Source organism: Thamnophis elegans, chromosome 9 (assembly GCF_009769535.1).
Source record: "Thamnophis elegans isolate rThaEle1 chromosome 9, rThaEle1.pri, whole genome shotgun sequence".
Taxonomy (NCBI): Eukaryota; Metazoa; Chordata; class Lepidosauria; order Squamata; family Colubridae; genus Thamnophis; species Thamnophis elegans.
This window is the reverse complement of record NC_045549.1, coordinates 24,180,212-24,324,390: the sequence shown is the minus strand read 5'-3', so window position 1 is coordinate 24,324,390 and position 144,179 is coordinate 24,180,212. Positions and strand designations below refer to the sequence as shown.

The window sequence follows — 144,179 nt, the reverse complement described above, 5'->3', positions numbered from 1 at the left end:
AACAGAGGAAGAAATGCTTGGATTGTCTCTGCTGCATTTAATGTTGAATTCTGTGGCAGAGACAATCCAATCGTTTCTTCCTCTGTTCACAGCAGAGGCTTTATGGTTCCCCCCGCCCCCTCCCTCCCTGGGTCTACCTTAAAGGGACAGCCTGCAGCAGCTCTGCTGTGAATGGAGGAATAAACGTTGCGATTGGGTGGCGGGTCAAGCAACCGGAAGAGGTGACCAGGCCACCAGGTGGGTGTGGGTGGGGCCACCAGGGATTTTTACCACCAGTTTGGAGACCTGATGCCAATCGTCCCTGCCGGTTCAGCTGAACCGGGCCGAACCGGGCCGACTTCACTTCTGAGCCAGCCAGATACATTTCGATGGTTACAAACATCAAAACTAGTACAATTTGGATAGTTTTATGAACCCACCATAAAAGTATCCAATCTTCAGAATTGATCATTATTAGTACACAATGTATTTGGACACTGGTACACAATTCAATCAGTACTTGTGTTCAGCTGGAAAACTCACAGCGTCTAGTAATTTTTTTGCACAAAGTTTATCCGCTTTTTTCTATATAGACTCCAAAGGAGCATTGCTGGCAGATGAGAGAGAGAAAGAGAGAGGAGGAGAGAGAAGAGGAGAGAAAGAAGGAGAAAGAGGGAGGGAGAGAGAGAAGGAGAGAGACAAGGAGAGGGAGAAGGAGAATGAAAATAAGAAAGAGAGAAGGAGAAAGAGAGACAAAAAGAAACTAGAAAAAGAGAGGAGAGAGAGAAGGGGAGAGAGAATAATGGATGAGCATATATCAGCATTAAGTTTGGTTTAACATATTGCGCAAACACACTCTACTAGTGCTTTATAGGTGCTGCCTCTTTGTTAGTATAGTATCTGATTATTTAAACAGATTACGTAGTTAGTAAAATAGTTAATAAAACCGTCCAGTAGAAATCCTGTCATAGGAAATAGCCAAGATCCAAGGGTATGAATGTTGGTGTTGATCACTTATAAAATGGAATCCACAAATTGCTCGTCTTCTAGGATTTCTTTTTAAAATTGCCCATGGAGTATTCCATGTTTATCCTCCCAAGTCACTGAAGTTATACATCAAAGAGCATGTTTGCATTTCTGTAATAGATAACAGCACAGAGTCAGGCTCCAGGGTTTGTACAAACCATAAACTGAATTAACAATCACACATTAGTATACTATAAAGATTAAGCAGAGACAAAAAAAGAAAAAGAAACCCTTGTAGCAGGTGAATTAACAGTTTTAAAAAGCTTCCCAATGCCACTTTTTTTTTAACCATAATAGTCTAAATCCAAATGACAACATTTTGCTTTCATTCACCACAAATTCCCCTCAGTTTCAAGAGATTAACCATAGTCCTCATTCCAAGAGTTTTAGTGCCTGAAAGTCAGGTAACCTGGCCTCTTCTTTAGGCCAATGGATTCCTCTGTTGCCAATTTCATTGAAATGTTTGAGGGTTTAATACATGTTATCCTCAGTTTACGACCACAATTGAGCTCAAAATTTCTGTTGCTCAGTGAGACATTTGTTAAATGAGTTTTGCCTCATTTTGCCATCTTTCTTGGCACAATTGTCAAGTGAAACATTGCAGCTGTTAAGTTAGTAACACACTAAGTCAGTGTTTCTCAACCTTGGCAACTTGAAGATGTCCGGACTTCAACTCCCAGAATTCCCCAGCCAGCATTCGCATTCGCTGGCTGGGGAATTCTGGGAGTTGAAGTCCGGACATCTTCAAGTTGCCAAGGTTGAGAAACACTGCACTAAGTGAATCTGGCTTCTCCATTAACTTTGGTTGTCAGACAGTCACAAAAGTTTTTCACATGACTGTCATAAATATGAACCAGTTGCCAACATCCGAATTTTGATCAGGTGACCATGGAGATGCTGCAATGGTCAAAAGTAGGAAAAACAGTCATAAGTCATGAGTGATTTATGTCACTAAACAAACTATTGTAAGTTGAGAACTACCTGTATTGCATACCAGCAGCACAAAGTAGCTCTTATAATAGCCAGGCTCATTTACTATACTAAACTATGATGTAGAACAAGGACCAGGGGTGTCAAACTAAATTTCATTAAGGGCCGCATCAGGGTTGCGTTTGACCTTGAAGTGTGAGTGTGGCCAAGGTGGGCATGGCCAGCTTGACATCACTCATATTGGGGGCGCTTATAGGTACCTGAGTTGCTCTGCCAGCGAAAACAGGCTTCCAAACTCTGTTTTCGGCTGTGATGGCCTCCTGTAACCCTCTGCCTGTGAAAACAGAGCTCAGGGAGCTGTATTTTCAGACAGTGTTGAGGACTCGGAAAGTCCTCGACGTATGACCTGGCAGCTAGCAACAGGCCAGGAAACGCCCTGATTGGCTAGGGCTCAGCATCACCTGTTGCTAGCCGCTAGAGGCACCCTGATTGGCTAGGGCGCAGCATCATTCGTTGCTAGACGCTGGAAGCGCGCCCATTGGTTATCCCTGCTTGACAGCCCATTTAAATAGCTGTCAAGCAGGGATGGTGCTAAATCGCCTATAAATAGTTCTGTTGAAAATAAACCTCTTGTTTTGGCAGTCCTGGCTCTTGTCTCGTCTTTCTGTCGATCCTCAAAAGACAGAATAGCCTCCTGCAGTCCCCTGTCAGCAAAAATGGAGTGCATTGCATCCCATGAGCCATCGTGGCTGAAAATGGACCATGGGAGGGCCCCATGTGGCTCTCCCTAGCTCAGATTTCGCTGGCAGAGGCACCATGGGCTGTTTTCAGGGTGGCCCCGCAGACCACATCTACGGTAATCCTCCAGCAGGTCAGATTTGGCCCGCGGGTCTTGATTTTGACACCCCCTGATGTAGACACTTTCACATGTATTTGTGAACCAGATGGAAAACAGATCCAGGTTTTTGTGTTTCAGAAACCTCAACAGTGCGGGGAAGCAGAGCTAGTTTATTCCTGGCTCAGCTCTGCAGCAACTACAACTGTTGCAGTGCAGGTTGTTCATTTTCAGATGTTTTGCTTCATTTCCACACTAAATGAAACTTTTCTTTGATCTGCCGAGCTTCAGGTCTTGCAAGAGGAAGGCTAGCTGGAGGGCTTTGAGGTTCCCCTCTCAAACAGCAAGTGTGAAATTGACAAGAGTTTTTGTCAGTTTCCCTCTAGACCTACAAAATGCTAGGCCACGTTTTTGTTGTTTCAGTTTCTTTTCCCCCCCTTTTGCCTAGAGTGAAATGGGAGGATGTTTGTTGCTACAGACCTGCAGTAATGCAGAACAGAACAGTAATTTTTTATTATTGTTCTCGGCATTTCAAGTTGGAAGAAGTGAAAACAATTTCGGATTGCCTTTAAGCTGCTTCTGAGGTTAAAGGAAGTAAAAAAAAAACAAGTGATAGCGTAGAAATATCCTGTCATTTGTTTAGCAGTGGCTTAGTAACTTTTATGAACACGGCGCTATGTTTTGTAAATTGTGTGCTACAACTTAACATTCTACCGTTTCCCTGAATATAATAATATTCATTAATAAGCCCAATTGAACTTTTGAACCCATGCGCTAAAATAAGTCCTCCCCAAAAAATAAGCTCTCCCCAAAAATATTGCAACATAGCAACAGCCATGAGGTGACCACACTCGCCGCCTCCTGCACCTCAAAAATAATAAGACCTTCCTGAAAATAAGGCCAAGTGCTTATTTTGGGAGTCAAAAAAAAATACGACCCTTATTTTCAAGGAAACACTGCATACAAATTCAGCTTATTGTGGCATAGTTAACAAACACTCAATTAGTGTGAAGGGAATCAATGTCAGTACAAAAAATGAGTAGCATGGAATAGAATTTCATCGTGATCTTCATTTAGAGGCAAAAGAAGCAAAACATTATTCATTTGGTTGAATTTCAGCAGAAAAAAGCATAAAAAGAAAATGCTCAATTTTGCTTGATCTTGTTGTTTACAATTAGTGTTATTGTAACTAAGAAGCTGGATATGTTGAATAGGTAAACTTTATTCCAGAATTTCCAGGATGTAAGCAGCTAAGATCTCCTCACCCAAAGGAAGAAACTGAAAATATCAAATATTGAAAGAAAGCACATCAGAGAAAAAGGCTGTTTTTGAAAAAAAATGAGCACCATTGACAAAATACGTAATAAATGTTCATGGCAACTCCATTTTTCCTGAAAAATGAATAGAAAAAGGTTATTAAAATCTAGTTAAAACTGAATATTTAAAAATTGCTTTACCTAAGCAAAGGTAATCGTGCACCATTTATTCAGTATTTAGTTTGAAATAAGCTTTACTTATTCAACAAATGCACTTATTAACATTATTTAGATATAAAAGTTAATCAAATCTAAAATAACAAAAGTGCCTCTAAATGCAGAAGCTGGTGGAATTAAAAAACAAAAATTAACAGTGATCTTTTACTTTAGAGAAATTCACGGAAACAAGGAATACTCTAGGAAAATCCCAGTTGGAAAGTTGGAATTTGAGGGGACGGGAAAGTCATAATTAAAAGATCTTCTTATTCAGATATTCTTATTGCTAAAGAGGTTTTTATTCCATTTGAATTTTTGTAAAAAGAATTTGGATTGGCTGAAATTGTGAAATGACAATATGTTCAATTAAAAATATATCTTGAGTTCACAATATGGTCAAGATCAGTTGGCAACATCTAAAACTTCCAAATTAATACAAAATATGTTTGACATCCTCCTAATAATATTACAATACAATACCTCAAGTGTTTGCTAATGTGGATATTAGCTATTTGCAAAAATTCTGAAATAGAGTTGCAACATACTTTATTAACAAATCAGTGGCTTAGAGTCTTTTGGAAGTGTTGTGGCACTAATAAATTGAATAAATGAAATAAAGAAGAATAAGAGTCTTAAACATCTATGTGCAAAATTCATCAATCTGGGAATGGCTTAGCAATTCTGAGAGTAAACCAACTGAATCACAATTGGTGTGAGGGACCAGTGTGATGCTGGTGCCACAGTTAACCCAATTCCTCCAAAATATTATGTCCCAAACACTCACAATGCTTATGATTTGGATGATTTATATCTGGTAATCCCAATTCTGGAACATTTTGTTTTTGTTTGATGACTGTGTCAAACCTATCCCAGAGTAGGTTGCATTAGGGACAATTTGGGGATTGCCATGAACAATTCAGAGCATTAATTATGATTTAAACAATTTACTTCTCAGAATTACTAAGTCATTCCCAGATGGATTGATTGATACTTTTTCATATATGTTATATTTATGCTGATAAATAAATAAAGGGAAACTAGTATAGATCTATTTCAAGCTATTTAGCTCTCATCAGCTAGCCACACCCTTGTTGGGAATCGAACCTGTGCTCTGTTGCCTCTTAGGCAGATGTGTTAACCATTGAGCTACAGAGCTCGACTCCTTATCAGCCAGCCAGGGTGAGAGGTATATATTTAAAGTCACAACCCCTGGTATGCCCAAATATGGGAGGAAGGTCACACTTCCACTCTCTGTCTTCGGCTCGTCACAAGAGACCATCCAGACAGAAACCCAATATTTTTTACTGTTGCCTTTTTGTTACATTTGTTATATTTATTATATATATATATATTTCATATATATATATATATATATATATATATGTATATATGTATGTATGTATGTATGTATGTATGTATCAGGGGTGGGTTTCTCGCCCCGTTCCAACCGGATCGGTTGGAACGAGGCCGGCGGCGTCCTCACGTACGCACGCGGCGTCCTCGCGCACGCACGCGGCGCACGCATGCGTATTAGCATCTGCGCGATGCTCCAGCTGCTCCTGGAGGATCGCGCAGGTGTTCTGCGCATGCGTGGAAAGCGCGAAATTCAAAAAAACCGGGTAAGGAGCGGGCGCGGGTGTGCGGGCGCGCGCGGGCGCGGGGGGGGGCTTCGCCGTTCCCGGAAGTTACTTACTTCCGGGTTCGGCGACCAACCGGATCGCAGGGACCGGTGCGAACCGGTTGAAACCCAGCCCTGGTATGTATATATGTATATGTATATGTATATGATGTTTATGTTTATGTTTATGTTTATGTTTATGTTTATGTTTATGTTTATGTTTATGTTTATGTTTATGTTTATGTTTATGTTTATGTTTATGTTTATGTTTATGTTTATGTTTATGTTTATGTTTATGTTTATGTTTATGTTTATGTTTATGTTTATGTTTATGTTTATGTTTATGTTTATTTATATTTATATTTATATTTATATTTATATTTATATTTATATTATATTTATATTTATATTTATATTTATATTTATATTATATTATATTTATATTTATATTTATATTTATATTTATATTTATATTTATATTTATATTTATATTTATATTTATATTTAATTTATATTTATATTTAATTTATATTTATATTATTTATATTTATATTTATTTAGATATATATTATTGTAAAGCACACAGAATCTCATATGTGGGATGGGTGGCTATATAAATTGAATAAATAATATATGTAAATAAGTCTAAAGATAATAGGAATATAGGTTTCTGTTGCCAAAGCTGTCCACTCAAAGAAACCGAACAAACTCACAATTGTCACATCAGTTATTGCTGAGCAAAGATAGGAAACAGTTTCTACCTGTTGATCTTAACTATGATTGAATTAATCATAATTGCATGGTGAGTGTGTTATATCAAAATCTGTAGTCTACTAACCAGCATTGCTGTGTTCAACCAATACTTTAAACCAAGCCAAAACAGATTATGGTTTAATATGTATGAAGTCAATCTGTCTCTTTTCCTTCTCTTAAATATTATTATACAACAGCTGAAGAGTAGAGCAATGATACAATGTCTTTGTATTTGTATTGTGAAAACAATGCAATCCATATTATTGTGTTTTCTTCGGAGGATATCATTTTCTGTCTTAAATATTGGCTGCAATCCAATATATACACTCACCTTTAAATACTGTGTTTCCCTGAAAATAAGACAGGGTCTTATATTCTTTTGACCCCTGAAATAAGCGCTTAGCCTTATTTTTGGAGAGGTCTTATTATTTTTGAGATGCAGGAGGTCCCTTAACTTCGGCCCGCAGCCTGTGCATCAGCTGATCCAGAGAGGGCTGGAATTTCTGACTCTGTTTCTGGCACACTCTTGCCAGCCCTACCATCACTGGGCCTGCCATTCTTTTTGCGACCGCCACTAAGAGAAGGGGCATAGTAGCTAGGGTTTGTGGATTAGCCTCCGCAAGGCCATTCCACGTGGATGGCAGGTGCATGTGAGGAGCATGGGACATGTCCCGCCCTTCTCTCCCCCTGGAAATGGTGGGGACAAGCTGTGCATGAGTTTAAATATTTCAGGGAAGGGCTTATTTTCAGGAGAGGGCTTATTATCCAGGGAGGTCTTATTTTCGAGGAAACAGGGTCGGTCCAACTGATTCCAATAGAACAGATTATTTGTAGCTCAGGATGGAACTGGAGCCCTTGATGGTCTCTGAGCTTGGTTGTTTTCTTGCAGACATTTCATTACCCAACTAGGGAACATCATCATCAGTGATAAGGGTGTGGAGTTTGCTTGAGCAAGACAGAATCAATTCTGAGGAATCAGTCCCAAGGATATCCAAGGCAAACTTTTGTATCTTTGTCATGTATTCCCAGCACTAGGAGTTTTCTCAGAAACCTGCTAGAAGTCAGTTATGCATTGTTACTACATTTTCAATAACAAACCCGGAACCCTTCCTAGACCTGCTGAATCTTTTCAATATGTGGATTGAAAGCCAAACTCATCTAGTAAATCACACCAATTTTATAATCAGGGGCCTGCTCCAAGGGAAATAAAGCCAGTTTGGTCTAGTGAATGAATTACCAGGCTAAAAGTGGAAGACTGTGAGTTCAAGTCCTGCCTTAACCATAAAATAGCAATAGCAATAGCAATAGCACTTAGACTTATATACCGCTTCATAGGGCTTTCAGCCCTCTCTAAGCGGTTTACAGAGTCAGCATATCGCCCCCACAGTCTGGGTCCTCATTTTACCCACCTCGGAAGGATGGAAGGCTGAGTCAACCCTGAGCCGGTGAGATTTGAACAGCCGAACTGCAGATAACAGTCAGCTGAAGTGGCTGCAGTACAGCACTCTAACCACTGCGCCACCTCGGCTCTTCAAAAGCCAGCTTTGATAATAATTCTTTATTGTCAATGCACAGCATATGTACAATGAGATTGGTTGAGCTCCCTCAGTGCACACACACACCCCAGGGGTGAAATCCAGCAGATTCTGACAGGTTCTGGAGAACAGGTAGCGGAAATTTTGAGTAGTTTGGAGAACCAGCAAATGCCACCTCTGGCTGGCCCCCAAGTGGGGTGAGAATGGAGATTTTGCAGTATCCTTCCCTCACCACACCCATGCCATGCCCACAGAACCGGTAGTAAAAATATTTAAATTTCACCACTGCACCCCCCCCCAACACAATACAACTCACAGTGGAGAGAGGGGGGGAGGGAGGGAGGGAGGGAGGGAGGGAGGGAGAGAGAGAGAGAGAGAGAGAGAGAGAGAGAGAGAGAGAGAGAGAGAGAGAGAGAGAGAGAGATCCCTAACTCAATAAATCATGTTAACAAAGACCCATTACACCATGAGAACATGTTACACATTGCATGGTTCTGCAAGTCCATCATACTACTTAGTTATTTCCTGCAAGTCCATCATACTACTTAGTTATTTCCTGCAAGTCCATCATACTACTTAGTTATTTCCTGCAAGTCCATCATACTACTTAGTTATTTCGCATTCAGGAGTCTGACAGCTTTGGACCAGTCAATCTCTCTCTCTCAGTCCAACTCACAGGGTTGTTGTTGTGGGGAAAATAGGAGGAGGGAGGTATGTTGGATATGTTTTTCACCTTAAGTTATTTGTAAAATAATAAAGGTGGGATATAAATAAATAAAATTAAACATCTTTAGGCACTAACAAGCGATTCCATGGTACAGGGTTCATTTTTCCCACTCTCCTTCTGGGAACATTACTGATGAAATGTCTTAAGACATTCCCCACTTGAAACAAATTACCTCCACCAAAATACAGGTATTTCCAGATTAGGAATTGTCCAAAGGAAGCAGTACCTTTCCTTCAACTATCTGACCTTCTGATGATCCTGTGTGTAAAACCAGCTCCTCGTTATCTCAGTTCTGACCAGTTTCTGTGAAAATCAAAGTACTTCATGTTTGCCTGCTTCTTGTTTGAGATAGGGTCTGTCACCTCAAGGTCACAGGTTCAAATCTGGCCCACATCAGTGGTGACTTAAAGCGTTTACCATCTGCTGACAATTCAGTGGCCTGTGTGAAATGAAGTGAAGGAGTTATACTTTGTTCTTGGTGTGTGTGTGTGTATATGTATGTGTGTTAAAGGTGTTACAATCACACCCAGAAAGACCAATTGGTAATTTTCTGATAGTAGCTTCATCCAGAAAGGCCAAATTTAACAACTAACTTTCCTGAAGAGTATTTGAAGGGTGTGTGTTTGTCTGTCTTCTATTTACTAAGGGACTATTACTGTACCACCAATTCTATTCCAGAATTTCCATTTTTTTCCAGTTCTAGGGAAAGATTTTTATGTCCTTTGCCACTACCATAATCTCATGAATCCGTAGTCCTTGGCTATTTGTAATAGATCCACCTTATATGTGTTAATGTATTATTTCAGATGTTTAAACCCACAAAATCTGGTTTTGTTGGAGGGAATAATTTGGTTATGTACCCAAGTAGTCTACTATCCGTCCTAAATAATCACATATAGAAGATTTAGCAGCATTTCCAATAACCACAGCAGCTGAATCCAGTAAACAGTAACAGAGTTGGAAGGGACCTTGGAGGTCATCTAGTCCAAGCCCCTGCTCAGGCAGGAGATCTGTACTAGGGATTTGAACTGCCAACCTTTCTGATCGACAAGCTCAGTGTCTTAGCCATCTAAAAGCAGACATTCACAGACTTCTGAGTGGAGACTACAGCTAGTAGCATTTCCAATAACCACAGCAGCTGAATCCAGTAAACAGTAACAGAGTTGGAAGGGACCTTGGAGATCATCTAGTCCTGCTCAGGCAGGAGATCTGTACTTACAACTACATTTGAACCCAACATTTCTGTTTCTAAGTGGGACGTTTGTTAAGTGAAATTTGCCCCATTTTACAACATTTCTTGCCATAGTTGTTAAGTGAATCACTATAGTTGTTATATTAGTGATGGTTGTTAAGTGAAACTGGCATTTCCATGGACTTTGCTTATCCAAAGGTTGCAAAAGTTGATCACCTGACCCTGGGACACTGCAACCGGGATAAGTATGAGTCAGTTGCCAAGGGTCTGAATTCTGATCATGTGACTATGGAGATGGTGCAACAGTCATAGTTGTGAAAAACGGTCCTATGACACTTTTTTCAGTGCCGTTGTAACTTTGAATGGCCACTAAATGAACTGTTGTAAGTCGAGAACTATCTGTACTGAACATTCTGCTATCACCGTACTATCATGGTCTTCTGAAATAATTGAGGGAATTACCCAAGGTCAAACACAACCCTGATGTGGTCCTCAATGAAATTGAGTTTGACACCCCAGCCATGGGTGTTAAAATAGATTGTGTCATGTGATGTCACATGATGTATCACAAAAATTTTTGCCTTTGCGGAGCCGGGGTGAGTGTGGCCTGCACATGACGGATGTGTCCCACTGACTCAGTGGTGGGTTCCACATCCCGTTGCAAGCGGTACGGTGCAACAGAGCCCGGCGTCCACCACATGAACACACGCAGCAGCTGCCCGGCGGAGTGTCGCTCAGGCGCCATACGCTCCCTGCGCGTAAGTGCCGAAGAGCTCAAATACATGTAAGGAGGGCAGGCGGGAGGGTGGATCCTCCAGAGCACCATACCAGAAAGGTACCCAGTGCTCCCGGCAGGCACTGGTATGCTCATACCGAGGCATACCCCCTGAAACCCATCACTGCGCTGACTGCTAGTTTGACACCCTGCCCTAAGCCAGTACAGGAAGTCCTCAACTTAATACCAATTTTTTAGCGACAGTTCGAAGTGACAACACAGTATTGAAAAAATCAATTCCGGACCATATTCCACTCTTACGACAGTTGTAACACCTCCATGGTCACATAAACAAAATTCAGGTGCTTGGAAACTGGCATGCATTTATGAATGGTTGCAGTGTCCTGGGGTCATGCGATCCTCTTTTGTGATCATCTGACAAGCAAATCTGGGGAAGCCAGATTCACTTCACAGTCGTATTACTAACTTAACAACTGCAATGATTCACTTAACAACTGTGGCAGGATAGGTCATAAAATGGGACAAAACTCACTTAACTGTCTTGTTTAACTATAGAAATTTTGGGTTCAATTGTTGTAAGTCAAGGACTAACTACATGTGCCCCTTCACCAAAATTGTATATGGCCCTCATCCATATTTATTCTAAAATGCAATTTTTCACATGATACAGAGGGAAAACTACTACCATGTTTTTCGGAGTATAAGACGCTCCGGAGTATAAGACGCATCTAGCTTTGGGGGGGGGGAGGGGGAAACAAGGGGAAAATATCTGCCTCTGCCTCCCAGCAATTTGCCTCCTTGCAACAAAAAGCAAACAGTACAGACAATATATACTTTGTAATGTTACATTTCAGACTATACTTGTACAGATGCTGTTAAAATTGATGTGCTTTCTGGAAGTATAGTTATTCTCTGCCTTTTAAAAGAAGATACAATAGCAGTGGGCCTCTTCAGATCAAGCATTTATTTTAAAAAGCTTCTTCATTTTTTTAAGCAGTCTACAACAATAATAAAGCAGTCTTTAAAAAATAAGTCTAATAATTTGAACATTCTATATTTATTTATTTATTTATTTATTTATTTGTCTTGTATGCCGCCCACTCCCAAAGGACTCTGGGCGGCTCACAATAGACAAGGAAAAGGGGAATAAATAGACAAAGACAACACTTTTTTAAAAAACCGCAACATTCACAGTTTCCGTGGGGCTGGATGTTTCACAAGCCCTCCGGCCTGCTGGAGCAGCCAGGACTTGGTGGCTTTGCGGAAGGCCGGGAGGGTAGTAAGGGTCTGGATCTCCACGGGGAGGTCATTCCAGAGGGCTGGAGCTGCAACAGAGAAGGCTCTCCCCCGGGGAGTCGCCAGCCGACATTGGCTGGCGGATGGAATCTGGAGGAGACCTAACCTGTGAGATCTAATCGGTCTATGGGAGGTAATCGGCAGGAGGCGGTCTCTCAGGTACCCAGGTCCGATGCCATGTAGGGCTTTATAGGTTACGACCAGCACCTTGAAGCAGGTCCAGAGACTAATGGGTAGCCAGTGCAGCTCGCGCAGGATAGGTGTGACGTGGGTGTACCTGGGTGCACCCACAATCACTCGCGCGGCTGCATTCTGGACTAACTGAAGTCTTCGAACACTCTTCAAGGGCAGCCCCATGTAGAGCACGTTTGCGTTATATGCATTTATAGTTATTGACTTACCTCCTTGCAGCAAACAGCCTGATTAGCACAAGGGGGGGGGGAATCTGCCTCTGCCTCCCAGCAATTTGCCAGTGGAGCAAACAGCAAGTTTCACTTTCAATTTCTCCCAATCATCAGCTGCTTCAAGTTGTAGGGATTACTATAGCCTATTGCAGCCTCTGCAAGCCCCCCTTTGCTGCAAGGAGGTAAATTCCTGGGAAGCAGAGGCCAAAGGTTTGGAGCTGGTAAGTGGGTGGGTGGGGCTACATTCAGTGTATAAGACACACTCAAATTTTCACCCTCTTTTAGGGGGAAAAAGGTGCATCTTATATTCTGAAAAATACAGTAAATACTTGACAGAAAAGTGGTTGGTTTCTTAAACAAAAATTCATTAAATAACAAAGAAATGGTAATAGCAATAGTAATTTGTATAGTAGATTTACAAATGGCTGTTACGTATAAGATGGGTTGACAAAATCAGAAATGAGGAGGTAAGAAGCCACCTGGGAAAGCAAAGAGAAATCATCAAAACCATTGAAAAGCAAAAATTAGAATATTTTGGACATGTGATACCACATCTGGAAAAATACACCAATCCTCCAGGGAAAAATTGAAGGAAAACGAGATCCAGGCAGAAGAAGAACATCATGGATTCAAAATCTAAGGGATTAGTTTGAACAAAACTCAGCAGCACTTTTTCATGCAGCTGTTGATAAAAACAGGATTGCCAATATGATCGCCAATGTCCAATGACAGATATGACACAAGAAGAACAGCAATAGCACTTAGATTTATATATCTCTTCGCAGTGTTTTTCAGCCCTCTCTAAGCAGTTTACAGAGTCAGCATATTGCCTCCAACAATCTGGGTCCTTGTTTTACTGACCTTGGAAGAATGGAAGGCTGAGTCAACTTTGAGCTATTCAGGATCGAACTCCTGGAGCGAGCAGTGAGTTAGCCTGCAGTACTGCATTCTCACCACTGCCTCACCAGGGCTCCTAAGAAAGTAACATTTGTTGTTTTCACACCATCCATTACTTTTAGCAGAGTCATCCATCAACATACCACTCAAATCTCTCATGCACAAAAACTGTACTCCTTGAGAACAGAAAGAATGATCAAGAATTGAATTTATCCTGTTTGAAGAGTCATCACTGACATCATCCAGTATCCTAACCCCCATCCATGTTGGGGTTAAGAAAAATATCCAGTCCAAACCAGGGGGGAAATTGAGCAGGTTCTGACAGACAGAGAACTGGTAGCAGAAATTTTGAGTAGGCAGCAAATATCACCTCTGGCTGGCCCCAGAGTGGTGTGGGAATGGAGATTTTGCAATAGCCTCCCCCAGGAATGCAGAGGGAATGGAGATTTTGTGGTATCCTTTCCCTGCCACGCCCACCAAGCCATACCCACAGAACCGGTAGTAAAAAATTTCTAATTTCACCACTGGTCCGTATGTTGGATTCACTGTGATCCTCCAATAATAAAATTGCACCAAGCATACAGTACATATTGCAGAAAATTCAGGGATTTTGCAAATATGTTTCTTTCGGAGAAAATAATTAGATATTTAGCCCAGTCACACTATAACGAGCTTTCTCTTATTGCTGGTAGTCAAGTTCTCAGAACCAAAAAATATGATTGATTGAGATGCTTTATTTCATGAGCCTAATGACATCATTTGTTCCTAACTAGAGCAGTTGTATATCTCTTGGTCAAATGTTGCTGGCCAATGTTTCCAGGCTGGGCATTCTCTACGTGCAGCATCTAGCTGGAAGCTGAACAGACACTTTGTCTGGCTGCAACATCATCAACAGAATAAGCACAGCTGTTTGAGCTATGGGGTAAATGCTCATTTATTTTATCTAGCTTTTTTTTTAATGATTTCAACACTCTCCATGACATTACCATAAGTCTTCTCCTTTTTAAGATTTTGACTTGTCTGAAAAATGCATATGGAGAATATACAGTGTACTGTTTTTCCACCTATTTCCTGTAGAAATGAATTGTTAGAGTCACACCTTTCATCTATTTTTTTTCCAACTAAGTTCCTATTCAAGATTGCAGAAATATAGGAAGATTACATGCGCCTTATTTCCAAATGACAAACGATAGGATGAGTCATAATGTTACTGGATTTATGCTGGTCAATGACTAACAAACCATTCATTCTTACTGGGGGATATGTTCTAGAACATGATGTCAAACTCCCGGCCTGCGGGCCAGATACATCATACGCTGGCCACGGCCACACCCAGTTTAGCAAAGGGGGGAAAGTCCAGATTCATCACATGATGCTGCCGTGACGATGTGAGTTTGACACCCCTGCTCTAGAACGTGACTAGATGTTTTCAACAGACACATTTCTGAGGTAAATAAAATTACAGAAATGAAGTTCTACTGTCATAACATTTGCTGATACTCCAAGTTCAGCTATATATGATGTAATTTTGAATATAATGGCAATTACATTCAAATCTTTTTTTTTTAATTTTTAGAAAAATATCAATTTTTCATGAAGTTTTGTGGTTTCTAAAATTATAACAAGAATTCTAGGATACCAATCATGCAGAAAGAAATATAAAAGTTGAGGTTTAATAGTAAAACCTATTTTTATTCCTGTTAATTAACCCAATAGGTCAGAGATGTCAAACTTGCATCATCACTGTGGCATCATGTGACATATTGTGACTTTTTTCTCCTTCGCCAAATCATGTGGGTGTGGCTAGCGTGTGATGCATCTGGTCCGCGGCAATGAGTTTGACATCTCTGCATTAGGCAACCACAAATGGCAAAAGCTAAGGCATAATATTTTACAAGCCACTTTAATATAACACATTAAGCTATGGTTGAACAAACCACGTTTATGCTAGATTGTACAATATATTGGAAGACAATTTTGGAAAATTATTCATACAGGCATATGTTTTCTTTACTTACAAATCTTGTAAGCAGTTCTACAAGTTGTGGAGTTCTGGGGTAATACTAACTTGGCATTGTATGCTTAATAACCATAGAGAAATTAACAGTTATGATTAAGGAGCCTATGTTTATATTCACATTAGTTAGTCGAATTGCCACTCATTTAATATGTTAAATAAACATGCTCACTAATTAAGCTATAAAAATTCCCTTTGCAGCAATGGAAAGCTTTTTAAAAACCTACTTACTGGAGAATTCTTGGAATAATGCCCAGTTGAACTCAATGGGACACATTTATTAGCATGTGTGTGCCTCTGATTAAGCTGTCTGTCAGCAGATACGTTGTTCTGCTCAGGCTGCATTTCTTCATTTAACTGGTTTTCCATTTTAATTTTAATGAAAAGAAATTCTGTTTCCCTCCTTCAAACAAATTCTAGTATTCATTGCAACAAAATACACCTGTATTTGTACAAATATATCTCTCTGTGTATATATGTTTAAAGGAATTTTTCTCTTAAAATACATGTCTTATTTGGACAAAAACAGTCAATTAATGGGACAGTTGTGCCAAAATAAACAATTTCTGCAGAATATGGGAGATAGAGCCCAATCTATCTGGGAAACCCTGAGCTATGGAAAATCAGCGTCTAAACGTCCAATCTTGTCATTATCCCAGTTGCCATACAGCTGAACTGAATGGATTCTGGGGCCAAATCCTTCAGAAGAGATTGATTTATCCATTAAAACCTCTCAGTTCACTGAAAGGAAAATAGTGGGCTACCAAGCTGAAATTTAAAAGTAGTTTTAACAGATGTTTCGGAAACAGCACCATTCTACAAACGGTTCCCTTGGCTAATGTTTTGCCAGAACGATAGCTAAAGCTGAATCAAGAGGAAGCCGCTGTATTTGAAGAACCCGTTGTAACTGCACACATCTGGTTCTCAGTTTATCTTGGCCTGGCAGAAGATTCTTCCAGAAAGTTTGTTTCAATTATTGTTTTTCTGTGTCACACACATGAGATTTCTGGAAAACTACCAAGTTCAGTAAATCAGCAAGAAACCACTTCCCAATAATTAGGGATTAATTTAAAGGCAGATTTCCCACCATACCTCCTCTAACTTCGATGTAAGATCATTCAAGAGGTTTTGCTGTGTGTCACAGCAGAGAGGAATAAAAAGTAATACTAGCAGTAATCCTTCTCAACATCTTTGTTCTAATGGCTTCAAGCAGTGAAAAGACAGGAGGAATCTATAGCTTTGTAAAATAATAATAATAACAGCAACAATAATAATAATTGTGCATTTTTTACTTTCAAATAGAGATAGGTCGTCATTTGGAACACAACACACCAGATATCACGGTTGTCGAGGGTTGAAGCGTCGAGTTTATTGATATTGCTGTACCAGGAGGCGCCAAAGTTGAAGAAAAAGAATTGGGGGGAAAAATCATGAAATATCGCAACCTGGCCATTGAAACTACACGACTATGGATGAAACACGTAACAGTGATACCCATTGTCATGGGGCATTTGGTATCATGTCCAAGAATTTTACAAAACACATAAAGAAATTGCAGCTTCCTGCAAGAACACCAGTGGAACTGCAAAAAACTGCGCTACTCAGAACATCTTATATTTTAAGAAGATACTTGGTTGATAATTTAAGATGCTGGCAGCAACCCAAATCAACCATTAGCACCAGTCAATGGTATTGGTGGCATCTTTAAATGTTCAATTGACTGAGTTTCATGTTTAAATGAATAAAATAACAACAATAACAATAATCATCAGCAGCAGCAAACCGTATCAACCAGTAGCACCAGTCACTGGTATTTGTAATACTTTTTTGAATGTTCAGTTGGCTGAGTTTCATGTTTAATGAATAAAGTATATAATAACAACACTGCCAGTGGAAGAGGATGAGTTACAAAGGGGGCAAAGGGAGAGCAAGACTAACCCTCTCTCCTAATGTAATTGCCAACATGCCAAACGCACTTGGAAACGTGGGAGGAAGGAAAACTAACCCGCTTCCTCTGATTGCTTTGATTTGTTTTTTTTTAAAACTCAGGGTTTCTCCTGCTCCATCCACTCAGTTTGTCCGGAGGCTGAGATGCGTCAGGCTCGGTGGGGTGGGGTGGCCCCCCTCCTTCCTCCTCTTCTTCTTTTTTAACTGTTATTTCCAAGTCGCATTTCAGATTCAACTCCCCAAACTCTTTGATCTTTCCCTCGGTCTCCTTACCCGGAAGAGAACCTTTGCCTGCTCAGCTGGGCGCTCGGAGCACACGTGGAAAACCTGGCGCGGCTCCCCCGCTCTTGCCAAATTTAGTCACACAAAGAGGCCAGAAAGGGGAAGCGAGGGAGAGGATGAAAGAGACAGCCGGCGGGACTTCAAAGGGAGAGCCTGCCCCGCCCCTGCGCGCCCTCTAACCCCGCCTCCTGCCTATATAAGGAGAGGCTGCCGCGGTGGCCTTTCTCACGCAACGCTAGCTCGCCCCTCAGCCTGGCCCGTCCCGGGTTTCTTTGCGCTCAAGCTTCGCTGCGCCTCTCTTCCTCTTCCGTCCCCTCCCTCAAGTCAATAAACACATCATTTATGTATCTATGGGTGCGTTTTTAAGGTCTACACACGCGAGTAGAACGTGTTTTGTTTCAGAGATGACTCACCGAGTATGACACCACCCCCTCCCTCCCTTCTCCGCTGGCTTGTTCGCTTTCACCCCCCACCTTTTCGTCCCACCTCATTTGTTTTTCATTAAACTGACTACATTTCCGGATCTTTTTCCGGTCCACAGGCTTGGCTGGGTCGGCGGGCAAAGGTTATCCATTGTTAATTGGTGTGTGGTTTACTCCCAATCATTCAATGCGCAACCTTCGCACGACGCGCGGGACTCGAATAGGGCTGCCTAGGTTCAAAGAATTGGCTGCGTAAAACAGTTAACCCCAGATTTAACCGCACCCTGGTTTACAGAATTTGCCCACTTGCTTGGGGCCGTAGAGCAATCAGCGAGCTAAAGAGAATCGTCCAAACTGGGAGATCCCCACGACATATCAAGCCACGAAGAAGTCATCTGCATCCAAGTTAGCTCGCCCTGATCGGCCAGGCATCTTGTCCCGGGGTACTACACCACGTCAAACTAAAATGGGCACAAAATAGACCCATAGATTATAAATCCATAAAATAGACTATTCTGGCTTTGTGGTGGTTGAAGCCTTAGACCAGGGTGGGGAATTCTGGAAGTTGAAGTCCACAAGTCTTAAAGTTCCCAGGTTTGGACACCCCTGCCTTAACCGAAGCGCCTCGAGTTTTAAACTGCAAATACATTGTTGGCTTGTTTGTTGAGCTCGGTTCGCACACGGGGTCCAAGCCTGATGATTAACCCCGATGATGTACTTGCAATGTTCCTGGGACACTGAGGAGAGCGATCCCGACCACTGGTTCTTGTTTCTCTTTTTCTTGTGAATCCTGCACCTTATCCTTGGGGCTGGGGCTGGCGCTCACTTGGGAGTTAAGACTCAAGAAGAGGCACCCTGATTACTTCTGAGTGTGTCTTGGGCTGTGTTGCCGATCCTCAATTCCCTCGATCAAAAATGAGATGGCTGCCCAAAGGGCATTTAAAATTCACAGAACGGATTTGAATATTTCTCTTAAAGGCCTTATCAAGCCCCTTTCCAAGTTCTTACTCCCTGAGAGAATACAGATCCTTACTTTCCAACTGTACCTTAAGTCAGGGCTGTCCAAACTTGGAAACTTTAGGATTTGTGGACTTCAACTCCCAGAATTTAATTGACGGCAGGATCTCTTCTGGGGAATTCTGAGAGTTGAAGTCCACAAATCTTAAAGTTCCCAAGTTTGGACACCCCTGACTTAAGTTTAGCCTTTAACCTTCTCCAACCTAGAAAATCAATAATTACTGGGAGGGGAGGGAGCAGGATTATTTTCATCTACATCACCGGAAATACACGTTTCTTGGAGGAGTAAAGCTAATGGAATGACATCATGTGCCTTGTTGGCTTTTTTCCAACCTGGCGCCCTCTAGATGTGTACACCCTGTATTTCCATCACTCAGCCCTGGAGCACATCTAGGACGCCAGGTCGAGGAAGAATGCACGACTGAAGCTACTTGCACGACTGAAGCTACTTGCATCGAAGCTACGTGAATCATCCTTGATTGGGTATCCCAAGAAACCAAGATTTACATATCAAACTTAATACGAAGGCTGTTTAATTGACGGCAGGATCTCAACCAAGCCAAAACTGGCCATCCCATTTAGCCTCTCCGTCTGGGGACTCCCAGACAATGGGATTCACTTTCAAATAGGCAAGTCGTTAGTGGGATCCTAAAGATAGGAAGGAGCATAGGATTGTATTATAAACCAGGTTAGTCCGAACTTAGGTTTTTATCCAGATACAGTTCAGTTCAAGGAAGGCTTCGCCGAAGTAAATACAGCCCTTTAATGTTCAATTTGGAGGGTGGAGGGAATCCTATTGACTTCAAGAGGGTTTCCAATGAAGAAAAAGTGCTTTGGGAGATTCTGAGTAAATTCCACTGGATTAAACGGAATTTCCTCTTAGGTCAATAGACAAAGATACCTTATATGTAACACCTGTAAAGGTTTTATTGGAGTAGTTTCTATTTACATGAGAGCTGACAAAGATAATATTCCAAGCAAGAACGCCTTATTATCCTTAGTCTTTCCATTTCTAACTCGTATCTTTTAGCTTGATTCACACAATGCATCGCCAAACTCATAAGGTGACGGGATTGTTTTGGGGTTAGGCTCGTTTGTAAGCGATGGTTGATGGAGGGAAACCGAAGAATGGTTACCCAGCCAGTGAGCTTCAACGAAGCAAACCGTCGCTTAGTTTGATGCGCCAACCCGATAGCTGTTCGTGCTGAATCCCAAAACTAGCTAATCACATTTCTCTACGGTTAGTTTCGTGCTTAATGCGTCGGATGGACCCAGAACATTGCATTCGTTCTGCCACCCATGCTTCATTTAAGCATGATAACCATGGGAACCCAGCCAGTCACTATGCGGAATCGAGGCTTTGAAAGGACCTGCGGTGTTTGCAAAGCAGCCTGACTCGCGGCTCGCTTAACTCTCGTTCCCTGAATTATACCCCCAAAAGAGCCGAATTGACCCCCAACATTCTGAATCGCAGGCAGGTCAACCACATTTCAGCCTAACTTGTCGCCCGAACTCAGAGAATTCTTTGCATGTTGGGGTGTTTCTCTCTCTCTCTCTCTCTCTCTCTCTCTCGACTGCGCTCAGCAGCCTCGGGCTTCCTCCAGCCTGGCAGTGGAGAGTTTTCCTGACTTGATCCGCTTGTCCTGAAGCTCGACTTTTCGTCTTCTCGCTCCGCCCCCGCAACTCCTCTCTGTTTTTCCCTTTAGAGAAGATTCTCACCCACCCATCACAAAAAAAAAAGCCGGTCGGGAAAAACCTCCAGCCCACATCAAAGGGGAAAGAGGTCTTTCTTTCTTTCTTTCTTTCTTTCTTTCTTTCTTTCTTTCTTTCTTTCTTTCTTTCTTTCTTTCTTTCTTTCTTTTTCTTTCTTTCTTTCCCTTTCTTTCTTCCCCTTTCTTCTCTCTCTCTCTTTCCTTCTTTCTCTCTTTCCCTCTTTCTCTTTTTCTCCATTTCTCTCCTCTCTTTTCTTTCTTTCTCTCCTTCCTTTCATTCTTCCTTTCCTTCCTTTCTCTTTATTTTCTTTCTTTTTTCCTTTTCCTTTCTTTTCTTTCTTTTTTCCTTTTTCTTTCTTTCTCTTTCTTTCTTTTCTCTCTTTCCTTTTTTCTCTCTTTCATTCTTTCTCTCTTTCTTCCCCTTTCTCTCCTTTCTTTCCTTCTTTCCTTTCCTTCCTTTTTCTTTCTTTTCTTTCTTTCTTTTCTCTCTTTCCTTTTTTCTCTTTCCTTCTTTCCCCTTTATCTCCTTTTTTCTTTCCTTCTTCCCTTCCTTCCTTTCCTTCCTTTCTCTTTCTTTCCTTTCCTTTTCCTTTATTTCTTTCTTTCCCCATAAAACGAGGCGCAGCTTTACTCTCTTCAGTTGGACACTCTTCAGTTCTTTTGCTGGGGAGACCCAGTTGGGGGGGGGGGCTTGGCTCGTTATAAGGATCGTTGTAGTCTCTTATGGCGAAGGGGGCTCGAAGTGCACCTCTGCCCACCGCGGGAACCCGAGCACAGCTGTGCCTAAGGCTCTCTTTCCCACGTCGCGTCTTTTACTTCCTCTATTCGGGATTTTGCGAACAGTATGACCGGTGGAAGGAAAGCGTGGTTCTCTGCCGATGAGTATATATAAGCTTATAGACGTGGGGAGAGGAAAGGTTTAGAAACTGCATAAATCCTTTCCTAATTGTTTTATTAGAGGGATCAGATTAATACTAAACCTCCGTGCGGGAGAATCCTCCCCCGGAGAAAGCTTCCACTTTTCCCTCCCATCCGCCTCCTTCGGGATCCAGGAAGAGTAAACATCGCCCAAATCGACCCAAATCTGGTTGAAACTTGAAAGGATTTCGCTTCCAGGATTTCGCTTCCATTCCATTCCTCGATATATATATATATATTAAATGGCGATTCCAATCGATTAGACACGTGCTAATTGGAGACCGGGATGCTTAATCGCTACGACAGCCAATAAGAATTTCAACCCAAAAACGCTTGTCGTACCTAGGCTGTTGCCTTCGCTGCTAGTTAATAGAAAGTGACCCAACGTAGCCTTAAAACGCGTTATAGGGAAGGTGTTTTCCCAATGCACTTCCCCCCCCCCCATAAAACGCAAATCGCGCTGCGTCTCTTTCCAAGGCAGAGGCGAGCGTTTTAGCGACAAGACTTAAACAGCAAAATCCTCAGATCGCAGGCGACTGTCAAAGGAAACCGTGGCTTGTTTGGCTTCTCCAGAGGAAGATGGGTGGGTGGGTAGGTTGGTTTTTCCCGAAGAGGAAGATCTCTTTGCGCCAGCAACATCAAATGCAGCCCCCCTTTTTTACGCGCTAATTTTCTCCCTTTCCCTCCTCCCGCCTCTTAAGCGGTTCCCATTATGTAGTTTAAAGTACAATAATCTCGAGGGCAAAGGGAGGGATTCTGCAAATGAGAGCGGCAGCTCCAACAATTAACATGAAGGGGAAAATAGGATTCGAATTAGGTGGAACAAGATCAACATTTAGCAAAAAGCGCCCCTGAAAAGTTCCTCGGCTTCTAAGCAGCCGCCTAAAGCTAGAGAAGGGGACCTGGAGGCAGCTTTTCGCCAGCTGCGACCTGCTGAAATCAAACGCGAGTTTAGGGGGCGGGGGGGGGAGGACCAAGTTCCCGGCCCCATTCATTGCTGTGGAAGTTGCTTCCAAAGACCTTCTCTCCTTCATTGGCTTGAAGAGGATATATATCCCACGGAGATACCACCTAGGGCCAAGCTGGGCCTCTAGACAAAAATCCACTCGTGTTTTGCTGACCACAAACTTATATCGGAGTAATGCGTTGCCTTCTATGCAGCATCGTGGGGTTTCGTGTTCCTCCACTCTCTGGAGCCCTTTGTCGCTTTTCTCCTTATGGGGCTCAGTTTTTTTTTTATTATAATCCCCAGATGGAAGCAGCGCCTTGCAGCTATTTCGTATTTGCTTTTATTCATCGCAACTTTTTTTCTTCTTCTAAAAAAAGATCACTTCAAGAAACCATCCGTTCTTCTCTTTGGGTCCTACAAAAAAAAAAAAAAAAACACCAAAGGGTTCTGTATTATGGGATCAACTTGAATTTTGCCTGACATGTTTCCATTCCTCCGTTTTCCGGTTAGGGCATATTTATACATTTGATTCAAACAAGAACCAAGTAACAAATATGTGCACTCGAGAAAGCTGCAGCATCCCAAACAGTATTTATTCAGAAATCCCACCCAAGCCAAGTCGCATTTATTTCCGAGTAAACGTTTCTTAACTCGGCCGTCTATCTTCATTATTTCCTTTCCCTATACATGCAGGAAGGGGTTGCAGAGATGAATGTATAAATATAAGGCAATAAAAGGCTCGGATGTCCCAATGGGCGCATCAGGGACTAAATGTGAATATATGGAAGGAGAATATATGAAGATGCTATGTACACACACACACACACACACACACACACACGTGTGTGTATTCAGCACAATCCGTTCAGTTCAATGGGACTTCTTTTTCGACTCACTGGGCATAAGATTTCAGATTTAAATGTTCCATTTCAAATATGATTTCAATATTCGGGAATCGGAAGTCCGTATGAGTCTTGTCACGTGTTTTGCCTCTTGTCATTGTAAACATAGCATCCATATGAGAACCCCACTATCAGCCCCCAAGAATTGGGTATGGATACACAGCCTCCCCCCCCCCCCACACACACACCTCTCCAAAAAGAGGAAAGACTTGAGCAAACAAAACAAGAGATTTTTGTCTCAGATTTGTCTGAGGATATCCGGATCACTATTACTTATTATTCCCGGAGACTTCGATTTTGGGGGGCAGGGAGAGACGGTCCACCCTTCCCAATAGCAGCACCCAGCCCACCCTCGCCCCTTGTTTAGTGTTCACCCAGTCTCAGATCGTTGTTTAAAAAACAGCATCAACGACGCTGAAGAACGGGACGGGAACAACCGTTGCGGTGAAGGCAAAAACAAAGGCAAACGAGGGCTAAGAAACCGCAGCCAGTCCTACGTTCCGATTCCCCGGACTACTTTCTTGGTCCTCCCCTCCCTTCCCCTCCCCATCCAGCATCTTCGCTCTCCACCTTCTCCCAGGTGAAACTTTCCAGCGGACTAAGACGCCGGAGATGTTTTTGTGCTTTTGTTTTAACTTTGTCGGCCTGGCTTTCTGCATCTTCTTTGTGTGTATGTGTGTGTGTGTGTGTGTGTGTGTGTGTGCTTGGGTTGGTTTTAAGACTAAACGAGCTTTCCAGCCCATCCTGCAGCTTTCCCGGCTTAAGGTTGTTTTTCCTCCCCTTCTCTCTGTGGGGCTGCGTTTCCTTTTCCTCTCAAGAGCATCTCTCAGTGAGTTGTCAATCAAGGCGGCGGCTTCGCTTTCATCTTCTCTCTGCCCGCCCCCGCCCTTTTCAAGAGAGCCAGAGAGAGGGGAGAGGGGAGGAGGGAGGGGGGAGCGGGAGGAGGCGAAGCGGGCGGAGGGACGGCAAAGTTACGGTACACGAGGAGAGCGCAGCGGGCGGCTGCCTTTCCACCTCGCGCGGCCCGCCTCGCAAGCCCACCAAGACCTCGTGGACAACCAGGACCCCTGGTCGACAGGGGGGGGGGACCCTGGTCGCAAGCCGGAGCCCAGAGAAGAGCAACCGGCACCTTCGGCCAAAGGAGACCTTTCTATGCCCGTCCCTTTCCCCGACCAAAACCAAGCCCGGGATCCCCCACCTACCCACCCACCCAAAAGAAAAGCGAGTGTGTGGGACCGTTGAAGGGGGCAGAAGCAGCGGCACCTGGAAGAAGTTTGGGGTGGGTTGGCCTTTACGTCTCAAGACTTTTGCAGCCCGGCTCGAGGTTTTTTTTTGGGGGGGGCAGCGGGAGGGGTTGCTTTTCTAATTCCTGGAGAAGCTAACTTTCTCCCCTTCTTCTTTTTTTAAGGAGCGTCCCTTTTTTTTTTTTGCTGCCGCCCATCTGAGGACTTTCGCTGCTGCTGCTGCTTCTGCTTTAGCTGCACCTGAGGAATTTGTCGGCTCCGTCCCCCCCCCTCCCCCGGTAAATGCCAGCCGCCCGGTTCGCTTCGCTTCGGGAGAGCCAGGACGGCGGCGCAGAGGATTAGGCAGCCGGGCAGGAAGGGGGGAAAAAGTCTTTTCCCCTGCCAAGGAACAAAAGCGGAGTCCTGGTGTGTGGGTGTGAGATTGCCCTTCCCTCATCTTCCCACCGACCTTTTTTTTTTGTCTCTCTCCCATTGGCGTCCTTCCTGCCCAGGGACCTTCCAACTTTGCGCCCCGGACCTTCGCGCGGGATGTGTGCGCGCACAGGCAGGAAGACCCCCCGTCCCGTCCCGTCCCTCCTTGGGGTCACTTCTGTATCTCAGAAGGCTTCCATTTAAAGGGCTCGTTGGCTTTTCCTCTCGAAGACCGGCGTTTGTGCCTCTCTCCTTCTCTCTCTCCCCTCCTCTCTCTCTCACACACACACAGAGGGGGGGAGGGAGGGGGGCTGTGGTCCTTTCTTTCAAAAAAGGGAAAGGGAAAGGAGGACCCATTAGAAAACCAGGTTTAAAAGTCTCTGAGAGAAAGCCAACTTGCCCGACTTTCGCGTCGTCTTGAACTGCAGACACAACAGAAACCGGCAGGGAAGAGAGACGGGGGGGGGGGGGGGGCGCGCGTCTGCCTGGCTCTTTGGCTTCCTTTTCCCCTCCCCTTCTTTTCAAGCAGACAAAGTAGACAGGGCCGGCCACACTTCCAGTCTTGCTTGCTCTCTCCCCTCCCCCCAGGTGTTTGGATATGGATGGGGTGGGAAAGGGAGGAGAGCGCAGCGTTTAGGCTGAGAGAGAGAGGGAGAGAGAAGCAGGCGGAGGGGGAGGAAGGCTATAGGAGCGCAGCGCAAAGCGAGCTCGGCGTCCAAAGCCTTTTAACTCCCCTCGCTCTCCTTCCTCCTCCTCCTCCTGTTCTTCCTCTTTTTTCTCTCTTCCTGCTCTCCTTCCTTTCTTTCCCGGGGTGGAAAGAAAGCCACTATGCCTCAGCTCTCGGGAGGCGGCGGCGATCCGGAGCTCTGTGCCACCGACGAGATGATCCCCTTCAAAGACGAAGGTGACCCCCAGAAGGAAACCATCTTCGCCGAGATCAGCCACCCGGAGGAAGAAGGAGACCTGGCCGACATCAAGTCTTCGCTGGTCAACGAGTCGGAAACCATCCCCAGCAGCAACGGGCACGAGGTAGGCAAGAGGAATTGGGCTTCACTCATCTCAACTTGGAACGTGGTCTTGGTGGGAAGGACGAGCCGGGGCTGCCCCTTGGCTGATGGAACTGCAGAAAAGTTTCTGGAAGGAGCGCTGCTCATGGAGGGGTAGGACGGTGGCAGCGGGAGTCCTGCCCGGAGCAACAGAGTCCTGGCCGGAGGAGACAGTCCGCTCTCGCTCCCTGGGTGGGCTTCCCTTTGGGTGGGAAACCATTTCCCGGCTTTCTTTCATCTGTTGGCCTCGGGTCTGCTCTGGGATTCGTGTAAGAGAATAAGGGGGGGGGGAGTTATTTTATTTTATTTTAATTTAATTTTAAAGGGCTTTCCTTGAAAGTTCAAGTCCCCTAGTTTCTTTCTCTCGGTCTGTCTGTCTCTCTCTCTTTTTCTTCACGGCCAGCTAAGGAAAAGGGGGTGTGTGATCCCAGAATGGAAAACGGGAAGCTGCAAAGCCGCCAAGTGGGTTACAGATTTTGACCACGGCGCTTTGAAAACCGATCTGCCTCTGTTCCCCATGAATGAATAGCAGCGCTTGGCGTAGTGGTGGGTGGAGAGAGAGAGAGAGAGAGTGAGAGGAGTTGGAAGCTGTTTGCACTCCCCTCCCCACAGTAGAGCCCGGGCTCCGCTCGGAAGCTGAAATAGAACGATTGATTTGTTTACTCAGAGTTTAATCTTATTGCTGCTTTATCCCCCAACTTAGAAGGGAAGGGAGGTGGGGGAGGAGAGACAAGGACGCGGCTGCTAGAATGCCACTATAGTAGCTCCCCACCACCACTTCGGCTCATTGGCTTTTTCCTTTTGGCAAATTGGTTCCTTTTGCCTCCTTCCTTGCATGTGGACAGCTGTTAAGGATGAATTGTAAATCCCCTTCTGTTTTGAGCTTAAAACTTTTGAGTTTGATGCTGGGCGTTTCTCTGTAGGGCCGCGATTATATTTGGTGCCTGGCCTTACCCTGATGTAAAGTAGGCTTGGGAACTGAGAACACAGAGGCAATTATGTGTGGCTGAGTATTAACTATTTAACTCTAGATGGAGGAAACTGAACAGGATCAGGACAGTAGTACAGGGGTTCTGACCTCCCCTCCCCCACCCATAACATTCTAAGCACTTTTCAAGAATAGACCTTGCCGGGCAAAGGGTCGCAGACTTCTCCTCCCAAAAGCCGCAGTTAGGGATTTCCATTTGGATTTAAGAGTTGATTATAAATGGAAATGGCAACTGTAGGAAAAGAGAGGCTCTGTGCATATTTGCATATTAGGAAGTATCGACTGCTTGCATTAGTGATTCATGCATTAATAAAACCCATGAAGGTCCGTCTGAATTTGTTTACATGGGAAAAATAGACGCCTGAAAAGGTTTGGAGAAATGCTATTTCTGTAGCCTAGATAGCTCAGAGATAGTAATAGCTGCTCATAAGTCAGAAGAGCCTTTTTCTTCCTGTTGCTTCTGGCAGGGGTTGATGTAGAAATATTTTAGGAATGTAGCAATGGGCCCTGCCCTACGAATAATTGGGAAAAGGGTCTCAAACACATTCGCTCCAAGTAAATTTCACTCACAATGTTATTCATAGGTAGGTACATACTCTTTCTGTGTGTAAGTGCGTGTGTGTCACACCGAAGTGGGACTAGTCCTACCACCCAGCAGAATGAAACAGATGCTTTTGGCAGCTAACTTTGAGTTTTATCAAACAACAGCACTAAATTGCTGGTTATTTGTTTACAAATGTTGGCTTATTCTAGGAAAAGACACTTGTACTTCTCCAATACCAGAATAACTTTTTGTTCTTTTTGTTTTGTTGTTGTGCATAACAGTTACCTGTTTTCTTTTCTTGTGCAACAAAATACCAAGGTTTTTACAATGAAAAAGAGACTGGTTGAATGTTGTTGAATTTTCCAAATTAGTGCTTCAATCTGTATGAACTTTTATTGTTTACAATGAAGCTAGGAGCCTGTTGAAATGATTGTTCTTTAACTTAGTGTTATTTAGTTAATACCTAGTGGTATCACATTGTATGCCTTTCCTTTTTTGTAAGGAATAAGCATAATGTGAGAGTGCCCTTTCCCCATAAGGTTCCAATGTTTTATGTTTACATGACAAGCGTCATCCAACATAGTAATACTTTGGATTAGATGTGTATTGGTTTGTTTTGTAAATTAGTTTTCATGGCATACTGAAGGCATGTTCATATGACTCATAGGATCATACAATAGCATTAATCTAGAGCAGCCATGAATATATTTGGATTGAAATCAGAAAGGTTACAGGATTAATCATAAACTCTTCAAAGGTTTTACATAAAGTATTGGGTAACTACCACATCTTAAAACAAATTAGAGAGGTTTTTTGTTTTTAATAATGCAATTTTCAATAAAAGAAGCATCTAATGCAAAATAAGGACTATGGAAGCCATTCTTATGTAGCTGAAAAGAGAATATTGGGACATCCTTCCCTTTCGCTTATTTGTCCTGGAAAATGTTTAAGAGACACTTTTACTGAACTTGGACACTGACAGTTTTCTGCTATGTATCACAAAATATCATAGCCGTCATATATGGTTTTATTTTATTTTTTTGGTTAGGTGTCTAGACAAGGCCAGTCTCAGGAAGTTTATGAAAAAAGCAGAGAACATCCTGAAGAAGGTAAGAGATGTTGTGTTTATAGCAGCTTTATCCAACCTTGCAGTCTCCCATTATATTGGAAATATACTTCTTGTTCCCAAGTCAGTATATATTATGGTTAGATATATACGACATGGTGTCTGGATTTCACTATTGAGATAGTGGATTTGTTATGCTAAATCCTATTTAGCTTGGATCTTGCAGCATCTAGTAAAACTGTATAGGTGGGCCATCTAACCAAACCCATTCTTTTTGAATGTGGGTTGTTGGTCATGAATGTGATTTTGGTATCTGACATTGTGTTTCTATGGCCTGGGAATGTTTCCTCAATCAAGTCAGTGCCCCATTTTTTTTAAAAAAAATATAGTTTTTAAAAGATAAATTGCTTATGTGCCAGGAAGGCAAAGCATATGTATACTATTCTTACAAGACAAGATAGCACTATTTATTTATATACTCAGTTGTTTGCTTATTTATTTACTTAAGTACAGAAATGGTTAACAAACCTTCCCCCCACCCCCATCCCCCCAAAACATGGTGAAGGGATTAGTTTAATTCACACAATGCACTGGAGATCTACCCTGCTGTTAATTAAAGACAATTGTAGGAAGGTCTGCTGGATATTTGGTTAAATAAAATCTTTCATTGAGTCCAGTTAGGTGAATTTTTTTAAACCACAAAATATTTCAGCTTCTTGTCAAATCCTGAACACAGACATGCCTTCTGTTATCCAGGAACTGTGATGAAGCACTTGTCAATAAATATGGACAACCTACATCCAACTTGCACTTCTTGCAAACTAGCCATTATTATTTAAATAAGATATTAAGCAGATTAAAAATGGAGACTCCTCTGATGAACAGGCTCACTACTATCAGCAGGGTATTGTTGTATGCCAGCCTGAACTCTTTTTCTCCTTAATTGCTTCTAATTGGCCCAATAAGAATAAGCCAGATCATGTTGCATGTATAAAGACGACTAAAGTTTTAGAATTACACATTAAAAAAACAGTGCATATTAATCATTATATTAGCACACACAAGCCACATATATAAATGTTTTCTTTTCTCTGTACCTTGTAGGGGTAAACAGATTTATTTGGCATTTTTAATATCGTAGAGATCTGGCAGGCTGCAATTTGGAAGGTTGGAAATATTTGCTAGAAGTCAAACTGTACAGCCTATCACACAGCATATGTGTGGAAAGCTAGACTCTTACATACATTCTATTCTTTCAAGAGGTTTTAAGGAAAGACTGAAAGCAGAGATGAATCTTTAAAAAAAGACTAAAGCTGCTTGATGAAGATCATGTTATATAAACGTTTCTTTTATGTTAGAAATGTAAAGAACAAGCTAAAATAATCCTTGCTTTTTACAGGCAAACACATAGATGGTGTTCTGTACAATAAAGGACCTTATTCTGGTTATTCCGGGTATATCATGATGCCAAATATGAATAATGACCCATATATGTCTAATGGATCTCTCTCGCCACCAATTCCTAGAACGGTAAGTGTTCTTTATATATATATATACACACATGCGACTGACTGTGTCTCTCTCGGTGTGTATCTGTGTCTGTGTGTTTTTATGCAATGAATGAAGTAAAGTTATCTTTGGAAAGACAAGCTTTGTTTACTGAGGAGCAAACATGTAGTTTTGATAACATTTCAGAAGTCTCCTTCCTGCTATGTGGCAATTCTTCTCCTCAGAATCATTTATAATTGCATTCAGACACTTTAATAATATTTGGAAACCTGTAATAGAGCATAAGGGCTAAATTCTACAGAATGGCTGGGTGGTATAACTTCAATAGCAGATGTAACCATTGACATATGCTTGTGATGTTCATTATAAAGTACATCTTTGTAGATGCTGTCAGTTGCCAAAGCAATTGTTAAGTTTCTTTTAAGTTTTCTTAGGCTTAAGCTCTATTGGTTCAATTAAGTCGATTACTTCTGAGAAACATATGTAGGGCTGCTCCATTAGTGGTTACCTGAGTCTAAAGAGACTGAAGTCCCCAGGCAGGCGTAGGTAAACCCAATAAAGATCAGGTTTGAGTTGGGCTAGTGGTAAGACAATATTATCTATTTTTGCTGGGCAATTTTTTCCCTTTATATTAATTTTAAAATGGGAACAAGTATCCAGTATTGACAATACTTTAAGCAAAAAGCTAGGGTCGCTATCAATACATTTGATAGCCACAATAACATATTTTAAAACCAAAAGTTATTTTAAGAGCTAAATTTTCAGTGTTCCAAAGATTAATGTTATTTTTCTCTTGTTGGGCATTCTTAATTCATGCAATAGTTTGGGGCTTGCTTAAATAATTTATTTAATTCATGGTGGAAAATCCACAGGGTTTTTGAGTTTTTAAGTTGTTGTGTACTTTAAGAGTGTTATAAAGATTATTATAACTGGAATGTTATAAAGACAGAAAGTGAAGTGAACTGTAATGTATTAAAGCTTATGTTAAAATGTATTTGATTTAGATGGCACACAATCCTTTTGTGATTTCAACTGTATTTGAGCCCTGATTGCATGAGACATAGAATTTAACACACATCTATAAAATGCACATATCATCCTCAAATATTATGCAGGCATATAAAAAAGGGTCCTCAAGATATCTATCCTATAATCAGAGTTTCAAAATTACTTGTACATTTGGAACAATATGAATTTAATGGCAAACTTGATTTAGCACTGTGTGATGTTTGAAACAGTGACTTCATCTGTTTCAGTAGGAATCTTGTTTTAAGTTGGTGGGATTTACTGCTGAGTAAACATGGATATAATGTATTGTGTACCTAGAGATGGTGGATGCAATGTTATCTGCAGTGCTTTTGAGAAGAGATAAATCAATGGCTCAATGATGTGCATGATACTTCCAAATATGTGGTTTATTGTTATATATTAACATGCTATGATTTACCCGGAAACAAGTCAAATGCCCCAAAATTCAATCAGCTACAATTTTATAATTAAATGTTACCTTCTATAAAATGTTTGTATTGGCTTCCTCTAGACACTAATAATTGGTTTGGCTTGATGAATAGGTTGAATCTGGAGAGTGCCAGTAACTTATAATGGTTTTGTATTTCTGCCTCAACTGAAAATGTGATGGTTGAAGAAAAAATAATTATTTTTCATGCTAAATATCTTATCAGTATTGTACATATCAGTATTCACGACTGTTTTATGCACTTAGTGATTTGCCTGATAATTAAGAAAACAGAAAGTATGGTACAATAGACTCCTAGAACGTATATCAAACATATTTGTAGTAAAGAGACTTTACTAAGGTGGTAATAATATTGTTCATTTTCTTAAATTGTCAACATATTTTCTTTTATATTGCTGTAATTACCTTGATCAGCTACTTGTTGTGCTTCTTTTAACAAAAAGACATGCTCTCAGCACAATGTATTTTCAAATATTTAGAGACTTTGTGACTAGAGATAGTTGAAAACTAGTCATTATTTTGTGTTTTCTTGTTTGTTTTATTGTAGGTTGTGTCATTCAGTGATAGGATAAACAATTGTTTCTGGTTTCATTCAACTTGTGTGTTGGAGGAAAAACTATAGTTACACAGAATCCCATCATATTGGAAGTGATTTTAATTGAAGGTTAGGTTTAGAGCTGGAAGTAATTTGAATTGGGAATTGAGAGGTTAAAACATGGGGACATCTGTAGTAGCCTTTAGGAGCTTTCTCCCCTAAACTCACTAGACTTCTCAAGATTTATACTTTCTTGTCATACATACAAGCATGGGGAATCCACACTTTTCTGCCACAGCTTTTTCAACTTCCCAAAAATGATCACTGACTGCCTTTGAACTCTTCCTCTTTTTAGGCAGATTCAAATGGAGTTGTTATGTGTGAGTTGGGTGGCTATATAAATCTGTTTAATTAATAAATAAATAAAAGACTGCTCTGATAGATTACGTTGAAATGGTTCTTGGTTGAATTGAAATAGCCATGTATGGGTTTGTTTTATGTTACACGTGTGGAATTCCTCATTAGCATAATGAAAGGTTCACATATTGATTATATATGTTGCCCAAGGTGTCACTGATGGTTCAAATTCTGAACCATCGAGGGCGGTGGCCTTTTTTTCTCAGCTTACACTCAGTAGACTTAATTTATTCATGTCCAGGGAATGAAATGGATTCCATTACAAGCTTCATATACTTTCCCCATATCTAATAAAAGTTCTGTTACCATTTTTTCAACATGTTTATTGTGAAATCCTTGGTGATTATTTCTCTTCTTGGGATGCTAATCTAATTCTACAACCCTGGATATTTTGAGTATATCGTCTGAAAATACTCTTGAACAGAAATGTACTTACAAAAATTCTCTAAAATATGTTTTAACGTAGCTTATATAAACACTTGAATGCATATTGCATAACTTGCCAAGTCAAACAATATTGTTAATAGGGTGCTTATATTTGGATATGGTATGGCAGTGTGGTAGAACAGCAGTATGTACGTCTTTTTGGTACAGTTTTCAGTGTATATGAGGATTCTATGATGATTTTGAAATTGCACTTCTGTGTTAGATAAATTGTGTATCATATATGTATGTGTGGTACTCTAGATTATTTTGAGAAAAGTTGTAGCTTTACAGTATGTAGGGGTGAGTAAGGCTGTTCATCTATTTGGAGTTTTCTTTCTACATCTTGATTCCTCTGATTTTACTCATAGTGTTAGGCTACACAGAACAATATATGTTATGTGATAACTGTTCTTCATATCTTGTTTACAAAATCTCTTCTAGGTAATATATAACAACTAAGCATGTAGAAATTTGAGCAGGTTGAAATTTAAAATTCTGTGGTTTTCTATACAAACCTTACTCTGTAATATAGTGAATTTCCTAAAATAATAACATAAATTGTGCTATGAACAATGAAAATGATTTCTATTTTTGTTTTTGGAAAAACGTTACTTATTTTATTTTGAAAGTTCTCCTGTTACATTTTGCATAGCTTACTTTCTTTCTGAAATTCATCATATTATCATGGAATAGCTGAAGTTACGGCCTTCAGATTTACTAAGAAGCTGCTTATAAAGTGTGGAAGGAAGCAGGAGAAACAGGTGGAGCCCCCAAAGGCAGAAGCCGCCCCTTCTCAAAGCAAGCCATCATGTAGCACAAATGTTCAGAGTGAGATGTTCAATCCTTGTGAATATAGCTTTGGGTGCCCTTTTGGCAGTTCCTGACATAGCAGAGAAGGAACTAATGGAAAGCGAGAGAGAAGAAAGTGATATATATATATATATATATATATATATATATATATATATATATACACACACACACACACACACACACACACACACACATACATACATACATACATACACGTGTTTTATGGGATTTTATTCCTGTAAATAACTGCACATTATTCACCCATCTGTATGCAATCTTTTCCCCAAGCAATTCGATTAGAAGTTGGGTAAAATTTTGAGTGGCAACATTAAGTAATTCTGTGCTATATAAGAGGCAACATTAAATAATTCTGTGCTATATAAGAGGTTTCTAGTTGCAGTTATTAATTTGCTACTTAAAAAAAATCTTTTGCTCAGTGGAAGAGCCACGTGCTTCTTAGAATAGTCAATAAATGAAGCACTAAGTTTTTAAAACTGCTATAAATCTAATTTTCAGATCGAAGTTGAATGTTACCTTCGGTTTAAGAAGCATCCCAATCTTAGTGATATCCAAAATATATGTGAATAGAAACTACCCAAATGTATAGCATAAATGTTACCAAAAACCTGATTATATGAAAGGAATCTAGTTTTAATTTCAAATCACAATGCTTTTATTTTGTTTTATTTTGGAAGTCTTTTATATAATTCTTAAAGAGCTGCAAGTAAGGAAGGCATAATGTGGCAAATAGTGGACAACAAGCAATAATTTAAGCCAGAGTATGCACGGATAATTAAGAATATAATCTTCTATATTATATGTTACAGTGTCTATACTGCAGTCTTAAAAAAATAAACTGTTCTTGGAGGAAAAAAATTCTTACATGTAAATTGGCAGAGTACATTTATTACATATTCCTAATTCTGTAGCATCTTCCTCTTGATAATTTTCAAAGGTTTGCAATAGTAAAAGTTGGAAATTTGCAGAACCATAGAAAATGCATTTCTTAAAGGTCCTACTCTTTCAATTTGATTATGTGGAAATGAAAGACTGCATTTTCTCCTTGCAATTTTCCTAATGTTTATGTTCCATGGAAAGATTCATTGAAAGGATATGTTCCTTTTGACCTCTTGCCCAACTGAGATTGACCTTTACTAAAATTTTGAGCACAGGTAGATTTTAAAATATGCCCGTAGGCACAAATACACCTTAAAAGGATTAAGACATGACAAAATTGCAATGGTGGTGATTCAGTCAAATGATGTTGAATGCATACTTGTGTTTCTATGCATAATAATGGATTTAAACAAAGCATAGCTATATAAACATTTTAAATAAATACATTTAAAAAAATAAACATCTTAATATCCTTTCTTTTCCATCTTGCATATCTAATGATGGTGGCATTGTAGGCAAAGACATTCAGTCTTTATTTAATGGGGGAGAATATACAGTACATACAATATTATTAGATTAATATTTTAAAGGATATGATTGTTTATTGAGCTTAAGACCATCATTCGTCCAGTGCATACATACATACATGCATTGCATACCCAGCATTTTATTTGTTTTTTGGATTGACAGTATTGCTCCAAGTGCAAAGTAAGCAATATTAAGAAAAGATTAAAGATCAGGAAAAGGAAACAATACATCTATTTTATACCAATATAATTCACCATATAGTACTTGCTCTGTTTTTGCACACCTCCTTCTTCTCATCTCAGCCACATCACTTCATATGCTATTTTCTCACTTCTCTCTTTTTAAAGATCTCATCCATTTCATTAGTTTCCTGTTCTTTCTATTTTTGTCAATTCAATGACTATTCTTTGATGTTTTGTGATTCTATTTTCACAAATTCTCTGTGTATAACCAAATCTCTTCAAGGTACTTCTTTAACACTGACCATTCGATTTTATGTTCGTTCACTTGTTTTTCATTGCGCATTTCTTAAATAACCTTTTCACTGCATATTGTTTGTCCTGACATACCCAAATCTCTTTTCTATTTTAGAAAGTATTCATAAATATATTTTAATACGCTACTATTTTCACTTTCTATATATACTTATTCATCACAATAGACCATATATTATTATCTCAGTGCCAAAATTTTAATTTTAGGGTTTCTCCATCCATTTCCTTATCAGAAATGTGCTTTCTATCAAAGTACACATATTTATTTACTTACTCTACCTCTTCTCACTCCGTATATAACTTGCAAATGTTCATATATTTTTTTCTGCTGCACATGCCTATCTTTGTCTTCAAAAGATTGTCAGATCCTGACTCCTTGTTGTCTAATATCTGACAACTATTCCAGTCTTCAGCCAGCTACATAACATTGCCTTCACAAAAAAGTAGATTAACATTCATGTCCATTGACCATCTCTAATGTCATCACAAGCATTCCTTATACATTTATCCAAACATTTATTAAATGTCTGTTTAAGTAAGAGGACATTACATATTTTTTGTTGTTCCTTATTCTATGCATGCGCTTGCATGTGTAACATTTAGCAACTGATCTCCACCTTCACATAGATGTAAAACATTCCAGGATTTAAGCAGATTCATTTTTTTACAATTCCTAAACAAACCTGCTCACATTCTGGCAAAAAACTCGATAGGCAAACTTATTCCTCTTTCCTTTTTGCATTCACTCATAGCAAATATTTTCTTTGTTAAAATAAATTTACCATATTTTTGGAGTATAAGACACACTGGAGTATAAGATGCACCAAGATTTTGAAGAGGCAATTTTTTTAAAAAAATTGCACTCTGCAGACTTCCCAAAAATGGCCCATTTTTCACAAAAATAGGCCCGTTTTTTGTCAAAAAGAGGGTATGAATAGCTCTAAGGAGGCTTATAGGGTGCTCCTGGGGGCTGCGGGTGGCAGAAAGAAACAAAAAATGGCTTGTTTTTCACACAAAACGGGCTCATTTTTTTCATAAAAAGGGCATGCATAGCCTTTAGGAGGCTTGTAGAGTGCTCTTGGGGGCCGGGAGGGGGCAAAAACAAATAGGGTCAGCAACTAACAAAAATGGTCCATTTTTGCTCATTTTTCTCTCTCCAGCTCCCAGGAGCACTCTGGAAGCTTTCTGAAGGCTATACATGACCATTTTTGCAAAGGGGTTGGGTTTTCAGGAGGCCAAAAATGCTGCATTCGGTGTACAAGACACACCCAGATTTTCACCCTCTTTTTTGAGGAAAAAGGTGCACTTATACTCCAAAAATACAGTAATTTATGACCACAATTGACCCCAAAATTTATGTTGCTAAGTGAGACATAGTGAATTTTGTCCCATTTTGCTACTTTTCTTGTCACATTTAACTGAATCATAGTAGTTGTTAAGTTGGTGACACAGTTGTTAAGTAAAGCTGGTTCCCCCCTTGACTTTTGCTAGTCAGAATGTCGCAAAATGTTATCACATGATCCGGGGACACTGTAACTGTCATAAATATGAACCAGTTGCCAAGCATTCGAATTTTGCTCTTGTGACCATTGGGATGCCACAACAGTTGTATGTGTGAAAAACTTTTATAAGTCACTTTTTTCAATGCCATTGTAATTTTGAACAGTCACTAAATGAACTGTTGTTAGTCAAGGACTACTGTGCAGGTGAAATGAATTGCTAGTTGCTGACCCCATTGCACAGCAAATGTAAGAATTATTGATTGTGATGCTGAATTTTTACTGCCTCTGTCTCTTTGAAAAGGAGATGTTATGGCAATTGTTATTCTAAAATAGTGAACTAAAAGTTTATATATAGTGTTTATATCTTTTTCTTTGTTTATTATTGTGGGAGACCATCCAGTTTAGACAAATGTAATAACAGAAAGCTATAGAAACTGCTCTATAAAAAGATGTATATATATTTTTACGATAGTGACCCAGCCTCCAATAACCGTTGCATTTATTCCCAACTTCAAAGATTGGATAAGTTTGACGGACTGGGGGGAAAGAGGGAAGGAAGGAGGCCAGGAAGAAGAAGTGGATGGGAAGAATGATGAGAAAATGGAAGATTAAACACCAGGTTATTTCCACTGGAAATCATCCTGACCTAAATCCTACTTTACAAAGTAGTAGTGTCAGAGGGCCTTGAAGAAGCAAAATAAAAGGAGAATTTATGTTGTTAACCTTAAAAACAACAATTGAAGTAATATATATTGTATTGGTGTCAGATGCAAACAACCAGGTCCACACATGTAGAATTAAAGCTAACTACTTTATTGTATTCTGCCTATAGGTCAAGAATCTTCCTAGACTCCTTGCCTTCTCTTAGGAATGGATAGATAAGGTTCAAGCAGTTTTGGGGATGGGGCTGAATTCTGGATCTTTGCAGTTGCACAACAACTCAAGGGTAACTCCCTGCTTGATCCCTCCTTTCTGTCTGGCTAGGACAGGGGTCAGCAACCCTCAGCTCTGGAGCTGCATGTGGCTCTTTCATCCCTCTGTTGCTGCTCCCTGTTGCTCAAAATATGCGCCACAACCACCAATGTGTGACATCCACCGGCACGCAATTTATTGAGTCTTTCAACCCCTGGTAGGCCAACCATGGACAAATCCAAAAAAAGAAAAGTTTCAAAAGAAAACAATGTTCAATTCAGCTACATATGCTAATTTTGTGGCCGCTCAGGAAATAATCAGGCATGGGAAGAGTTTTGTGGCTCCTGGTGTTTGTTTGTTTTTTAATGTGGGGAACTAGTCCAAATGGCTCTTTGAGTGTTTAAGGTTGTCGACCCCTGGGCTATGCGTTTCCTAACATCTGGCAAACAGGCATTGTGTTGATCTGTTTGAAAGATACTGGTCTGTTTGGATCTACATATAGTTGGCAATACAAAATTAATTTCCAACTACATGCAGTTGGTTATATATGATTAAAGTTAATAAATTTCCTCTTCAAATAATTTGAGGGCTATGACAAGATATGTGGTCTGAATTAAGATACATTCTGCTGAATTATAATGTATTAAATAAACCATGTTGGCTGGGTTCCCACATGTTCAGACATAAACTATGATTGGCACAATACACTCAATGGGCTAATGCCATCCACTAATGAAAATCAGATAATTCCTTAGCATAGGATAAAAATCCAGGATGCAAATAGATTTTCATAACCTATTAAGTGGAGTAAGAATGAGAAATTAACCTTCCTGGGAAACATTTATGGGTGCAAGTGTTAAGGTTGTAATCTGACACCTTCAGGATAGAAATTTAGAGTACATTTGCAAGATCAACCTGAAAGCTAGCTAAATCCATTGCCTAAAATTGCAGCAACCACATAGATTAGCAACCTAACGTACTCCTGGTATTGCTGACAAAGTATGGCCAATAGCAAAGGGTTGAGCAATGTAGTTCAATATCCTTTGCCTATGCTACTTTAACAGAAAGCTTGATATGAGTATTGTTCTACATTGTGAATATCTCACCCTACGAACTCTGCTATTCTGGATGTGTTCATTTTCTCTATACTGGGTAGTACTTTAGTATAGTAGTTTAGTAGGCGATATATCTATCAAAATATTCATATTATCCTCAGAGAATTACAATTTAAGAGTGGGAAGGCCAAACTATAAACAAAAACTGCTTTGGCATTTGGAAACTGGAACAACAAAGTGCAAACTGAAAAGAATAAAATATTGGCCCTACACATCTGGAAAGTGTCATTCTATTGCCACATTTCTGGTGTGGCAATGGGGTTGACACAAGCTCTCCTGAGGTATATCCTCTCTATCTAAACAAGGGGTGCCAAACTGGTGGCCCACGGGCCACATGTGTCATGCAGATGCCACACCCACCCCAGTTTGTGAAGGGAAAAATGTTGCGATACATCATATGACGGCAACGTGATGCTGGGAGTTTGACATCCATGGTTTAACTGATGTTGGCTTTGAAAGCTTTGGGTAGAAATAAAATTGGCCGACTTATCTATTACAGTGGAAAGTAATATTGCAATGTTTAGTAAAATAGTGGAAATAACTTCATAAAGTACTTTTCAGAAAACATTTTTGTACAGTATTTGCATTCATACAACCAAATACATATTTAATTTTTAATTGATACATCTTAAATCTTTCCTATTTGCATTATTTGTTAAGATAGCATTATTAAAATGTGTACCTGTGATAGACAGCATAATATTTTTTTCATTACTTAGTGCTGGAACAAGAGTCAAATACCTCATAAGCAGACTGAAAAGCTGCTACAGAATTATTCCACTGTCCACAGTTGCTTATACAGGCATTTTTCCAAATACCTCAAAGTAATATGAAATGGCTTTTAAGAGATGACATTCTTTCACTCAAATAAGCTTGGGTTAATATTTTTTTAGAATATGTACAGATTGTTTGTTTCACAGATTTCATTAGGCTCATTCAGTAACAGTGTGTTCCAAAAATATGTTGTTATAAATAAAATTGATGCAGAGATCTATTTCCTTTGTACTTTTGGTAGTTATGAGAGAAAAGCTTTATCTAATTATTTTTTCGTTGCTGAATCTTTACCTTCCTCAGAGCTACATTTTACTATTTTATGAGGCAATATATGAAAGAATAAATCATGTTTCTATCCATTTTCCTGAAAAAAAGAATTTTCTCATAATAAACATGGGACACATAACATGTATCAGATGAAGTAACTCAAATTGACCACTTTTAAATACAGTAATCCAGACAAGTGAACTAACTTGCTTCTAAATTAACTTTTTGCATTCAATAAACTAGTCTACTTGGATCTATCTAATGTGTTAGTAAAGTAGTATATTTTCCTGACTAGGTTTAGACATTCTGAACATTAGGGAATATTAATGTGTACACGTGTATTAAAGATATTAATATGATGCAAGGTAAGAGAAAGAATGGGTGGAAGCATCTGGTAATCTCCAAAAGATTGTACCTGAAGATCGACATCCAGATAGGTAAAAAAAGTTTCTCTAGTCTCTTAATATATAGTAGTTAGCTGATTGCATAATACTATTTTATAATCTTAAGCTTTGGTTTAGAAACTACAATGCGTTCGTGATTGTGTTTTGCCCAGAACATCTTTGGTGATATGGGTGACTATTAATGTGATCAATCAATAAATTAAAAATGGACAATGTAGCAAGTAGAAAGCCAGTTTGGTCTAGTGCAGGGGTGTCAACCTAGATTTCACCGAGGGCCACATCAAGGTTGTGTTTGACCTCAGATGGTTGGGGGGGGCATGGCCAGGGTGGGAGTGGCTAGCTCTACATCCAATTTTGGCTGTGACAGCCTCCTACAGCGCTCTGCCACCAAAAATGGAGCTCCACACAAATCTCTTCCAAGGTCTGTTTTTGCTGGCAGAGGCACCACGGGCTGTTCCTTCACTGTTTCTAGGGCAGCCCCACAGGCCAGATCTAAGCACCCTGTAGGCCGTATCCGGCCCACAGATTTTGAGTTTGATATCACTGGTCTAGTGGTTAAGGCACCAGGATAGAAAGTGGGTGACTGTCAGTTTAAAACCCATGTTAGCCATAAAAGCCAGCTGGGTGACTTTTGGCCAGTCACTTTCTCTCAGCCCAACTCACCCCACAGGGTTGTTGTTGTGGTGAAAATAGGAGGAGGAAGGTATGTTAGATATGTTCACCACTTTGAGTTACCATGTTTCCCTGAAAATAAGACCTCCCCTGATAATAAGCCCAATCGGGCTTTTGGGTGCATGCGTTAAAATAAGCCCTCCTTGAAAATATTGCAACACAGCAGCAGCCATGAAGTGACCAGGTTCTCCGTCTCCTACTCCTCAAAAATAATAAAACTTCCCTGAAAATAAGGCCAAGCACTTGTTTCGGGTGTCAAAAGAAAATAGGACCCTGTCTTTTTTGGGGGGAAACACGGTATTTGTAAAAATAATAAAGCAAGGATACAAATTGGCCAAGACCAAACAAAACCTATTGTGTTGTTTTACAGTCTATGAACCCAGCCAATGTATCAACAGTACATATCTGGAAGTTTAAAAGTTAGATTTTGGAATAAGAGTGCATGAAATATGCAATGGATGTGGCGAGGCAATATTGCCATATAGCCATGGTATGTTTTGAAACAGAATTCCTTTCATAAAGAAAGAGAATTGTTATCATTTGCTCTCAGCATAAGCTCCACTGGTCATCTCCAATAGTCTAAACCAGGGGTCCCTAAACTTGGCAACTTTAAGACTTGTGGACTTCAAGTCTTAAAGTTGCCAAGTTTGAAGACCTCTGGTCTAAATAGACATCTCAACAAACTACCCAAACCCAAATATTTTAAGGTTCTGAAAGACTGGGAATATTAATTAATTGGAATCATCATTATTGACACCACATTTGCTAGAGAAATTTCATGAAATCAAATCTTCAGTACTAGAGCTATTTCAACTAAAGAGATATGCTATTCAATTTATTTGGGCTAGAAAAAGTTTATTATATCTCTCCCTGATATTAAGAGTTTAAAGTGGGATCAGGGGTAGGTTGTGGCTGCCGCTACTGCCGGTTCGTTCAGAGATGTGCTGCGTGCCCGCATGCGCAGTGAAACCAAAATTGCTTTGCGCATGCGCAGAAGACAAAAACAAGATGGCAGCGCCTATGGCTCTGCCGAGAGAACCAGTTTGGGCGTGTGGCAGGCCTGGGTCACTGCTGGTTCCAGCGACCCAGGCCACCAAGTTACTACCGGTTGGGCTGAACCAGTACAAACCGGTAGGAACCCACCTCTGAGTGGGATGGAAAGATCTCTGTTTAGTTATATAAAGAAGCTTCTTCTGTTGTCAAGAACTGTTGAAAAAGCTAAAACTGGCATTTGAGTGATGAAGCCTAAGAAAGGGGAGATTAAGTGTAAATGCAGCCACCTCTTGCATTCCTGCATTTGTATTTCCTAGCAAAGTAATGCAGGTTTGCCCTCAGGAAATGTTTTAAAACTGATACTAGCAGTTGTATCAGAATAGTTTCTGGGCTTGTATTTTAAGCTAGTAGTCTTATCATTTAAAACAAAGGTGTATTTTAAGGTAACTTGTAATAAAATAAAAGATCTTATGTATGTCCTTTAGCAGCTTTCTAATCAAAGCCCAGAAATTACTCTCTTAAAACTTAGAAGTTTGTCAAGCTCATTGTTATTTCTTTACCATGTACAAAATTTTTCAAAGGAAGAACCACTAACTTTATTCCAGACTATAAAAGCTTCCATGCCAAGAAATGGATTCCTACTAGCCAGAGGCGATCCACATTTCTGTAGACTTGATACATGAATCTCAAGAGAAATTAGATATCTGCTCTTTACCTCTGTACAACTCTGCATAGAAGATAAGTCTGTGTGATACAATACTATTGAATTCAAAAATGTATTTTTTATTAAAAATAATTTTCTTTTAAAAAATGTGTGGTATGCATCCTTACAATATTTTGCTGTTAAGTTAAAACAGACATTGCAGAAAACTTTGGCAAGAATTGGCAATAACAAAAATGAAACTGGTCTCCCCCCCCCCCCCCGTTGTTTGCTGGAACATACTAATCATCACTTTGTACTTTGCTTTTGAGTTTTCAGAAGCGTTTTGCTTTGAAACAAAATAGGGAGATGAGTTTTTAGTATCCTAGATGCCCTCAACTTGGAGGTTACATGGGATATTCTTGTACCCCAGATGTCTGTTCTTTCTATTGTATAAGGTAAAGGTAAAGGTTCCCCTCGCACAGTGGTGGGTTTTCATTTTTTTACTACCGGTTCCCTCATCCGCGGTCAGATGCTTGCATGACGCTTCTATGCATGAACAGAAGTGTCCGGGTGGGTAGGCAGAGCCTCCCGCTGCCACCACTACTGGTTTGCTCGATCCAAGCCAAACCGGGAGCAACCCACCTCTGCCCTCGCACATATGTACTAGTCATTCCCAATTCTAAGGGGCAGTGCTCCTCTCTGTTTCAAAGCTGAAGAGCCAGTGCTGTCAGAAAATGTCTTCGTGGTCATGTGGCCACCATGACTAAACCCTGAAGGTACACGGAACGCTGTTACCTTCCCATCAAAGGTGGTTCCTATTTTTTAACTTCATTTTTACATGCTTTCAAACTGCTATGTGGCAGAAGCTGGGACAAGTAATGGGAACTCACTCCATTACATGGCGCTAGAGATTTGAACCACCGAACTGCTGGCCTTTCTGATTGACAAGCTCAGTGTCTTAGTCACTGAGCCACCGCATCCCCTTTCTATTGTATACTTCATTCAAATTATATTATTTCTTTATTTCTGAGATGAATAACATTTCCTGAGGTTGTTCTGCACAGAAACTTATGGGGACTACTGAATTTTGATGAAATTCTTGTTTATGAAATTTTAGTTGCTTTTACTGTGGTCTTTATTGACTATGGACACCTGGTTAATCCAGTCCTCCCAAGACTGTTTATTTTCTGAGAATTATCCAGAAATCATTCTGCATTATAGAACGGCTTTTAATTTTTTTTGTCCTGCCTGACTTTTTGAAAGCTTATGATGTGACCTTTATAATGTTTTTATATCATGCAAATCTCTCACTGCATTGTTCTAGTAAAGGTGGGATATTCTTTATTGAATAAATATTTTTGTAGAATTATTTGTCTTTTTAAAAAAAAATGTATCATGTTATACCATACATCGGGGTATCAAACTGGTGGCCCTTGGGGCGGATGCATCATGGGCAGGCCACACCCACCCCAGCTCCATGAAGGGAAAATGTTACGTGGCGGCAATGTGATGCCACGAGTTTGACACCTGTGCCATACATTATGTATTCTCCACATCTGAAAGTTGCAGCTGTAGATCAGATAAAGCAATGCTTAGGGCATAAGTATTTCTTTTCAGAAAATAAAAATGATATTAAAATACAAGAGAAGGAGCAATTTCATTTGTAAATAAAACAAAAAGCAATAGATTTCAAATTCCAGGGAATTACGGGTAGGAATCAAAATAAGAGAAATGTGAGCAATAAAGGTAGTTGGTGAACTAAGGGAAGTCCAGCAATTAAGTGCTAATACAATATTATTGTTATAGTTTGAGTTTTAAGTTTGAGTTTTATTGGGATTTATATGCCGCCCTTTTCCCTGAGGGGACTCAGGGTGGCTTACAACCACAAGGGAGGGGGGTGCAGTGTCAAAAACAGAACAGTATGTGAACAAAGAAAAAATAGTAAAAACACAACTTTCATTCAGCAATCAAACACTCGGGCGGGTAAATTGGGAACCTATCCCCAGGCCTGCTGGGAGAGCCAGATCTTGAGGGCTGCGCGGAAGGTCTGGATAGTGGTGAGGGTACGGATCTCAACGGGGAGGTTGTTCCACAGGGTCGGAGCTGCAACAGAAAAGGCTCTCCTCCGTGTGGTTGCCAGTCGGCATTGACTGGCAGATGGAATTCGGAGGAGGCCCAGTCTGTGCGATCTAATTGGTCGATTTAGGGAGGTAATCGGCAGAAGGCGGTCTCTCAAGTACCCAGATCCACTACCATGGAGTGCTTTAAAGATGGTCATCAGTACCCTGAAGCGCACCCGGAGACCAACAGGTAGCCAGTGCAGCTCGCGGAGGACGGGTGTAACGTGGGCGAACCGCGGTGCGCCCACTATCACTCGCGCGGCTGCATTCTGGACTAGCTGTAGCCGCCGGATGCACTTCAAGGGCAACCCCATGTAGAGCCCGTTGCAGTATTCCAGCCTAGAGATCACAGAGCAATCAGATGGAATAACTACAAAAGTATTGCTCTATCTTATGCATCTATTAATTTTACTAAGAATATATCTTCAGTTGTGAATTTCCTAATTTACCAGCTACTGTATGCTAGCTATCCCAACACATTGGAGAACAGCAAATGAGGAAAGCTAATTTAGAGTTGGTTTCTTAGCTGCCTTGTAATCTCTCTCTCTCCCCCTCCTTCCCTCTCCCTCCCCTTTCGTGTCTCCCTTTCCCTCTCCCCCCTTCCTCCCCTCTCTCCCCCTCTCTCCCCCTCCCTTTTCCCCTCTCCCTTTCCCTTTCCCTCTCCCTCTCCCTGCTCAATATTGTTTTTCAGCTAGAAAAAGCAAACAACACTCTGCTTCATATTTTAACTAGCTAGCAGTGGGAAGTTTTAAAAACTTTTCTGGTTGAAGCAACAGAAGGAGTAAATGAGGAGGAGTAAGAATGATGGGGTTGATGTGCTTGCCAGGAATGTTCTCGATGCAAAGATTTGCTGTACTGTTGACGATGATAGCTTTTTAAACATCCTCAATCTGTTTCCTCTACCCTTGTGTAAAGTTGAAGTGAATGGAAATGATAAGATAATTCTGTATCTCTTCCAGAAATATGATAAAGGTTTTGAGTGTTCAGTAAATGTATCTTACTGTAAATATAGAACTAGGAAATGTTGATATAGGCTACCTCTCATTTTACTTGATATTTGTAGGCTAGCCATAACTAAATGTTCTCTGCACAAAACAAAACAAAATAGAATCACACTGTTTACCTGATTGGAACCAAATGAATTTCATTACTGATTTTTTTTAAAAAAAAAACCAATTTTATGAAATTTATGGACTAAAAACTATACTAAAGACACCAAGAACCTGTGAAACCTGTATATGATCAAAGGAAAAAAAATAAAGAAATGTTGTATTGATATGTACAAAATAGAATTTCATAATCGCAAATGCTGTGCATTTTGTTGAATCCTGAGTATTGTCAGTTAGGTGCAGATGACACAATCTAAACAGAGCATTTACTGGTTTGTTCATATAAATTATGTTTATCTGATACTTCAAACACTTAATATGCCTATCTTGATACATACATACATACACACACACACACACACACACACACACATACATATATACATATATACATATATACATATATACATATATACATATATACATATATACATATATACATATATACATATATACATATATACATACATACATACATACATACATACATACATACATACATACATATATATATATATATATATATATATATATATATATATATATAAGATTTTTTACAACCCCTGGTAAGCCCCAATTATGGGAGGAAGCTAACTGCTTCCATCATCTGTCCTTCGGCTCGTCACAAGGGTCCATCACGACAGAAACCCAATATTTTTACTGTTGCCTTTGTTATATTTGTGTTTTTTTATTTGTGCTGATAGTCTCCCTTTATTTATTTATCAGCACAAATAAAAAAACACACACACATATATGTATGTATGTATGTATGTATGTATGTATGTATGTATATATATATTGAAATGTTTCCTTAAATTACAGGAATGCAAAATGATTTTATACTTATATGGTGATATAGGAACAAGGTTTTTGTACAAAGTTTAATTTAAAGATGAATATGCTGTGGAAATAATTATCAGCTTTTTATATTTGGAATAAGACAGTCATATTCTTTTGTACTGAGATTTAAAATTAAATTACGTAATTTCAAAATTATGTAAAAGTCAATGATTTGTGGTAGCTTTATTCACCTATATATTAGAGTGAATATTTTCTTTTATTTCTGAGTGAATGTATTGGGATTACAAGAATATTAAAATTAGTTCATTACTAGGCATATGTAATATGGAAGGCATCTAGGTTAGCTAGGGTACTTGACATGTAGTTGGATTTCATGAATTGCTTCAAGCATTAATTTTCTAGGCTGCCTTTTTGTATTTAGTCTTCCTTTATTTCATTAAGCATCCACATCCATGTCCCTAATAATCAGTTCATTTTGTGTGGTCCAAGATAGAAAAATCCCCCCTTCTCTTCCTTTCGTAGGAAAAACATGTTTTCCATTTTCAGAGATTTTATATAATTTCATGTGTGCTCACCCACTTTTCTTCTATATTAGTTTAGATTAAAAACAAATGCTTCCCCCCCGCCCCACCAAAGTTTGCATGTAGCAATTGCAGAGTTGTGGAAAAAAAATAAGTCCTATTTCGGCTTTTTGTTTCTTTAAAAACAGCTATCAGTGATGTCAGAGTCAATACTAAAAGCATTAAGAATGCTGGCAAAATGTAATGCAGCTGCAATCCAACATGATGCTGGAAATGGGGTTGAGAACATAAAGGCTTTCCATATTCCCAGGGCGCACAACTGCTTGCGGCCTTGGCTTTGATCTCTTCAAAGGCTGCTCCCTCCTCCTCCTCGGCAGAGAGACTTGGCTGCCACTCGCTTGCATTGAAAAAAGGCAGAGGTCTCTATTCAGGCAGAAATCAATCACTGTGCAGGAACAATTATGTGTAATTCAACCATCATGAAAACAGGATGAGATTATGGGTTTGTTACCTGAGTGACTGTGTAGAGATGGGGAACTCTGAACACAGGAGTCCCGCTGACATGCCACATCTTGATGACAATTATAGACATATGAATGATATAGCGGGCGGGGGAGGTGTGATGACAAATGCTGGTCACGCTGTCCAGCAGAGCAGAAAATGAGGTTACAATTGGGAGATAATGTTTGCATATGTAACCATATTTCATCAAGCTGGGAAACTTCAGGGAAGAGGAACGCTGGGCTACAGTTAAAAAAAAACAAAACCCAGAAAGTATGTCCCTAACGTTGTGTACTTGATATACAATTCATCTTCCCATTTGTTTAGAACTCTTGTCAAGGGATTATATTGACAAATATCCCAGCAATGCTTGTAGATATGGAGATGGGATGGCGGGAGGGGGCAGGAGGAGAAAATGGCGACAGGAATCATGGGTAATTCCAAAGATATCTAAAACAGGCTGCTTTAGAGCATGCCTTAGCTTTGTGCTTGCTGGTGATGGTTGATGAATTGCTGGCCTTTTGAATTGCAAGCATAAATGACTCCCACTGGTTTTCCATCCAAGATGGCCTTCATAGTAGTATTTGCGTAGAGTTGAACTTTTTTTTTAATGTGTAGAGATTTTAAAGCTCCTTTCAAAATATTTCAACCACAAGCTTTCTATTTCATCTGCAAACCATCTTTTTTTTAAAACAAGAGAAGGGAAAGATTGCTACACTAGGAGCTGATGTAGCAACAGACTGATTTCTTTTTAAAGTATCTTTATTGACAAAGCAACAAAAGTAGTTTAAAATAGCCAGTTTATTCTAGTGGTTCAGATGTTGGATTAGGAGCAAGGACACCTGCTCCTAATCCAAGTTCTAACCCTGCCTTAGGGACAGAATTTGGAAGAGTTGTGTTCTCTAAAGCTTGCAAAAAAAAAAAAAAGGCAACGACAAACCACATGTTGCTTAGAATATTGTTTAGGCTTGTCTGTCTGAAGTCAATTGACTTGAAGGCAAAATAAATGAATAACACTCTTAATTGAGAAACCATCCAGGACTGATGGATTTTTAAAATGTCACTTTATTGTAAAATATATGATCACCCACCTGTGTCTCTCACCCCCCCCTCCCAAAAAAGCAAAATGAAATGCTAAGAGATGGCTCGTTGTGAATGCCATCAATACTCAGTTTTGATACATGAGCTGGATTTGCCGTTTATGCTGCTCAGGCTTTAGACATCAGAAGCGTGAGAGCTGCTTTGAGTTACAGATCTTCAAACAATAAGTCAAAACAAAAAATCAATCCCGCTGGTCCCTGGCTGTAGTCATCTAAAGATAAAAGAGAAAAATAAAGTTATGCTAAAGCAGATAGAGAAAAGGAGTAGAAATGTCAAGGAAACGCAGAGGACAAGTGTAGAGTTGAAATGGACCTAGCCTGAGCCAACATCAATGCGTTTTTATCTTATCAAAAAGTTTTAGGTTTGCCAACTCTCTTCAATCTAGATCTACTCTGCTTCAGGGCAGCCTGAAGCACTGGCTTCAATGAAATTGCTTTCTTCTACTTTCTTAAACATAATCACAGAGGAATTAGAATATATTTCACTCGTGGTGTAAAACTTTACTGTAGACTTCATTGGTAAATTAAAGACTGAAATAACTCCTCCATGCTTCACTAAATATGAATTCAGGTCTTTCTGTAACACTTAGTGAAAGGCCAGTTAGGCAGAGTCGACAAAAACCTGATTTTCTCATAACTTCATGTATGTGTTAAGGTATTTTTCTTAGTAATAATATGGAAGTGCTTGCCACTGTTTCCCCGCCAAGGTTCCCAGTCTAGCCTACAGTTTGATAAGACACTGACAGTCCCCTATTTACATTCTCACCAGGATCAGCCTGCTAATCTTCCAAAACAACTAAAGTCACAACCACAAAAGTAGCAATTGTAGGATCCTTTTCTAACAGTTAAAAGTAACCTGAAACTTACAGCTTTCTTATTTGAGAGAAAATCGCATTCAGTTTTTTTGTAAATTAAGAGAAAAAGATTTTAAAGGAAACATCTTGATTAGTTTAGACCAGGGGTGTCAAACTCGATTTCATTGAGGGCCGCATCAGGGTTGCGTTTCACCTCAGGGGACTGGGGTGGGCGTGGGTTAGGTGGGCATGGCCAGATTGATGTCACTCATGTCACCTTTGGTGGACCAAAAACTCTGCCAAGTTCCGTTTCTGGCTGCGTCGGCCTCCTGCAACCCTCTGCCAGAGAAAATTTTCACTGACAGAAGCACCACAGATTGGTCCTTTGCTGTTTTCAAGGTAGCTCCGGATTTCCCAGGCAGGCTGGATTTGGCCTGTGGGCATTGAATTTGACCAAGCCTGTCGAACTTGTACAGGGGCAGGGGTAATGTAGACAAATTAAAAATTCTTCTGGACTGCAGAGGAATACCTGGAACCCTGATTACCATATTTAGGAGTGTAAGACACATCTTTTTCCCACAAAAAAGAGGGTGAAAATTTGGGTGCGCCTTATACACCAAATATAGCCCCACCTACCCTCAGCTGATTGGGGTTTTTCCAGCAGTCCGATCCACCCACCAATCAGCTGTGCTGAATCATTCTGCAATAAGTGCTGAAGCTGACCTGGCTGGTCAGAGTTTGCAGCAGTAATCACATTCAGAAAGCACACACAAGTAACAGATTCATCAGGAGTCAAAATAATAATAATAATAATAATAATAATAATAATAATAATAATAATAGTTGAAGAAGAAAAACATGCACTGGCTGATTATTTAAAAGAAAGTCAAGAACATCTATTAATCGAAGTAAAGAACAAAAATCTACTGAAGGCCCAACAGACAAAACAAGAATACAGAAAAGATGTGATAAAATCAAGAATGGAGAGTTGGCAGAACAAAGCACTGCATGGTCAATTTCTGGAAAAAATAAAAGATAAAGTGGACAGTGAACAAACTTGGTTATGGTTAAAAACAGGTACATTAAAGAAAGAAACCGAGTCACTAATCCTGGCTGCGCAAGAACAAGCTATCCGCACAAATGCCATTAAGGCCAAAATCGAAAAATCCTCTGATGATGCCAAATGCAGACTTTGCAAAGAAGCTGACGAAACTGTTGATCACATACTCAGCTGCTGTAAAAAAATCGCGCAGACTGATTATAAATTGCGGCACAATTCAGTAGCACAAATGATCCATTGGAATTTGTGCAAAAATTATAATATTAAAACAGCAACAAACTGGTGGGAACATCAGCCTGAAAAAGTCACAGAAAATCAGATGGTCAAGATCTTGTGGGATTTCCGTATACAAACCGACAAAATACTGGCGCATAATACACCAGACATCACACTGGTTGAGAAAAATAAGGTCACAATCATAGACATCGCAATACCAGGTGATAGCAGGGTCGCCGAGAAGGAACATGAAAAAATCGCAAAATACCAGGACTTAAAAATCGAAATTCAACGACTATGGCACAAACCAGCAGTGGTAATTCCAGTGGTAATTGGCACACTGGGTGCTATTCCAAAAGCACTGGAATTACATTTAAAACAGTTAAAAATTGACAAAATCACCATCAGTCAAATGCAAAAAGCTGCACTGCTTGGATCTGCACGCATATTACGAAAATACGTTACGACGTCCTAGGCCCCTGGGTGGGGCCCGACTAGTAACCAATGCCAAATCCGGCAAAACAACTGGCCGCTGTGATACAATTGTATAATAATAATAATAATAATAATAATAATAATAATAATAATAATAATAATATCTAATACAGTACCAAAAGCAACTTTTCCAAGTAGCAGTAAATAGAAGCAAAACACAAGCAGTTTCACCTTTCAGTTCTCGGCTAAGCCAGGCTCCTTCCTGTCTCTTAGTTGCTCACCCGGCAACTTTCAGAGTCCAAATAGCCCTCATTGGCTGACGTGGTTGCTATGCCTATTCATTGGCTGGTCTTGTTACCATGTGTCAGCTGAATACCATGGATGCTGGTAGGCAGAGGCAGATTTTTTCTTTTTCTTATTTTCCTCCCCAAAAACTAAGGTGCATCTTATACTCTGGAGCGTCTTATACGCCGAAAAATATGGTAGATGTTTGATGGCTAGCAGACGAAGGGCCTGAGCTGATGGTAATGAGGCCTGGAAGTGTTAGAGATTCTTGTCAGAAAAATTTTGAGGGCAGTATAGCAAATTTATTGATTTTTTAAAGAGTGCCAACACAAGATTGCTTAGTTGGGCCATATAGTGTGCATTTTAGATGTTTATTGCAAATGAATCATCTACAAGGAGAAGATATGTGTAAGTGAGCCTTTCCTAACATTATCCAAGCATCATGGGGAAGCTACATGGTTAATCTATAATCTCTTACTTTCTGGACTGCAATGTTTCCATAATCCCAATTTCAGTTTTTTGGATGTGTTTGTGGATAAAACTGCATGACCTATAAAGACACATTATGTAGGCAAGCATGGTAGACTGTCTGCCTATATCATAACTTTTAGGCATTGAATGTGGGTTGAGAAATTCTAGTTATTCTCTGGGCTGACATGTCATGTCTTCATTTGCCAGTGGGAGAAACTTGCTCTGAGGCTTGAGATACTACAATTAAAATTAATATGAAACGAAATGAAATAATTCAAGCAGAAACACATTTAATCACACAAATGCCTGCTTAACCATATCCTTACACAAGCTTAGATTTTGTACAGCTTGAGGAATGGGATCAGCAGCTACTGAGAATTCCTCCTAGCACATTTTTGATTTTTGGGGATTTCTAGAAGCCCATCTTGAGGCTGCTTTTAATAGTTCTTTCCTCTGTTTTCTCAGAGCAATAGAAGGTATAGCCCAGCAAAGGGAAAACATATGTAAAATTATTGGCATATACCTGGTTACAACTTTTGCAGTACTTTGGCAATCATGAAACTAGAAAATATATCTTGGAAGACATTATCTTTGGCTTAAAATTATGTGCAATTCAGTTGACTTTTCCAGTTGTTGTTATAGCAGAGTTGGGCAACCTGTAGTGCCAGGGCCATAAACAAATCTCCAAAACATTGTGCCAGGACATGAGAGACCTTTAGGAGTTATAACTAAAGTGTATATTTAGTGTGATATAAATAAAAATGATTAAATATATCAGAGGTGGTATTCAGCAGGTTCTAACCAGCTCTGGAGATCCAATAGCAGAAATTTTGAGTCGTTTGGAGAACTGGTAAATACTCTGACTGGCCCCTGCCCCTATCTATTCTCTGCCTCCCAAGTCTCAGCTGATGGGGAAAAATGGAGATTGCTTCCTATGATACAATTAGTCCTCGATTTACAACCATTTGTTTAAATGTCTATGGAGATTCTCAGTCATCCAGGTCATGGCTGTCCCAAAGGTGCTTTTTTCAAGAGACAACTGGGCTTTCTGGTTTTTCTTTGAAGACACTTCGCTTCTCATCCAAGAAGCTTCTTTAGCTCTAACTGGATGGAGGGGAATGGAAAGATTTATACTCCTTGCAGAAAGCTGGTTAGTTGCATTCTTTTAGAAAGTCATTGAGGCCACTTAGATGTTAACTTGGGGTCACCTGAGTAATGCAAATGGGCGTGGAGCCTTCTTGGAACTGCTGAATGTGTTGCAGACTGGAGATAGTTGATGTTGTATCTTTCTCCCCCCCCCCCCCCCTTGAGAGAGGTCTGTTCAATTTTGACATAGATGGCTTCTTTGAGCCCTCTTTCAAACCAACAGTCCTCTCTGTCTAAAATGTGGACTTTGCTGTCTTCAAAGGGACAGGGTCTTTGTCTTTTAAATGCAGATGGGCTACTGAATCTTTTCCTGATGGGTTTGTTCTCCTATGTTCTCCTTTTGTTGCTTCTTGAAAAAGCACCTTTGCGACAACCATTTATTTACTGACCATTCAAAGTTACAATGGCACTGAAAAAATTATTTATGATTGGTCTTTCACAGGTTGCAGCATCTCCAAAATCATGTAATCAAAATTTCCAACAAGCAAATTAATTAGGGGAAGCCTAATTCACTTAATGACCACATGATTCACGTAACAACTGCAGCAATTCCCTTAACGACTATGGCAAAAAATGTCATAAAACTGGGTACAAGTCACTCAACAACTGCCTTGCTTAGCAACTGAAATTCTGGTTCCAATTGTGGTTAAGTTGAGGACTACCTCAATTGGGAGTAGAAATGTATGGTTTTGTGGTTCCCAAACTAGATAAGGAAGTCAACCTTATTCAAGCGTGTAAGAAAAATTCAGAATGGGAAGCTATGGTTAACCAATTTAATTATACTTAACTAACATGTTTATTTGGAAAAGTAAAATAAAATAAAAGTAAAATAGATTTGTTCACATATACATTTATAATGGGAGATAATTGGCCAAATGTAGCCTATATTTAAGATAACATCATTTAAATGTTTGAATGGAAGTGGCATGATCTGACAAAATGAAATTAGTGGTAGCAATGACAATGTGAGCTAATAATTCTTCTTTTACATGTTCTTAGGTAGAAGCAAATAAACTTATATAATTATCATAAACCCTAGGCTGATAGGTACACATGGAAAACTAATAAAAGAAAAATATGAGTCTTACAAACATGTATTCACACTTAGTGAGGTAGTCATAGTATGAATCAAACAAAAGAAAACCATATTAAAGCAAGAGTTTTATCACATCAATTGTAATTAAAACATGGTGTCTCTAGCTCCAATAAGATGATAAACAGTGTATAGTTACGATAGTTTCTTGTTTGTGTAGAAATTGGTCTATCAGGTGAAAATACGCTGTCAATTTTGCTGCTTGGGTTTATTTATTTTATTCTTTTTTGCTTGGATGATGATTTTGTTGTTTTTGTTCGTGCAGATTGCTGGATAATTTATGTTTTTGTACGAATTAATATGAATTTAACAGACTGTATTACCCTGGAAATATAAAACACCTCTGTTAAATATGAACCACTTTTGCCTTTGAGGGAAAGCAAACAATTTCCTTGATAGATAAAAATTGAAGTAGAAAGAAACAAGACGTTAGGATTTTTTAAAAAATTGAAATAATCAAATGGCATTATTTTTTAAATGAATTGAATGAATTATTAACTTAAAATGGGATAAAGGGATTTTCCAGGATCATAATGTTTTATAATTTGGAATATAGGGAAGGGATTATAACCAAATGATTTCAGCATTTTTCATTTAGTAAATATCCGTTACCAGTTTTTTCTGCACAGCTCGTATATGTACAGTCTCTTGTGTGTCTCACAATAAGTTTGTGATAATTCTTTGTTCCTTGTTGCTATGATCTTTATGAAAGTCTGTTGTAATTTCTAGAATCACTGAGTGTAATTTTTAAGTCTTGATTTTTAATGTGAGCAAATACAATATGCTCATGCTTAATGTTTAATCATTGCCTTAATTATATATCAATAGTATTCTACTTTTCCTTTGTTTTATAGTTAATAGCTTTTAGTTAATAGTTAATACCACTTTTATGTTTTACCATTTGGTCTCACTGTTGCCACTAGAATTCTCTTGCGTGTACAGCACTTGTGGCATACAGATTTTACATGACTCGGGGCTTCAGATTAATTTTGCAATGATAAACAAACAAATAAACAAAGTATTTTCTTTTTGCTGAAATAATCATATAATTCATAAAGCCATCATAAAGTCAAGGGAATTACTTTCTGATTACATCAGTTGGGAGTTCTTTCATGAGATGTTTCTTCCACAATTGTAGTAAGTTCCTAATTTGTCCTATGACTGCAGCCATTAATTTTCCTTTTGGGATGTCCCGGGATTCACATGTCAAGCTGCTTTATTTCTTCATTTTTCCATTCTACCTGAATCAAATCTTTTCACTTGTGGATAGATACCATTAATCTTGCTAAGGGTGTAGTCCTCACATAACCTTCCTTGACTCAGATCCTCATTATCACTATATCCATATCTAGGGTGACAGTACATCTTTGATTCTTTATCACCTGAGATACTTGGTCCAATTTGAAGATATATCAAGGAATGAACCTCTTCTACAACTGTTCCTAAGGACAAGAGAATCAATGGAAATGAGCGTAGGAAAGGTCCCATCCTTGAGAAGAGCTGCATGGATTCAGCCAATTGCATTCCTGTTTCAGAATTGTCTCATCAGTCATTGTTCACTTCTGCATTACTGTATATTTTGCTTTCTGGAGCTATTTCCATTTCCCAAACTGTGAATTTACTATTTATCAGATACAAGAATGCAACGTGGATATCAATTTGTTTCGTCTCAAAGATTGTATAATTCATATGCTTCTCTGCCTGACTTCTGAGTAGCCCTTCATAAGAATTTCTTTTGCCAAGATAATATACTTCAGATTTCACACAAAAACTAATGGCTTGGTGTTTATTTCATAACAGTATACCTTGCACATTTTTTTTCATTCTACATTTTGGTGGATGGTACCTTTCTCTTACATAATTCATGAAAGTTGGCACTTCATGAAAGTTGGCTCACCTCTATCTGCTGGTATAAACACCGCTAATTCTCTTTGTATTATTATCCAAGCTTTTAAAGTGAAGGATCACTGTTCCCATAATCTCCTACTATAGAAGAATTGAGAATCCATCCTTCCTTATTCTTCAAATGGGCACAGTAGTTATTTACCCAGTTGTTTTCTTTCCTCCAATACCACTCTGTATCCTATTTGAGACAGGACCCTACATTAGTTATCATTTTTCACAGTTCATCAACAGTGACTGAGAAAGAGTTCTATTCTCTTTATGTTTGTTTGGAAGGAACTGAATGCATCTAGCATCATTCCGATGGTGTCTATTTTAGGTCTTTCAAAGTTCACTTAATGAATTGAGGATATCTTCATAATGATTGTCCAAATGTATAATGACCTCTTTCTCTGTGGAATGTGAGAATGACCTTGGAAGATAAAGAGAAGATCAGATAAAAGAAGGAGGAGAAATTGCAACTCAACAGACAGAGAAAGAAACATAAAAAGGATCTGCTTAATTTATCTGGTGGTAAAAAGAGATAGCAAGAGATTTGTAATTTTATACTTCCAAGATTCTTTTATACAAGTTTATAACAAGGTGGAGTTAGGTCATTGCGTTTTGTTTCCTACCTGGACTGCTTGGAAGGCTAAGATAGAATCCTATGAACTGACTAAAGAATAGTCTCCCTTTCATATGTCTTCATTATACAAGAGTGACAACTATATTCATATTTGCCTTTGCAGAATCTCTTCTGAAGTTATAAAATCAGACTAGTGCTGTACAGATTTGAAAAACTATATTATTTTGTTTCCTTGAACTACCCACATTACTGCATGTATTTTTTTTATCTTGCCCAGTACCCTAGTCTACTGTTTCCTCATTTCCCCATTAGGCAAATCAGGCAGCATTACTTGAACCAGCCCAAGATGGAAAACACCACTTGTAGTGCAGAAGAGGAGAACACAGATAGGGATCTCATTTGTAGTAGCGTGGAACAGGACAAGTACTATAGTTTTTGGTTTCTGTCCTCCACAAACAGTTAGTGGCCTGTACTCTCAGCTGGGCAAACTGATATTGTGAATATGCCCTCTGTCTATGTATGAGATATGAAACTGCCCTTTTCCAGTTTAATGCATACCCTATTGTCGTGATGGCAAACCTTTTCGGCACCAAGTGCCCAAAGTGGAACACATGTGCATGTGTGTGTGCCGGAGTGCTGGAAACCCGAAGACCAGCTGGCCAGTGCACATGTGCATGCCAGACAACTGGTCTTTGGATTTCCGGCCAGCTAGTCTTCATGCGTGCCAGAGCACCGGAAACCAAAGACCAGGTGGCGTGAGTGCATGCCTGTTTTTTGAGCATTTTGGGGCTGTTCTCAGGCTGTTTTGGGGTCATTTTTGCCCCCCAAAACAGCCCTGACAACAGCCAGAAAAATGTCTGGGTTTTTGGCTGTTTTGGGCCATTTTGGGGGGCTATTTTCAGGTCGTTTTCTGGCGCTCTGGTGCCTGCAAAGACCAGCTGGCTGGTGCACATATGCATGCCGGAAAGCAGAACAGCTGGTGATGGCACATGTGCCTAAAGAGAGGGGTCTGCATGCCACATCTGGCACGGCTGCCATAGGTTCGCCATCATGGCCCTATTGGCTACTAACAAGAGATTGGTTAATCCTGGTTTATGGCTTAATATGATATGGAATCTGATTAATTATATCTCTTTTAACAAGCCATGGTTAAACCATTTATATTTGGAGTGATATATAAACTGCACATAGTATATGGTGTTCAGCTGTAAGAGGCTGGAAGGGAAAAAACTTATTGCATGATCAAATATGCCCCTGAATTTTTTTTAAAAAAAAATACAGATATTAGTAAAATCCAACTAATTTTCAAAGTGCAGTTTGTAACAAGAGCTGATGAGATCAATGCAAGCAGAATAATTTTCGTATTACAAACCTCATTTAGCAATTTCCAGATTCTTAAAATCTGCTTGATAACATGTATTTTGAGACTTTTCAATGCTACTCAATTTGTTTTCCTAAGATTGAGTTAGGTATAGATGACCTGATAATGCACTTACTTTCCAAAAAGAAAAAAGAAAACATTCAGATTCACAACATAACCCTTCTGATTTCATCTCTTGAAAGAATTAGATTACTGTTTAGAAAAGCTTTGCAAACCTCAATATTTAAAGCACCACTGTACTGGCGTAGGATCTAAAGGAGAAATGTTGGCAAGGCGAATGAAGAATAGATGAGAAAACACTGACGAGGTTTGTTTGGGAGATTTTAGCCGGTGTGGTGACTTGTTGACTGCCTTCATTGACAATTTTTTACAGTTACCGTTTCAAAACTAGTGAAAGTAACCATAGAAACTTCCCAACCTTTCAGTTTCCTCTGTTTGGAAGATGACTATGAATGTAGAAGCAATTCCGCGGAAAGGCATAAAAGCAAGGTCCAGGTGAGACTACTTGAGACACACGTTATTATCTATATGGAGATTAAATCAGCTTCCCTTTTGTGAACGGCTTTTCTATTGAATGGGATGCTGAAACACAAAAACAGACTCCAAACGGAATGCCTGTTGGTTTTGGTATTGCTGTTAGATTTTCCAGTTGCTGTTATAATGAGGTTTGCAGAATTCAGAAATGGTTGCTGCTTACTTTATACAATGTGAAGGCACCATATAGTCAAAGCTGCGAAGGAAGCATCCCTGCTTATATTTTATTTATGAAAGTGTGCTTGTTTTCAATAGTTCTAAAGCTTGGAGGAAAATACTTGTAGAGATAGTTACCCAGAGGCCTTCCTGAAATTTGGTTTTATGTATGACTTTTATTTTTTATTTTTATTTTGGTTGTCATCGGATCAAGGTTGATTCATGGCAACCTTGTGGATTGTTGTCATGATCTGTTTTTGATTTTCACTCCGACAGCTAATTGTTGCTACAGTAGCATCCACTCTATGACCTTTCTATTCCCGTCACAATTATTTTATTTTTAGTTATTACCTTGATCTTATTGAGATGTGGATTTTCTTTAATTGTAATGTTTTCCCCAATTCAGTTATTTAAAAGAATAGAAGAATAAATCCGGCATGAAGGAAACAAAAAGCTTTGGTGCTCATAATGTCAAGAAATATAGACTGGTACACTTCTAAAACATAACTAGGAACTGTCTCCTGGAATAATGAAATTAAAATGTTCAGCATTTGTAATTCCACCTTTATTCACAATTGGTTATTAACATTTGCTTTTAGCTTTGTGGTTAAAAGACTATTTCAAAATTTCAGCTTTCATAAGTTGTTTTTCATATCTTCTTCATCAGTTCTTTGTTTCGGTGTTCTTGAAAGAAAATGGGCTAATTTTTCTTGAACATGAACTTTGCTCGTCTTTCCTAGAGAAATAAAATGATTAGATTTACCACAATCTAATTGGAGAATGACTTCTGATTTCTGTTGGACAGTTTGGCTGAAGATATGAATCAGATCAGATCTACAAATTAAAATGTAGGGTGTGCTGAATGTGTAATATAAGAGGATGTAATACTAGATAGCAACATTCAGTGAACAAATAGCAAAATGACAAATGAATGCTTGGTTTGTATCATAGCTATCATTAAAGCAAATTACTTTTTTGATTGATTATGTGACATCAAGTCATTTTCAACTTCTAACAACACATCTAGGATACCTTTTTTCCATGATATTCTAGCCCTAGCCTAGTCTTTCAGGTTTTCTGATGGTGTACTCATTGCTACTGTAACTGACTCTGTCCACCTTGCTGCTAGTCATCCTCTTCTCTTCTTTCTTTCTTTCTTTCTTTCTTTCTTTCTTTCTTTCTTTCTTTCTTTCTTTCCTTCCTTCCTTCCTTCCTTCCTTCCTTCCTTCCTTCCTTCCTTCCTTCCACAGCATTAGAGCTTTCCCCAGAGAACTAGTCTCCAAATAAGGTCTCCAAAATAGAATAATTTGAGCCATTCATTTATGCCTTTAGGACGAATTTGCTTTATGATCCATTGGTTTGAATCCATGTCTGTCCACAGTATTCTCAGAAGCCTCCCTTCGGACCCAGAATTAGACCTAGCATTAATAGAATTATGGCAAGGAATTAATCCCAGGAACAGTTTTCTCTGTAGTGGCCATTCATATATAGACTACTTTCCCCAGGAAAGTACACCTGGCCCTGTCTATGTGAGGTGGAGCCCTCAAGGTTTATTCATTTGATTTTAGTTTGGAAAGATTTGAATAAGGGTCTGGTAATTTAATTTTAAAAAGAAGCTTTGATATGCTAGTAAGTTTCCTCTGAATTAAAAAAAAACATTTGATTATATTTGCTGAGTATATGAAACTGGACATTGTGTTATTTTGACAAAGCTGACTTGGGACAGTGATTAAGAAATATATTAAATACCATATATTTCAGACTATAAGATGCACTGGAGTATAAGACGAACCCTGATTTTGAAGAGGTAAATTTTAAAAAAGTTTTAGCACTCTGCACACCTCCCAAACCCTCTGCATGTCTCATTTTTTGCAAAAAAAGGGGGGCATCTAGAGGCTTTGGGAGGCTTGTAGAGTGCTCCTGGGGGCTGGGGGGGCAAAAACGAGCAAAAAAACAGTCCATTTTTGTCCTCCCCAACCCCAGGAGCACCTGCAGGCCTCCCAAGCCCTCTGCATGTCCATTTCTGCAAAGGGGGTGGGGTTTCAGTAGGCCAAAAAATGTTGCATTCAGTGTATAAGACATACCCAGATTTTCACCCTCTTTTTAGGAGGAAAAATGTGCATCTTATACTCTGAAAAATACAGTAAGTAAAAAAAGAAATATGCTTTCTAATGCTATAAAATAGTTAACAATTTTCTAAGGCTTGTATTTGGTTCTATGATCTGTGTGCTTCTGAATCCTCCCTACTGTTGTATGGAAACACAACTATTGTTGGCTAGTTGATACACAGAATTAAAGGATTTAGAGTTGCGTAACTGTACAGGTGCCATATTTTTTGCTTATGATTAAACTAGAACATTGGTGTAAAATGCACCCGCTTTATCTTTGGGAGCTTCTAGGTCAGGGATGTCCAACTCGTGGGCGGTCGGCTGGATGCGTCATGCACTGGCTATGCCCTCTCCCAGTTTAGTGAAGGGGGGAAAGTCACAATACATCATGTAACAACGTGACGCTGCGAGTTTGACACCCATGTTCTAGAGGGAAGGATTTGCCATATCTATGATGGGACTCACACAATTTCTGGGCTATCTGCTCATACAAATGAACTTTTGCTGAATGGGAAGTTTGGTATCAAGTTGCATCGCATAAAGGTACAACAGTATTGCCAGAATAAGTGTTCTATGTCTGTCCTAAAAGGGTTGTTCATTTTAAAATTCACAGAATAAGCAAAAGAGGAAGGAAGAGAATTCAAAGGTTAACTGCTAACATCCTTAACTATGAATTGCCCAGTAACAGCAATTCCCACTGTGTCTTAAACAGGTAGCCATATAGTGACTGTTCAAAGTTACAATGAATGTATTTACATCCCAGATTCATTCACTCTCCCCTCCCCCAAGGTTATGTGATTGTATTTTGGGCACTTGGCAACTGGCCCACATTTATAACTGTTTGAAGTATTCCACAGTCATGCTATCGTGATTTACTATTGTTTTGCCAGAAACCATCTTTAGTGCATGTGATAGATGCCATTTACTTAACGACCAACATCTCTTACAATCACAATTCTGGGTTCAATTGTAGTTGTAAGTTGAGGACTACCTGTACTGAATTTTCCTATCTATATTTGCAAAGAAAAGATGTTCCACTGAAAAATATGGGAGGATTATAGTTGTCTTTTGGCTTTTGTCGTGTGTTCCTCCAATAAAATTTTGTTAAAGAAAACTTTTAAATACTTGTCTTTAGGTACTGTATGGAAGTTATTGTACTAATATCACACAGTTACTTTTCAGCTTGACTCATTTTTTCCCATAAAACATCCACAATTGATAGGCAATAGATAACTTTACATTTGCAGCAGTGGCGGGATTCAATTTTTCTTACTGCCGGTTCTGTGGGCGTGGTTTGGTGGTCATGGCATTGCTTGGGTGTGGCTTGGTGGGCTTGGCAGGGGAAGGATACTGCAAAATCCTCATTTCCTCCAGATCAACTGGGACGTGGGAGGCAAAGAATAGATAGGGGTGGGGCCAATCAGAGGTGGTATTTACCAGTTCTCCAAACTACTCAAAATTTCCACTACTGGTTCTCCAGAACTGGTCAAAACCTGCTGAATACCACCTCTGATTTGCATGCAAATTAGCTGAAGAATGTGTCTGCTTCTTGTGCCACCCTAACTTCTCAAAATGCCTCTAAAATAAATAATCACTCATGACTCCTGTTTATATCTGCCCTTTCCCACCCACCACCCCTAGTTTTGTTAGAAAATTCTTGTACTGAACTGAAGTGGTTGCTATATAGACATTTATCAGGCGAGAATTCTATAATTCATAGTGATATAAGAGCTGCAATGCATTTGTATTCTTCTATGCATAAAACTCGAAAAAAATTAGACCTTATGGTGATGTTTTATGATTGGAAGACATGCCAATTTTGTCTTAACAGAGCACTGTTCTCGGTTAATGAAGAAAGATGGATTGCACTAAATCAGCATTTTAATCATAAAATTACCATGAGACCTACTATTACAGCTGGTGTAGACAGAATAAACTTGCATATCCAAAACTCCAACATTTCCTTTTTTCTTCCTTTGATGTCCATTCACTTTACATCCTCCCTCAGTTTAACTGAGAGAAAAGAATTTGAAGCATCTCTTATACAGCCTAGTTCCAGTGGGGGAGTTTATGAGGAAATGTAATTCTACTGCAAGCAGAGGGAATAGTATAACATCTGAATGCCTGTGGTTGCCACCTTTAAAACCTTCCCCATTTAGTAAAATTTGGGAGATAAATATTTTAGTTAAGTATTAGATTTTAAGTTATTTATAAGCATCCTTACCTGTGTACCACATTGCATTTCGTTAACTCTCAATACTAGTAATAGTAAAATTACTATTAGATTTGTTTTATAGAATTTTAAAAAAAATTAGGTCACTAAAGTACTTTGGAGGGGATCTTGCTAATTTTATTAACCTGCAGACACTCTGTTGCAAGATGGATGGCAAATATAAATTGCTTAAGTAATTAAATAATTAGCCTGCAATTATGTCCAGCTACAACTTCCAGCACCTAGCTCTGATGCTTGGGGATGATGAGAGTTGTATCCAATGTACCTGAGGTTTTCACATGGAAGATACAGGAATATAAATCATGCGGGACAAATGATGTATCATTACATCAAATCAAATTTGAAGTAACACACAGGATTTTTATGCCTGTTCAAAACTTCTTATCTAAGCTGTTGTTCACTACAATTCTTTCTGCTTCAGAAGCTTTAGGTTTAAGAAGGATCTGTTATCTTCAATGCCTGTTGAATTGCTCATCATGTTCTCTAAATCTGATCATATACATTTCATCTCTTCATTCATATAACTCCTTTATATGCACTTTTTATGAGCCCTTTGTTGTAATCCTTAGTATTCATCAACTTCTTAGACAAAGTGTACCTAGAATTCTCATGTAGAAACAGTAGCAAGAAATCCATATTTTAAACTGAAGATAATGAGTCAGTTTATTATCTGTTCTGCTAAGCTTTTAGCTTGACAAGTGTGAGGACAAAGCCATTATACTCTGGACTATGCTTCATTACATCACATCTCATATGTTCACATGCATTTATGATTTGGTAGACCTGGGCAACTTTTAGATGTGTGAATGTCTATGGAGATTCTCAATCATCCAGGTCAGGGGTTGGCAACCTTAAACACTCAAAGAGCCACAAAGATCCTAACCGAAAGCCCCCCTTTCAATTCTGGAGCCGATTGGAAGTCCGGTTCCCCCACAATAGTCTCTCTTCCTAGTGCGGCATCCTTTCGTCTGCCAACTCGAAGTCCAGTTCGCCCACCATAGTCTCTTCCTAACTCAACGTCCTTTTTCCTCTACTTGTCCTAACCAAAAGCCCTAACCCTAACCCTATCAATTGTACAGCCAATAGGTGACTGGGATCTGCAACAGAGGAATAAAAGAGCCACATGCAGCTCCAGAGCCATGGGTTGCTGACCTCTGATCTAGGTCGTGGCTGTCACAAAGGGGCTTTTCAAAGGGCAACTGGATTTCCTTTGCTTTTTTCCTTGAAACATTTTGCTTTTCATCCAAGAAGCTTCTTCAGTCTTGGAGAACTTAAAGAAGCTTCTTGGATAAGAAGCAAAACATTTTCAAGGAAAAAACAAAGAAAGTCACCCTTTGAAAAGCATCTTCGGCACTTCCAGATGTGTGGACTGCAGTTATAGAATTTCTCAGCTTCATAACAGTTGCTTGGGACTGAGAATTTGAAGTTACTCACTTGGAAGTTGTCAAGGTTGTGACTCATGAATTAGAATGGAATGACTGTTTTATTTCTTGGCACACAAAGACACATGCAATCTAATAAAATCCAGAGGATTAAGCAGAGTAGTTGCAGAATAAAGGACTGGTCTTGCGGCACTTAACATTTGAGATATAGGTCAACATGGACAAAGAGATAAAATAATAGATAGTGCTTTGCACAACAAGACTGCATGTTAACCCTTAAAATAGATAGCAGGTTTCATAGAGCTAGGCCTAATAGGAAGAATATCCACAGTATGCTTTTTTCTCATCCTCCAAAACCTTAGAAAAAGTACAGCCTGGATTTACTCACAATCTAATTGGCAAATTCACCTGGTAGCCATATAAAGTGCTTCAGTTAGGCGCAGGACTGAAGCTTCTGCTTCCACAGAAGTACGCTGGAAGAGTTCTTGCAGGCATCAGCGTTGCTCTTTGTGGAATGCCTGACCTTTAGGGGGGCTTTGATCATGCAGGCACACAGTTTGAGATAATAAGCCCTTTGCAGAATCTGGAAGGATATGTCTTTTTCATGTTTTAAAGCAGATTTCTGAGCCTAAAGAAAAAAAAATACAACATGTTACTTTGCCCAGCTGTGGGCACATACACTGTGCTAATTTTGAAAACGTTTATTTAGCGATTTCTATCAAACAAACAAATGAGCTTAAAGAATGATTGCTGAGAACTTTGTGTGCAGAGCAAGAGTTGCCAGGTCAAAATATATCAAAGGACATCATGAAATTGTGGTTATACCATACATGGATTTGTTGAGACTAAAGTATCTGGGGCATAGCATACCAAAATCCTGAACTCTGGTGGAAGTTAGTCATTTCGAGATTTGGCGGTGAGAATGAGACAGCTAAGTAACTAATTAACCAAGTTTTAGTAAACTTTTAGTTCCACAAATTGTTTGCAGAAACCCACTACAGTTAAAACCCACCTTGAATTTATCATACTATATAAGTCAGTATTTCTCAATCTCTGCAGCTTTAAGATGTGTAGCTTTCAACTCCCATAATTCTCCAGCCAGTATGCTTGCTGGGGAATTTGAGGAGTTGAAGTCCACCCATCTTAAAATAGTTGAGGTTGAGAAACATTTGCTACATAGCTCTCATGATTTAGGGGGTCTTAACCTGGGATCTGGTGGGACGGGTTGGGTAAAAAGGGACATGGTGACTAAGACACTGAGCTTGTCAATCAGAAAGGTTGGCAATTTGGCAATTCGAATTTCTAGCACCGCGTAACGGAGTGAGCTCCCGTTATTTGTCCCAGCTTCTGCCAACCTAGCAGTTCGAAAGCATATAAAAATGCAAGTATAGAAATGGGGACCACCTTTGGAGGGAAGGTAACAGCGTTCTGTGCGTCTTTGGCATCTAGTCATGCTGGCCACATGACCACGGAGACGTCCTTGGACAGCGCTGGCTCTTCGGCTTTGAAACGGAGATGAGCACCGCTCCCTAGAGTCGGGAATTACTAGCAATTATGTGTGAGAAAAACCTTTACCTTTAACCTGGGACCCAGGATTAGACTTCTGGATGGTTAAAATGTGTTGGCTAACCTATAATTGAAATTTAGTTTGTTTGGTTATAATTTAGTGGATTAATAAAGAAGCCTATAAATTTACCCTTTTTGGTACCTCCAAGTCAGCCTGACTCTGGCAGCTGCTGGTAGTCTTGGCTGTGCTTCAGAATGGTTACATTGACATTAACTGCTTTAGATTGAAGGCCTTTAGCACTACCAACCAAAGGATAATGCCAAATAGAGCTACCATATCGAAGCTATCAAACCTAAATGGCAACAAATTGATATAGAAAATGTTAACTTTTTCCTGACATCTGATGCTCATACAGATTTTTTCTGCCCAATTAGGAGTGCCTGTAGATGTCAGGCCCAGTCCAAGAACCATCCAATCAAAGCTCAGTTCTTTGTTGCTTATTGCCAATAGACAGAATGTTGCCAGACTAAAGCTAGAGCCCCCCCCTCCCCCGAGATTCTAGGGAATGGCAATCCTAACTTTTTTCCTCTGTCTCCTTTCCAGCTCCAGGCTATGTTACTTCCTTTTTTCCTCACTTCACTGTAATGCATCACACCATCCTCCTGTCCTTAGATTCCATCTCTCACATCAGGATCAGGCAAAAAAAAAAGTCATGATGGCAGCAGTTAAGATGCAATCAAAGCTGTACCTTTTTGTCAGTTTGCCTTGGACAGAACTTCAATTGTAGCCATCATAGCTGTCAATTTTACTTTTTTTAAATTCTATCCTACTGACACTCTTGAGCTAGTTCTAATACATTGTATTAAAGATGTCTCCTTTCCCTTACAGACTTTACAGATCTTATCTGGACAGCAACAGACTTTCCATTCTTGATTGTGTTTCTATCAGTTGAAATGTCTAGCTAAGAGTGTTTAGAGATTTTTTAAAAAATAATTTTCTGGTGCTTTGTTAAAAGGAGTTTTTTTAAGTGCTTAGAGCAGTGTTTCTCAACCTTGGCAACTTTAAGTCCTGTGGACTTCAACTCCCAGAATTCTGGGAGTTGAAGTCCACAGGACTTAAAGTCACCAAGGTTGAGAAATACTGGCTTAGAGGAACCCATTAATATTGAAAGGAAGCAGAACAGTCACAAATTCAGAGGTTAGAAAGGTCAAAGCATTTATTCACCTCTAGAATGTTTGTTTTTTTACTTTCCTAATTATAGTCCTAACAAATTACTCACCATTAGGGGCCTTATTAACAACTTTTCATTAGGAAAAAAAAATAACTGGAAGGGTACCCAGATTTCTGCACCAGCTGTATGCACTCTTTTCTTATTTTGAATCTGTAAAAGAACTGCAGATAAACAATAAGCGTGCCTTCAAATTTTCCAAAAAGATTCATAGTTTATTTTATAGAGATTGACAGTTTCTGTTTATTTACAGATTCATTGAAACATACATAGATATCTTGCTTGACAGGGGTATCTAAAACTTCGCAAGTAACTGTATAAGTACAGGTAATCCTTGCTTAACAACACAGTTGCTAAACACTGTGGCCATTAAATTATGTGACTAAAGTTCAAAGTTCAATGTTTAATGAATTTATATGCCGCCCAATCCTGAAGGACTCCGGGCGGCTTACATAAAAACAACTCTAAAAGAATACTAAAAAATTTAAAATAGAGAGACAAAGCAAGTTAAAAAGACACATCATGCACTCAGCCTTAGTGGGGCTGGACCTCATTCAAGAGGTCAACAGCCCCAGGCCTGCCGGAATAGCTAGGTCTTAGTAGACTTTCGGAAGGCCAAGAGAGTGGGGAGGGTCCGGATCTCTGTGGGTAGATCATTCCATAGGGCCAGGGCAGCTACAGAGAAGGCCCTCCCCCAGGGAGCCACCAGATGACATTGTCTAGTCGACGGCACCCGGAGAAGGCCCATCCTGTGTGACGTCTGAGACGTCTGACCTCACTTCCTCTATGGTTGTTAAACAATTCATCGTGGGTCATTAAGTAAGACATCATGTGACCATAAATTGCAATTTTAAAGTCAGTTTGTCCATTGACTCTGCTTGTTGAAAGCTGGTTGCGAAGTGTGCAAACAGAGATCATGTTAATGTGACATGTTGCAACAATTGTAGAGGCCTGCCAGTAGCCAAACACCTGTGATTATAACATCAAATGCTAAACAAGCTAGTTGTTAAGTGAGGACTATTTGTATTGTTTTTTCTAAGTAAATGAGAAGGGAAGAGTCTCTGATAGGAAGAATATGAAAATAAGTGGCAAAAATCTTGCTATACCTATATAGACAGGTGTGAACTTCATTACCTTCAAATATACATTGGCTGAACTCCAAAACAATTGAAGGCCATATCTGGTCATAGGCACACCTATATGTGCATACATCAATCTACACTCACTGTCTTTCAGCACCTGCATTTTACTGTTCCCACATGCCAGCCTTTTATGAAAAGCTATTGTTTGTACTTCTGTCGGGAAAAGCACATTATATTTTGGAGCACAATATCTACACATGGAAAACATTGTTTCCTGCATTTGTGATAGAGCAGCATTTTTTAAAATCATATTCTGCTAGAAAAGAGAAAGGACTATAAATTAGAGAGCAGCACAGTATTCTGTATCTGTTTTCCACCCAGTAAAGAACCAAAAATCAAGATGGTGCCGCCACTTGATTGCCGCCACTGATAGAACCAGTTTGGGAGTGTGGTAGGCCGAGTTACTACCTACTCTGCCAAACTGGTACGAACCAGCAGGAACCCACCTCTAGAACCGGCCCACCTAAGCAATGGATCGGTGTGTCTGTGCACACTGGCCTGCCACTTCTGTGAATCAAGCTGCATGCACACTTTGTGGCCCATTGCTCACATGAGTTGAGCCGCACATGCACATGCCAGACTGCCATTCATATGACCCACTTCCAAACCAGCCACAGCTCAGTACTGGACTGTAGCTCAGAGGTTGGGAAGCCCTTCTCTAGATTATTACACAAAGAAACACATTTGGGGACAAGTTTTGATGGTTTTTGAAAATGATGTGTAGAAATGTAGGACCACTAGAGTTTCACTGCAGATTAAAGGAAATATTGATGCCCAATGGTATAGTTAGCCTATAAAATTCATTTCTGTGAGATGGTTGCTTCAAAAGGAGATTGGATCTATCAACACTAGCTAAACATATTGCTTCCAGATTTGGAGTAGTATCCCTTTGGATTATCAATTGCTGGGGCTTAATTGGAAGAGAAGGCTATGGTAGTTTTTAGCTAACATAGGCTGATCTAAACAAGCCAAAATTAAGAGGAATTGATTTGGTTTAGGACTTGTATGTGCAACAATAGAAAACCTGAGCAGTAGAGACAAGACTCAGAAGCAAAAAAGGGATATTTTGGGAAAAGATGGCCAAGAAAATTGTATTGATATGTCCATCCAGTCACCAGAAGTTTGATTCAGCTCAATCTAATTGAAACTTTGTTGTCTACTTGGCTAGAAAGCAGTGGTGGTTGTTGCAGGTACAGCCTGGAGCAGCTGAGAGTGTACTGGTACGGTGGCTCGTTTGGCGCACACACCCCCCACGCTCTATAACTGTATTTATGCCAAAAGGCACACTGCACATGCGCGAGCCCCAACAAGCAGCTGGTTGTCGCAGGGGTGGTGGATTGCGCATGCATGTGCAGTGCACATCAGGCGCATGTACAGCGCATGTCCGGTGCTTGCACAAACAGACCACGATCAGTGTACTGGTAGCGACAGTAAGAGCAATCCACCGCTGCTGCAAAGGTAAGCGCCTGAATGATAAGGGCCTAGATCAGCCTCTGATTTGCCTTTTCCAACTCTGTTGCCTCCACATAAATTGGAATATAATCCTGACATTCCTCCATATTCCACACACAGTTTTTTTTAGATTTCAGAGATAATCTAAAGAAAATTAGATTGGCAAAGAGTGTTTTACCCTCTTGGAGTGGAATTTGTAGATAGTGAGCTGGTCCATAGAATCACCAAGAGTTTGACACAACTGAATGAATAACATCATCCTCATATAAGCTCTTAAGGTGGGACTTGTATTCCTCTTTTATAGCTGTCGGGTGCTGCCTTTAAAACTTGTGAAGATTAGGTTTCAATCAGTGTGCGGAACTGGGAGCGGTATGTGCAGATATAGTTCTACACTGTGGGACCAATTGCCTGGAGCTTGTATGGATGAAAAAGATTAATATACTTCTCTTCCAGTCAACCCATTGTACAATTCTAAATTTATTGAGTTATTTTGTATATTTATGTTCAATGATAGGATTATGTTTTGTTCTTTGCATGTTGAGTCATTCAAAGTTTTCAGCAAGACATGGTCTTGGCTGTATGAGTTTAGACTGCAAATAGAAAGAGGTTCAAATAACTGAATGCTCCCAGCTGCAATTTTAAAATCACGTCATTGAGAAATTAAGTGTATTGAGGATAAGAGTAGAGTGGAATCTTTTGTGACACGTTATGTTATTGTACAAGGATGAAAAAGAGAATTTTTGTCATGTAAGACCTCACCTAAAATGTAAAATGATCCTTTGAAGATGCCACCTTGTAAAATTGCACCTTTCATTTGTTTTCATTTAGAGGCAGGGAATTTGCCAGAGAAATTGCATTTAGTTGAAAGTAAATTGTGTAGCAGATGAATCTAGATTACTTGAAAGGTTTTGAGAATATTTTTTTAATTGTTTCTTTAGAACATGTACAGGTAGTTCTCAACCTATGACCACAATTGAGCCCCAAATTTCTGTTGTTAAGTGAGACATTTATTAAATGAGGTTTGCCCCATTTTATGACCATTCTGGTCATGGTTGTTAAGTGAATCCTGAAGCTGATGAGTTAATAGCCTGATTGTTAAGTGAATTTGATTTCCCCATTGGCTTTGCTTGTCAGAAGGTCGCAAAAGGAGATCACATGACCTTAGGATGCAGCAATGGTCATAAATATGACTCAGTTGCTAAGCATCTGAATTTTGATCACATGATCATGGGGATTGTTAGGAATATAATCTAACAGTTGGGTTGGCAATATATAAATCATGTGACAATGTTGTACCTGTTTCTTTAAATCATACTATAATATGTGATTGGTTGCTGTTTTCCTCAATTGGCCATAAGAGGGAGTCAGAATGACTGTTAGCTCTCTGTTTGTTAGATGCTGGGCTGATCTGATCTGAGTGTTTTGGAAGCTGGCTGTTAGAAAGTGCCGTGAGCTATTGTAAGTTTTGCAACTGCTAGCAAACTTTGAGTACTGAACTGATTATATGATACTGGACTATGCTATTTGGATTATCCCTTAACTGAAAGACATTGATGACTGACTGTCTTATCTGTGTATGATTTGGACTGTTTGATGGACTCTGATACCTCTGTTTCCACAGAAGAAAAAGCCTATTTAAACTGCAGTATCTCTGTATGCTGGTTTGTGTGTTCTCCAACAACACTCTCACAACGCTTCTCTGAACGTACTCACTCTCCCAACAGGGAGTTTACCTAACAGGGATGTTGCAAAGGTGAAAAAAAAGGTCCTGTCACATTTTTCAATGCCTTGTAACTTTGAACGGCCATTAAATGAACTGTTGTAAGTCAAGGACTACCTGTATTGCTATTTTTAACCTTTATATAATGCTTTCAGAGATGACGTATCAGGTAAGATAAAAGGAAAGAAACCATGTAACATTACAAAAAATATGATGGGCAAAAGATTCAGGCAGGACAAATTCAGTCGTACTTCACCTGAGAGACCACCTCCTGCCGATTACCTCCCATAGACCGATTAGATCACACAGGTTAGGCCTTCTCCGGATCCCATCTGCCACCCAATGTCGGCTGGCGACTCCCCGGGGGAGAGCCTTCTTTGTTGCAGCTCCAGCCCTCTGGAACGATCTCCCCGTGGAGATCCGGATCCTCACTACCCTCCTGGCCTTCCGCAAAGCCGTTAAGTCCTGGCTGCTCCAGCAGGCCGGGGGGCTTTCAAAATATCCAGCCCCTCGGAAATTGTGACTGTTGTATATTTTAATATGTTGTCTTGTGTATTATCCCCCTCCCTTGTTTTATTGTAAGCCGCCCAGAGTCCTTCGGGAGTGGGCGGCATACAAGCTCAATAAAACAAACAAACAAACAAACAATACTCTGGAAACTAAAAATTATAAAGTTTAAAAGGTAAAGGTTCCCCCGCACATGCACGCTAGTCTTTTCCGCTTTAGGGGGCGGTGCTCATCTCTGTTTCTAAACCAAGGAGCCAGCGCTGTCCAAAGACATCTCCGCGGTCATGTGGCCAGCATGGCTAAATGCCGAAGGTGCACAGAACGCTTTTACCTTCCCACCGAAGGTGGTCCCTATTTTTCTACTAGCATTTTTTATATGCTCTTGAATTGCTAGGTTGGCAGAAGCTGGGACTAGTAACGGAAGCTCACTCCATTAGGCGGTGCTAGGGATTCAAACCGCTGAACTACCTACCTTTCTGATTGACAGGTTCAGCGTCTTAGCCACTGAGCCACCACGTCCCTAGCCACCAGACTCAGGACTCCAGTCCTAATAATTCCCTCTTTTAGCTGTCTATTGCAAATATGAAAAACCTTCTGTATTTTTATGATCAGAAAAGCATATAAGTCCAGTATTCTATTGGTATCCATATCTTATTACATGCTTTTGATGTCAACATTTGTACATTGAATTGTTCTGAATTATGTGGGAGAACCATTGTCATGCACCTTAGCTTCATTGACTTTTTTTGATTGCTAATATAAATATTAATGTTTATTTATTTTCTTTCCTGACAGACCAAGTGACCGTACTTCTAGTGCTTAGAAACAGATTAAAAATGAATGGTCTTTTTATTCTAAGAGCTACAGTTAGTCAACTTTTTCTTGTTTCTGATGCTACTAGTAGTGGAGACATTCGGTCTAACAACCTTTTCTCAAAACTCAGCTGACATCCGGCATAATCTGGGATGTTCTTGGTATTTATATATCTCCTGCATTCATGTCTTGCCTGGTTAACTGTTGTACAACCCAAAAGCTTACTTGCTCATTCTGATTAGACTTAATGATAAATTTATTACTCCAATTGTTGATCTGGGATTTTTTTCCTGATGACTCAGCAAAGAATGATTTTTACAATTTTTGAAGAGATTTAACCAAAAAAAACAAAAACCCATGACTGAAGTCTTTAGTAAAGTATAGAGAAGCAAAGAAGCAACAAGACAATATACAACATTATTCAGTTAGATGCTTATTATAATAATTTGTTCTGTCTTTCCTGCTAACATATTTTTGTTAAAGCAGCTTTAACATACATAAGCATTTTCAAATGATCATGATCATTAGACAGAGATATTTGCCCATCAAACCTAAGGCTGAGATAACATTTATTTGGAATTATTAGGTCTGATAACAGTTTTAATGCTTCCCAGGATTTTAAATAAAGTAAACATTCAATCTCAATAAATCCTCTTGAAACAACAATTCTTCTCACATAATCTGACCATCTAATTCAGCTCTCTATGATGAGAATTTTGGGAATTGTAATCCATGATATATAGTGAATGCCAGATTGGGATATTTCTCAACATTGCTAGTTTCTATGGTTGATGTAAATTATGATTGCCATCTTATTATTAAGGAAATGATGCCTTGAGGTTAAGATGTGTTTTTGAATATATATTTTTAAAAAAACACAAACCATCATCAGTGTTGTTTACTAAAACATCTTGCAAGCAAAAGCACTAAAGAAGTGTGAGCAGGAAGGGGTGTTTAAAGGGTGTTTCCCCTTTTCCTTTAGAAATATTTCCTTTGAACACTCTCTCTCTCTCTCTCTCTCTCTCTCTCTCTCTCTCTCTCTCTCTCTCTCTCTCTCTCTCTCTCTCTCTCTCTCTCTCTCTCTTGCTACACAGAGGAAGATCATTTGGAGCAGACAAATGGCAGGAAGGAAAAACACATTTTCTCTATCTACTTCTCATCTGCTTTTGATTCCAAACTACATCTGTAACTTTTTGTTGAGGCTGATTGACACATATGTGCTATAGAATTTCTTCTTGCACTGGAGTTTACCATCTGAAGTGGCTCTTCTTGAGTCTTCTGGTTGGCAACCACACTTTAAATTATGTTATTTGAAAGACTTATTATTTTCTATTATAGACCAGTGAACGTTTGACTATGCTGAAATCTGACCAAGAAATTCTCCTCTAAATTAGTTTGTAAGAAGTGGTGCTATTTTACAGAGCTACTTCAATTCCAGATGCTAGAATGACGTGCTTCAAAGTAATATCATCTCACCTAAAAAGAAATCAGCTGTAGCTTCCTTTTAGATATGTACTGGATACTGCTTTGCTCTGAAAGAATGGAAGGGGCTTTTCAGTAAAAGCTTCTGAACTAAAATTAAACTTTTCTAGAGGATCATGTTGTCTTAGTATGGAGACATTTCTGATGATTTGATTATCATATATACTTTTACCCAAGGTTTGAGCCAAAGATTCTAACTCTGCAGCTACCAAACAGGTTTCTGATCTATCTGGTTGACAATTTCATTTCTTTCAAATTCAAGCAAAAAGTTCAGATTTTAAAAAGTGGTTTCCATGTGAAAACAAAGTTAGACAATGTCTTTTCTTTAATCAAAACAGTTAATGTTACTATCTCAGTCAACTCCATTAATTTAAGTTCCATTGTACAGGTGTTGTTTATCAATCATAAATCTTATTATAAAAATTCTCTTTCAAATTGTAATTCAGTATACATTTTATCCCTTTATCTCATACATTGTTATATTCAAGGTATTTTAGTTTTAGTTTAGTTTATTATTTACAGGCCGCCCTTTTCCCTGAGGGGACTCAGGGCGGCTTACAATTTATAGGGAGGGGAATACAAAACAATAAGACATAAACAATACATAAATTAAAATAGAACACAACATTCATTCATCATTCGGGTGGGGACGGATTACGATCTTTATCCCCAGGCCTGACGGGATAGCCAGATCTTGAGGGCTGTGCGAAAGGTCTGGGTGATGGTGAGGGTACGAATCTCCACGGGGAGATCGTTCCAAAGGGTCGGAGCTACTACTGAAAAGGCTCTCCTCCGCGTAGTTGCCAGTCGACACTGACTGGCGGATGGAACTTGGAGGAGGCCTAATCTGTGTGATCTAATAGGTCGTGAGGAGGTAATTGGCAGGAGGCGGTCTCTCAAGTACTCAGATCCACTACCATGGAGGGCTTTATGGGTGGTAAGTAGCACCTTGAAGCGCACCCGGAGATCAACAGGTAGCCAGCGCAGCTCGCGGAGGATAGGTGTTATGTGGGCGAACCGTTTTACCCATTTGATCATATAATCTTTGACATATTAGTCTTTCATATCTATTTTCAATAATAAGGTAGACATCTTAGCAATACATGTTGTTCCTTAGTCCATAAATCGAATTCAAAATATTTTTTCTTGTCTCTTGTACTAGGGAGAATGATATCTAGCACACCCTTGTTGATGGTGGCAGAAATGTATGAAGTAGAAACTCTAGCTTCTGCTTTGGTCGTGGGCAAAAATGCTCACATGATTATTACACAGAGCTCCATTTTTTCTCTCAATTCCATCTTGTTTATTTTAGAACTCCTGCACCTGGGGGCCCAGCAATAGATTTCAGTCTCCGTAGTGATTTCTCAAATCCATCCAAAGGTCTGTTTCAGTCACTAAACTGTTGCATACAAATATCTCCCAGGATCTTTAAAAAGGCTAAAACTGTATAATGATCAACTAAGCAACAAGATTTAGAATGCTGTGCAAAAAAAGAAGAATTAATGTTGTTTTTTCTGACAAACTGTCTTTGTTATCTCCTCTGTCTGTTAGATTCCTACATTCTGTGCAAGCATTATTTTGAGGTTGTAGTCCATAGAGTTATTTTCTTTTCCAATCAGTATCTGAGAGACAAATTAAGGATAGAACAACCCTTCACATGGTCCACTATTAAATACCTTTTCATTCCTCATCAAAAATTGGTAGTGGAAACATTTATCTCTGATTTCTAAAGCTTTCCTTGATTGTCACCATTCTACAAGTGTTATAATTGTCTCTGTTGAGCAGAAGCTACAACAGTACTGCTCCTTTAAGTATTCATTTTGGGCCATTTTCCATATCATCTTTTCTCCTTGTGGTAAAATCGATAAAGAGAGGGTTATATATCTTATCATTCTTAAATCTTTTCATTTCCATCTCTATCCTAGTGCACATAACAATGCTGATAAGGAGATTACATATACAGTAACTGCCAACCATCAGACAGGTATGGCTTGGTACAAATAATTACCTCAGGAAATGGTAATACATTTCCTCATCTTCTAGAAAGACAAAGAAGTGTGCAATTGTGTCCTGTTAGTTCAGCAAATTCATTTTAGCTACACTAAGAAGACAGGAGCTCAACTATTTTGGACCTTGGATATCTTTCATGTTAATCAGGTGATAATATTTATTTTGATATTAAGCAATGCAGAGAGCCTGTGCTAATCCTTCCCTCCACCTCTACAAATATCTGGGCTTTTTGAGGTACCTGTGCCCTATTGTTGCTTATATGGTCTCAAACACTAAAGATGAAGACTTTTTATTGAATTCAATTTTTATAGCATAATTTATGTAAGCACATTGATGACTGCCATTTAAAGAGCCACACTTACAAATAGTCAACCTGTTTCTTTTATTTTATAATTTGGCCTCCTATATGCATCCTTAAGGTAAAAGTAAAGGTTCCTCTTGCACATATGTGTTAGTCATTCCCGACTCTAGGGGGCGGTGCTTATCTCCATTTCAAAGCCGAAGAGCAGCACTGTCCAAAGACATCTCCGTGATCATGTGGCCAGCATGACTAAATGCCGATGATGCACGGAATGCTGTTACCTTCCCACCAAAGGTGTTTCCTATTTTTCTACTTGCATTTTTACATTCTTTTGAACTGCTAGGTTGGCAGAAGCTGGGACAAGTAACAGAAGCTCACTCTGTTACTTGGTGCTAGGGATTCAAACAACCGAACTGCCAACATTTCTGATCGATAAGCTCAGCATCTTAGCCACTGAGCCACCACTTCCCTTTATGTATCCTTAATTTTTATTAATTGTACCCCTTCCTAAAAGCTTTCTTTCTCTCTACCTGCCCCCCTCCCCTTATTTATTTGTTGCTGCATTTGTGTTAATGCTTGTGAAAATTGTTATAAATTTGTTAACTGAGAAGCATTTATTTAAAGTGAAAGAATAATTAGACAGTGAACGTGACTGGGGAGCCCATTTTAAAGTCAGCTGTAGAAAATCTTGATCTATTTGACTGAGTTTTCACAAAGGAATATGCAATTTAGGTTACAAATGAAAGGAATTCATTTCATGACTCAAAATGAAAAATATTATAAAATCTCATTCCAGTTTTTAATGAAAAGATGGAAGTGTGCTGGTGTACCAAAGACATAATTAGTTATTGAGCAATAATTGGCTTTGCTATTATTTATATAGGTATCATCACTTGCAGAACATTTGTTATAAAACAACTATAATATTGCAAAAGATGTGAAGCCTCAAATTACACCTAATTTCTTAAGAGGTGTAATGCCCTCTTTTAGCTTACTCAGTGAGGCTATTATAAACTCATTCCCCGGCTATCAAGGTGGAATATTTCTTTACCATTAACTTTCAGTGTCCATAATACATTCTGACATCCATATGATAAGATGCTTTAAAGCACGACACTGGACTATTTATTTTTATAGCAGTGTGAAGTTCTGCGTTTTCTGGTTCAATTCTGCTGCACACACTACGTCCTGTACAAAGTATGCTACACCCTTCACCCTTACAGGCACCAAATGAAAGATTTCTTGTTGAGATGGAAGAGGACTAATAAAAACTCTGGAACTTATTTTTTAGGAGCTTTATGTGAATTATAAGGTAGAAGAAGCAACCAACTGTTGCCCTGTTGTGACTGTTATAATCAGCTGAGGATGCCTCGTTGGATATTTCCAGTCCAAGAGTAATGGGGTGTTATATAGTGATATCAGTCAGAGACTAAGAAGCAGAATAGCAGGTTTAAATTGAAACCGTCCGTTTAAGAAAAGACATGTGAAATTCTGTCTGAAATAATACATGGACTGAGAATGTATTCATTGAGCTTTCTGAGAAGTGATAAACCTATTTTGATCAGATTTTAGTTGCGCGAAAAATCTGGAATTATCAGTGAAAAGCCTCTTTAGTACCAAGTCTCTCTCTCTCTCTCTCTCTCTCTCTCTCTCTCTCTCTCTCTCTCTCTTTCTCTCTCTCTCTCTCTCTCTCTCCCTCTCCCTCTCCCTCCCTCCTTCCCTCCCTCCCTCTCTCTGTGAGTGTATTCAAAGGAACATAAATTTTTATATTTGAAATAAACCAATAATGTCACACATATATTCCCAATACACTTAGAGTCTATGTGTGTATTTTATCATGTCATTATGATCTTGGGACAGAAGAAAATTTACTTAAAAGAAATTGAGTATAAAGTACAGTATTGTATTGTATTGTATTGTATTGTATTGTATTGTATTGTATTGTATTGTATTGTATTATTTGTATGCTGCCCTTCTCCGGCAGGACTCAGGGCGGCGAACAATTCAAGGGGGGGGGGGAAAGGGAACATAAAAGACAAAATACAAATAATAAAAGTAGACAACAGTCGCACAGCCATACATGTCGAGGGGGGAGGGAACTCATCACCCCCAGGCCTGCCGGCAAAGCCAGGTTTTGACGGCTTTTCGGAAGGCCTGGAGAGAAGTGAGGGTCCGAATCCCTGCGGGGAGTTCATTCCAGAGGGCCGGAGCTGCCACAGAGAAGGCCCTCTCCCGGGTAATAGCCAGGTGGCATTGGCTGGTAGATGGCACCCGGAGGAGGCCAACCCTGTGAGATCGAATGGGTCTGTGGGAGGTAATTGGCAGCAGGAGGTCTCTCAAGTACCCAGATCCACTACCATGAAGGGCTTTATAAGTTACGACTAGCACCTTGAAGCGTATCCGGAGACTGATCGGTAACCAGTGCAGTATATCAATTCTGAAATAGTAGGTTGTTTAAGTTGTTGGAGTTAGCCTTTTTATAATATATATTTATACAATATAGCAAAGATTAGTATTTCCCAGCATTGTGTTCTCTAGATACTGTATTGTAGCATGAAAGATTTAGAATTGAAATCCCAGCATCTTGGAAAGCCATGGAAGGAAAGTTGCCATATAGTTGATTTTTCTTTAAAAGTATTTGTGTATTTTGTAATTGAAGAGCCGAGGTGGCGCAGTGGTTAGGGTGCAATACTGCAGGCCACTTCAGCTGACTGTTATCTGCAGTTCAGCGGTTCTAATCTCACCGGCTCAAGGTTGACTCAGTCTTCCATCATTCCGAGGTGGGTGAAATGAGGACCCAGACTGTGGGGGCGATATGCTGACTCTGTAAACCACTTAGAGAGGGCTGAAAGCCCTATGAAGCGGTATATAAGTCTAACTGCTATTGCTATTGTTTATGCTCTGAAAGAAATTATGTGGAAGCCTCTTTTTACTTCTAGATAAAGCAGGAATGATTTTTTCAAATTTCAGAAATAGAAAAAGAAAGAAGGAAAGAAAGAAAGAGAGAGAAAGAGAAATAGAGAAAGAAGGAAAAGCAGTTGCTTTAAGGAGATAACTCATAAAGATTAATACTTTTATTTCCCTTTTTCCAGAGTATGACATAACATTTAAGCCTGAACAATGAATGTCTTACAATCAATCAATCAATCAATTAATTAATCAATGCATATATAAATGATGGAATATACTATAAATAGTTTTAAAAGGATTTATAATTGCTTACAACTATGAGTTTAAATGAAACAATAGTTAATTTCGAACTTGGAACAAAGTACAGATTTGAAATGTGCAATAGAACATTTCCAGTTAACTCAGTGGAACAATATTCATTTGTCTTTGTTCCGTATTAAACTTGATGTGTTTTTACCAACAGCTTTAGTCTTGTTTTCCATCCAGAATAACTGGGGTTCTTGATCATGTTAGATGTCTGTCATCAAAATTGCATAAACTCTGTGACTTTTTGGAAACATTAACATCTGTTTTGGACATATTGGGAACATCTTTGCACTCGCCCCTTAGTTGAGATAAGAATTTGTTATTAGGAAACCTCCAACGGAGAGGTATAAATAGAAGTCTTATTATTTCTTTAAATAAACCCACTAAATAGCTTATAGGACAAAGCAGCTAATCTTTTAAATATTTCTTTCAATTACCATGTTCCAGTGAGTAGTCGGAAGACAAATACATCTGGCCTAAAAATAAAGCAGGCCTAAATGGTACCTCCCTCTATCTGCCTTAATTTTTTAAAAAGTTCTTGTCCAGGTTTTCTGTAAGCAATGACATCCTACATATTTGATGAGATCAATTAACAAATTTGGAATTCTTTTTTGCCAGCCTTTCAAGCATAACCCCAGGGAAAAAATCCAATTTGTTTTTTTCCTAATATTTTCCCTTGACTAAAAGTTATTAGATTTTTTTTAAAATGAAGAGGTGGTGGTGCTTCCTAACTCATGACTAATGATATTATATTAATAGGACAAACTATTCACAACATTTCTTCTGCATTAGATGGTCCTAAGGATATTGTACAATAATTTGCATGCTCCTTGTTTGGATATTAGTTATTGATTCATCTGTTCCAGTCTGTTAGTCTTTGTGTTGCTCTTCAAAATTTCTTGAAATGTTTAGTTAAAGATTTTACAGATTCTTCTTCAATTGCTTGCTCTATTCCTGTAGCCTTCTGACTTGGTAATAATTGAAATGATGTGCTTTTGCAATTGGAAAATATCTTCCAATGTGTCAAACTGGCAGCCCACGGGCTGGATGCGTCACGCACAGGCCATGCACACCCCAGCTCTGTGAAGGGGGGAAATGTTGCAATAGGTCACATGATGGCAATGTGATATCCTGAGTTTGACACCCATGTTCTAAGGTATCTTGAATGTTGACATCTCTACTATTCAGAATATTGTTCCATCTTAGTCTGATTTTTGATTGGTTACTCTTGATCATTAACAGCATATCAGTTTTAGGCTAAGTCTTTTGAATTCAGGGATCTTTTGGAATCGTCTACTATTTCTTAGCTTTCTTTATAGATGTTGTCAAAACAACTGCATCTTGTCTAACCTAATAGTTCTGTGAAATTCTTTGTTAAGATCATTCCTGGAGTACTTGTTTCCTTAAGTTTCACTTCTTTGGGGGGCAATTTCTTTTTTTTATAGTTTTAACAATTTTATTAGCTTATAAAATACAAAAATACAAAACCAAATAGTAGGGACCAAACAGGAGAGAAAGAGAAAAATGTAGAAAAGAAGGGAAAAAATTAAAAAAGGCGTAGATTTCCGACTCTCTCTGGTGCAGTAGAATAAGGCATTAACATGAGGTTGCGCAGTGGTTAGGGTGCAGTACTGCAGGCCACTTCAGCTGACTGTTATCTGCAGTTCAGCGGTTCAAATCTCACCAGGTTCAAGGTTGAATCAGCCTTCCATCCTTTTGAGGTGGGTGAAATGAGGACCCAGACTGTGGGGGCGATATGCTGACTCTGTAAACCGCTTAGAGAGGGCTGAAAGCCCTATGAAACCGTATATAAGTCTAACTGCTATTGCTATTGCTAACATCAACTTTTTGGCAATTTCCACCGTGTGTTTTAACATCCAGTTTGCTTTCTTCTGTTTTTCGACTGTGGTCATTTCTTTTCACATTCCTCCCTAACAATTGCTTTGATTATTTCACTCCATCATTCTCTATTTCCCTATGAATGAAGTGTAGGATATTAACGCTGTTTGTGATATTTTTCTTGAAAATGGTGACAATATTTGTATTTGTATTTGTGTTTATTTGTATGCCGCCCTTTTCCCTGGGGGGACTCAGGGCGGCTCACAATCCAAAGGAAGGGGGGAAAACAGACTTTTACATATAAGACAGTACATGATTAAAACGCAACATTCATACCATTCGGGCGGGTTACAATCTTTAGCCCCAGGCCTGACGGGATAGCCAGATTCTAAGGGCTGTGTGGAAGGTCTGGAGGGTGGTGAGGGTACGAAGCCCCACGGGGAGATATGCTCAAGACCATGTAATTAAGACTAGTCAGTTTTCTTCTATCCTCTATCTTAACTTGGAACTTGCACACAAGCAGTTCAGTTTATGTGCAGTCAATTTATAACGTATATCTATGTAGTTTTCTTGATAAAATGCAGGAGAAGTTTATCATAGGTTCTCCTAAGTGTTTTTTCGGTGAGGTTGATCTATCAGGTCAACCTGATCTACCCAATTATGGGACAGAACATATTGCTTCCACTTTTTCCTTTCAGCCCCAATCCAAGAGTCTTTGCAGGTAGTCGCTTTCGTGACAAACTAATTTTTTGTTGAATGTACTTTTACTGACATAGAAATAAAGGGAGCCTAGATCTATTTCAAGCTATTTAGTTTTCATCAGGTAGCCATACTCTTCTGGGATTCAAACCCAGGGTACTTTCATATTAGGTAGATGTATTAACCTCTAAGCCATAGGCTCTCCTTGCTTTGTCGGCTATACCAGGGGAGAAATTGTTTTTTTCTGGTGAGACCGGTCTACCAGAGCAATCTGGTCTACCCAATTATGGGATAGAGCATACTACTTCCACTTTTGCCTTTCAGCCTCAGTCCCGATACTGCCTAGGTTCTCCTATGCAGTGTGACATGATATTTTTGCTATTGTCACTAAATTGAACGATCATCACTAAATTACCATCTACAACCCCCCCTCCCCCTCATATATGACTGCAGTCAAATAAAGGCAGTCCAAAGGTGGTTTGCTCCTGGTTCATCCCGGTTCGGCTGAACTGGTAGTGGCGGTGGCAGTAGCCTCCGCCCACCCGCTCAGACGCTTCTGCGCATGCACACGAGCACAAGCAAACCAGTAATAAATTGGTTAGCAAACCACTCCCGAGGCAGTCCCTTGTTTTAAACAGGCAGTTAGAATAACCTTCATGCCTTAGATGACCTTCATGAGATTATATACCCTTACATACATTCCCAGCAATGCTTCCCTATGCCACGGTGAGGCTATAGGACTTGAGATGAGATAAGAGCTATAGGTGATATTGTGAAATATGCAGTCTGATCAGCTAATAGCTGCCTTTCTTAATCTGAGTTCCTAGGGATGATTTCAACTATATTTGGATTTCAAATATATTTGGAACTATATTAGGAATTAGTGCCTTTAGAGGCATTGAGGTTTTAGAAAGCTATCCTATTGGTAACATTGTCAGGCATATGCAATTATGCATTGAATTATTTCAGATATTATATAATGGCATTTTACTATAGTATATAAAATGCTATATATAATTGTACTATAAAATTATATAATTAATAATTTGTTGATGACATAAAGTTTTAGAAGGGCCCATTTGCTTCCTCAGGACATTTTATTGGCTGCTCACATTCAGCCAGATGTTTAGGCTGAATTTGATATTTTGTCCACTAATCAAATCCTTTCCAAGGAACTAAGAAAAGCAGATGTTGAGACACTGGAAGATTTTTTCCAATTGCAAAAGCACATCATTTCAATTATTACCAAGTCAGAAGGCTACAGAATTAGAGCAAGCAATTGAAGAAGAATTTATAAAATCTTTAACTAAACTTTTCCAGAAATTTTGAAGAGCAACACAGAGACTAACAGACTGGAACAATCAACAACTAATATCAAAAAAGGAGCATGCAAATATTCCAAATATTTTGGAATTATACTCAAGACACTTATTATTATTGGTACTACTTTGCTTTCTTTTGCCCATTCTATTTCTGCTTCTAGATCTTTCTATTTTGTGATTTTGTCCACTTCTTTCTCTTCTATTCAGTAGTGGGTTTCAATTTTTTTTAGAATCTCTTCTGTAGGTGTGACTTGCTTTTGGGAGTGGCTTGCCGGCCATGTGACTGGGTGGGAGTGGCTTGCCAGCCATGTGACTGGGTGGAAGTGGCTTGCCAGCCATGTGCCTGGGTGGGCGTGGCCAACTTGTAAAATGTGGTGGAACTCACTTAACAACACTCTTGCTTAGCAACCAAAATGTTGGCTCAGAAACTCTGGCATTTGAAGCATGCAAGTCTTAAAGCTGTCAAGTTACAAGACCCTTGCACCCCTAACCCTTTAGAAAAAAACCAGGGGTGTTCACACTTGACAGCTTTAAGACTTGTGGATTTCAACTCCCAGAATTCCTCCTTTCGCTCTTCATCTTGATGATGTGCGGACGGGTGGTGGGAGGGAGCTGGAACTGGTTCTAAATGTAGATTTATGGAACCTCTTCTATAGAAGAGGTTAGAACTGCCAGGAACCCACCCTTGCTTCTATTCTATTGTCATCAGATATTACAGATATTATTCAGATGTTTTTGTCTTTCTTATCAAAAGTTGTTAAGTCTTGAGTGTTGTGTCACAAAATCTTGTCTGTTTGACTTCTAAAGTTCCAGAACACTTTAGCTTTTTATTTGCTATTACTTTGTCTATTTTGTGATACCCCCACCAGTTCTTGCTTGCACAGAACTATTGTTTCTTGCAGATCTTCCAATGCATCATTGTTGCCGCTTTGTAATGCCACTGTTTGTAGTCTGTCTATACAATCTTTTTACAGTAGGTAATTATGGTAGGTGGTTCACTGTTTCATCAGCTTCTTTGCAGAACTGGCACTGCTGTCTGTTGCTGTCTTATTATTATAAAATACACAAAAATGTGAAATCACAGCTGCCAGTTCTTTAGCTGGTGTTGGCCTTCATATGCACTGAGTTCTTCTAAAGAACATAGGATGTCATAATGTATTGTCATAGCATGCATGCAGATCTAAACAGTGTGGCCTTTTATAATTTACAGATGAAAATTTTGTAAATGCGCATGTTTTGCAAATGCCATCCAAGATTTTTTGGTTTGGCACCCAGATAACATCACCAGCTTTAAGTTTCAATTTTCAGATATTTATACTTTGTGATGTTCTCCAATTCTTTGTCCTCTATTTTACTATCCCCTCGTATTGCTACATCAATGATTCCCACTTTCTTCTTCCCAACTACAGTTAAATTTGGTGTCTTTTTTTTTTTTTAAGATTTTATTGGTAAAAAGAAAATACAACATCCATAACTTGTAAAAAAACAATACAACTACATTTCGAGATATTCCCATACTATCAAATCATTATAAACATCAAAGGTTAGGTATCTTTCCTTCCCTCTTTTCTTCCCTCATTTCTTCTTTTCCATACCCTTTTCTTCCCTCCCCCCCTTACTTCCTTCTCCCCTGCCTTCCCTCCTTTCTTTTCTCCTTTCCTCCTTTCCTTCCCCCTCCTTTCCCTCCCTCGGTCCCCCCCTCCTTCTCACATACCTTTCCTCCTTCCCTGCCTCTTTCCCTCCTCCTTCCTTTTCTCTTAATCTCCCTCCTTTCCTCCCTCCTTCCTTCCTTCCTTTCAACTCTCCTTCTCTCTTTCTTTCCCTCCCTCTTTCCCTCTTTACTACCCTCTTCTCATCCCTCCCTCCTTCCTCCCCCAGTTTCTTCTCTTTCTTCTCTCCTTCTTCTCTTCCCACCTTCTTTCCCTTCTCTTCTTTCTCTTCCTCCTCTTTATCCTTCCCCCCTTCTTCTGCCTTTCCTATTCCTCTCCTTTCTGCACTAAGACTTTATCAGTTTTTGTTCAGAAATCCTCCAATGTTTTAATCTGCTCATTTTTTAACTTATTTTTCAGTTCTATCAATTTTTTATTACCGGCACATGTTAATTTTTACAGATGTTCCGGTGTCTCATTTTGGCAACTATGGTATGTTATTGTTTTTAACACATTACTTCATATTCACATTTTATTTACTGTATATTCAATAAGTTCCAATATTTAATTTGCATCACTACTGGCAGTCTTTTATATAACCAGCCAATGAATGATTTATTTTTTTGACTTGAAGTAAATTTGTGCCCCACAATTCCTGTAGTGAAGCTATAATCTATCAATATCACTAGGAGAATGCAATACATAGTGAATAGTCATGAGTTTTCTTGTTTTGGAGTTCAAACAATCAAATTTAGCTTGTGTTCAGTTAATAATTCTAGTAGTATATTATATCACAGGTGTTGATGCTTTGAAGCTGTTTCCCCTATACATTGTTTTTAGCATTTCTTTCATGCTTTGGATGTTTTCTGATGTTTATAATCTCATTTAAATGTTTCCATGTTTGATGTTATCCAACTGTTAAATGTCCAGATACTTGTAGATTTCATCCTGATAGCTCTAGAACAGTGATGGCGAAACTTTTTTGGCTAGCGTATCATAAGGGGGGGAGCGCAGAGGGGGTTGTGCCCAGGCATGCCACACCCATAAGGCAACATGCGACCCCCCCCCAGTGCGCATGCCCACATGAGAGGCACTCCCTCCATTTTTTGCATTCTTTTTTCACCCTCCCCAGGCTCTAGAGGCTTTATAGGAGTCTGGGGAGGGTGAAAAAAGCCTCCTCCCCCCCAGAGGCCCTCTGGAGGCTTCAGGGACCTTCAGGAGGCTTCCCTGAAGCCTCTGAAGGGCAAGAAACAACCCTATGAGCAAACCGGAAGTGACTTCCGGTTTGCTCGTATGGTCATTTTTAGTCGGTCTCTGAGGCCTCCGGAGGGCTTGAATCAACCCTAAAAAGAAACCGGAAGTCCGTTCCTGAACTTCCAGTTTGCCCATAGGGCTGGTTTTTTTTTGCACTCCAGGGGCTTCAGGGAAGCTCCTGAAGCCTCTGGACGGCCTCTATAAAGCCTCTGGAGCCTGGGGAGAGTGAAAAATGAGCCGAGGTGGCGCAGTGGGTAGAGTGCAGTACTGCAGGCTACTTCAGCTGACTGCTAGCTGCAGTTCGGCAGTTCAAATCTCACCGGCTCAAGGTTGACTCAGCCTTCCATCCTTCCGAGGTGGGTGAAATGAGCACCCAGATTGTTGGGGGCAATATGCTGACTCTGTAAACTGCTTAGAGAGGGCTGAAAGCCCCATGAAGCGGTATATAAGTCAAACTGCTATTGCTATTGCTAAAAATGCCTTTAAAAAAGGCTGGACTCAGCTGGCCAGCTGACAGGGCAATGCCTTGCGTGCCCTGACAAATGGCTCCGCGTGCCACCTGTGGAATGCATGCCATAGGTTCGCCATCCCGACTCTAGAAGATTTGACCTTTTGGCATTTCTATTCCATTTGTGATTTTACCCCAATTTATTGCTACTATAGCATATTTATCTAAACCGGATTCCACTGCTCTGTCTGTGCTAAGAAATCTTATGGTTTTTGTCAGTGACTGGATTTCAATTTCTGATTTTTTTAAATAAATCCTCACCTTTATTATTTAAATGTCTATGCCATCTGACTGTCAGAGATTCTGGCAGATTACAAATTATTTCAAATATTATAAACAAGATATTAAAAATGATAAGAAACCAAAAAGGTTGCAATATAACAAAACAGAAAGAAAAGAAAAGCAAGTTAAAAGGAGGCTTCAGTCACCCTGACCAAAAGCCTAGGCAGAGGCATTAACACACTTTTCTGACTAAAATGTGGAGTTTTAGGTCAAGTTTCTATTTTCAGTTTATCCCATCATTGTATGGATGATCTATTTGTTTAAAGATAGAGGGGATCTCCCTGGGTCAGGTATCAAGACTTGTCTTCTTCTCTGAACACGAAGCAGCCTCAATTCCAAAACCTTGGAATCCCCAACTGAATTTTTAAAGGAGCCGCTGGAAACAGCATGAGAGATGAACAATTTAGGGAATTTGTATGGAATTGTCTTTAATCTGTTTTGTTGACTATAATGCGGAGGAGGAGAGGTGTATGACAGTTGTAGAAATACTCTTCTCATTAGATATTTTAACATTTTATGAACTACAGCAAAGTAAATAAATTGAAAAAAATATTTATTAAAAGGGAGAAGGTAAAGAGTGCCTTGTGTCAAGGAAGGAACACAATGGCATTATAATGATACTGTTTAGATTGGAAATTTGTTTTGGAAGGAGTTGTATTAAGCATAAATGTTATAGTTGGCTTCTCACATGTTCTGAGGGTGATGTGTTGCTGTAGAATTCTAGCTTCAATGCAGCTTGCATAATCTCAGATATATTTGTTTAAAAAATATCTCCCCAGTCAATTAATTCTTATAAGTATAGATAATCTGGAAATAGTTATTCAATGTTTATCAATATGTGTTTTCTTTAAAAATGGGAAGATGCATTGCTGCTTCAAATATCTCTGGCATGCTAACTCATATATCAATGGAAATTCATTCTGCTTTATTATTTCGTGACAAATAATGGACTGAATCCTTAAAGGCTTTCAACCACTTATGAGTGGCATTGCTTTTTCTCTCTCCTGCTTGTGCATGCACGCGTTCTCTCTCTCTCTCTCTCTCTCTCTCTTTCTCTCTCTCTCTCTCTCTCTCTCTCTCTCGCAAAATATAAGACAAGGCCAAAGCTTAAATTAAAATCCTCAGGTTCTTATCTCCTTCCCACAGGAAAGCAAATCTGTGTTGAAAACCGTAAAATTAAGAGGAGAGGAAGGATAGCATAATTTAGCAAAAACCCATGCAGAAGATTCTGAGCTATATGACTGGAGGGATAGGTCAGACATTAAAATGATACTACTTGCTAATGCAAGTTCCTTAAGGTAGTGCTCTGGAAACAAGGGAAAGTATGCAAAGAAAAAGTAGCAGATTAAAAAAAATGTGGCATTTTTATAGTAACAATAAAACGTAGACTCCTGGTACTGTGTTTGAAATATGGTCTGTCATACAAATAATGTATGATTTAAATAATGTCAATGAAAAAATCTATTTTTAGTTTCCACTATTGTATGAGTGGGGCTTTAATGAGCAATATCTGCATTTTGGAATGAATTCTCTCTTTCCTTCCCAGAAGCCTATCCGACGTGAATGTATATTTGTGATTATTTCAAAGAATGCTGAAAGGGTTTTTACACAGTGTTTTCAAATTATACTGAGATTTTTTTTTCCTTGAGAGCAGAAAAGGGAGAATGAACCAAAGAACATGATTTAATAATGCAAATGAGTCTCAGACATTTTTCATGTTTTGCATAGATGTATGTATGAAAAAAAGAGGGGGGGATTACTGTGGTAACTCTAATACTTGAGCTTGAGGGGATTGTTGCACCCATCAACAGAATAGCTTGATGTCTTTCCATGCTTCAGAGAAGTCTTCCTTTACCTTGACTATTGAATTCCATTTTGTAGCAAAAGCATTGCTTCTCGTTTAGGAAGAAGAAAACACTATGCAGCTGATAACACCCCAATTGCCAAAAGCTAAATAGGGTCAGATCAGCTTTGTATTTGGATGTAAGACCTAGGGCTGCAGAGTAGAAGTTGGAAAGAATTTTTTTCACCATTAAAACTGCTAAGAACACTGCTTGTTGTGGTAGTTACTAAGAATCGAGCTCCATTTGAGAAAGTCTCTACCTAGCTATGATCCACAGATCTTTTTAGCACATTTTTATTAAATACTAGCCGTGCTTCATAACAAAACTATGTGATCAGGCTATGCAGGAGAAATTTGGTTCACAATCCATTGGCTCATTGGTAGTCGGTGATTGAAGCACATCGTTCCCACTGTCTTGAGTCCAGAAGCAGTTCCGTAGGTGGAAGGCATAGACATTTTAGTGAGGTACCGACATTTAGTACTGTAAGGAGCCCCAGACCGCTTCTGAGTGAAGGAGTGGAATGTCCGCCAGTTTGAATTGAGGTAAAGGAATGTGAGGCAACTGGTAGTTGGAACAGAGTTCTTTTCAGGTGGAGAGGAGTAGTAGAACTCCTTAGCATCAGAGCATGTTAATTACTATATCAGAAATACTAATGATCTGATGGTCATTTCAAAAAGTTCTTTCTTAGCGAGCATCTAGAAGCCAAGAGAGACATACATGCCAAATTTCAAGTTCGTAGGCTTTATGGTTCTGGACATTTCATGATGAGTGAGTGGTATTTGCCATGTGTGTGTGTGTGTGTGTGTGTGTGTGTGTGTGTGTGTGTGTGTGTGTGTAGCCAAATAAGTTGTTTGATCTTAGCAGTCTTCTGTGATTAAAGTATTGGTAGTATTAGACTGCAATACTATATTTACATGCTCACAAGTGATGTGTGTTTAGACGTATTTAGGCTGGACAGAATGTCTAAAACAGGAGCCTTTCAGACAGGGGTGTCACTCAAGGCCCGCAGGCTGAATCCGGTCCGCGGGGTGCTTAGATCTGGTTCACAGGGCTGCTCTGGAAACAGTGAGGGACTGGCCCACAGCGCCTATGCCAGTGAAAATGGAGCTCATGAGGGCCGCACACTGCCCTCCTGGGCTCTGTTTTCAGCTGTAACAGCCTCCTGCCGCCCTCTGCCAGCAAAAACGAAGGCCGGGCGGATCATGTGCAGCCCTCCCAGGCTCCATTTTCCCTGGCAGAGGGCTACAGGATGTTGAGCTGGCCATACCCACCCCAGCCACACCCACTCAGCTCCCAAGGACAAACACAACCCTGATGAGGCCCTCAATGAAATCAAGTTTGACACCCCTGCTTTAAGATCTTAATGTTTTAAAACCCTTTTGTTTAGAATAATAATTTAAAAAATTAGCTTGGTGTGCTGTGAAGGAAAGTCTTTGATACAATATTGCCTTTGTTTTCAAGAATATCTTTAATCCTTTTAGCAATCTTGTAAAGAATGAGAGGAGTGTATGGGTTGACTCTTAATATTTTATTTAGAAATATTTCCATGTGCCCAGTAGAATTCATCAAGGTTACATGAAGTTACAAAATATCCCCAGACTTCGGATAAATTAGAATTTTGTGGCCATATGTACCATGGTCATAAAGGTTTGTAGCAGATGCCATGATAAAACTACTTTTAATGGGTAATTTCTAATCTTTTATAATTATTACTCCATGTTAGTTCTACAATGCATTGTGGCTAGCCAAGTTTTTATATTATCCTACCTGATTTTTGCTGTCTGAAATGAGCAACAAAATGATGTGTCTGCTAATCTTTGGCTACTTATTATGCCGATGGTGGGGAGGACTAATATTTGATCAATGGCTATTGTTTTGAATTAGACAGGTATAATCTGCAAGCTGTGGTTGACTTCACCCATTGTCCTGAACTTAGCTTTGTTGGATTTTAGTTTCATTTGTTTTATATAACTAGTCATTGTATTATTCATGATAATGGCTGTCTGGGTAAATCCAGTTTTTGTGGCTTATTCGCCAAACCATTATTTAAATCTCCGCTTACTGTGAGAGTTAGCATATGTGAGTACAGGTAGTCCTCAATTTATAACAGTTCACTTAGTGACCATTTGAAGTTACAACGGCACTGAAAAAAGTGCATTGCGACCATTTTTCACAGTTATGACCATTACAGCATCCTATGGTCATGTGATTTACATTCAGATATTTGACGGCTAACTCATATTTCTGACAATTGCAGTGTCCCAGGGTCATGTGATCACTTTTTGTGACCTTCTGACAAGCAAAGTCAATGGGGGAAACAGATTTATTTAACAACCGTATTACTCATTTAACAATGATTAAACCAGTGTTTCTCAACCTTGGCGACTTTAAGTCCTGTGGACTTCAACTCCCAGAATTCCCCAGTCAGCTGTGCTGGCTGGGGGATTCTGGGAGTTGAAGTCCATAGGACTTAAAGTCGCCAAGGTTGAGAAACACTGGATTAAACAGTGATTTACTTAACAACTGTGGCAAAAAAATCGTAAAATTGGACAAAACTCATTTTAAAAATTTATCACTTAGCAACATAAATGTTGGGCCCAGTTGGGGTCGTAAGTTGAAGACTTCCTGTACTGATGTTTGTGAAAGAGAGTTAAATTGTCCCCAGTGTATCTTATTGTATGGATAAAAAATGAGGCAATTAAATATGCACTATTTTTATCGGGCCTATTGGTTTAAGAAAAAAGATGCAAAACCAAAAAAAATGCTACTCAAGCCTTTTGTTTTTGTTTGCAGTCCAACAAAGTCCCTGTGGTGCAACCTTCCCATGCAGTCCACCCTCTCACTCCACTCATCACCTACAGCGATGAACACTTTTCTCCAGGGACACATCCTTCACACCTCCCCTCAGACGTCAACACAAAACAAGGTGAGCTAATCCTTCCGTTTCTACAGCCTTTGTAAAGCTGCGAGGGGAAAATCTCTCACACGTTTTCTCTTGAGAGCCTCAGATGCTGAAAAGGATATTTTCATACTATGATGGTGAAGGTTCGTTCTCTGAGTTTGTAGGTTAGTTTCATTACCAGGCTAGGTAACATTTTCAGTGGAGTTTAGGGGATTTTCATGCTATTTCATCTTATAGTACTGGGGGTTCCGGCTTCTTCGCTCAGTGGTGCATTTTGGATACATGTGCGCTATGCGCACTTGTGCAGAAGTTAAAAATTGCTTCTGTGAATGTACAGAAGCAAAAAACAAGATGGTGCCGGCATAGGTGCTGCCATTAGAACAGGTTCGGGCGCATGTCTGGCCTAGTTACTACCTACTCAGCAGAACCGGTCTGAACCAATAGGAACCCACCCCTGTGGTGGATCCAGGTGCATAGGTTTTCCCTTTTTCCTGATTACCCCAATCCTTTTGTATTTGAAATGGGGCCAGAAATTCTAAAATATCTCTGAGTTGCTGGTTTTGAAACTTTGGATCCCATTAAAGGAAAATAGAGTGCCATTGTGGCATTTTGTTACTAGCCATATGATATCTTAAAGATTAAAATAAGCTTTCTTTAAAGGAATCCAAATTGCTTCCTTCTGACTTAATGTTACATTTACAGTACACGTGCTCCTCATTTAACTATTGGAAGTAGTAACTTGGTCACTGGGGTAGCTCAGCAGTTGAGACGCTGGGTTTGTTGGTTGGCAATCTGGCAGCCCAGGGTCAAGACCTGAGCGCCACATGATGGGGTGAGTTCCTGTCCTCGCCTCAGCTTCTGCTAACCTAGCAGTTCGAAAGCATGCAAATGCGAGTAGATAAATAGGTACCTATTCAGTGGGAAAGTAACAGTGCTCTGGATATCATGCTGGCCACATGACCACAGAATTGTCTTTGGACAGCGCTGATTCAGTGGCCTTGAAATGGAGATGAGCAGTGGCCCCCTATCGTCGGCAATAACTATCAGAGTAAAATCCTTTACTCCTTTACCTTTTTAAAAACGTGGTCCTTAACCAAAGTAGTTGCAAAATGAAATTCTGACTGTGCTTAGAGGATCATACCTCAGCTCTTTTTTTCTTTTTTCTTTGGCTTTAAAGACACAAAGATCATGAGGCAAGGATTGGTCACAAAGTTAATTCTTTTTTATCATTGTTGTAACTGCAAATGGACCCTAAATGAGGCAGTTGCTAAATGAGGACTGCCCGTATTTGATTCGATAGTTTTCATTCGCTCTCAGGCACTTTTGTAAGATTAGCTTGACCATATGCTTTTGAAAAAAAATTCCCTAATTTCTATTTTCTAATATATTTACATCAGTAAGTAGTCATTTGAATCATATCCAAAATTATATTTATATCAACTTCACATCTCTGTGGGTATCAGAATATGCCAACGGCCTATTGATGGCCAAAAACTTAATGGGTGTTTTTAGTCATCTTTGTGAAACATTATTATGAAACACTGTTGGCTAAAACGAGAGACCATGCAGTGATCAATAATGATTTGTTTATCTTACTTCTCTTGCTTTGCAAATCTCAGTCCAGGTGTAAAAGCTGGTTTCTCTGTTTAAGGTCATCTAATCATCGTGCTGAATCTTTGTAGATTTTATAATGTTTATAAAATAAAGTAGAACGAATGGTGCGGTGGCCTAGAAAAGGATATTTTCATATTATGATGGTGAAGGTTCGTTCTCTGAGTTTGTAGAGGTGGAGCTCTCGCCTCACAATCGGGAGCCTGTGAGTTCGATCCTAGGTAGAGGCAGGTATTTCTCTCTCTGGGCACGATGAGAATGTATCTGCTGAACAAAACTCCACATTGGCAACAGGAAGGGCATCCGGCCAGTAAACACTCAGCTCCATTCAGTTGCCCAGACTTCACCCCACAAGGGATTATGGGGTCATTAAATGAGGATGATGATAAAATAAAGTAGAACAGGCTGTTTTTTGCTCAATCCCACCCCCCAGGAGCACTCTATAACCTCCTAAAGTTTATGCATGCCATTCTTTTGACCTAAAATGGGCCTGTTTTTGCAAAAAAAGGCCATTTTTTATCGTTTTTGGGCCCGCACCCCCAGAAACACTCTACAAGCCTCCTAAAGACTATTCATGCCTTTTAAAAAAAAGGGGGGGGATTTTTGCAAATAATGGGCTGTTTTGGGAAGTCTGCAGAGTGCAAAACCTTTTTTTAAAAAAATTTGCTTCTTAAAACCTTGGTGCGTCTTATACTCCGGTGCATCTTATACTCTGAAAAATATGGTATCTGCTTCTCTTTCTCATTGATCAGGCATGGTGGATCTTGCTGAGTAAATCTAGTCACAAATGGTTCCCCTGCAGCAGCTGGCCTTCATTGGAGCAGCCTGCTGAGTTGGTAATGGAGGAAGTCCTTAGTGGCTTACACTGACTTCTCTATTCCATGGCAGTGAAAAGGCTTCTTAATTGTATTAACCAAATGCTAAAGCTCCTTGCAAACCACTTCCAGTTCATTCCCCTGATGGTGCTTGTGGTTGGGGAGTCCTCTGTTCTGCAAACCCTCTAATCACAGCACGGGCATTTGTGGCCAGAGTTCCTTTTATGATCAAGAAGAAGATGATGCTAATGGGAGAAAGGAGAAGGATATAATCATAGAAGAAAGAAAAAGTTTAGTTTCTACCATCTAGACCTTCAATTCCCTTAGATTACTGGAAGACCCTGTTCACAAATAATTAGAGCCATCAGTATTGGATTATTCTCTAATCAAGAAACTATATTTTTGTAAAATCAAAATGATTGAGGTCAGAAACCATACTCAACCAAGAATTCTCAAGGTTTACCATTACCTCTCAAATGAAAAAACAAATATGTGCGTCTTCCCATGAAAAAAAAATGTAATGATTCTGGTGGCTGGCTTAGGCAAGAAATAAATATTCCACTTATTTTTAATAATTACATTTTAATCTCTGTGTCAGGTAAAACAATAATAGATTCCTGCAACTTTAAAAATTAAAACATTTATTAAAAGTGAAGAAGCTAGAATGAATCATCACATATTTTTAAATGAAAAAAAATGATTTTATTTCTGCACATTTTCTGAAAAAGTAGAAATTATTTTCAAGACAATCGATCTTTTTTTTCTCATTCCTCATATACTTTTCATTTATACCTCATGCTCTTTATAGCAACAACCAAAGAAAACCCTAACTTGCATAAATAGCATGTTGTAAATGGAATCTTTGTGGTCATAGCTTTCTCACTTTAGTCCCTTCACATTTATCTGTTGCTCTCATTTTGTACACTGATCCCAAGAAAAGACATTTTGGGGATATGAGAGTTTTGTCCATTTCAACTGCATTAAAATCCATAAAAACACAGTACTTTGATCAAGGCAAATTAAGAAGTTTCCATCAATGATTTTAATATAATTATGGATTTTATCAGGCATTTCAAAAGATATTCTATTAGTTGAAGAATATAATTTTGTTCATAGAACTCTTCTATCCTTGTTAAGAAAAGGAACAATTCATAAGTGTAATAGAATTTACAGATTTGAGCTCAACTAATATGCCCAGAGTGACTTTGAACGTGATTGTGACCCCTCTCAGAGTTACTGGCATCTCCCTGTGGTCATGTCCAGGGATGGAATTCCGCTGGTTCGCGCCAGTTTGGATGAACCAAGATGTTAATTTTTGGTGAACTGGTAGTCCCAACGACCGGCTGGCCCCACCCTGTCCCTACACTCCCAGGAGTCCCCATGCGTCCCATTCTTGGTCTTAGGTAAGCGCAGGTCCATGAGGGGTGGTGTAGTGCACCTCCATGCAGCCCATTTTTTGTTCCCAGGGGGGTGCACTTCCTGGACATGCCCACCACGCCCGTGCCCACCCCAGCCGATCATTAGGGCAGAGAACCGATTGCTAAATTAGTTGATTCCCCGCACTGGTCATGTCAATTCGAGGACTCCTATGCTAAGCCAAAACAAAGCTGTGGTTTAGTTGTGGTTTAGTGCGATGCATAAAACTAGCCTTCATCTAATGTGCATGAAAATAGTGAGAGGTGTTTCACTTCTCAGCATGATGAAGTAAAGTAGAAGAACTGAAATAGACATACAGTATTATTTCAAGTTATTCACATATCCAAAGCTATACAATTTTCTGGCTCTTTTTCTTAAACATTTGAGATTGTTTTAGCTATTACCTCTTGGTAACTTAGACTAGTATTGTGCTGAAAACTCAAAGTAGATAGGAGCAGTATCACATGTTGTCTTATCTTGGCTGATAATGTGAAACTAAAGCATATGCATGCATACAATCCTCCAAGCAGTTATGATCTTTAATCATATTATTTCCTGGCACATGAAGGAGTGCTTTCATTTAGCTCTATTGCCTGGAGATGCCTAGAGTGAGAATTGGTAGGTGCAGTAGAAAAATACTATGGAACAGATAATTTGTCTATGTGACTTCAATAGTATCTGTGCTTAATATGTAATATTCTGTCCATATGCCAAATTTATTTAAAGTAACTTTATATTGTGAGCCGCCCAGAGTCCTTCGGGACTGGGCGGCATACAAGACAAATAAATAAATAAAATAAATAAATATATATTGAGATTCCAAGGAAAATAATAATATGTGTTGCTTGTAGGAGATTTATAAAAGGTGAAGGAGATTTATAAATGTAGCAAAATAAAATTCACAGTTAACATGATGAATGTATTGTTCCTTGCTACTTTGCATAGGTGTGAGTATGAGCTTAGCTAGTAAGTGCAGACAAGTAATTTTGAACATTTCCTGTATAGCGCGAATTAATGGCTGGTAAAGTGAATCGGATGATTATATAAGGCAGCTGCAAGAAGACTGGAGTTCTCAATAATTGCAATTTCTGAATTGAATTTTATGCTATTGCTGGTCCTTCTAAATCAGGGGTGTCAAACTCGATTTTATTGAGGGCCACATTAGGGTTGTGTTTGATCTCAGGGGGCCAGGGTGTTCGTGGACAGGGTGGGCATGGCCAGCTCAATGTAACTAATGCTGTGGACACCTGTGGTGGCCCGAGCACTCTGCCAGAAAAAATGGACTTCCAAATTCTGTTTCCAGCTGCAATGGCCTCCTGCAACCCTTTGCCAGCAAAAACAGATTGTAATGGCTGTGCATGGCCCTCTCAAACTCCGTTTTCATTGGCAGAGGCATTGCGAGCTGGTCCTTTGCTGCTTCCAGGGAGGCCCCATGGGCCAGATCTAAGCACCCCGTGGGCTGCATCCAGTCCGTGGCCCTGAGTTTGACACCCCTGTTCTAAACCATCTGATCACTTTTCCCTCTTATCATTTGTCCCTATAATGGAGGACTTAGATATAAAATAAGACACTTATTTATTTTGCTTCTTCCTTAATGCACTAAATCCATCAATACCTTTTTGGTCTTTCTGAACATCATATCTCCTTGGAATATGAGATTTAGATGGAGCGTGAAGACCATAGGGCTCATCTGGGATTCGGATTACTTTTAATCCTTAAGGTGATTTTTAGAATTTGTAGAGTGGGTTTTTTTTACATTTTTGAGAGTGTGAATTGATGGATCATTTCCAGTGAGCCCTCCTTACTCTGTTCCAAAAATATTAACTATTACAAGAGTGACTTTGGCACCCAAGAGTCAACATGATGAGAAGCTTAGCCAGAGCTGAAGTGAGATTCAGAAGGTAAATGAATCATATCAAGTATGACCATTGCAGGCCTGAAAATGATTTTTAATTAACCACTGATCCTCAGTGGTAGCAAGTTCATAAAAGCTGTACATCTCAAGGGAACCATATAAAATGTATAAGCAGCAATTTACAAAATCTAATAAGTCTTCTTGAAACTGCTGCTTTCATTCACACACACCCCCAGTCTCTTCTTATATATTTAGCTGTTCAAAATGATTTTTCAAGGCTTAAATCTATTAAAGTCACACAAACTCTAATACTTTTATCACTTGTGTATCATATAACTTCTTCCTTTTTTTTCTTTTTAAATCAGAGAGAAAATCAATCAAGAAATGTAAAAACTACGAGTCTTATAGCATAAGCTTTTCTGGGCCAGACCCTACTCCATCAGATACATGAAGCAGTCACCTAATGGGTAGGTATATATATCCTAGTACAGAGAGAAGGAAATTGATATCTATAGGGAGAAGAGTAGGGGGAGAGGCCCAATGGTCAAGCAATGAAAGAGGGGGTGGGAGGTGTGATCACAATGCCATGCAGAGCGCAACTGATTACTCAATGCAATCCAATTTTACACAAACTTATGAAGAAAAGGCATATTTAAAAAAAAAACCTGGAGTCTTACATAAAGACCTACTTTTCTGCAAGATTGCATCGGGCAACATTTCCAGTCAATGGAATCCATTTATATTTTGCTTATGTATTTTTCAACAGAAAATAGAAGGATCTGTTAAAAAGTTACTGCATAACATTGCTCACTTGCCTCTCAACCGGTTCATTAATGTTAGATTTTAATGCTGAGTGCAGTAAAAATGCTGCAAAAGTTTCCCCTTGAAAGAACTAACTGAAAGAACTAATAAAATGATTGCCATATTTAATGGTTTAATAAGCATTTTAGTTCCTACTTCCAAGTGCCGTTCCTCTTTTGAAGATAGATTGATGGCATCTTCACCTGCACTCCCTCAGTAAATATGCCCTGAAAGCAACTCTACTTTCCAAGCAACACAGCAGAAAAAAAAGCGTGATGTAGTAACATCATCTTAAAGTATCATGTGTCTCTACCATAGCACACTGAAAAGCCTGCTGTTGTCTGCAACCAGATCCTACAATATAACTGTCTTTTCTCCATTTTTGGTCATAAACATATTTCTCCAGGAATTGCATCAGGAATTCTTAAAACTCAAATTTGAGAAGGTAAAGGTCAAAAATAGATTGTCAGGGTCTCTCTAAGTGCCCAAGGTATATCTTCTAAAGGACCATCCATACAGGATAATAGCATATTGCTTGCTGCCATTGATAGCTCTTCGGTGACACTATTTTGTGCATCCTGGAAGATGGTCATTGATCCTCCCAACCTTAAATGAATACTTGTCCTTCCTTAGAATCTATAGCCAAGTCTGAAAGAGGATATAACACTAATGGGCTACCTAAAGTAAGTCAAATTGTGATGCCACTTCTGATCCATCCTACCTCAATAAACACCATCAGCCATAATATTGAGAATCCATTCATCTGTCCATTATGCTCTTCTACAATAAACAAAACTAAGGTTTTCCTAATTCAGGAAGGTAAATTAAATTGGAAGCTGCTCAATTTGGTATTCCTGATGAAGCTATTGCTCTCTTACACGGTTTTGTAGTGTTCATGTGCTATGCCTATTTGTAATCTACTAGTGAGCCCACTAGTCACAGACGAGTCACACTCATTCTGATTTGTGTTCTGCATAATATTGTGGTGCATCTACTATCTTGTGCAGTGCTTGACCTTTTGGCTTTGGCTTTGGACACCTCCTTCTCTTTGTACCTAGGGTATATGCATACACATTTACCTACTGAGGTGACTATGTATTTGGTTTAGGAAAACGTACGTCACAAAAAATTGATAGATACTAAGGTGCCAGTTAGCTTTTTGACTATTAAATCATATTGGGTTGAGGAACTGCAATCCTCATTTAGGAAAGCTAACCAAATTTGTCACACAATTATAGAAATGGCTAATATACTATCTAGTTTCATTCGTTTAATTTAATCCCAAATGATAGTATCTAGGAAACTGATTGTTTCACTGGATGAAGTGCTGGCTTTGTTCTCATAAAAGATGCCATTTTGGTGTTCAATACCTTCAATGTTCCTGAAGAGATAGAGTTGGATCCTGCCTAAGTAAGTTACCTGAGATCAATATAAGCTACTTGAGATCAGTACAAAGTTAATTGAGTACCATTGATTTATCTGTTCTAAAGGGTCTGTCTCCAAAAAAGAAAAAAAAAGATTTGCAATCCTATTATTTATCCTCTAGGTTGGATGAAATTCTCTAGTTTAAATTTTGCCTATGACACTAGTTGTGGAATAACAATCTGGAAGATACAAAGCTAGAGTAGACAAAATTAGTCTATGTCATGCACTATTGGGGGGAAAAGATCTACTTATACTGCAAATTCAATCTTTCTTTTCATAGGTTTTTAGATTAAATGGCTCTATTTCTTGATTTATCATGGTTTTTTTTTTAATGCCACCTATCTCTCCTACAAAGGGACCTTAGGTGGTTTACAGGTTATTTTTATATTCTTTAGGCTAAAATGATCATTTACATTCTGTACTTTTTAACAGGCATGAATCGGCATCCTCCAGGTCCTGATATTTCCACCTTTTATCCCTTATCGCCTGGCAGTGTTGGGCAGATAACCCCACCACTTGGCTGGTAAGAGCTTCCTGCTACTTCCGAGTCACACTCATGCATTATGTGTTATGTACATTCAATGTGTTATGTATATCCAATAGGGACGCAGTGGCTCAATGGCTAAGACACTAGCACCGCATAATGGAGTGAGCTCCCGTTACTTGTGCCAGCTTCTGCCAACTTAGCAGTTTGAAACCATGTAAAAATACAAGTAGAAAAATAGGGACCACCTTTGGGAGGAAGGTATCAGCATTCAGTGCATTTAGTCATGCCGGCCAAATGACCACCGAGGCGTCTTCTGACAGCACAGGCTCTTCAGCTTTGAAACAGAGATGAGCACCACTTCCTAGAGTCGTAAACGACTAGCACATACTGCATGTGCAAGGGGAACCTTTACCTTTTTGCATGCAAGTTTATTGACTTGACTCATTTTAAAACAATTATAAGGTTTCCATTATTAAATAACAAAATCTAATTATTTATAAAATGAATGGAAATGTAGTTGGCTTTGCAGAGCAACCGATTGAGAGTAAACTGGACTCTAGAAACGGTATGGTGTTCCTTAATGAAATCCACTGCACAATTCACAAACTCTATGACTTGAATAGTTGGGAGCCCAATAATATGTGTTAGGTAAGATAATTTATTTGTAAAATTCATAAGTACCACTGAATACATTCAGAGTGCCACATTACCACTAAATAACCATGATTCATATGTTCATTTTGCACTAATTTATCTTCAATGTAACAAGTGTTTCAAATTTGTAAAATTCTTCAAGGCAATCTCTCCTTTATGAAGGAGGAATGCCCAATTTAATATATTAAATGTGTTCTTTGTTTAGTCAAAGCTGAAAAATAGCAATTGAGTGAATTGAATTAACCTTTCATGAAATTTCTTCCAAGTAGTCAATCAGGTGCAGTATTGCTTAGCAAAAATGTATCTGACATAAACAAATAGGGTAGGGATGGGGATTGTAGTAATCCAAATTTTTGTAATTTTTACATAATAATATTAAGGATGCTAATGATCTATCTCTATGCCTTTTTTGAGAATTTATTTTGGGAGTGATTCATCATTGTGGCACAGCTGGTACATTATGGCTCCTTTTATACTAAGGAAGGATTTTTTGGAATGTGTGAATAGATTCGGTCCCAACTTTTAAATTTTAACAATTGTCTGTGTCTTTCTCCATACATTTTTTCAAAGATGAATCTGAATTAAAAATACTGGTAATATGAATAGTGTACAGCAAATAATTCTCTTATGTTTCTGCTTATTGCTGTACTGTATGATTGATATTTGAATTGTGTGTGCATAATTGTGTACATGTGCAATGGTCTAACCTACCGTGTATGCATAGAAGTTGATTTAAGCGTGAAGAGTGCCATGGTGAGAATAAGAAAGGGCCAGCAGCTTTAAAATGCCAGTTTCTTAAATCTGTCAATCAATAGCTCTGCTTGAATAGAATTGACTGTACTCTTTCAAGGAAAATTCAATTATTCTCTCTGAAGTTGATGTACAAGTGTATTAACTTTTATTCAGAAGTTGCATGAATTCACGATGGAAAAAAGACAATGTAAACTAAACATAAAAGATTCAAAATATTTGAAACATTCAGATTGAGCTATTCATGTATCTATTCAGAAGAACAGAAGTTTATATTAGAAGTTTCTTTGTATTTTAAACTCCCTTTCAAGATTTTTGTTTTACTTTCAAACTGTATGAACTTGGCCTGTGTACACCCATTGGATCTGATTTCAAGAAGATGCTTCAGGCAATTTGTTGTATACAAGCAACACTCTCCAATGCTTCACAATGTGGGGGAAAACACAGTTGCTTAAAATATAACATACAGTTAATGCTTTTGTTAGAGTCCAAATATCCTAGGATATTTTTTTTAGAATGCCCGTTTACAAGAAATAGGCAAAGCTTTGCTCCAGTTTTGCTCCTTCTGCCATGGGAGTGACTAAACAATACAGGAAGGTATTTTCATGTTTTGTGAAAACTGGGATTCCCAATTTGTTGCTATTTTAATAATCATAATATAGCAAGAATAAATCCTAGTTTATTTGTTCTTATGAAGTGAAGAATAAGCTACTCGGGTTATTATTTGGTTATCTATTTATCGGTGTTTGGAAAAAGGCAGATTCACTTCTGTTGCTTTATAATTGATGGGTTGCTTTCTTCTGTGACCTCAGGCAAGGGCAGCCTGTATATCCCATCTCAGGTGGATTCAGGCATCCCTACCCATCCTCACTTTCAGTCGACACTTCCATGTCAAGGTAGGTGTAGGTGAGGAATGACTGGCTGAGCAGTAAATGGTGGACATGGAGAGGAATTGGCTATATTGCTTTGCCCTGGTGACTGCCTTTGCTTGCTCTCTCTGCCCCATTAGCTAAATTGCATTTAAGTGTCTGTGTGTGTATGTGTGTATATATATAATACGGTGTATATACAGCTTGCTATTTTCATTGGCTGATTAAACAACATCAAATCTGTGATACAACAATCTTACTGAAGCCAAAGAGAGTATTAGTTTTGTCAGCACAAGTGCAATGAAATCATTGTACATAATGAGACTGAAAAGAAAACTGTTGCTTTTTGCAGTTTTCTTTGTATTTTAGTCTCTCCATTCTCTGAAGTATTCTATTTAAATACAGAATGCAAGATAGGAAACTCTTTTCCAGGCTCCAAACTATTTCACAATTAAGGCAAAAGAAGCTGTGTAGACATGGTTAATACTGCTCTACGAATGAAAAACTTTAATGCAAGCAGGCAGCACTAACTAGGTGTTGGTGGTGGCCTCATTTTGTATCATTCTTATCTTTCTGTGGTATGAAAATATGGGATCTATACGCTGTGCTTGGTGTACCCAAAGGTCGCTGTAATTTTCTATGTATCTTATGTCAATAAAATGCAACATACAAATAAAAACAATTTAACACATTTGTTGGCTGGGTGTGTGGGATACATGTACTGTTTTCAATGTAATCACATTTTTAATTCCCTCCCATTTACAGCTGTGCCAAGCTCAATAAAACTTTTTCTAATATGCTATTTATCATCTTATACTTTTTTTCTGTCAAATTTTTATATGAATGAAGGCGACATGTCAGGTTGTCAACTAGTTTTTATATATGAAGTATAGAAGGACTAGATAAGACTAAATAAATATCAGACTAATACAAGAACACTATTTTCATGTGTAACAGTTAATACAGTTCAGTGTAATTTGGCTTTAACAGATTATTAGCTAAATCAGGGTTCCCCGATGTTGTATGCTCTTGATATATTGGTTTTCAGCACTAGTTGGTACTAATATACCCATCTTGATATTCTCTTTTGGGTTAGAGAGGTTCTCAACTTTTTCTTCACCATGGACCCCTTTAAATACCTTTTGTGGCCACGAATCATAGTCATGGAGACTCAAGACTTAACTCAAGGTTTAAACTATAACATTCCTTCAAGTCTTTGAGGAATCCCTGTGATGTCATCACACACACCTCAGGTTGAGAACCACTGGTTAGACAATATTATGCACAGTGCAGATAAAGAAAAGTAAGAACTAGTAAGGTAAAGAAAGTAAAGGCATAATATAAGAAAAAATAGCTCAAACTAGTTTGCACCAGCATTATTCACTGTACTGCTCCATCCCTTTCTATCATCATCTTCTTCAAAAATATTCCAATTGTGATTATATGTTATGAAAATGGAAAATAAAAAAATATATTTTAAAAAAATTCCATTGTTCTTTACATTACTCATCTTTTTTTCTAAAAATCTCATCAATCTCATCAAGTACTTTCTTTCATGCTGTCGATTCCTTTTTTATTCAGTCCTTTATTTAACAATGCTTCATTCTTTACAGAATCTTTTCTAGTTTTACCCCAAGTTTAATAATCTTATTCTGCACAGATTAGGATCTCTGAACAGAGACTATTTTGGAAACCAACATACTCTTTCCCACATTCTGGCAGCTAGCAGTGTATTGACATGCACAGGAGGCAGTCTTTGTCAATATAAGTTGAAGCCTGACAATATTCGATGGGAGAAACTAATCTTGGCCAAATAAAGAGAATAATTGGTTGCCCATCGCTGTCACCGCCACCACCATTATGATGATCTTTAAAACATTGGGGTGTTATTGATTTTATCTATTCAATTTACACATGTTCCCCCCGCTTTTTATAACGTTAGCAGAATGGTATGCTGTTAAACTGCTAATGGATTGAATGACTTCACTATTATGAAGTACAGAAAATTCTGCTGAAATCATGAAAAGCTATTTAATATTTACTGGTATACTTTTTTTAAAAATAAGTGAAAAGATAGCCTGAGGTAGGATCTATGCTGGAAATCCTTTTCAGTATAATGTGTAAAACTGCCCCAAATAGTCCTGGTGGTATGCAGTAGCTATTTTGCTTTAAGAGAAACACACCAGTGTGTAGTGCTTTAAATGTCTGAGAAGAGAGAAAACCTGCATTTCATCATGTATAGCATTGCAGTTCCAAATTCCTGGCATTATATGTTCTTCTAATTACTTTGATTGGGTGCAACCATGCAAATCTGCACAGGAGTGAATGTAAGAATTAATTGAGTGGCAGCTCTCAGTTCAGCATTTCCATACATGTGTGTCGGAAACAATAACACTCTAATTTGTTGTATATACATGGATTATGAACCTCTGCAGAGTGCAGATTGGGATATTTTAAAGTTTACATAATTGTTTTAAGAAGAAACACACACCATACTGGGTAACTAGGAACATTTCCCTCTAAACTCTTCCAGTTCGTTTTCAAACATTGCAGCATCTACAATTTCATATTTGAACAGGATGTGCTTGTTCAATATATTTATTTATTTCTTCCTCCCAATTTTGTTTAAAAGTATCTCAACTTTTCTACAAAACTCCTTAAAACTGTTAATGAAGGCTTCATACATTCTCTTGTGACTGGCAGTTTGCTAACTTTATGATCTTAAGGGCTCTGTTTCACAACTACACATTGTAGGAATTAACATTTCCCCTTCACATGGACTTATTTGCTTGTGAGAGTTACACAGTAGACCTATGTAAAACACTACCAGGCATTTATTAAACAGGCTCATCACACTATTTGTTCTTGTCTGGGAGCAAGCTTTATGGATTGCAGGCTGTGCAGCTCCTCATCTTCCTCCAAGCCTCCTATCATGATGGCAGTAATGTTTGGTGGTGCCTTCAGCTCTTTGAGAGATCAATTGGATTATTTATGGTTTGACACTTAGCTAATATTTGCCTTGGATAGCATGTCCATAAAGTGTTTAAAGGTTTTAAAAAGCTTGACTGTTCAATTCCACCAAGGCTAAGAAGTAAGAGAGGAGTAAACGGCTCAGTTCCTGCTGCAACAACTCAAGTTTCTCTTCCGTGTGGATGTCTTAAATTCTATTACCCATTCTTTCTATTGGAACATTTTCCAATTTATACTCTGAAGTGTTTCATAAAAGCTCTACTACATCTTGGACCCTTTTCTTCTCTAAGCATTAATATATCTGCGCTCATGTGGATAGGTGGATAGGAAAGATCCTTGTTTATACAGAATTAAGTGTAAATGCAGTTCTTTGAATGCCATCTATGCATTCTCATAGCTTGTCCAATGTTCCCTCTATTTTTTTTTTCAGTGTGTGCGGAAAAGTATAGTGTTTGAGTGGCACATTTTCATGCCTGAGCACCTGAATTTCTTTTAGCCATAATTGCCATCAGAGCAGATGTTGGGGGGGCAAGAAGGAAAAGGGTCCCCTCCCTCTCCCTCAGACCCCCAGGAAGGAAGGAAGGAAGGAAGGAAGGAAGGAAGGAAGGAAGGAAGGAAGGAAGGAAGGAAGGAAGGGAAGGGAGGAAGAGGGAAAGGAAAGGATGAAGAAGGGAGGGAAAGGGAAGGGAAAAGAAAAAAGAAGGGAAAAGGAAATAAGGAAACGAAAAGAGAAAGGAAAGGAAAAGAGAAAGGAAAGGAAAAAGGAAAGGAAATGGGAAAGAAGAAAGGAAAGGATGAAGAAGGGAGGGAAAGGGAAGGGAAAAGAAAAAATGAAGGGAAAAGGAAATAAGGAAAGGAAAGGAAAAGAGAAAGGAAAGGAAAAAGAAAAAGGAAAGGAAAGGAAGAAAGAAGAAGGACAGAAAGGGAAAGGAAAGAGTGGAATGGATTGGTACTGCTCAAAAATCAAGTCTCAAGATTCCATGGACTCCTTTGGCTCAGACAGTCCAACTCCATGCTGCTTCCCTCTGTCCACAAAGTGAAGGGATTGCAGAAAGATTGCTGAGCCCAGAACGGCCTTCAGATGATGCAATGTCTGAGAAATGCAGGATGTGCAGAGAAATGCAGGCTACAACCAGCGAATCACATTTTCCCAGGAACCAACGAAGCCCCAGAGGACCAATGGGAATTCTCCCTTCTGCAGTGTCATCATATTTTAAGACATTAAAAAACACTGCGCGGCAGTTGGAAACTGTTGCACAACGTTTTCTTGTTACGTGCACGGCCGCGCAGCTTAGAAGGAACATTGAGCTATTATTTGTTCTCAAGAACTGTCAGTACTGGCTCTGTTATGGTGGCTTTTCATTTATTTATATCCCATCTTTATTGTTTTTATAAAGAAGGTGCTGAGCACATCTAATACTCCTTCATCCTCCTTCATCCTCCTATTTTCTCCACAGCAACAACCCCTGGTAGGAGCCATGGCAATGTTTGTGTACACCTGGGTAGCATTCTCACCAAACAAATCTGTAAACACAAATGTATAATTCTTGTGTGAGCATTCATATATGACTACTCAAAGTACTATAATTATAGATACCTAACATAGCAAGGGACGCGGTGGCTCAGTGGCTAAGATGCTGAGCTTGTTGATTGAAAGGTTGGCAGTTTGAATCCCTAGTGCCGCATAATGGGGTGCGCTCCCATTACTTGTCCCAGCTTCTGCCAACCTAGCAGTTCGAAAGCATGTAAAAAAAAAGCAAGTATAAAAATAGGAACCTCCTTTGGGGAGAAGGTAACAGCGTTCCGTGCACCTTCGGCATTTAGCCATGCCATCCATATGACCACGGAGACGTCTTTGGACTGCGCTGACTCTTCGGCTTTGAAATGGAGATGAGCACTGCCCCCTAGAGTTGGGAACGACTAGCACATATGTTCAAGGCGAGCCTTTACCTTTACCTAACATAACAAGTTATTTTGGAAAATGAGGCTTTGCTGTCCCAGTAATAATGAGATCATTTTTCTTCCTCTTCGAAGCTTCCCACCTCTTCATGGCACTCAGAAATGTGTGTATTCTCAATCTTTAACACCGATAGGCTATATTCCTGCATACATTCATAACATATACCCTGTATACACTAATAATAGATAACATACCAAAAGGCTGAAGTGCACGTGTGCAGTCTCTTAAAAGATCAGTTACAGAAGCAGGAAAGGGACAATGTTCAATATTGAAGGACAACAGTATCAGGAGGATGAGTGGTGAGTGTATCATGTGCCTTAGGAATAAGTCACATATCATACAGACAAGATAAATGTGATTGGGCAGGTTGATTCTGGGATTTAGATTATGCAATTAGAAACTTATAGCTTCTCAAGGAAATGCAATTTTTTTCAACCTTATTTTCTTCCTGCATGACCATTCCTCTTTTTTTTAGCTGGTGGTGGGTAACTTTAATGTCATATTTATGTGAGAAAATATTTTGATGGGCCTAGGATGAAATTAGCATTATGTTTCCTACTGTATGTGTTTTTAGAATTGTTGGAGGCATTGAATTTCTTTGCCTATAATACAAGATATCTACTGCAGCATTTATTCAGGATTAAAGGACAAAAATAATCCTGTTTATTCTGTCCATATCTTAGCTGTCAAATATTGGCATCCTAATATTTTTGCTGCTAGCCCAACATGAAATATTTCTTCCTAGGCTTTCCTTATGATTCATATAATTGTTCAATGCTACGCTGAAATTGCCATTATGAAAAAGACTTGCCCTTTTTCATCCTTTGTAGGTTTTCACATCATATGATCCCAGGTCCTCCAGGACCCCACACAACTGGAATCCCTCATCCTGCAATTGTAACACCTCAAGTCAAACAAGAACATCCACACACAGACAGTGACTTAATGCACGTGTGAGTAGGACTTTCCCAAGTCTTTTAACAATCCTTAATCTGTGTTCCCTGGGAATCAAGTGGATGTGGCAATAGTTGTGATGAATGGCTTTTTCCCCTGCTTATCCTTAAAAGAAAATGTGCCTAAGTTACGAATACAGCCTTGTATTTTCTGTAACTTTAACAGGTCTGGGCATTTTACAGCCCCCTGGTCCAGGCATGAAATGCTCTTATCTTCTCTACCGGTTTGGTAGTGGGAGTGCATGCATCCACGCACTTGCAGTGCTCACACACAGCACATCTGGGCATGCACAGAACCATCTGCACATGCACAGAGAGTGTATGATAATGTCAGGGTGGGTGGGCGGAGCCTAGCACTGCCACCACTACCAGTTTGCCCGAACTGGTGCGAACCGGCAGAATGCCACCTTTACCCTGGCCATATATGGCTCTTCGGCTATCCCTGTCTGTCCAATGTGAGATCAATAATAATTAGAAATCAAATTTAAATAAGTGTACACAATTCAACTGCATTGCTTTTATTTTGAAGGCAGCTGTTACATTTTTTTTCAATTTACATATGTGCATGGATGTGTGCTGAGGCACCTTCCCAGCCCTATTAGTTTGGCCCCTCACAGCATCCCAATTTCTCATGTAGCCCCTTAGGAAAATTAATTGCCCTCTCCTGAGCTTGGATATTGAAGCTGTTTACACTGAGGTAACTCATTTAGTATCAGGTTAAATCAAAGCCTTTCTGGTGTTCTGATTTTAATATGATCCAACCTAGATGTGCATTGTGAAATGAGTTATGGATTATCAAAACTTATCTATCTCACATTAACATGGAGAAATAAAAATATTTGAATAATTGCAAATATGTTTCCTTTGGATGGAAGCGATACTTGTAGATTCTCTTTCTGATTTTATATCCTCAGTTCTAACAAAGGAGTCTAGTTTAAACATATCATATTTCAAGGAAAATAGGCATTTTATTAAAATACACAATTAGGTACAAATTAAATATATTCGATTCCCAGTAAGGGTATGGCTAGCTGATGAGAGCTAAATAGCTTGAAATAGATGTATGCTAGCCTCCCTTTATTTATTTATCAGCACAAATCCAACAAAATGTAACAAAGGCAACATAGAAAAATGGCTTTCTTCCTGGATGGCTCCTAGGGTGAACTGAAAGACAGAAAAGTAAAGCAATATGTTCCCTCCCATATTTTGGCATACCAAGGGTTGTGACACAATACACACACACACACACACACACACACACACACACACACTCCCAATAATCCCCAGAGTTAGCCTTATATGTATTTTGGGGATTTGATCTTTGTTTTTCTGCTTCTCTATTTTATGAAATAGACATATGGATATTACTTTTCCTAAAGGAAGTAGTTTCTTCAGACTTTTCAGAAACACATTTTATACAATTTAAATAGGTTGGATGGAAGCAGTTTCATTTACCTGTAAACAGAGTTGGGCATCACATACTGTAACAACCGGTTCGCCCAGATCGCGAAAATGTGAGTGAGCGCATGTGTATGCTTGCTTCCCTCACGCGCCTTCTGCCATTGCGCATGACACATGATGATTATATAGGATGGGTTAGTGCTGGGGTGGATGGGTAGGTGCAGCTACTGGTCAGAACTACTGGTTCACCTGAAGCGGATCAAATCAACAGCAGCCCACCTCTGTCTTTAAAATATTGGGTTTTGTTCTAATTCTCATATTACAGGAAATTCTACTCTCCAACACCTCTGACTATTGATCCTTGCATTGCTAATTATTAGTTTAACCACAAGTTACTCTTAAACAGCCATGTACTACTAGAAGTGTGCATAACATATAGCCAGAGAAATTCAAAAACATGTGGAAATATTTGTGTGTGCCACTGTTAAGAAGCTCTAAGGCTTCTTAACAAATGACAGAGGGAAATACTTCTAGATCAGGCGTCTCCAACCTCAGCAACTTTATGCCTGGCGACCTTCAACTCCCAGAATTCTTGCTGGCTGGGGAATTCTGGGAGTTGAAGTCCACTTAAAGTTGCCGAGGTTGGAGACTCCTGATCTAGATAGGAATGAGAGGTTATTTTTTGCTTTCCCCTTTCTTTCTCTTTATGCCTGAACACTGAAATAACCTAGGAACTATTGCTCTGAAGAAATGAGGAGATATCTGTTGATCACCTGAAATGCAGTATAAAATATCCCTTAAAAACGAGCATGGTATCAATTGTACTCTTCCATATGTTCTCTTTCCTCCTGTTACTTTTAGGAAGCCTCAGCATGAACAGAGGAAAGAACAAGAGCCCAAAAGACCTCACATTAAGAAACCTCTGAACGCTTTCATGTTATACATGAAAGAGATGAGAGCGAATGTTGTAGCAGAATGTACTCTGAAAGAAAGTGCAGCCATCAACCAGATCCTCGGCAGAAGGGTATGAGGAAATCTGTTTTTGCGTATATGCATGTTGTGTGTTCAGACTATACAGTATTTAACTCACCCACTGTGTTCCATTAGTTTAGTTTTTTTATTTATAGTTTTATTAAACATTTATAGGCCGCCCTTTTCCCTGAGGGGGCTCAGGGCGGCTTACAATAATAGGGGAGGGGAGTGCAGGACAAAACACAAAAAGAAAATGTGAGTAAAAATAATTAGCGGTAAAAACACAACATTCATTCAACATTCGGGAGGGGTGAGAGTGAAGTCTTATCCCCAGGCCTGACGGGATAGCCAGATCTTGAGAGCAGTGCGGAAGGCCTGGACGGTGGTGAGGGTGCGGATCTCCACGGGGAGATTGTTCCATAGCGTCGGAGCTGCAACTGAGAAGGCTCTCCTCCGCGTAGTCGCCAGTCGGCACTGACTGGCGGATGGAATTCGGAGGAGACCTACTCTATGCGATCTGATGGGACGGAGGGAGGTAATTGGCAGAAGGCGGTCTCTCAAATAGCCAGATCCACTACCATGGAGCACTTTGTGAGTGGTAAGTAGGACCTTGAAGTGCACCCGGAGATCAACAGGTAGCCAGCGCAGCTCACGGAGGATCGGTGTTATGTGGGCGAACCGTGGTGCGCCCACAATCACTCGCGCGGCCGCGTTCAGGACTAGCTGAAGTCGCCGGATGCTCTTCAAGGGCAGCCCCATGTAGAGCACATTGCAGTATTCCAGCCTAGAGATCACAAGGGCTCGAGTGACTGTTGTGAGGGCCTCCCGGTTCAGGTAGGGCCGCAACTGGCGCACCAGGCGAACCTGGGCAAATGCCCCCCTGGTCACAGCTGACAAGTGATGGTCGAAACTCAGCTGTGGGTCCAGGAGGACTCCCAAGTTGCGCACCCTGTCTGAGGGGTATAAATTTTGACCCCCCAGCCTGAGTGATGGAACGTCGGCCAAATTGTTGTCTTAGGTTTGCCTCCTCTAGAGTTGTTGGGTTCCAATTATCCCGATTGTTGCTCAGTGGCTAAGACGCTGAGCTTGTTGATCAGAAAGGTCGGCAGTTTGGCTTTTTGAATCCCTAGTGCCGTGTAACGGAGAGCTCCTGTTACTTGTCCCAGCTTCTGCCAACCTAGCAGTTTGAAAGCATGTAAAATGCAAAGAAAAATAAGAATCACCTTTGGTGGGAAGGTAACAGCGTTCCATGCGCCTTCGGTGTTTAGTCATGCTGGCCACATGACCATGGAGATGTCTTCAGACAGCACTGGCTCTTCAACTTGAAATGGAGATGAGCATCGCCCTCTAGAGTTGGGAACGACTAGCACATATGTGCAAGGGGAACCTTTACCTTTACCTTTGATTAGACTTTATCTAGGATTTCTCTCCCTTATTTATTCACAAATTGACTACAGCTAGTCCTTGACTTACAACCACAAGTCAGCCTAAAATTTCCATTGCTAATCCAGACACTTGTTAAGTGAGTTGGGCCTCATTTTACAAACTTTTTTGCCATTGTTGCTAAGGGAATCACTGCAGTCACTAAGTGAATCTGGTTTCCTCCGTTGACTCTGCTTGTTGGAAGCCAGGAGTGAAGGTTACAAATGGTGATCCCCTGACCCAATGTGCTGCCCCATTGATTCACACACACACACACACCACAGTGAATGAGAAGTCTTTATTCAAACCCCCAGCAGTTCTGAGGTAGCCAAAACAAAGAGCAGATTCAGTCACCAAGCCCAGCGGGACTTGGGTGGCACAAGAGTTCCCAGTCAGAAGCAGTTCACTAAGCATGATACACTGTCCCAAGAGCCAGCCCAAGATTCAAACACACAGGAAGCAGGAATATGGAACAAGGCACATTTTTCCAGCAAAGCCCATCTCTTAGCATGGGATTAAATAGGTGACGCTGGGACAGCCGTTCACAGGGAGTGAGGCTGCCTCCTCAAGAGTAACCTGGCCAATTGGCAATGTGCCTGTTGCCTTTTTACCCTGTGCATCCTTGGATGGGTGGGTGGGTGGAAGTTTGGCCTCTACCCCACTCCCCATCCCTTCTAACTGCAGGCATCTGCTCCTATTCTTTACCTGAAGTCTCCAGGCTAACCTGATGCAGCTGTGGATCTCTCTGTTCCAGCTTTGCTAGCTGCCAAACTGGTTGCTCCTTCTGCGGCTGCTGTGTTGAGCTGGAGTCTTCCACCACCACCACCACCACCACCACCACCACCACCACCACCACTACTACTACTACTGCTACTACTACTACTACAAATTTGCATGCCAGCTAAGGACAGTGCAACTTTCATAACTATAGATTGGGATAGGATAGGATAATAAGATAAGATAATAAGATAGATGAGATAAGGCAAGGCAAGGCAACCATTATTGTCATCTTTTTCTGTGAATACACTGGCGCACATTAAAAATGAGATATATGCAGGGGTGAAGTGCTACCAGTTCACACCAGTTCCCCCGAACCAGTAGTAAAAAAATGTAACTGGTTCGGGCAAACCCGTATTTCCGACGATCAGCTCAGACACACGATTTATATTAGCTAGAATTGTTGGATTTCCTGCTTTCTAGTTAAGCTAAATCGCGTGGCACAGCAGATTCCCTCTCCCCTTCACTGTTCTATTTACCTTTGCAGACTCGAAAGGCTTCCTTTTTTAGCGCAGCACGGACGCGCCTCAGGCGCACATGCACACGCAAAGCACACACTCGGTAGTAGACTCACCAAACCGGTAGAAGGCTTCAGAGGATTTCACCGCTGGATATATGCCAGTGGCCATGTGCCCATACTTTGTTCACATGACCATGAGGATGCTGCAAACGTCTTAAATGTGAAAAAGAATAATAGGTTACTATTTTCCAGGGTTGTTGTAACTTTGAATGGTCACAATGAATGGTTGTAAATCGAGGACTACCTGTATGCTGTTATAATTTAGAAGAAGGGATCAGATAACTTTAAATAAATGCAAAAAAGTCATTGTCATCTATGGTGATCCCCCCCCCCCGCTGCCATATGTATTTAATTTCACTCAGTCCTCATCCTCTTTGTTCTCGCTTCTACAACCAAGAGTCATCTGGGAAATGCAGCTCTTGCCAGATTTCTTTGCTTTGGTTTCATGATATAAAGTCAATAGCAAACAGCATCTCAGTCCCTCTGTGGTGTAAAGTTGTTGGAACTGATAGCTAGATTTGTGTTGTATAACAAATTAAATAGCTTATTTTCAAAAGAGGCCTGAAAACCTGTATTTCACAATGAGATTAGGCTGCCTTTTCCTGTGGGAAGTGATTTATAGATACAGTAGGCAATTCTCAACATCAACACCACATACTTAATATTCTGCTTTACACAGATTTTTGAGGGAGAGGAAATAGGTTTAATCAATCTCAACCACGTTAAAATATTATTATGTGTACCAAAAGTAGCTGAAATGTTTTTTTTAAAGTTGTGACTCTTACACTTTTTACTTCCTTCAGATCTTGAACTGTGCTTGCCAAGCACATAAACCTTTAGCTTAGAAAATTAATCTTGGCGTCAGAGTGATCAGGAGCCTCTATGCTATGACTACTATAATGTTTATTGCTTGGTCCCATCAAAGCATGTGTTATGTGTTTGATTATTATGTTACCCAAACATGTCATATGATTAGAAATTCTTACTTATTTCCCCAAACACTGAATTAGCTTAAGCTCTTGTCTACATTTTGATAATTTTCTTCATTACAAAAGATTACTTTTGTCTCCTAGGATAATTCCTGCATCCTCTATAGCAGGGGTGTCAAACTCGATTTCATTGAGGGTTGCATCAGGGTTGTGTTTGACCTTGGGGGGGCGGAGTGGTCGTGACCAGGTTGGTTGTGGCCAGCTCAACGTCACTCCTGTTGGGGGCACCTGTGACTCTGCCAGAGAAAATGGGCTCCCAAGCTCCGTTTTTGGCTGTGATGGCCTCTGCCAATGAAAACAAAGCTCAGGAGAGCCGCATATAGCACTCCCGAGCTCTGTTTTCACTGGCAGAGGCAGCCCAGGCCAGTCCTTCACTGTTTCCAGGGCAGCCCCGTGGGCCAAATCTAAGTACCCCCTTGGCCAAATCCGGCCTGCAGGCCTTGAATTTGACATCCCTGCTCTATAGTATAGGGTATTAGTTTATAGGTTAATACTTATAAAATCGCAAGATAAACTGAGAGTGGGCTTTTTATGAATAGGCATTGGGGTTATGAATCTAGATGTTATACTTTGATTTGAGGTAGCCTAAAGTGCTGATTGGTTAGTGGGTAATATGCCACAAGAATATGTTCCAACTCTTTTTTCAACTTGGGCTCTGCCTCCTTAAGATTTTGCATGTTTTCAGCAAGTCTCTGGACTTGTCTCAGATAGATAGCATCGGTCTTGGTTAATATTTGGTTGGAGTGGTATAGGGAATTTTTCCAATAAGTTATACTGGATTTTTTTTAAAAAAATCTAGTAAAACAGATTTAGAAAAAAAATTCCACATTATTGTCAGGAAAATTATTTGGGTGTCCAGAATTGAATTCTATTGGAAGGAGACTTTAAAATTAAAATTAGTTTTCCACATTGTCCCATTTTATGCCTACCATGTTATGGTTTTTTGAGCCAACATCATTTTAGCAAGTATCAAAAGTGAGATGTTTTAAACATCAAGGAAGCATATTAAAGAGTTCTCATTCAAACTACGTCTTCATAATTTATGGCCTTATCAATTGCCTGACCCTACCTTATGGAATACCTGCAATCCCAGAAAAGTCTTAAGTTTACAGTTATTTCTATCTGAGTTCAGTTGGCTCTGCAGGATTTGGCTATTGGCATAATAGTGCAAATATCCTTTTCCTAATATTTGCACTGATCTGTTAAAAGCATAGTTTGTACATAGTAGCAGATGGCAAACAACTGAAATTGTGTTGTAGTGAAAGGAGAAATAGCATTGTGGGACTCTAGCCAAAGCTTTATTGAAGCCTCTCTGGGGTTATTTCAGAAAAGAATAGGACAGGATGTTTAGTTTCGTTATAAAGGATTGAAATTCTGCTGTCTTAAAAGCTCATTCCATTCTAAATAATGTATTTCAAACTAACTGATTACACTATTAATTAAGTAGTGCACATGTTTAGTATTGCCCATCAGAGAACAGTAAAGAACTGATTTAAAAAGCCTAGGTGATGCTAATTTTTAAAATTGAAATGTTATGCTATTACACATATCCCTGCTTTGCTGCTTTATAAGCACTGAAGCTGGCTTGCCACAATAAAACAAAATGCAAAATAAAATCAATAACCTCAAAAATGTTGGGTTGCAACAGCCTAAAATGTGGCCTAAAAAGGGACTGAATGGCAGATAATTCAGAATATTATAATTGGGTTATGTGACTAAAAGATAAGATTTCTCCCAAACCCCCACAAACCTCCATTACTAATATTTTTAAACAGCTCTCCTTCCTTGGTAATGCAGTGTGTCTTTGGCACTTCATCTTTCTTCTTGGCTCCCTCCCATGTTTCCTGCTGCCTAGCTCTTGGAAACTGCAGGCTTCTACCCTAATTTCCTGCTGTGAAACAGCTGATGGGCAGCTGCAGCGATTGGATCAGGCTGCTGCTTGAAAGGCGAAGGCTGCTATGGTTCAGGGAAGGTTGTGTATATGTGCAATAGAAGAGCTGTTCACTTGTTCTTAAAAAAATTGCCTCAGGTTCAGTATTTTTGGAATGTGAAACTACAGGGTTTGGTTTTTAAACAATGTAAGTACTAAGCTCAACAATAAGAAGTGGTGCTTTAAAGGGCCTTCATTAGGAACTAGGAAGATAACAGCCTGTAGCTGAAATATCCACATGATTGGAAAAGTGACCAAAAACACCCCAAGGTGGAAGATTTTGATTAACCTTCTAAAGAACATTCTGTTGTTGCTAAGCTGCTGCTCAGAAATCATTCAGTGAGTGCTTCAGGACTGCACGGTTATAAAAAAAAAAGCAGACTAATACATTTAAATTTTTGATTACTATTACTGATTCTTAAATGCATCTCTTCAAGATTTCATTGCTATGACTAATTAATCAGTGAAAAGCAGTTATATAAAGATCTTCCTCTCCATTCAGTTGGTTCCTATGGCACCATCTCCCTGATCCTAAATATCGCAATTGCCTTTATTTACGTATTAGCTGGTTCCACCACAAAACCGCAAAGCCCTTATCCGCGCCGACATAAGTGCAGAGGCAAATCCGCGCCGTCCGAAGCGCTAAGGAAAAACGCGACCCTACTGCGATGACATAACCGCGGAGGGCAAATCCGCGCCTTCCGAAGCACTCAGCACCCTAAACCTAACCCTAAACCTAACCCTAAACCTAACCCTAAACCTAACCCTAAACCTAACCCTAAACCTAACCCTAAACCTAACCCTAAACCTAACCCTAAACCTAACCCTAAACCTAACCCTAACCCTAAACCTAACCCTAAACCTAACCCTAATCCTAACCCTTACCTTAATTTAAATCGGCTTTCTGCTGCCACGCTGTTTTAAAGCGCCCTTCTGTTGCAATGCTGTTGTCGTGGCGGTGATGATGCGCGGTGATGACGTCACGGCTTTAGCGACGCAGTTTTATCTCCGCTATTTTGACGAGCGCGGTTTTGTCGTGCCACGGTATTAGCTTTATATAGTTGCTCATTTCATGACTCTGGGTGGCATAGAACATGTAAATAAAACAATCCGGAGATTTAAAAAACAATATAAAATATATAAATATTGCAAACATTTAAAATATACAATACTACAAGGCATGGAAAAAAATAAATATATTAACCACACTAGTGGAGCCATCTTAAAAAGGTCTTCTGTTCTCTGGGATCCTTGAGGGACTTCTGGAACATTAAAATTGAGGACCTGAGTTGGAGAGAATGTTCCATATGGTGGGCACCACAGCAGAGAAGACTTGCCTTGTGGGACCCATTACCCTAGCAGATGGTAGCAACAACATACCTTCTTTGCCAGATCTAATTGGATGGACTGTAATATAATTGAGAAAGATGGTTGTTAGATAACCCAATCCTATGCCATGAAGGGCTTTAAACCAGCATCTTGAATTGGAGGTGGAAGCAAACTGACAGCCAGTGCAACTCACAGAGCAGAATGTCTATGGAGGTTCTCAATCATCCAGGTCATGGTTGTCCCAAAGGTGCTTTTTTCAAGATGCAACTGGACTTTCTGGTTTTACTTTGAAGGTGTTTCACTTCTCATCCAAGAAGCTTCTTCATCTCTGGTTCTTGGATGAGAAGCAAAACATCCTCAAAGAAAAACCAGAAAGTTCAGTTGCCTCTTGAAAAAAGCACCTTTGGATCACAGAGCAGAAGTTCTGAGAACAACACATAATTGCCCATGTTGTTGCATTATGCACCCGTTGAAACTTCTTCAAGGGCAGCCCCATATTGAATATATTGCAGTAGTCCAATCTGGAAGTGATTTAAGGTATGAGCACCTGTGGGCAGAGCTTCCCAATTCAGAAATGGGTGCGACTGACATACAACATGAAAGCCTTCCCAGACATGAGTGTTGTCTATTCTTCAATCTAAGTCCAGAAGGACTCCCAGAGTGTGCACCACATCAATCTGCAGTAGTGTGAACCCCCCCACTCCATCCAAAGATGACATAGCCAGTGGTGGGATTCAGCCAGTTTCCACCACTTCAGACGAACTGGTTGTTAACTTTCTGAGCAGTTTGGTTAACTGATTGTTGGAAGAAATCATTAGGGCAGAGAACCAGTTGTTAAATTATTTGAATCCCACCTCTGGACATAGCCCTAGAAGCAACAGGGCCCAAATCTAAAGCGGCTCAATTTTGCCAGGATTCAACTGAAGTCTGTTTTTCCCCTCCGGACCGCACAGCCTCCCAGCACTGAGATAAGATATTCATTGCATTGCTTAATTTATCAGCGGAAGAGATATATAATTGGGTATCATCACCTTCATTCATCGTCATGTGAAAGCCATATTTATTCAAATTTTCCACCAATGTTTTTACCCTAACAGCAGACACACAGCTCGGCCTTTCCTCTTCTGTGTTGTATAGTTTTGTTTTGGATTTGTTTCTGTGGCTTCAGACTATCATTCCTTAGCTGTCTCTCTTGTTGCAATACCATCTGCTGTCCCTCCACCCCAAATGGAGTCAGATATGTTTCAATATTTAACTCCATGCATTCCAGCTGTCCCTGTCATACTGAATATTCACACTCTCAGGTCAAGAAATCTAGACACATGCAAATGATGAATTATTATATTACCCTAAACAATTTTTGCAGAACCTGCCCTGCTGATGATTGGCAAATAGTGCTGCAAAATTTTGGCTGCCTGATCAAAGTCATCCGATTATAGAAAAGGCAAGAGGAGCAGGAAAGCATACATGCTCTCCCTCTGTTCTCATGTTTTCTCAAAGTCCTTCCACACAAAACATCATATTTCAAAACTCAAAAACACATCTGCCTGACATTAGTTGTGCACATTGTGCAAGTTTCTTATATTGCCATTGGTAACATGCAAGCATTCTGGAGTTGTCCCAAAGGTGCATTTTTTCAGGAGGCAACTGGACTTTCATGTTTTTTCTTTTGAAGATGTTTTGCTTCTCATCCAAGAAGCTCCTTCAGCTCTGACAGGATAGTGGGGAATGGAAGGATTTATATTCCTTGCAGACAGCTGGTCATCTGCATCCTTTTAGAGGGTCGTTGAAGCACTTGGACTTTTATCTGTGCCCACAGGGTCACTTGAGTAGTGCTCCTGGTTCCTCTAGTCTTCAACAACGCTCTAAAACAGGGGTGTCAAACTCATGGCCCGGGGGCCGGATCTGATCCACAGGGCCACCCTGGAAACAGCCCATTTTTGCTGGCAGAGCTCTCAGGCCACTACAGGCACCCCTGACGAGTGATGTATAGCAGGCCATCCTCACCCCGCCTCCCAAGGTCAAATGCAATGCTGACGCGGCCCTCAGTGAAATCAAAGATGCAGATTGCTAGCTGTCTGCAAGAAATATAAATTCTTCCATTCCCCACTATCCTGTCAGAGCTGAAGAAGCTTCTTGGATGAGAAGCGAAACATCTTCAAAAGAAGAAACAAGAAAGTCCAGTTGCTTCCTGAAAAAGCGCCTTTGGGACAACCATGACCTGGATGACTGAGAATCTCTACACATTCTGGAGTTGTATTTTTCCATGCCCCAGAATAAATTGGAATTCATATCCAGAGATGTCTGCGTCGATAGCTTATTCTTCTTTTCCCCCATTTCACTTGCAGTGGCATGCCTTGTCGCGTGAAGAACAAGCAAAATATTACGAACTCGCTCGGAAAGAAAGGCAGCTACACATGCAACTGTATCCTGGCTGGTCTGCAAGAGACAACTACGTAAGCTTTGCATTTATATTGTCTCGATCTTGCTGTAAGGAAGACACAGCAATCTGAATGTGCCCATGGAACAAAAGCTCATTCATTGCATTGGCATTTTGTTCAGTTGGAGGTCCATACATTTCTCTCTCTCTTTTTTACATGTGCAAATGGATTCCAAATGTTCTTGTTTGTTTGTTTGTTTTGGTCCAGCTTTATATCTATGCGAAAAATATAAATGCAAAATGGCGATTCAGTATTAGATAATTGTTTTGCCTGTCTTGGCACAGGGATTTATGTTCTAATTTTATGGCACAGGGATTTATGTCTGTTTTGACATAGGCTTATCCTGTGGTTAATAAATACACATGACAATGATTGTCATTTGAATGATGTCCTACTGGAATTATCTTGGAATTTGTCTTGGCCATGTGAAATTTGTGTGTGTGTGTAGTTGTCCTAAAGCAAACAAAAATGTAGTGTTCATTGAGTTGAGCAGCAATCCTTTTGGCTGTTATTGTTAAAAAGAAACAAGTTAGCAGCACTTTATCAAATTGTGAGTTCTTCCCCCACCCAAAAAAATAAGATTTTCATCCAGCAAATTATAACAATATTTCATTACAATTAAACAGTATGTCTTCCATTAACTTTGTAAATAGTTATTTAAGAAAAATCCATACTTACAATAGCCAGAGACTTATTTATCTGAGAGTTGGTTAAGACAGGGCCTTGATAACTCTTAAATAAACAATTCAAAGAAGTGCCTAATCCCAGCCATAATTCTGACTTTGAAAATATAGTCTCTCACACATTCATTAAGATTTCAATCGATAGTGGGATATATCCTTAATCTCATGTGCCTAGTTAATGCCAGATAAATAGACTTACTGCCTTAGTCAAATTGCATAAAGGAGCCAATGAGCTTCCGAGCACAGTGAATCATCTTTGCCTAGTACCTACATTCATTTAACAAAGCAGTTTATGTGTCAGTCCATTTTGCGAATCTTATTCAGGTTTAATGAATTATGCTAAGATGGAAAGGGAAAAAAAGGATAACACCCTATCCAGCTATTGGAAATTAAGAGCATTAGTAGATGTTTTGATTCTTAGTATGGGGATTGTAAACTCCTTTAAGACTTCTCAGCAATACTTTTAGCAGCTTCTCAAATTAGACTCTATATATTGAGTTTGATTACTTTTCCCCCTCCTTAAATGTTCATGATACACACATTGTTCCAATTCTATGTCTCACAAATAGCTTGTGAAGGATATTTTCTTCAGTGAAATGCCATACTATAATTTTTAATGAATTCCCTCTCCCCCTCTCCCACAATTCCCTTCAGTTTAAATACTGGTTATGAATGATGGATAAAACTTGACCTACTATGCAAAACTTAATTAGAAGAGGAATTTTGAGGTTATGGTGAAATTTACTGGGGTTACCATGTATGAGGAAAAGCCCATGCTTACTCCAGGGTGCTGATACAGATGTTGCAATCCAGCATTTCTTGTAGCATAAAGTTAAATAAATAGTACAATACATTCTTCAATTCCCAGCAAGCAAATTCTTTTCCTCTCTCATATTTCCTGATCATTAAAAACGCTTTTTCTAGAATTTCTGTCACACTGGTCCTCCATTGAAGGGGAAAAATGCATCTGAAAAGAAGTTTGCAAGTAACTTTTGGTGAGATTGATGTGAACTCTATGACTGCCTGTTTCTTGTCAATCTGACAAGAATGGTGGAAATTAATATAAACAAAAAATAGCTTATCTACAGTGAAATATAGGCAAAATTTAACATTCATCTTTGGGAATTATGGAAACAGAGAAACAACATAGAATATTTTAGGATTGCTTATATAGCAATAGCGCTTAGACTTATAAACTGCTTTATAATGCTTTACAGCCCTCTCTAAGCAGTTTACGGAGCCAAAATATTGTCCCCAACAATTTTGGTCCTCATTTTATTGACTTCAGAAGGGTGGAAGACTGAATCAACCTCGAGCCGCTCAGAATCGAACTCCTGGAGTGAGTGAGTGAGTGAATGAGTTAGTCCGTAGTACTGCATTCTAACCACTGTGCCAGCATGATTCCGAACAATCTCTTTTCTTGTTATTTATTTCCTTATTATAAATAAAGACCCTTTTTCTTACTTTTTAAAGGGAAAGAAGAAAAAGAGGAAGAGAGAGAAGCTACAGGAGTCAACATCAGGTATATTTATGGGTAGATATTCGTGTTAAATATTATTGGCTGTGTTTTAAAGACCAAGCACATTGCTTCAAGATGTCAATTTCTCTCTATCAAGGACAATACATATTCTATTAATTCTTTTTGATGTCACCACTATTGCCCTCATGCACCCAAGCTAAGAGTTTTAATCTCATTATAAAGGGATGCTTGGAGTGGAGCTCTGTGGTTTATTTCAGCAATTGTAGAAGAAATTAACTTCCATTCTTTTGGATGTGAGTCAATGCTCAGAGATTGGAAAATAGTAATGGCACCAGTCGGTTTAGATTAACATGGTTGCTATAACTTCTTTGCCTAATCTATATCAATAAAGAGTGGGGAGAAAGCCTTGAATAGGTCAACCTGTCCTTTTTCGTGCATGGACAATCTTTACTGAAGACCGTCCATGCATGAGAAATTACTGAAAGACTGTCCATGTATGAGTTATTTCTGAAAATTATAAAACTAACTATCAACTTATATAAGCAGTACCAGTTCAAAATAATTAAGAAGCAATGACAAAAAGTCGACTGCCTTTTATTATTTGGTACCGTTAGGGACATGGTGGCTCAGTGGCTAAGAAGCTGAGCTTGTCGATCAGAAAGGTTGCAGTTCAGCAGTTCGAATCTCTAGCACCATGTAACAGAGTGAGCTCCCATTACTTGTCACATCTTCTGCCAACCTAGCAGTTCGAAAGCACATAAAAATGCAAGTAGAAAAATAGGGACCACATTTGGTAGGAAGATAACAGCGCTCCGTCCGCCTTTGCCATTTAGTCATGCTGACCACATGACCACAGAGACGTCTTTGGACAGTGCTGGCTCTTTGGCTTTGAAACACAGATGAGCACCACCCGCTAGAATTAGGAACAATTAGCATATATGTATGAGGGGAACCTTTACCTTTACCATTGCTTAGATTCAGGAAACATTAATTGAGAAGCTGTTTTGTTTCTCCGTGCCGTAAATTGCATTTTAGCTTCATCAATCCACTACTGAGTTCCAGAAGGGTTAAGAATATTCCCTTTTGGGGGCTGTTAAGCAGAGGTTTTAGATCAACTTATTTCTTCATTGGAGAAGAGTCCATTGGAGCAGCTTATGAACCTTGTAAATAAATCAATACATCTCATGGATAAATTATGAATTAGTAAATTCATAGAGCTAAACAGACCTGTAAACGATTTAAATCGAAGAAGAGGGGTTTTATATTCTTCTAAGGAGACTCCAAACCAAACTACTTCCATATTGTTGCCAGGAAAACTGCAGAATCAAGCACCATTCACAGAATACTTTTTATTAACATACAGCACATTAAAAAAAATAGAAGTGGTTTAAAATCTTTCTGCTGAAAGCATCAGTGAGGTGTTCTCTTTTTTAAAAAATGGCTGGTATAAGAACCATAAAAGGCAGAGAAAATCAATCAGCAATGCATATTCTAGCATAAGACCTTTTATTTGGGGTATGCAAAAAAAATTATTCAGTGAAATTTGTTTAAAAAAACCAACAATCTCCTACAGGTACCGCCCCACGAATGACAGCTGCCTACATCTGAAGCATGGTAAGAATATTTATATATACATCAACAGATTTCCTAAATCTTTCCTACATTTAATATTTGGGGAAAAATCAAGAAATTATAGCACACACAAATTTAATGTGCTACCCTCAAATGAATGTTCTTATGATTAATGGTTTTTATACCGGCTGCGTATTTTAGAGCCAATTCTTTTTTCCTTTTATTATTTAATTTCATCATGCAAACTAACTATACCTCACTGACTAGCTGCAAGTCTGAAGCCCAATGACTTTAATAAGCAGTTAAACCATTTTGACTGGCATCATACTGCAAAAATCTTCACTAGAAACACATTAAAACCAAACTGATTTGTTCTCAACATTATTTTATAATCTTCATTGGCAGGAAAAAGAGCATTTTTATTTCAAAATACTTATACATTGTAAGTAAAGAAAAACAGAACACCTAATATAATGTTTGTTATTTTTGGGGAGGTCTTATTATTTTTGAGGTTCAGGGGGTGGCGAGCGTGGTCACTTCATGGCTGCTGCTGTGTTGCAATATTTTGGGGGAGGTCTTATTTTCAGGGAAACAATGTGGTGTGTGTGTAAATGTTTTATATATATATGTGTGTGTGTGTGTGTGTGTGTGTGTGTGTGTTTATTTGTGCTGATAAATAAATAAAGGGAGACTAGTATAGATCTATTTCAAGCTATTTAGCTCTCATCAGTTAGCCATACTCTTACTGGGATTTGAACCTGTGCTATATTACATACTAGGCAGAAATCTTAGCCATTAGGCCACAGGCTCTTATCCGTTATCAGCGAAGCCAGGGTGAAAGGTATCTATTAGATTTTTTACATGGAAGCAGTTAGCTTCCTCCCATGATTGGGGCTTACCAGAGGTTGTAAAAAATCATATATATATATATATATATATATATATATAGATAGATAGATAGATAGATAGATAGATAGATAGATAGATAGATAGATAGATAGATAGATAGATAGATATAGATATAGATTAGATAGATATAGATATAGATAGATAGATAGATAGATAGATAGATAGATAGATAGATAGATAGATAGATAGATAGATAACATTTGTGCCATTTCATTTGTATGTTTGTGTTGTAGCATTTATGAATGCTAGAAAAATACTTCAATATTTCAATTTGAGTTTAATTCTTCCAACATTATGCTAAGAATTGTGGATAGTGAATTCCAATATCAAGCATGGAAATCAGGAAACTCAGGCAGCTCAAATAAATATAAGGGTTTATTGCAAACTTATGCTCTCTACAAGAATCTGAACTACTAATGGTTTAAGCAAATTGATGATAAATAAGAGTCAATGGAATTAAAGGTGGGCTGGACTTAGATCTCTTGTGGGCATGAAGGGACTCAAGACTGATGACACATTTGATCCTTCCCTCGGGTTCAGCTGGGTCATCTCCTACATCCAATGATGTATTTAAAAAATAAAAATTCTTACATTAAATATTAACATGTAGTATCAAACTTCGAATGTATCTAATGTAACACCATTTAAATCTGACACTGAAGTTATTTCAGTGGTACATTTACCAAATCCTGCTGTTCATAACCATTAACCAAATAATCACCTTTATTAAGCTTCAATTCAAACACCTTCACTCATGATTAATCAAATAATATTTTTTCATTCACTATCAAAATTATAGTTATTGGGAAGCTTAACCAGTCAATAAGCAGTAAAACATATTTTAATAGATATAAATTATTGATAAAGTGGAAATAACAAAGTCTAACTATGAATAAATATGTACAAACTACTCTGCTTTTTACAAAGGATTCTAGGTTATTCGGGGTTTTTTTGTTTGTTTTTTTAGTGTTTTCTCCACCTAATATGCTAAATTTGAAAAATAGTCCATTTTCAACCCTGGTGAAATTTCCTGAGTTTTAAGAAGTTCTCTGTTTTGGGCAGTTCAAGCTGTTTCCGTTGCCTAAGAATATGGCTTTGTATTACAATAATATTTATATAATTTATATTTTAATTATAGTGAAAGAGAGTCTTTAACAATCAAAGACACATCCTACAACTATTTTAAATTACAATATACCTTGAATTTGGGTACAAAGAGTGATAATGCTCTTCACATAAATACTTGCATCATCATATTTTTCATCAAAAAGTTATGGTCATTAGTATATTAGGAGGGTTTCTTGGAGGGTGGGGGCTTCAGTAATAAATTGATCATCTTGTGCAAGTGTTAAGAAATCAGAAGTCTAGAAGTGAAGAAAACATTAAACCGTTCTCTTAGCACATCTGAATTCTTCCTGCTTCTCTTCCTGACTTGCGCAAAATAATAGAACTAGTACTGGCCAGTCCAACCACTTCACTGCAGAAATCCCCATTAAAGTATCCTTTTCAAATATCCACCTTGCTACTTCTTGAACACATCTAGTGGAGGAAATCCACCATTTCTCTGGGCAATTAGTTCCAGTGTCAAACTGCTCTGTTATGCAGGATTTTTAAGCATTTAATTGAAATGTGCCTTTCAATAAAATAAATGTATTGTTCTGTATCCTGTACTTATTTTTTTATTTAAGTTTTGTTATTTTTCAATTTAAAATACATACATTCCATCTTTCTTTAAGCAGTGTGTCACCTGGGCACAGATATTTCTGTGGGACATAAATTATAATACATTGTACAGTTAAACCTTATAAATCTCTTCATTTCCTTCTTAACATGTCTTCTAGCATATCTTCTAACATATATACAATAATAACATTGAGTATTGTTATTTTCATCTCACTAATGCTAACAATTATCATTTTATTCTTTTCCCAGTCTTAATAACATTTTCTATACTTCTTTCTATCTTCTTTTATTTCCAATTTCCTTTTTTATTCTCTAACTGTTGGTAAAAGACCTCCTATATCGTATAATAATCAGATTGTTCTTTCTCCTTAATTGTCAATGTTAGTCCTGTAATCTAGCGTGGTGGAAAATAAGTCCTATTGCTTTAATATGTATGAATCTTTTTAAGTATTTGAAGAATGCTAGGATATGCCTCCTCAGTCTTCTGTTCTTGAAGCTAAACATTCCCAAATCCTCCTATCTTTCTTCACAGGACTTAGTGTCTAATCTTTGGATCATCCTCATTGCTCTTCTTTGAATCTGATGCAGTTTGTCTCAATCATTTTAAAATATGCCCAGTACTGGACAAATCTTTAAGATATTATTATACAAAGTACTATTATCAAATCACTATTTCCCATCCTATAACTATGCATTTGGTTTCTTTTTCTAAAGAAATAATTGTCCATTAAGTTTCTATTGGTTTCCCTTTAAGTTTCCATTGGTTTCCATTAAATTTCCTTTATTCATTTCTTGAAGATCAAGATTCTTTTCCATTTTATTTCTGCCTTCTAGAATATTTTTATCCCATCCAATTTTGTGTCATATGCAAATCGGATAAGCATTCCCCCTTCTTCATCTAAGGCATTAATAAAAATTTGGAAATGTACAAGACTACAGACAGAACCTTATGATACCCACTCAATACTTCATCCAGTTTGATGAGAATTTTTTAAATACAGATTTTTTTTTTAGCCAACTGTGTATCCATTTAATTATCATACCCTCCAGCTCATACTTAATGAGCTTGCTAATCAGAATGTCATGGAGTACTTTGTCAAATGTTTTTCTGCAATCAAGATACCTTAACTCTACAATATTTCCACAATTTATTAGAGAAACTAATAAAAAATGAGGTAGTCTGGCAAATTTGGCCTTGAGAAATGTATGCGATTTTTGGCAATTACAATATTGTTTTCAAGGTGCTATAAAATGATCCTTTTATGATCTGGCCTACAATCATCCCTGATATTGATGTCAGAATGACTTTTCTGTAGTTTTCTGGATCCTCCTTCAAAGATGCAGGCAGGACTTTCCTCTATCAGTCTTCTGGGACTTCTTCCATTCTCCAGGATTTATTAAACATGAACAAGTTCCTCTTCCCGTACTTTAGGATGCAGTTCAGTACTCATTCAACTCATTCAAAATAAATAGGCATTGTCCAACCAAGTGCCAACTTGGCCCATTTTAAACCTTTGCTTTCCACATACAGCCACAGCCACAGCCACAATTATTGGTTTACCTCCAGTTTTTTCCAAAGAATCTGAATTCACCATGAAATGAGATGAAACTAACACAAGTAAATGGCACCTATCATACTAACATAGTATTTGTAGCATACCTTTTTGAAGCAATAACTCAAGAAAGTGCTTTCTGCAGCTCTGAATAATAATAATAATAAATCACTACATGTGAGGGAATTGAAATGCCAACTAATTAAATGCAATGAAAATGAAGCCTACAAATATTTAGGCATTCTACAGTTGGATAACATCAAGCATGGAAAAGTAAAAACTATTGTCGGGAGAGTACACCAACAGAGTTAGGAAAATTTTGAAATCTAAATTGAATGGTGGAAATACAATCAAGGCCATAAATACCTGGGCAATACCAGTTATAAGATACACAGCTGGTATAGTTAACTGGACACAAGCTGATTTGGACATTTTGGACCGAAAAACCAGGAAACTAATGACAATGCACTACAGTTTACATCCACGTGGTGATACTGATAGATTATACCTGCCCCGAAAATCAGGTGGCAGATGATTATTACAAGTGAAGCAAACAGTTGAAGAAGAAAAACATGCACTGGCTGATTATTTAAGAGAAAGTCAAGAACATCTATTAATCGAAGTAAAGAACAAAAATCTATTGAAGGTCCAACAGACGAAACAAGAATACAGGAAAGATGTGATAAAATCAAAAATGGAGAGTTGGCAGAACAAAGCACTGCATGGCCAATTTCTGGAAAAAATAAAAGATAAAGTGGACAGTGAACAAACTTGGTTATGGTTAACAACAGGTACATTAAAGAAAGAAACAGAGTCACTAATCCTGGCTGCGCAAGAACAAGCTATCCGCACAAATGCCATTAAGGCCAAAATCGAAAAATCCTCTGATGATGCCAAATGCAGACTTTGCAAAGAAGCTGATGAAACTGTTGATCACATACTCAGCTGCTGTAAAAAAATCATGCAGACTGATTATAAATTGCGGCACAATTCAGTAGCACAAATGATCCATTGGAATTTGTGCAAAAATTATAATATTAAAACAGCAACAAACTGGTGGGAACATCAGCCTGACAAAGTCACCGAAAATCAGATGGTCAAGATCTTGTGGGATTTTTGCATACAAACAGACAAAATACTGGCGCATAATACACCAGATATCACATTGGTTGAGAAAAATAAGGTCACAATCATAGACATCGCAATACCAGGTGATAGCAGGGTCGCTGAGAAGGAACATGAAAAAATCGCAAAATACCAGGACTTAAAAATTGAAATTCAACGACTATGGCACAAACCAGCAGTGGTAATTCCAGTGGTAATTGGCACACTGGGTGCTATTCCAAAAGCTCTGGAATTACATTTAAAACAGTTAAAAATTGACAAAATCACCATCAGTCAAATGCCAAAAGCCGCACTGCTTGGATCTGCACGCATATTACGAAAATACGTTACAACGTCCTAGGCCCCTGGGTGGGGCCCGACTAGTAACCAATGCCAAATCTGGCGAAACAACTGGCCGCTGTGATACAATTGTATAATAATAATAATAGACAACTAAGTCAAAAGCTGAATATAAGAAAGAAGTAATTTAGAAGTGAGCTGAAAATTGGAAAAACAAAGCTATGCATAGCCAATACTTGAAAAATATTGAAGGCAAAGCTGACCAAAAGCTAACTTGAAACTTGTTAAGATCAGGAGCACTGAAAAAAGAAACAGAAGGCTTTATTTTGGCAGCTCAAGAACAAGCCTTAGCCACAAACTACATGAAGGCAAAAATTCAACATGTTACCAGCAACAGCAAATGTCGCCTCTGTAATGAGAAAGACGAGACAGTGGGGGGATACCAATACTTTTGGCTATGTCTGTACATTTCTACTGTTTTCCTTGATGACAAGTCCCCTCTTCCTATCTTTGTGCTTCATTTCTTTCCAGAATTTTACTTTTGGGTAGCCACAGTTGCTGCTTCCGCTGTCCTTTTCTAGTTCTCATAAGAATATTTTCCACTTGAATGTTATCATTTACAAATTGTCTTTGGCTTACATTTAGTGACCATCCAAAGTTATAACAGCACTGGAAAAAGTGATTGATGACCATTTTTCACACTTATGACCATTGTATCAGCCTAATGGTTACATGATCAAAATTCAGATGCTTAGCAACCGACTCAAATTTATGATGGCTGCAGTGTCCCAGGGGAGTCATGTGATCATCTTTTGCAACCTTCTGACAAGCAAAGTCAATGGGAAAGCCAGATTCACCTAGAAACCATGTTACTAATATTCACTTGACAACTGTGGTTAAAAAAAGGCCATAAAATGGGTCAAAGCTCACTTAACAAATGATTCACTTAGCAAGAAATTTTGGGCTCTATTGTGATCATAAGTCAATGACTATATAGTTTTAAGAGCTCTCTTTTCCCCCATAAATTTTTCCCACCAGAGAATTATACTACCCAGTGATGGGATTCAGTTTTTTTTTTACTGTCAGTTCTGTGGCCGTGGCTTTGTGGGCGTAGCAGGGGAAGAATACTGCAAAATCCCCATTCCCTTCCCACTCTCAAAATTTCCGCTACCGGTTCTCCAGAACCTGTCAGAACTGATACTACCTTTATTAAAACCCACTTTTTAAAACACAAGATGTCCAAAATATTCAATGAGCCATGTAGTTTTTTTAAATGTTTAAAATCAAGGACTCCACCATTACACAATCACTTTCTACCCATATTCCTGTTAACCTCCACTTTTTATTCATAAGTCTTCTCTTTGCCTTTTTCCATTTCCCAGAGCTGCCCATTTCCTTGCATGCAAAATATCTAAATGCCATGAAGTCTGCAAATCTTGGAAGCGGGATAAATTGTATGCAAAGTAGAGACAAGTTAATTAGTCTAATTTTTATAATCCTTTTCACAGAATTTGGGTAACTTGGCACTCTGTATGTTATCACTTGCTACAAGCAGAAAAAGAAAAAGACCAAGAAGTTCCCATTCTTTTAAAATAAGGTCTGTAGGACACATCCAGCAAAACATTAGCGGAAGCTGTCTTAAGTCAGGCTGAGGCCGATTTTAGGCTTTAAACATCTTTAAATATAACTGTAAGCTTGTAAACATAGTCTCATCCCATAAAATTGTATTCGGTTCTAAAACGGGAGCTTTCACATATGACCTTTCCCAAATATTTTCCCCAATCCTACTTGACCTTTGAAATCTAATTTAGGAAGGTAAAATGGCTTGGTTTTGTTGATATCTGTGACCATATAAATATACATAAAAACAATACAATAAATAAACCAAGTTGATTTTTGGGATCTTCGCAGAATACGTTCCTTGGCATTTGAGCCTTTTAGCTATTATTTTCTTTTTCCCATCCTTAATATTAAAAACAAGAAAAAACTGTGGAATGTAAATACATGAACCAGGCTACAGATTCTTCTTAGTCCATAACATTAGCGTGCAAGTGGCAGGAGAATCAGGATAAGTAAAAGGATGCATCAAACAATACATGAATAAGCTGCAACAAGAAGAGATAACTGCTAGTTTAGACCAAACTACAGTGAAATCTCACTTTCCCCAATTTCACTGGTAGCGTTCCAATTTTCCTTGTGATTTATAACATGTGTAAATTTGCCTGATGATGTAATCAGATAAATAATGTAAATCCTTGCTATGCTGTCCTCTTCAGCTCAATGGACATTTCTGTTAAGAAAATAGAGTAAAGTCAGATGAGATTTCATAGTTAAAAGCTTCTTTGGGCATTTTATTTCAGGATTTAAATTAAAATTGGCTGATTAACAGGATTTAGGCCAAGTAGGGAAACATTTTCTGTTGCATTCAAGAGAAAATCTCCTTCCAACCAGCCATTACTTTGTGTGAAAATCCCACCAGATATTTCAAGATCTGCCTGTCATTTCTTGAATGTATCCAGTTTACTACTGTGGCAAGCAAGATGCTGCATTGTGAAGCATTTACATTTAATTTAATTTCCAACTGGTCTTTTCTATTTAAGGATGGAAATGGCCGTGCTGTTAACCAGAAATATTCCAATATTATTGAACTGTATGTGGGTATTAAGCCGATGGTACACAATGTGAGATACATTTTCCCCCCTGCTTCGGAACTTTTGATTAAACATAAAATAAAGAAAGGAATTGAAGATATATGGAAAAGTAGAAATACTTAATGTCCCTCTCATAGTGCAAAGTGACTATGACAGTGCATCAAGTTTGGTCTAGTGACGTGATGGCAAACCTATGGCACACGTGCCACAGATGGCACACAGAGCCCTCTCTACTGGCATGCAAGCCGCTAGCCCAGCTCAGATCCACCATGCATGCATGTGCACCTCCCACCGGCCAGATGATTTGCCAGGCATGCAGGGGGGGGAGGAACGCATGCTGGAGATGTGTGCACAGGGGCATGGGAAGCGCAGGGGATGCAGCGCCCCTGCGGCCCATTTTTGGTTCCAGGAGGCTGCAGGGAGTCCTACTAGGACAGTGGTTCTCAACCTTTCCAATGCCGCGACTCTTTAATACAGTTACTCATTTTGTGGTGACCCCCAACCATAAAATTGGTGGTTCCTAAGACCATCGAAAATATGTGTTTTCCGATGGTCTTATGCAACCCCTGTGAAAGGATTGTTCGACTCCAAAAGGGGTCCCGACCCACAGGTTGAAAACCACTATACTAGGGCTATCTGTTATCAACTGCCCTTGGAGTCAGACATCAGAGAGGCAGACAAACAGCTGGACCCTGTTCCCAGTGTGCACATGCACAGACGGGAAAGCTAAGAAACAAGGGTCAACTTGGGAGTAAAGCCACAGATGGACGATGAATGGCCCTTCCCATAGGGAATAAAAGAGGAAAGGGGAGGGGTGTTTGCAGGAGACAATTAGTTCATCCTTGCATTCTTGCCAAGTACTGCAGCGCCTGAAACAAGTGGCCTGGCCACTCTCCAATTGTGAACTATCTTGAAAGCCTATGGGCCGGGACTTTGCTGGAGAGGAATTCACTGTAAATTAAATAAAAGGGGTTTATCGGAAGGATAACTCAGCTTGGTGTTGCTGGGGAAGCCTAGGTCAGAACAGAAAGGAGATGAGTGCTTGCACCGACATATCGAGCACAGCATTTTTCCAAATGTTTCTCTCTTCCCTTTTATTGTACACTCTATCCATATTTATGTTGACTATTAGCTCATTGTATTCCTTCTGTACTGCTATTATTATTTAAAGCAGTTGTAGAGATCCTGTCCACATATCTAATTACGAGACGTTAACTTCCTCAAGAAAAAAGAATCAATCAGGTAAGGGTAGTTGATGATCTGTTCAGAAAGTGTATTACACAACATGCAATACAGGCTTATGGAGCTTATATAGGGTAGGGGAAAAGATAAATCACAGTGATAAATCAAAATTTCTCCCAGGCTACAAAGGAATATATGGGGATGATGCCAAGAGGTACTGGAGCCAGTCAGCATTGCATGTTTTTGGGATGGTAGCAGGGAATTTAATTGACACTCTAAAAAGCCATTGAGCCACAAAAGTCTGCTGTACTTTTATTCTTTTATTTTATTTGCACAAGTTGACATCTTATCTGATTTGTACTTTTGTAACTATTTTTATTGCTATTCTTATTTTTAATAAGAAAGCATTATGTAACGGTAAGAAATTATTTAAATTTAAGCTGGAATTTAGACCCCAAGCATAAAATGATACATTCAACATAATGTACATGTTCAAAACTGAAACTTTTTAAATCTCCTTTTTAAGAAACAACAAGGAATTTTTTTTTTTAGAACAAGTTATGAAAATGTCCATAAGCATAAAAGAGTGGTAACCTCTAGATGAGATAGGCAGCACAGACATCAAATGAATAACTAAATAAATTGTTTCCTGTAATTTATACTAAAATTACTGCTTTTCTCCACAAGCATCCCAAATTCAGGTTTACCAAATTTCCTTAACTGAAAAACTAAATGAATACTCTACTGTTCTGAGTCAACACTAGGTTTAAACTAGAATGTTTTAGCATACTTGTTCATGTTTATTTAGTGAAGAAAGTAACATCTCAAGAAGATGGAGCTATTATATTGTTTAATACTGTGTATTAGATTGTAAACTTGGTTGTAACCCTACAGAGAGCCTGGTTTTTCTTGTTTGTCTATAATTGAGTGACATCTGCTGGAGGAATCAGGGAAATGAACTTATGATTTAGAATCCTTTTTTTTTTCCTGATTCAAGTTTTGCCACCAAAACAAACATTACTATTATAAAAGATTTACTGACAATGCCAATTCTTTCCTAAGTTGGTGCTTTCAAAATATGTTGGGAAAAGTTGTGAGATTCCATATTATGGATACATTACTAAATATTGTTGACCTGTGAATTGTAGATTGGGGCACATGTAATCCATACTGAAGTTGCACCAAAAATGGACTGCAGGAACCTATATGAGTTGGTCACCAGGACACATAGAGAAAGAAGTTTCCTGAGGGCTTCAGCACAAGTCCAAAAACTAGGAAGACTAAATCTCTGATCCCAGTGATGAATTCTGATTGGATCCTGCAACATTATACTGTTAATGATTCTATAGGAATATGGTGGCTCAGTGGCTAAGTCGCTGAGCTTGTTGATCAGAAGGTCAGCAGTTCAGCAATTTGAATCCCTAGTGCCGCGTAACAGGTTGAGCTCCCGTTACTTGTCCCAGCTTCTACTAAACCAGCAATTCGAAAGCATGTAAAAAATGCAAGTAGAAAAATGGGGACCACTTTGGTGGGAAGGTAACAGCGCTTCGTATACCTTTAGCATTTAGTCATGCCAGTTACATGACCACGGAGAAATCTTCTGACAGCATTGGCTCTTTGGCCTAGAAATTGAGATGAGCACTACCCCCTAGAGCTGGAAAAAAATAGCATGCCAGTGCGGGGGAATCTTTACTTAATGATTCTATATTTCTGGGATGGGGGGAATGGAATCTACAGTTGAAGCTAAGTGCAATAGCCGTAGTTGATGGATGCTTGGATCCTTTTCTTTCCTTAGGATCCTTTGCCTTCCATAGCTTTGACAGATTCCAGACTTCCAAAAGTCTATCATATCTTGGGAAAAGTATACATTCATTTTCTAGCACGGGCTGCTGCTGTGGCTTTCTAGATGTTATACAACTCCCAATATTACTCACATCAGCCAAAGTGGCCAGGGTAATGTAGAGATGAAATTTATCAATTAACTGGAGGGACATGGGTTCTTAAATTGTCAAGAATGTTGCCTTCAGGATTGTTATCAATAATGGGAGATAATTTGTTCATTGGTGCAGGATAAAGTATGTGAATAATACTACTCTTTCTATTGGTGTTTGGATGCTGCTTCAAAAGCAAGTTGTATACAGTTTTTGAAACTTGTTAATTTTTTAAAAAGCAAGAAGTCTACCAGACTTCTTGGCACTTTATAATTTAGCTCCATTATGGCACTTTATAATTTAGCTCTATTATTAATATAAAAGGGACACGAAAGTTCTGCCTCTCTCAAAATTACCATGAAAAAAATATATGATGGTATCAGTAAAACGTTTGATTTGTGGCCCAGTCCCAGGGGTGGGTTCCTGCCAGTTCTAACCTCTTCTATAGAAGAGGTTTCACAAATCTACCATGCCATTTAGAACCAGTTCCAGCTCCCTCCCCCCACCCGTCTACACCATGCTTCCCCCGCCCACTGCTCACTGATTGGCTGGCTTACCAATTGCCCCGCCCGCCTCTAAGAGTCCTATCTAAACCTTAAATACCAGTAGACTTATATACCGCTTCATAGGGCTTTCAGCCCTCTCTAAGCAGTTTACAGAGAGTCAGCATATTGCCCCCAACAATCTGGGTCCTCATTTTACCCACCTCGGAAGGATGGAAGGCTGAGTCAACCCTGAGCCGGTGAGATTTGAACCGCTGAACTGCTGATCTAGCAGTAGCCTGCAGTGCTGCATTTAACCACTGCGCCACCTTGGCTCAGGTCTTAAAGTCTTAAAGCTGTCAAGTTTGAACATTCCTGGGGTTTTTTTCTAAAGGGTTAGGGGTGCAAGGGTCTTGTAACTTGACAGCTTTAAGACTTATGTGCTTCAAATGCCAGAGTTTCTGAGCTAACATTTTGGTTGCTAAGCAAGAGCATTGTTAAGTGAGTTTCACCACATTTTACAAGTTGGCTACGCCCACCCAGTCACATGACTGCCAAGCGACCCCCACTCAGTCACATGGCTGGCAAACCACTCCCACAAAGCAGACCACACCTATGGAAGAGGTTCTAAAAAAATTTGAAACCCACCACTGCTCAGTCCATATTACAAGAGAATTGTCAGGCATGAAGGATAGGGATCATGCATAAGTTCAGAAGATTTATTGCTCAAGCCTACACCCAAAAATCTAGTCAACTAATATACAATACCAAATTGGTATCAGATAACGGTTAACAGAGTTCAAGGGGAGTTGGATTTGAACCATTTGTGGAAGCATAACAACTATAGGCTGATGACTCATCTAACTCCACCCTCCAGCTCTGCCTATTCTTCTTCTACATGAACACTGATATAGTACACAAATACAGGGGAAGGCTAAGAACCTCCCTAGGGGAGCAAACAAGTAAGCAAGATGGAACAAAATATATCTATGAATAAAGTAAATGTTAGAACTACTAACAGATCAAAATATCTTACTTGAATTGTTTGCTACTTAATGAATTTGCTTCATTGCATGTTAACGTGGGATTTTTTTAGAGAGCTTATTTCAGTAAACACTGAGTACTTGTTATCACAAGAAAAAGTGTAATATATAACAGTACATCATTAATTATAACAGCCCAAGATTTATCATTAAATTGCTGCCTCATCTAATTACAATTGCCCCTGCAAGGTTAACATTAAATTGATTTATTTTTAGGTTACTCCCAGGTAACAGGGCTTTTATTGTGCAAGCAACGGTACAGTCACAGAATTATACCTGGGGCCCAGATGGTATGGTTTTTATTACTTTCCTGTGGTTTTTCAGATTTTTTTCTCCTCTCCTTCCCTTCCCTCCCTCCTCTTTTTTGCCATTGAAAATTTATTATGGAGGCAAAATTTTTAAAATTTCATGAGTCTTCCCTATGAAAACAGCCTAGAGCTTGACAGAAATTTAAGGCCAACTAAAAGGATCCATTTCATTTATTTATTGCAATTATCTTATTATTTATTGCATCTAATAAATTTAATTGCATTTATTAGATGCATACTGTTATATGTTGCTAAATTATTATGCTGACCTTAGATTTTGAGTTCAGTTTTATGTTTCATGGTAAAGTTCTCAAAGGAAAGGAACAAAAAATATTGTAGCTTAGAAATGTGCGGTAAAAGAAAAAAAATATTGCAAACAGACAATGTAACATAACTTAGATACTGGCTTTTGTTTTCTTAAAATAATTTTTGCAAATTATTTTGCAAAATAGACTCTGGGAGAAACTATCTGTAAGATAAATTTAGAACACAAGCATATTTGAAGTAGAATTTTATATTAAACATACATTGTATTAAGTACATATTAAGTACACTGTAATTATTTTGTGGTAAAGAGAGCTGTAGAACAAATTGCCGGAGGAAATGTTGGAACCCAAGAGTCAAATGAATGAACATTTTCTCAGGTGGTTTAAATCATGAGACCCTGGCATGAGAGAGACTGGTGTTGATTCGCTTCCCTGTCCCTTTTACTTTGAGGTCAGCCAATAAAGTTATCCTTCGTCTATATATTTATTCATGAATAAACCCAACCAAAACTATTTTTTTTAAAAAAAAGCATTCTTTTGTGTCAAATATATTTTTGCTTGCTCCAGTCCTTTTCAAATTGTACAGTATAGAAAAGGACAAAACCTTATTGGGAGTTTCTTGGGAGGTGGAGGGGGGGAGATTAAAATCCAGCCTCTGATCTCTGCATGCCACAAGTCTTCAATTATGCACTCTTCTTGCTGCCAAAATTTCACTGTTATCTTTCAACTGTGGAGTCTTTAAAAAAAAAAAAACCACACACCCAACAACTGAGGAACAGTTCCGTGTTTCTCTGCTCCAGTCACAGAGCTGCACTCCAGCGCAAATGGCAGAGGCGGCAGATCTAGTTTTGTGGCTGAGGCTCAAGGCTTCACATATGCTAAAATGTGACTCGGAGCGCTTTGCTTTGAAGCCTAGCCACAGCCAGGGAGCTGTAATTGCTGCCTTTGATTGCACCGACTTCACTTGCGGGTTAGGCTTTGCTTGGGCTTGCCTGGCTTGGCTAAACTTCAGCTGCAGCCCTCCAGTGGAGCCTTAGATGTGGGAAATCTTCCGTCTCTGTAGCACATACCTGTGGTTTCTTGAAAGGAATCCTGGCATGACCTGTTTCATATCTGCTAGGAAACTCCATTATGTTCCTTTAAGGCTCCAATTGGTTTATCGGTAGGAAATGGAAAGATCTCCAGTTATGGTTGGCTTTTTAGCTAGCAGTTGCAGGAGGCAATGTTGTTGCTGCTATCATTTTTGGGGGGTTAAGGACTTCAATACTCGGATTTAAACAAGACAACTCTATAGGCTGCAAAATTTATGTTTAAAGAAGTAAATAGCAGAGACATACAATTAAAGTTTGGTGGTAGGAAAAGATTAAGGTTCCCCTCACCCATATGTGCTAGTCATTCCCAAATCTATGGGGCAGTGGTCATCTCCGTTTCTAAGCCAAAGAGCCAGTGCTGTTCAAAGACGTCTCTGTGATCATGTGGCCGGCATGACTAAACGCCAAAGGCACACGGAACGCTGTTACCTTCCCACCAAAGATAGTTCCTATTTTTCTACTTGCATTTTTACATGCTTTCGAACTGCTAGGTTGGCAGAAGCTGGGACGAGTAACGGGAGCTCACTCTGTTATGTGGCGCTAGGAATTTGAACCGCCGAACTGCCAAACTTTCTGATCGACAAACACAGCGCCTTAGCCACTGAGCCACCACATCCTTGTTTGACAGTACCCTCTTATAAAAATTAGCACTCACATTTTCAGATGTATGAAAATGAGATCCATTAAGAATAACAGGAATGCTTGGGAAGAAAATCATCGCTACCGTCAACGTCAATCCTATTTCTGAAAAGGGTGGGCTGGAGAAAGACTGGACATTATTCTAATCTCCCCACTTCAAAGAAAGGTGTCAAAGGGAAAGAGAAAGGGTGTGGGTTTGAGGGGACGGGAACTCATCTCAACAGAGGAGCATTTCATTTCCTACAGCAAGGAATACTTTCCCGGCTCTAATGGAGAATTGCTCTGATTTGCTCTGCTTGTGCCGTGAACTGCTGGCCTGGTGCCTGAAGGCTATTCCTCGACAGGAAACAGAATGTTTTAATGTAAGACTGAAAGGAAAACCTTCTCAGGAAGAGCAACCTGGACCAAACCTTTGAAAATCTGGGCTGAAAAGGCCTAAAATAAATATAAATCTGCAGGGTGCTCTCTTTCCAGTGGTTTCTTTGCTTTTTTCGCTTGGCCTCTTCTCTGTCCTCCTTGAAAAAGAAAGTCCTTCATAGTTCCCTTTGATCCCCTTCTCGGACATTTTTTTTTTTAAAGACAGAAACTGATGCGGCTTTTTAAAATAGTTATTATAAGATAATTTTACGATGAAATTAGAATTGGGTGAGTCAGATCCACACCACTGCAGTTGAATGGGTGGCTTTCAACTCCAGAGGACACTGGGGTCTGCTTTTTCAATGAGTTAGGAAGATTTAATGTGAAAAAAAAATAGTAAAATAAAATAAAACCTCTGCAAAATAACCTTTGTGCATTGATCATGTTTATATTCATTCATGGTGGTGAATGTGCATAAGGTGAATGTGTCCTGCAACCTTAAAAGCATGATTTGCTTAGGGTTTGTGTTCTTGAACAATTATTTTCCCGGTATATTTATAATAATATGCTTTTCCACTTCCTCATCTGGAAGGTGTTTAGTAACCTAGAGTAAAAATGTAATGTGAATGGATTTAGTAAACACATTCATGTTAACATCATATTCATGTTAATATGATACCTGTTTCCCTGGAAATAAGACCTCCCTGGATAATAAGCCCAATAGAGTTTTTGAGCGCATGTGCTAAAATAAGCCCTTTCCTGAAAATAAGCCCTCCCCAAAAATATTACAATACAGCAGCAGCCATGAGGTGACCACGCTCGCCACCTCCTGCACCTCAAAAATAATAAGACCTCCCCAAAAATAAGGCCAAGTGCTTATTTCAGAGTCAAAAGAAAATAACACCCTGTTTTATTTTGGGGGAACTACAGTATCTTAAAACTAAAGTGTTTTGTATTGAGTTTGGACACGAATTTGAAAGATCAGCTAGTGACTGTATCTAAATTACTTGGCTAAGAGCTCTAACTTTTATGTAACTAAACTACCTACAATCATATTTATGTAAGAACCTGTGGCAATTCATTCAGGCAAAAGCATAATAGATCCTTGGTATATTATTGCAGCCTTTCATTGGGAGTATCATCCCTCATAAATGTTTTAATTTGGATTCCTGCATTGGGTAGGTAGTTGCATTTGATAACCAAAATTATCCCTTTTAACTGTTCAGTGATTGAAAGGTTCCCCCCCCCCCTTATCGATGTGTCCAAATTCAGGGATCTGGTGATTTGCATTTAGGATCATAAACTAGAATTTACCATCATTATTACAGTATTTCTTAGGAGGGACTATGTTGAGTTTTTACTTTAAAAATTGCATTTACTTAGAATTCAGGGGAGTGTGATATTAGTTCATAGTTTATAGAGGTTTACTTTTGAACCAACATTGTCTTCCATTGAATACCTCATTGAGCATCTGTATATTGTTAACGTTAAGCATTATATACAATATATATTTGCTTTGGGATCTAGAGTTTCTTACACTTTTGTTTAGAACTTTGTATGTCAGATTGAATTCTAATTTGTTCCATATATCGGAAGTTGTCATTGGACAATATCTAGATGCATCTTTTGTATAAAGCAGAGTAACTGCTTCCATAAGGCTTATCAAAATCATAAGAACAAATTTGCAGGTGTCTACCAGATCTTATCTGGCCAATGTAACCAATGGTGAGGCAAGCTGGCAGTTGCAGTCCAGAGGGTAAGAAGGAATCAGGTTGCCTAGCTTGCTCTATTCCAGTCTTCCCCATGTTGGACCCCCTTCAGATGCATGCGTTTCAACTCTTAGAATTTCTAAGCCGGTATGATAATGCTTAGATTGTGAAGGTACTACCTACATAGTAAGAGTATAATTAAACCAATGAATAATACATAGTAATGTACTTTGATATGCAATTCTAAAAAATGTTAACTGTATTGTTCTTTGCAGGTGGGAAGCGACACACATTCTCAACCTGCAAGACGAAGGCAGCAACATCAGGACCTCTTCTTGAAATGGAAGCTTGTTAAAATCTCCATGGATGTCCTTCATTTTAAACAGGCATATAAGGTGTATGTCTAAGGGTGTCAAATTTTACCCTGGTGTCCCTGCTAAAGACATTGAATCATAAAGACAATCACTGCCACATCCCTTCACCATCACAGAATTCCGAGTCCAACTCAAAAAGGAGAGCCAAGAGATTCAGATCTTCCCCCTTTTTATCTCCAGTCCGCCTTACACTCCTCCATTTGTATCTTCTATGAGTCAGCAACAAAATAGTTCCGCTGTATTTGTTTTGCTTTAGTCAAAAGAAGGCGGTGGCGGCGGCAGCACTGGCTTTCATCTTGCCCGTTCACACTGAAGGAACCAAAACATAATTTCTTGAGGAAGACATTATTCAGTTTATTTAATGATGCAAGAGGATGAATCTTGGTTTTTCAGGTTCTAAAAAGATAAACTTGAATGCTTCTATACTTTAGTTATTGCCTTGGTGTACATTTTTATTGACTTTGAGGTTTTAAAGAAGCATTGAAATCCCCTCCCCGGCATTTTCTTTTTAAGAAAAGGTTTTTAAATAATAGTAGATTTCTTTTTTTCCTGTTGGAGAAGAACAAAGCATTTGGAGGATAAAGCCCTTTTTGTTTTTTGAATTAACTATTTGTAACATATGAAATCATTGTATATGTACACTAAACATGTGATCCACTTCATCTCTTTATATGTATAAAAGACACATACCTTATTGGATCTGATTTCAGTAAACTCTCCTACTCACCTATCTGAATTTCCTTGTTTTTTTTTTTTTAAAGCCCAGCACTTGGATTATTATTACTTCGAATGTTCTGTACTTGTATCTGTTTCTGTTAGCCTGTTTAGTGGGATTTTATGCCAGTTGTTGAAATGAACATTGATGTTTTTTTTGTTTAAGGCCTAGCCTTTGCCAAAAAAAAAAGAGAGAGAAGACAACCAATATATATTTTGTCATTCCAATTTGAGTTAATGTGCTGAGCATTTTTGTTGTTGTTTCCATGTTTTTTTTTAAATAAAAGCTTTGTAATAAAACTACAAAATACTTATTTTCTCGGCTTGGTTAAATTTAAGTTTGGTTCACTTTGTTTCATGTGGAACCAGATGAAGATAATTTGGCAGTGCGTCTGTTCTTTGAAAATATGTATGTCCACATAGCAGAAAAAAATCACTCAATCCAATTATTTTATTGATGAAAATTATTCTGAAAATTATTCTCCTCAATTGAAAGGAGCCCCCCCCCCATGTCTGCTTATATGAGACACACCTAAGCAAAAAGGGGAAAAATGTGATGGAAGATTTAGAGCAAAATAACTCTGACCGTAAACTCAATAATTTTTGAAAGGCCCGTGGTAACTTGAGTAATTGAAGACTGCCTTTTTTTCATGCATGGAAAGGCCATGGAAGTTCTACCAGACACGGTTTGCCTTTTGTCTTTGTTGTTCAAAATAGATCCATCTTGTAAGTTCTGTATTCCAGTGTTTTTCAACCACTGTGCCGTGGCACACTAGTGTGCCGTGACATAGTGTAAGGTGTGCCGTGGAAAAAACACCTTATATATAGTCAATATAGGCACAGAGTTAAATTTTTTAAACATTTTCTAATGGTGGTGTGCCTCGTGATTTTTTTCATGAAAAAAGTGTGCCTTTGCACAAAAAAGGTTGAAAAACACTGCTGTATTCTACTCTATTATATGATGGTCA

General features: G+C 39.1%; 1 protein-coding gene across 3 annotated transcripts; it reads left to right on the top strand.

Annotated features, from left to right (window-relative positions):
* Positions 1-26,049: 26,049 nt before the first annotated feature.
* On the top strand, positions 26,050-142,478 carry LEF1 (lymphoid enhancer binding factor 1). 3 transcript variants are annotated; one of them, XM_032224230.1, is made up of 11 exons: positions 26,050-26,250; positions 28,848-28,908; positions 30,265-30,395; positions 92,725-92,857; positions 101,189-101,279; positions 103,460-103,543; positions 109,277-109,399; positions 111,662-111,824; positions 121,088-121,195; positions 123,337-123,385; positions 124,917-124,951. In XM_032224230.1, exons 1-11 carry the CDS (start codon positions 26,050-26,052, stop codon positions 124,949-124,951), a joined length of 1,179 nt encoding a protein of 392 aa, XP_032080121.1. The 3 variants fall into 3 exon arrangements, with proteins under 3 accessions (XP_032080121.1, XP_032080122.1, XP_032080123.1); XM_032224231.1 differs by lacking the exons at positions 103,460-103,543; positions 124,917-124,951 and adding an exon at positions 142,399-142,478; XM_032224232.1 differs by lacking the exon at positions 103,460-103,543.
* The last annotated feature ends 1,701 nt before the right edge of the window (positions 142,479-144,179 follow it).

Bases quoted from the DNA above. Each gene is read 5' to 3' on its own strand.
- LEF1 (XM_032224230.1), top strand. From the start codon at position 26,050: ATGCCTCAGCTCTCGGGAGGCGGCGGCGATCCGGAGCTCTGTGCCACC. The intron at 26,251-28,847 runs GTAGGCAAGAGG...TTTTTTGGTTAG, and splicing joins CCAGCAGCAACGGGCACGAG to GTGTCTAGACAAGGCCAGTC. The intron at 92,858-101,188 runs GTGAGCTAATCC...ACTTTTTAACAG, and splicing joins AGACGTCAACACAAAACAAG to GCATGAATCGGCATCCTCCA.